Source organism: Globicephala melas, chromosome 2 (genome assembly GCF_963455315.2).
Source record: "Globicephala melas chromosome 2, mGloMel1.2, whole genome shotgun sequence".
NCBI lineage: Eukaryota > Metazoa > Chordata > Mammalia > Artiodactyla > Delphinidae > Globicephala > Globicephala melas.
In genome coordinates, this window is record NC_083315.2 from 61,849,112 (window position 1) to 61,962,543 (window position 113,432).

Below are 113,432 nucleotides of genomic sequence, written 5' to 3' on the forward strand. Positions count from 1 at the left end.
TTCACTAAGGAAATCTTTCAAGAGGGACCATACTACCAAGAGAGCTGAATGCCTGCCCCTGAGCCTCTAGTGAGGAGTGGAAGGAATCAAGTCCCCTGTGATTGTGTATAAGACCAGAACCCACATCAGGCTCCACCACGACTGGCAACTGTCACTCATGTTCTTCAATTCCTGCAGCTCCTGCCTTTAACTGTCTGTTGAAATTGAAGTTGGTGCTGGGCACATTGTCCAGCCTCGCCACCACCTACAATGCAAACAGATGCTGACTGAACAACAAACAGGAGCCCCAGAGTACCTCCATAACGACCAGATGCGGCACGGTTGCTGCTGCCACCCACAGAGTACCAGCAGCCTGTTTAGACTTTTCCATGAGAAATGAACTTCCATTTTGTTCAAGCTGCTGTTGTTTTTTTACCAACCTGGGTTCTTGGACTCTTTAATGGATAGAAATCAGCGAGAGGCCAGATGAGAAATTCAGGCAAGGCTTTATTGGGACTCATGATGCAGCACAAGGGAGTGAAAACAAGTAACAGGTGCTCTTTCTGGCTCCCCGAGGTCAGGGGGAGGGGAGCAAGCTGGTCCCTTAAGTGGGGTGAGGGTAGGGGGGGATCCGTGGGTCGGGCTGCAGGGGTGGCTTAGGTGGTGTGCCCACCCCCTTGCTGGTGCTGTGTGCAGGGGGCATGTGCAGTACCCTGCTTTTGCTTCCCGCACCCCAGAAGTGGTGGTTGGCAGAGGGGCAGAAGGGTGGGAGGGGGTTGGAGTGGGAGTTTGGGATTAGCAGATGCGAACTTGTATATACAGAATGGATAAACAGCGAGATCCTACTGTATAGCACAGGGAACTATATTCAATATCTTGAGATAAGCCATAACGGAAAAGCATATGAAAAAGAATGTATATATATATATATATGTATAAATGAGTCACTTTGCTGTACGGCAGTAATTAACACAACATTGTAATTCAACTATACTTCAATAAAAATAAATTTTAAAAATAAATTAAAAGAAACAAAGAAGAGGCAGTTGGCTTTTGGCCTTTTTGTATCTTGTTCATAATTTGCTGCGACTGCCCATATGCATGCAGTTATTTTTAGTCCCTCATAGTTTCTTTGTACTCTTGCTCCAGGAAGAGAGGAGGAGATGTTTGTCCGGGTGCAAGCACTGCGGTAAAGGGTCCCAGGTCCCAGGTTCCAGCCTGCCTCTGTTTCGCCTCTGTGGGTAAGCCCCAAATTCTAGTATTGTATATTTGAAAGTTGCTAATAGAGTAGATCTTAAAAGTCCTCATCACAAGAAAAAAAATAGTAACTATATAGGTGACGAATGTTCGCTAAATTTATTGTGGTAATCCCCATTTTACTGCACAAAATGTATATGTATAGAAAATCATTATGTTGTACACCTTAAACTTATACAATGTTATATGTCAATTATATCTCAATAAAACTGGAGGGGGAAAAGTTCTCGCAAGGCTAGAAAGAAGCAGAAGAATTCAGTACAAAGTGCTGGCAGTTCAGCAGGTATCCTGGGAGCCAGAAGGGAAGGCCCCAGGTGGCTTTCTCTCCACATCACTTGGCATGGAGCACTTCCCTGCTCCTCTAAGCCTGTCTGCTCCATGGTCTTCCCACAATTCAGCTTCCTCTGCTCCCCCAAATCTTCACCTTGGAAATATATTTAACTGGCCCTATCTGACCTTCAATCTTATGTGATCTTGCAGGTCCACAACCAAAACCAACTAGCTACAGACTCTTGGTTCAAATTCTCAGTAGAGAGAAACGGTCTCTGGCCAGCCAGTGAATTCATTGCTTTTGAGAGAAGTACTGGTTCAGTCACTTCTGGGGTGGTAGGAAAACCTGCTCACTGGGGGTCATCTGGGGGAGCAGTTTCTCTGGGAACTAAATGACACGTCTCCCTGAGGAGAGAGAAGGGATAGGGGCAACTCTAGTGAAGACAGCTTCACACTGATCTCACTGGCTCCTTGGCTTCTTTCTGTTCCGTGATAGCCCAAATCTCTTCCTGTGCGAACATCTCCTTTGAAAGCGATGCTATGGTCAGGTGGGCTGGGTGGGGTGAGCCGGAGAGGATAGATGACCAGGATAGGGAAGTGCTGGCGATACGGGGCTGGGGGAAATGAAGCCTAATGCCCAAGATCAAAGCTAGAGAAATAAGATCCACTGCCAAGTCCAAAGGTCAGGGGCAGTGTGGAAAATCAGACACAGAGCCAAAGTCAGGAGCCAGCAGATCTGGAAAAACGGAAACTGGCCAGGAACAAGACCAGACCCGGCATGATGGCGCTGAGAATGAGTGGGCAGCAAGCCTAGTTTCACTGGCTCTCGACCTAGGCTCACACACAAAAGAGTCACAATGAAGACAAGGCCTTCTGGGTTTAAGTCATATTACCAAGGGAGAAGAGGAGAAATGAGGGTTTCTTAACCCAGGTCCAAAACCCCCCTATGTGGTACACAAGAATGTGTGCATTTGTGCATTTTCTGAGGTTGTTAAAGGGAACAGCGCCCCCAAAAGGGTTATTTTAAGGTTTGAATCTGATCATCCAGCAAGGACGATCACTGCGGGCTCTCCCAGTCTCGGCAAATGCCCCGAGCAGCTGCGGGTCTCCGCCACGCTCCAAAGGGATAGAATCCCTGTTGCCACGCGTGCCCCAAGGGCTCACAGCAGCGCTGCTGCCATCTGATTCCTCGGGGGAGCGCCTAGCCCCGGGCCTGAAAGAGGATGAGCTTAGTTAACAGCGAAGGATGGGGGGTTTCCCTGGTGGCGCAGTGGTTGAGAATCTGCCTGCCAATGCAGGGTACACGGATTCGAGCCCTGGTCTGGGAAGATCCCATATGCCGCGGAGCAACTAGGCCCATGAGCCACAACTACTGAGCCTGCGCGTCTGAAGACTTTGCCCCGCAACAAGAGAGGCCGCGATAGTGAAAGGCCTCCGCACCGCGATGAAGAGTGGCCCCCGCTTGCCACAACTAGAGAAAGCCCTCGCACGAAACGAAGACCCAACACAGCCAAAAATAAATAAATAAAAAATCCTTCCCTCTACTTTAAAAAAAAAAAACAGTGGAGGATGGACAGACGGGCAGAGGGACATTATTAAAACAGGGGGAGTGTGATTTGCGCCCCTCTGAGGAACTGCAGGCGCAGCTCAAATGAGGACACCGACCGACTGGCCCAAAGATTGACATGAGGTTTGCCCGCTTCTTCAAAATCCGTCGGGTTCATCTTACTGGGAAAATAAACGTTTCCGTGCCGCTCTATTTCGGGGTACGGATGGAGTTCCCGGAAGGGGTACAGCGCCCGGACAGGCACTATGGCCTTTGTCCAACCTCCCTCAGGGCCTCCGAACCGCGAGCGCCCCCAAGAGCCAGGACTTGGACAAAGCAAGAGGGCTCTCCGCCCTCTCCCTCGTCCATCGCCCCGCCCCTCGCCCCTCGCCCCGCCCCTCCGGGGGGACCGCGGCGCGCCGGCGTGACGTAGCGCGCATGTCGACGTCGGCACGAGCTAAGCCCGGAAGAGGCGCGGACCGGGAAAGGAGCTGTGCTCAGCAGCTCCTACACCTCTGTGTCTATGGCGCTGTGGCGCGGCTCCGCGTACGCCGGCTTCCTGGCGCTAGCGGTGGGCTGCGTTTTCCTGCTGGAGCCGCAGCTGCCGGGGTCGGCGCTGCGCTCGCTGTGGAGCTCGCTGCAGCTGGGGCCTGCGCCCGCGCCCCCAGGACCCGGCTCCCCTGAGGGTCGGTTGGCTGCTGCCTGGGACGCGCTCATCGTGCGGCCGGCCCGGCGTTGGCGCCGCGTGGCCGTAGGGTGAGTGCCTGCGGAGCCTGCCTCTCTGGACCTCTCCAGGAGGTGCGGGCGCTCCGGGCCTCCGAGGGCCGCCTTGGCGGAGGTCAGGCGGCTTGGGAGCTGGGAGGTAGAGCCGGCGCGGAAACGGGTTCCCAGAGGTCCCCGGGAGGCCCTTCGGCGCTGGTGTCCACGCTGCCTCCTTGGCGAGAAGCGTCGGACGTCTGGGACGAGCCCCGTTCGTCACTGCTGCAGGGACTCACCAGACTGCTTTTTCCTGTCGGCTGGCCCCTGCGCCCTTCTCGTCTCGGTAGGACCAGCCCCCTTCTCTCATCTCCATAGAACCAGCCTAATAGCCTCTTGCAAATCCCGCTCAGCCTGACTCCTTATAGTTCGAGCCTCCTTCATTCCAAGCCCTCCTTCTCTGGCGGCTGCTCTTTGGCAGTCAGCGATGGTTGGTCTTAGCACTTTGGCGGCACCCTCTTGCTTCTGAACTACTTGAAGGAGGGGTCGTGCCATTAGCTACCGAGTTTATTTCTTTACGCCTTGTTTCCGCTTCCTTAATGCCGTAGTCTGGAGACCACCATTCTACTGAAACTTCTCTCTCAAAGCTCACCGGAACCGAGTTGATTTTCACATTCAACTGCTTCTTTTAGCCTTCTCTGTCGACTGCTTGCAGCCTTCCACGCGTTAAGCACACCCTTCTCCTTGAAACTCTTTTCTTCCCCTGATTTCAGTGACATTGCATATTTAGGGTTCTCCCAAATCACAGTGCCTCCTTTCTTTGTATTCCCCTCCCGCGTGTAATTATTCTCTTTACACGAATTTTAGTTCTTGTCTCAGTTCGACTTTAATATCTTGCCCTCACCACAAAAACAGGCCTTCTACTGCTCTACTAGTTCCTGTGAGTATTGGGACCAGAAAGGTTAAGGTAAAGCAGAGTTATCCTGAAGATTCAATTAAATAATCCATGTTATTTAGCATGGTGTCTGCTTTAACGAGGAGACACCTAACGTTAGCTACTATTTTTTTATATCAGCATATTTATTGTTTCTTCAGATGTATCCTCTTTTACCTCTCCTTTCAAGTTCAAGCCCTTTCACCTGCATCCTTATCAGCTCATTAATTGTCCTCCCTGGTTTTGTGAGCATTCATTCAACAAATATTTGTCAACTACGTGGTATGTGTCAGGTCTGTGCTAGGTTCTGAGGATGCAGGGATGAATGAGGCAAGGTCGCAGCCTCGTTTGTTGGAAACAAATATATTCGTTATTGTGTTATTCTGCTCGGGCTACCATAACAGGATACCACAGACTGGGTAGCTTAAACAACAGACATTTATTTTCTCACAGTGCTAGAGGCTGATAGCCCAAGAGCGAGTCCTCTCTTAAGGACTTGCAGGTGGCTGCTTTCTCGCTGTGTACTCATTAGACCTTTCCTCCATTCATGAGCACTTCTGGTGTCTCTCCTTCTTTTTAAACAGACATTAGTCCTATTGGATAATGGCCTCGTTTAACCTCAATTACCTCCTTAAATAGCTCCTACCTCCAAATACAGTCCGATCTGTGGTTAGGGCTTCAATATGAATGGGGGGCGGGGGGCGGTGAGGTGACACAATGCTGTTTGTAATGATTAAGAAAAGTGCTTTGCTGAACTCGTGGTGGGAACAAGGTAGCCTTGTGTCCCAAAGAAGAATTACTGATTCTTCCCAGGATGAGGTTTCAGGAAAAGCTCCATCTGAGAAAGTGACAATCCATTTACTTTTGCTACATCACAAATCACCCCAAAACTTAGTAGCTTAAAACAATGGTCCTTTTATTCTCATTATTCTGAGGTTTGATTGGGTTCGGCTAGGCAATTCTCATTTGGGGTTTTGTGCGGTTTCAGGCAGATGATGGCTGGGACTGGGATCATCTCAAGGGTTGATTGTTGTTGTCGGCTACAACCTCAACTGGTTTCACCTGAACACCTACAGGTGGTTTCTCTATTTAGCTTTTTCACAGCAGGGTGACTGGGTTAGGGGAGGGAATTCCCCAAGAGGACCAGGCAGAAGCATTAATGCCTTTTTGTGACCTACTCTTAGAAGCACATAGTGTTGCTTCTGTCATAGTCTCAGGTCCAAATGATTTTAAGGGGAGGGGACATAGAACACACCTGGAAGGGGGGAATGTGAGCGTCACATTGTAAAAAGAACATGTGGGATGGGACATCTTGTGGCCATCTTGGAAAACATATTCTGCTACAGTGACTTGCAAGGGCCAGGCCCTGGAGAAGAAATGGAATTTCTCCACAAGAAGATGGGGAAATAAGCCCACCTAGGCAGAGAGGACCAAATGTGAAAAGGTATTTGGCTTGTTTGTGAATAGCAAGTTGGCCCTGTATTTAGGGCAAGGACCTTATGGTAGAGGGATGTCAAGTGATGATGCTGAAAGGAGCCTTTTGTATCAGGGTAGGTGATGGGAAAGCCATCAAGGTTTATAAGCAAGTAAATGATGCTAAGTTCTTTGCAGAGACTAACCAGTGGAATGTGAAATTTGAGCTGTGGTTGTAACCTATTTGACTGCTTCATGCTATTTTTGTGGGTAACAGACATCCATTGTTACCAACATTTCTCCTTACCCAGATTTTCAGCCTAAAGATGAGAATGTACAAGGAGTAGGTGGGTGCAGTACTGGTACCAGAATCTCATTTGGCAGGTGCGTGTGTGTTGTAGTTTGATCTTTTAGGAGAATATACAACACACACACACACACACACACATATTCACTATCTTTCATCAAAAATGACAGGATCTTAATACTGGGGATCTTACAACAACCTTATGCAGGCAGATACAGAGATTGTCATCCAGCTTTCACAGGGAGTAAACTGGGGCTTGGAAATACTGATTTGCCCAAGATCACACAACTGTCGAATGCCCGAGGTGCAGCCTAAACCCATTCCTGGCTCCACATTCGTGCCATGTTGTTGCCACGAAGAGATAAGAAAAAGGAACAAGTTTGTGGTGGAAGGTAAGCATTTTGATTTCAGAGGAGGGGAAATGTACATTCCTGTGGAATTTTAGAGGAAGCTGGGCCCTCAGCTGCTGACAGCCAGAGGCTGTAGTTGAGGAGCAGGGTTGTAGACCTTGGAGACTCCAGCACTTAGGCTGAGGCCAGAGACTGGACAACATCACCTAGGAAGAGAAAGAAGGGAAGGTAAATGGCAAGGGTGGGATTCGGGGAGGCACTGCCATCTATGTAAGGGGCAGGTGGGAAGGGACCAGGGAAATAAAGGATAGGAGAGGTTTCAAGAAGATGGTCAATGGCGAGCCCACTGCCACATCTTTCTAAAGCATGTGCTCCCTCCCCTGCTTCAGAATCGGGCCCTGGTCCTAAGGTTCATTGGGTGAATGATGAACCCCTCATCCTAGCATTCATTTTCCCTTACCTGGCTTCACCCTGACCTTTGAAACCTGTCTAGCTCTTCTCCCCTGTTGAAACTCTCCTAACTGGATCAGCATTCCTATTGTGTCCAGAAACAAGATTAATCCCTTTGTCTACATCTTTGCTTGTGTATGCTCCCTGTGGGTTTCAGTATCAGATAAATCTGGGGTTGAATTTAGGCTTCTCCAGTCATGGCCTTTGGAATGTTAGTTGACCCCCAGCCTCACTTTTCTCAGCTGCAAGCAGTGATGACTACTTCCCTATCTTAGAACGTTTTGTGGATTGGTGTGGTCTGTCTGAAAATACCTGCCTTCTTTCTCTGTCCAGAGCACCATCCAGGGTGTGGCCCAAGGACCACTATTCCTGCCTCTTGAATTTCTCTTCTCTACAGTTCTGTATCTTACAGCGATTATGATTAGTTCTCATAATATCTCAGGTAGAGTGTGAAAGCTAGAAAGAATCTTAGGAAATGATTTACAGACAGTAAAACAGAAGAGAGGTGATAAGGACCACCATCCTTGTCTTTAAGGAATTTACGATCCAGAAGAAACTGTCCCTCATTCCCACCCCACCCCCAAGTCTCTCATAATATGCCTGGCAGCCCTAGCTCCCAGCATCCTCTCTGCTAGCACAGCCACTTGTTCAGGCATTCAGCATCTGTTGCCTCACTTTATCTTCCAGTTGTTTCATCTGTGTCTTCTCAAAACTCACATTGTAATCTTTTATACATTTCTTATTGAGCTGTGAAATTCTGCCTAAGTGTCAAATGAGCATAATTTTGTCTTCTGGTTTTTTTACCTCCCCGCCGCCCTTTAATTTTCCCTGATAAGAAAGCACCTTAGGTAATGTGCTTGTTTACGGTTTAGTATACCGTTGAAGTGCAGAGAAAGGTTCTTGTTCTGGTTGAAGTATTATAAAATATAACTAGAAAGCACACCTAAAAGTACTTTGTTTACTATCTGGCACATAGTAGTGTTCAATGATTTTTTTGTTTTAAAAAGCTACCAAGTAAATTTTTTCCTCTCTAAGATTTTTTCCTTTAGTATTCATGACATGATTAGGTGGGGGATAGAAAATGTTCCTATGATAGTTACATTGTTTTAACTCAAAATTTGTTCAGTTGGGTTTTGTCTTTGCTGCAAAATGTGCTGAACATTGTTCCGTTCAGTTTTGTTTTTCTGTAAGTGCAGCTTCCTCCATTCTCATCTTTAAAGAATCAAACTCTAAAGTCTCAGCACAACTAGATATGGAGGTGGTGTTTACTGAAGTCGATTTTGAAGTCGTTATTTCCAAATATGGGTATATCCCTCAGTATCTGAACTTTTGCTGTCCAGCCTCAGGACCCCAATCCATTTGGACACATTTTCTAGGTAGGGCTGCTTGGTGGGAATGGGTGTCTCACGCTATCCAAACTCTCACTGTCTGAACATTGGTAGCCTACTGGAGTCTGAGAGCCAGGGATGCCTGTATTCCTGTTAAGATGCTACCCTTCAGACATCTAACGTTGCATCCAGTAGAAATAAAAGGACACTTCGTGTGAGGTGGGATTGAGACCAGTTTACAAGGTGTGTTGGTTCATTATTATGTAAGGCTGTGAAAGGATTAGGTTTTAAGTGTATCATTAAGAACCTTCCACATGCTGTCAATGTGTTTTATGTGCTGAAAAGTATACTCACTTTTAGATTATGCTTTTCCAGTTGACGAGAGTAATTATATGTGTGTTTGACGTTAAAGGAATAAGAACATTTGAGTATTTAAATGCAGTGTGGTAGGCAAAAACCTTTTCAAAAACTTGGGATTCATAGGGGAAGAATTAATAAAAGAATCTTTATGATGAGTATGCAGTCAGTTTTGCGTCATGAGGAGGGATGTGTTTCTTCCTTGCCCTTGTAAACCTTCCTTGAGTGATGTAAATAATATCTAGCCCACATGAGAACCTTTTAAAAATTGTTATTAAGTTCTAAAAGTAATGTATGCTTGTAAAAATTAGAAATATATCTGATGAGAAAAATATATCTCCTCTCCCTTACCACCATCTCATTCCTCATCTTAGAGTTGGCCACCATTAATGATTTGATCAAGAGATTTTTAAAGGAGACTGGAAGGGAAACACTGTAGTTATATATTATACACTAAAATCCAATCCATTGGACCTTCTTTATTGATGAGTTTACCTTCTGGTTTCAGAGCTACTCGGAATTAACCTGGAAGCACAGCCTTGTCACCAGAAGCTGTTTCAGTTGGTCTTCTAGCCCCACTGGCAGGGATGGCAGAGGCAGGAATAAAGGTGCCTGTGGTGGGGCAGGAAGACCTCATTTAGCTACCCAAAGTGTTTGGAACTTCTCGTTTAAGGGATGACTTTTAGCAAAGAAACACTGAAAATGTAAGCCAGAACTCTTCCATGCACACATAGGAGGGGCCATGCCAGACAGCCTTATATGTACTTTATAATTTCTGTAGCACCAACCAAGTGATGTCGCACTGGCTTCTTACCAGCCTTTAAAGTTCATGGATGGGTCCGGTGAACACCTGCGAAGTGATGAGTTGTTACAGGCTGCAGGTGCACTTAAGTCTTTAAGGCACCACTCAGCTCTAAGAATTTCAACTGGGAGTATTTAGACATTTAGGTATTTAGTGTATTTTACCACCATCCTAATATATCTTTCAGGGGAAGATGGATTTTGACCAAAACTTTTATTTTGCTTACTCTGCAGCAAGCAGTGTTCCTAAGCATTTATTAACTTAATCTTCACAACAGCTCTGAGTTAAATACTCATATTACACCATTTTATAGATGAGGAAACTGAGACAAAGAGAAATTAAAGTGACTTGCCCACATCACACAGCCAGGGTGAATCCAGACAGTTTGGTTCTGCCACCATTTTCTCAGAAATGCTAAATTTGTGTTATCATGATACTTTGTTCTGAAATGCTGAGCACCTGTCTTCTCTCTTTGTAACTAGTGTAAAAGTTTGCCAAACTCTTGCCAAGAGTCCTGTGTTCTGATCCTAAGACATACATCCAGATAAAGTAATCCTCTTTCTGCCATATGCTATTTACTTTCCAATTCGGGTTTCAAATCCACTTCATCTGTTTTTTTGTCTGAATACAGGCCTGTGAAACATTTCCCTGTTGTTAAATGCAAAGTAGTTGCCCCAGTGCTTCTGTTTCTTTCACACTGTCTCTCTCTTCCTTCCTTCCTTCCAGAGTCAATGCATGTGTGGATGTAGTGCTGTCAGGGGTGAAGCTCTTGCAGGCACTTGGCCTGAATCCTGGGAATGGGAAAGATCACACTGAGCTGCGTTCGAGGAATGATCTAAAAGAAGCCTTCATTCACTTCATGGGGAAGGGAGCAGCTGCTGAACGCTTCTTCAGTGATAAGGAAACTTTCCATAACATCGCGCAGATTGCATCAGAGTTCCCAGGAGCCCAGGTCTGTTTGCCAGTGGTGGTGGGGAAAGACACCTTGTTTGTATGGTTTCTAAAAGCAACCAAGCAGCTTTTTTCTCCAGTTTGCCCTAAGAGGGTAATTGTTAGGAATCCAATTCTACAGTGTTTTTCTCTTTTTTGAAAACTGTATCTGACCTTCCTTTAACTCAGCTGTTTCTAGTCAGTGCAATTCAGCCAACGTTTATGAAGCATATTTACTAAAATTTTGGTTCTGGGTTATCCATTAAAGTGCTCTTTTTTCGTGTTATTCAAGTTTAAGGTAGGAAAGATATCTACTCCAAACTTGTTTGGGTATTGCTTGGCTGATAACTTGCAGTAATCTAAATATGCCTGAGTCCTTCCTAAGCAAAACAAGGCCAAACCCACAGAGAAAGAGTTCTAGCCTTTGCCTGGGAACGAGGGAGCTGGGTCCTTACCTCTGCTCTGCTGGTCCAGAGCAAGTTTTCTCATCCTCAGCACTATTGACGTTTAGGGCTAGAGAATTTTTCCTTGTGGGGGTTGTCCTGCACATTGTAAGATGTTTAGCAGCATCTCTGGCCTCCACCCAGTAGATGACAGTTTCACTTCTCTTCTTCCCCAATTGTGACAGTTAAAAATGTCTCCTGACATGGTCATATGTTTCCAGGGTCAGGGAGAGGAGGGATGCAAAATCACCCTGGTTGAGAACCACTGGTCTAGTTCGGTGGCTCTTCGACCTGAGTGTGCATCAGAATCACTTGGAGGGATATTGAAACACAGGTTCCTGGGCCACACTTCCAGAGTTCTGATTCAGTGCCTGTGGGGTGGACCCAAGAATTTACCCTTCCAGCTAGTTTCCTAGTTATGTTGATGCTGTTGTTCTGAACACCTTGTTCATAGAACCATTGTTCTACAGGGTAGAGCCTCTCAGAGATAGAACTTAGAGCTCCCCAAGCCCACCTGGTGATCATAAACAAAGCCCTGGGGCCTGCATGGTCCAGACACTTCCTCAAGGCTCACACACCTGCTGCTACACCTGCCCTCACACCTCTTACTGGCCAGTTTTGGTTGTTTGTTTAAGAATCTCTCCACCCCACCACATCTAACCCCCAAATTTTCTTACCTAAAATCTTCCTTTGGCCCATCACCCCAGTCTGGGTGTACTTCTCACAGGGGGAGCTCTTAATGCCATTTTTGATTGGTACCTTTCATAGACCATTCTTTGTGACCACTTATTTTTATAACTATTAAGATTTTAAAGTTTTTTTTCCCTTTGAAGCCACCCATTTGAACATTAGAAATGGGCATGAGCATTACCCAGCATGAGCATTACCCAGCAAGCTATTAAAACTTCAGTTACAATCATTTTGACAGCTGAGTTTGGTAGTGAGAGTCTGATCTTTTTTTTTTCCTTTCTGTCTGCGCAGCGCAGCTTGGGGGATCTCAGTGTTCCCCAACCAAATCCTAACCACTGGACCACCAGGGAACTCCTGAGATTCTTATCTTTTATGAAAGAATCTTGATAGTTCTAAAAATATGGCAAGTCTACTGCTTAAAAGTCTTTAAGATTGTAGTATTTAAACCACCAATTTGCTTTCTATTCTAGTTTCTTCTGCCTTTTGTCTCATAATGCAAACATTTTTTTCTACAGAAATTTTATCTAGCTTTTGCATCATCTAAATTATTTCTTAACATTGTAAAACCTAAAATGTGTTATTTGTCTTCCACTAGTGTGACACTTCATTTGGCGCCTTGTCAAACTCCCTTAAACTATAAGGCAGATTGACTGATAAACAGCAGTTCACGATAACTATTATATGAAAACTCTAAAATCCACTTCATGGAATCTTAATGTTTCACCCAAGATTTTTAGTAAATTCTTCTAGCCACCATAGTAAATAAAAAATAAGGTTAACATGTTAAAAGGCCAAATTTCAGCATGTATATCACAGTTTTAAATTTATCTATAGTAAGCCATTACTGTCCCACCCGAAACCAGTGATCGGTCAACACAAACCTTGGTTGGGCTGAAAGTGAGGTCTAGCATCCAGAGATGAGTTACTTATTCTGTGCCTCTGCATGGGACTGGGAACTAGGAAGGTGAGGTGCTAGCGTTCCTCCCAGGCAAGGCTGTTGATGAGGTTTCTCAACTAGAGCATCCGCCGTATTTCCTACTTGTCAGGTTTCCAAAACACATGAATCCGTCCTTAGCACAATGGAATACTAGCCTTGAATTATTTGCTCTTCTGCTCTAGGTCCTCAGCTGAGAGATGTAGTGTTTAGGAGAAAACATTGTCCTCTATTGGAGTCTGTTACCTTTAGAATTTACTCCCAGGAAAGCTCTTATGTTTCCTGATGCATCAGTGTGTTCTTCCTTTCTCAAAATCTGGCAACAAACATTTACTGAGCACTTATTGTAAGAAGACAGTCCTTGCCCTGAAAGAGCTAGACATGTCCCCAGATGACATTAGCCCAAGTGGACAAGGGCTGTAATGGAGGTTTGTTCTGAGTATAGGGGTGGCGAGTAGCAAGGGATCTGTAATCCTGTCTGGAAGGGGGGTTGTGGAGGTGGAGGTGGCCATGGGAAAAGGGAGACAGAAGGCATTGCAGAAGAGGTGATGCTGCAGCTGATACTTGAAAAGTGATCAGGGTCTTACCAACGAATGAGAATGGGGAGGCATCCTAGTCAAAGAAAGCAGCATGTGCCAAAGGCACAGAGACAGGGAGGAAGGCAGACTTGGAGAGCTGCAGGCATGGTACGGAAGGGAGGGCAGGAGATGGAAGTAGAAAGGAAAGCAGGGGACAGATAAAAAGAAAGGCCTGTGTGCCTCACTTAAGAGTTGGATTTTAAAACTGATTCGGAAAGATACATGCACCCCAATGTTTATAGCAGCATTATTTACAATGGCCAAGATAAGGAAGCAAGCTTAGTGTCCATCAGTAGATGAACAGATGAAGATGTAGTGTGTGTGTGTGAGAGAGAGAGATGGAATATTACTCAGCCATAAAAAAGAATGCAATTTTGCCATTTGCAGAAACATGAATGGACTTAGAGGGTATTATGCTAAATGAAATAAAGTCAGACAGAGAAAGACAAATACTGTATGATATCACTTATATGTGGAATCAAAAAATACAGCAAACTAGTGAATATAACAAAAAAGAAACAGACTCACAGATAAAGACAACAAACTAGTGGTTGCCAGTGGGGAGAGGGAAATGGGGAAGGGGCAGTAAAGGGGTAAGGGATTAATAGGTACAAACTATTAGGTATAAAATAAGCTGCAAGGATATATTGTACAGCATGGGGAATATAGAAAATATTTTATAGTAACTGTAAATGGGGTATAACTTCCAAAAATTGTGAACTACTCTATTGTACACTTGTAATTTAAGTAATATTACATATCAACTATGCTTTGATAAAAAAATTGAGTTGGATTTTAGTTCACTGTAGTATTTATTGATTGATTTTCAGGAGGAGACTGTCATAGTCATATACTCATTTTAGAAGGGTTACAGTGCTGAAGATGAGGTCTATCCATGCTTGTCATATTTCCTTTTGTTTCCTTATCTGTTCCGGTTGCCTGGAAGCTCAAGGCCAAATTTGATCTAGAGTTAAGGCAATTATACTAATTTCCAAGTGTAGCAATATGTTTTTTCCACCTTTCCTTATAACTCATTGTCTATTAACCTATGGGGTTAATGTTTTTATTAACCTCATCTGTATGTACTTATGAAGTCACCGCAAATTTTTTTGGGAAAAAAATGGACTGTAAATTAATTCAATAAATCAAAACATTATTAAACTTGAGTAACATAGTTAATGCTAAAATACTGTCTAATAACCTTGAACTGTCTTATAGCACTATGTAGGAGGAAATGCAGCTTTAATTGGACAGAAATTTGCAGCCAACTCAGATTTAAAGGTAAGTCAAATTCCCAGATTAAAACCTGTGTCCTTCACTAGTGTTTAAGTAATTTTAGGAGTAAGAATGAGTATCTTTCTGTTCCTTGATTCAACTTGTGCCAGACCCTGAGGCTCTTGTTACGAATATAGCAGTGGAAGGAGAGGAGTGGTAGCTAATGCTTTCTGAGTGCTTACTGTGTGCCTGACGTTGTTTCTAGTGTTTGATGTGGATTACCTCATTTAATCCCTGCAACAACCTGTAAGGCTAGTTGGTACTCGTGCTGGTACTGCTGTTGTCTTGCTTTCCACATGAAGCTTGAGGCATAGGGAAGTTCGTAGCTAATACAAAATAGAACAAGGACTTCCCTGGTGGCACAGTGGTTAAGAATCTGCCTGCCAGTGCAGGGGACCTGGGTTCAATTCCTGGTCCGGGAAGATCCCACATGGCACGGAACAGCTAAGCCCGTGCACCACAACTACTGAGCCCATGCACCACAACTAGTGAAGCCCACACTCCTAGAGCCTGTGCTCTGCAACAAGAGAAGCCACCACGGTGAGAAGCCCACGCACCGCAAAGAAGAGTAGACCCCGCTCGCCACAACTAGAGAAAGCCCTTGCGCAGCAACAAAGACCCAACGCAGCCAAAAATAAATTAATTAATTTATTTTTTAAAAAATGAAAGAGGGCTTCCCTGGCGGCGCAGTGGTTGAGAGTCCACCTGCCGATGCAGGGGACATGGGTTCGTGCCCCAGTCCGGGAGGATCCCACATGCCGCGGAGCGGCTGGGCCTGTGAGCCATGGCCGCTGGGCCTGCGCGTCCGGAGCCTGTGCTCCGCAACGGGAGAGGCCACAACAGTGAGAGACCCGTGTACAGCAAAAAAACAAACAAACAAACAAAAACGAAAAAAAGAAAAGAAATAGAACAGTTTTAACCTAGGACCCCAGAGTCCACGTTCTTGAGTACCTTATCATGTAATGGTTAAGAGCACATGGGCTCTGGAGTCAGTGCCTGAGGCTGGGAATTGTACAATGATGAGAGAAGACTTAATTGGCTGTTCTGTGAGCCTGGATCCAGAGTGTTGAAAAATGAACGCCACTAGATAGGGACATGTCTTCAAGTCTTAGGCCATTTGGTTTAAGTAGAATTAAAAATTACTGCTATGTTCAAAATAACATCTGAGTAAGAAGCTCTTTTGCTACAAGTGGAATAGGTCTGAGGGGGAAAGACAGCAAGGAGGTTATTGCTGCTGTCTTGCTATAAAATGATTGAGGTTTGGATATGGTAGCCAGAAGAGGAGAAGCCTATCTAAAGCCTACTAAAATGGAATCACTTGGTGCTAGACCATACATGGGGACAAAGAAGATAGGTTTAACAAAGATGATTCTAGAGTAAGTGAACTTGAGAAGTGCAGAATAGATGTGGCTACTGACGGCAGAGAAAGGAAACCATAAACAGTTCTCAGGGGCACAGAATCAGAAGCCCAGAGATGGACCCAAAAATTCAGATAAATGTTCAGCAGTTTAAGGGGAAAAAATTCATATGGAGCCACACTGTACACTGAGGGATGGATGTGCTTAGATGTGGAGAGCATATTAAAGTGTGAACGTTCACATTTTAATAAGAATTAAAGTTTCATAAAATATTAGGGTGTGGGAAATTTTTTTTAAAATAGTCATTATCTTTATAGATAGTAATTAACTCCCAAACAGAGAATATTAGAAATTACAGGGCTGACCTTCAGAAGTATTACCAGCTAATGGATGGAAGAGAAGGAAAGATCAGTCATAAACTAATTAGAGAGAACCCAGGCCCTTCCCATCAGAATCCTGGGCATTTGAATGGGTCCATAAAAGGCCACTCTCTTGACCCTGAGAAGTAATTCTGGCCCTGGAAGTCCTGGGTTACATTGACCTTTCAATATTGCCCTCGTCTGGGACCAGTATTTGCTGTTGGTCTCTGGAGAAGCTGGGCCTGAGACCAGTCTGACTGGAAAGCATTCTGATTTTTAAAAAAAGAAGAAAAAATGTCTGGCCTTGGTAGAAGATTGAGGAAAGAAAAGGGATATCTGTTACTCAGTCCTCACAACAATCTGATGAAGTTAAGGTATTATCACCGTTTTAAAGACAGGAGGTCCAGAGAGGTTAAGTAATGTAAGAGATTAAGTATTGTGCATAGGGTCACCTAGCTAGTAAATGATGGAGCCAGGATTGAAACACTAGGCTCTGCCATGACCTCACCACCTCATATTGCTCTCTCAGAGAGATTCCATTTAACTTGATGCAATGCTTCTCGACATGGACCAAGTGATCATCTGAGAACCACCGCAGATTAAGGATTAGGTATTTTCCAAAGGCAATAATAATCATTAACACTTTCATAGTTCTTACTGTATGCCAGGCACTGTCTTAAGTGCTTTACATTATATTAACTCTTTTGATCCTCACAGTGCCCCATAAGGGAAGTCTATTATTATCCCCATTTTGTAGATAGAAAAAATGAGGCATGGAGAAGTTAAAACTGTTCAAGGTCACATACCTAGGAAGGAGTAGAGCTGGGATTTGAACCCAAGTACTCTAGCTCCAGCGTCCATGCTCTTTACAACCAAGCTATGTTGTCTCAGAAATAGACCCTGGTGAATATAGTAAAGGTAAATTCAGTGGAATGGTGAAATAGAAGCCAGATTGCAGAAGAGAGCAGTGTCTTTATGGAATATATTTTGGAATTTAGCCAAGAATTAGAAGTAGATGTTGGATCTTGTCAAATGCTGCTGTGGTTTTTGTTTTTTAACTTTGGTATATGGTTATTACATTGATTTTCAAATGTTAGACTAACCATGTATCCCCAGAATAAACCTCACTTGCTTCTGATGTATTACCCTTTTTTTTGGATTCAATTTACTAAAATTTTGTTTAAAATTTTTATATCAATTTCCCTGGGGGATTTTGGTCTGTATTTTTCTTGTATATCTGTCTGGTTTTAGTATCAGAGTAATACTGACCTTATAGAATGAATTGGGAAGTATTTCAATTTTTTTAAAAAAGTGTTTGTGTAGATTTGGTATCATATCCTCCTTACATGTTTGTAGAGTTCACCAGCAAAGCCCTCTAGCCCTGAAGTTTTTGATACGGGAAGGTTTTTAACAATTTCGATTTAATAGATAAAGAGAAATTCCGATTTTTTATTTCTTGAGTGAGCTTTGGTAGTTTAATCTTTCAAGAAATTTGTCCATTTCATCTAAGTTGTTGAATTTATTGGCATAAAGTTAGTCATAATGTTCCCTTATTCCTTTAAGGTCTGTAGAATCTGTAGTGATGTTCTCTCTCTCTTTCCTGATACTGGTAATTTATGTCTTTTTCTTTTTTTCTTTTCCTTGATACGTTTGGCTATAGGTTTGTCAATTTTGATCTTTTCAATAAACAATGAACTTTCAATTCTACTGATTTTTTTTTTCTGTATTTTTCTCTTTTCTATTTCATTGGTTTCTGTTTGCTTTGAATTTAACTTTCTGGTTTATTAAGGTAGTAGCTGAGGTCACGGATTTGAGACCTTTGTTTTCTGGTACAGGGTGTTTAGTGCTATAAAATTCCCCTTAAGTACTATTTTAGCTGTATCCCACAGATTTTGATACTTTTTGTTTTTATTTTCATTCAGTTCAAATGCTTTCTGATTTCCCTTTGATTTCTTGAGATGAGGTATTTAATGGCCCATCTATGTACTACTTAGAAGTGTGTTATTTAGTTTCTAAATATTGGGAGGGTTTCCAGATATCTTTCTGTTATTGATTTCTATTTTAATTCCATTGTGATCAGAGAATATGCTTCTCTGATTCGTATTAAATTTATTGAGACTTTTTTATGACCCAGAATATAGTCTTATCTTGGTGAAGTTCAGTGTACACTTGAAAAGTACATATTTTTCTGTTTTGGAGTGGAGTGTTCTATATATAAATGTCAGTTAGGCCAAGTTGGTTGATAATGTTGTTCAAGTCTTCTATGTTCTTAATGATTTTCAGTCCACTTGATTTATCTAATACTATTGAGAGAGGGGTATTGACATCTTCAGCTATACTTATGGACTTGTCTATTTCCCTTGCAGTTCTATAACTTTTTGCTTCATGTATTTTTAAGCTGTTATTAGATGTATAACTCCTTAGAATTGTTACCTCCCTCCATGAATTGACCCTTTTATCATTACCAGGGATAAAGAAAATAATTTCATAATATTCTTTGCTGTGTAATCTATTTTGATTAAAATAGCCATTCCAGCTTTGAATCGTGTTATGATATATCTTTTTCCATCCTTCTGCTTTTAACCTATTTGTGTCTTTATATTTAAAATGTGTTTCTTGTAGGCAATATATAGTTGGGGCTTGCTTTTTAATACACTTTGACATTCTCTGTCTTTTATTTGGGGAGTTTAGACCATTTACATTTAATATGATTATTGCTATATCAGATAGGTTTAAATCTGACACCTTGCTACTTGTTTTCTTTAGTGGTTGCTTTAGGGTTTATAATGTACATTTTTAGCTTATCACAGTCTGCTTTCAAGTGATATTATTAAACCACCAGATAGAATGTAAGAACTTTAAAATAGTATACTTCCATTTCTCCCCTCCAGTCTTTATACTATTATTGGCATATACTTTACTTCTAGATAGGCTATAAATCTCATACTATGCTGTTAATATTTTTCTTCAAACAGTTGATTATCTTTTAAAGACATTTAAATAGTAAGAAAAAGATCTTATATACTTATCCAGAGTTACCATTCCTGGCATTCTTCATTCCTTTGTTTAGATCAATATTTCCATCTGGTATCATTTTCCTTCTGCCTAAAGGATTTCCTATTTCCTGTAGTGCAGATCTGCTGGTGATTAATTCTTTCAGATTTTGTATATCTGGAAACTCTTTTAGGCTAAATTGCAGCAGGATCTGTAGGGCTTACTCAGTTTTTTTCTGTTTCTTAGGGATCACTGTCCTTTGTTGCCCAGTGCCCAAATGTTTTGAAAACCATTATTTCATAAATTTTATCTGTTTTCTTGTTGTTTCAGGCAGGAGGGTAAATCTGGCCCTTGTTATCTCATCTTGGAAGCTGAAGTTCTAGCCAAGAATTAGAGAAAAGAAATAAAATTATAGGGGCAAGACTTTTCAGAATTGGCAAATAGCGAGCATGTGTCGAGAGGGAAATGTATTTTCACCCAGAAGCTGGGATTTCTTAGATGCATGAAAATGCCTCTGTACAAACAAGCAGTTAATTAGCAAGTAAAAATGCTTTTGGAAGCTTCTGGATGGGACATATCAAATCTGAAATGGTTACAATCATCTTTGAGGACTTTCCTTCGAATCCTGGTCCAGGCCCTCATGGTTCAGGGGCTTTGAGTCTGTTAACCTGGTCATGAGTGGGGCCAGAGCTGGCATGGCAGAAACAGCAGCAGGTGTGAAATGGCTTCTAGAAGGAAAAGCCAGGAAGAGGCCCAGGTTGGAGTTGAAGAAAAGGTTTTTAAAAAGTTGCAGAGCACCTCCCCCCATACTTTCAGAATCGAGGTGCTCTTTAATTTTTCTATTTGGAAGGCTATCTTGTTCACATAGCAGCTAAGTATAGTAGGGAGCCTGATCCCACAAATTAGGTCCCCTGGTTGATTATTGTGGTCCTTTTCTATACTGTGTAAATTCAAACAGTTGTTTTCATCTGGCAGTTTTGAGCAGACAGCATCCTGTATCTATTTGCCTACACAGGATGTGAGTCAGTTAAGAAAAGAGAGAAAGTGAGGTACAGTGTGTCTTAGTCTGCTCAGGCTGCCCTGATGACAAAATGCCATAGACCGGGTTGCTTAAACAACAGAAATTTATTTTCTCACAGTTCTGGAGGCTGGAAAACCCAAGATCACAGTTCCAGCAGGGTTTGGTTTCTGATGAGAGCTCTTTCTGGCTTGCAGACAGCCACCTACTTGTGTGTCCTCACATGGCCTTTCTTTAACAGGTGTGGTGAATAGAGATCTCTCTCTCTCTCTCCCTTTTCTTATAAGGCCACCAATCCTGTTGAATTAGGAACCCACCCATATGACCTCATTTACTTCCTGAAAACCCTATCCAGATATCATCACATTGGCCATTAGACTTCGACATGGGAACTTGGGGTGGGGGTGGGGAGGCCACAAACATTCAGTCCCTAACAGGGTGCATGGGATTCAGCAGCAGCCTAGGTACCTGTGTAACATGTGTGACGTGGGTCTTTTATCAGCCTCTCATTTCTGGGTACATTGTGTCTATACCCCCCAGGCCCTGGTAGTAGCCCCTCTAGTCCGTACCTCCAAACCAAAAGCTTTCAAAATTGGATTTGGAATCCAGCGTTTTGTTGAAATGAATAGAAGTGCTGGATGTACCTTAATGAACAGATTCCATGGGACAAGGGGCAGATCTCCTGATAGATTTCGTATTGCTTGTCTCCAGGTTCTTCTTTGTGGTCCGGTTGGTCCAAAGCTGCATGAACTTCTTGATGACAATGTATTTGTTCCACCAGAGTCACTGCAGGAAGTGGATGAGTTCCACCTCATTTTAGAGTATCAGGCAGGTAAGAGGAAATGAGTAAGTACTGGTGTAAACCTGGCTAGAGGGCTGTGTGTTGTCAGATGGGGGTATCACTGTGCTAGAAATTCATCTTTGTAAATTGGCAGGATCCTGTTCTTGCCTTACCAAAAGCTTCCTGGCCCCTGGTTCTGCTGAGTTGGTACTGACCATTGTCTCAAGGGAGAGTGATGTAGAGTATTACAGCACTGAAGAAAATTCCCAGGCCTGCAAATGTAATTGATCTGAACCCAAGAGATATCAGGCTGTAGGAAAGCAAGCATCTTGAATAAAAATGAAAATGTGTTAAACACATATATATAAAGTTTTTCTTTATCACTAAGAAGAAAGAAGGGCAGGTAGAATCTGCTGAGCTCTGTGCTGGGTTCTGTCCTAGGCCTTTCTGGCCAGCTGTTCCAAGCTGCTTAGGGTTAATACCAGGCCTCTGGCAAACTTCCTTTGAAGCATTTTATTTTCCCTTGGGTGTGTAAGTGGAAGTGTTTTGTATATAACAACACATATTATTTCCCATTACATAATGTTCCAATGTTTATAACTCCAAATCCACCCCATCCCACCCTACCTCCCCCCAGTAGATTTTATGTGTTATACAGACTACAGATCTGATTTCTGAGAGAATCCTAAATACCTGAACGTATTCTAATTTTGTTTATTTGATCCCGTGTATTTTCCCTGCTCAGAACTCTGACTCTTGAATTTCTGATTCAACACATTATTAATTCACGTTAAAGATTCAAGCATCTAAACAGACTAATTGGTACCTTAAAGCAGTACTTGCTTAATATGCATCAGTGAACTGCTTCCAAGTCAGACGATTAAGAGAACCTCACCTACTAGAGTAATTGACTTTAATATAAGATACAAAATATAGTGTATCTTAAAAATTATGCCTTCCGCCAAGTACAAAAAAAAATAATTGTTTCTTGTTTCTGGTTCTCTTTGGGGTGCTTACTAGAATGAGGGAGTTAGGAAGGGCAGGGTCAGAAAATTAAAGACAAGATGTTGGAGTGGGCAGTTCCCATTTGCACAGTTTTTGAGTTTCTCTCAGTGGGAAATCAGAATGATGGCTCTTACTGCCTGAAGGTAGTGGTATGGAGTGAGCTGCTCAAATGAAAGGCGTGAGCAAGTCTGTTGACTGGAAGGATCTAGAAGAGCTGAAGATATGCCTTTGAGGCGCTGCTGCTGCTGCCAGTTCCAGATTCATCTCACATCCGCTCTGTTGGCGCTCACATCATGAACTTGGGACCTTTCTGGTCCCTGTGCCTGTCATTTTCCCTGGTGACTACAGAGTAGAGAGACTAGTTTCTTCACCAAGACTTTGCTGTTGTATTTGACAGCTGTGCCTTGTATGTGGTTCAGAAGACAGCACAGCTTATCTTGAAAGGAGATTGTCTCCATCCTTGGGTTTACAAGCTTCCCATTTCAGTTTTTCTTTTCTATGCCTTATTTCTTAGTACAAAGCAGTGGCCTTCCACTCAACTTTATGTAAAGTTACATTTTCATTGGCCCCTGGAGGAGACCTAGTCTAGCAGCCCTCAGGTCAGCTCTCTTAACAGAAATCCATCCCCTGCTTCTCTCTAAATGAATAAATTCCCAGAGGGGATTTATCAACTTCTTTTTCCTTCTCTCCTACCAGACCTTTCCAGAGAAGCTTATTTTCAGGCTTTGGGCTGGGGATCCAGTGAGTCACTGCATAGGTTTTGCTGACTTACTGACTGAAGGGCAAGATCATAAGTTGAGAGAAGGGATCACTTAAGGGAATAAATTCAAAGCTTAGTGAGAAAAGAGGGGCGTTGAATATTATTACAGGCTCACCCTGTCTGCGTTTCAGTCATTTTGCTTTTCGGGCCACTCCATCAGTCAGTCCTGCGTCCTGTGGAAACTGCCAGTGAACAGCTCTCCACATCCCTCCTTGTCTTTGCCTTGCGGAAGCCTGTTTATTTTTGCCTGTCTCACTTTTTCCCTGAGCAGATTAATTTGTTTTGAATGCCATGTGGCTCTTCTCTACTAGGTTACATTAGATAGTGCTTATTCACAGTTTCACTCTGAGTGGCAGTTCCAGGTCTCTACTCGTGGAGAACACTCATGTTGTGTGTTTTTCCCATTGTACAGTGTCTTGTTAGTTGGGGAAGTATTCGTTTAGAATTCATACTCGCATCTTTTGTGTCATGGACATTGGAGTCATCGTTCTGTTCTCTTCCTCGTGTGTTCTTTTGCTGATTCAGTCATGTGGCTATATGCTGGGTGCAATATGAAGCAGTAGAAATATGATAGAAGAAGACACAGGCCCTACCCTCAGTCCACATTTCCCTACAGGAGGTGGAGTCTTGAATAAATGATTGCACAGTTATGTGCCAAGTCCTATAATAAGGCCCAGTGGTGGCCCAGGGAAGGAGGTACTGTAATCGAGTCTGCTTGGAGGTGGCAGAGTTCGGAAAGGCTTCCTAGGGGAGGCCGTCCCTGCGTTGGGTCTTCAGAAATGAAGCAGAGTTGGAATGCTGCTGTCAGCCGTGTGGATCACCATTGGGTATTTTCTTTAGACAAATAATAAGGCATGGGCCAGGAGTTAAGAAAGGAACGTGGTGTTTTAACAAGTATAACCATTGCATGAGGTTTTAGGAAATAGGTGATGTTTTCTTTCCTGTTATACAAATGACCCACATGTGAAATGTTTTCAGAGGAATGGATTCGGTAAAAGTGAACTCAGAGCAAAGGAAGGATAGGTTTTCCCCGCCTTGACACCCGCTCTAGAGTAAGCCCCTCCCCTCCCCCCACGCACACTCTGCAGGGAGGCGGGGCTGCTGCTGTTGGCAGAGGAAGCAGGAAGCAGGGCCCTGACCCTGGGGGGGCACATCAGCTGGCAGCATGAGGAGACCCTCTGCTGGGGTGGCTGCCGTGGGGAAAAACTTTCTGAAGGAATAGCCAGTAAATGATAAAACCAATGAAAGACTAGGCTTCAGCATATGGGCTTTGATTTTGTAAATGGGACCGGTCCTTTGCGTGGAGGGAGAGCTGTGTAACCCTAGGTCATAAATCCTTGCCCCCCAGTCTCGGGCGGTGCGCCAGGCTGGGAATGACTGCTCCTCCTGGTGCTCGGGGGACATGGCCTCCAAGGCACCGCCTCAGGCTGAGTTTTGAGATTTTCAGGACTTCAAGGAGAGGAATGTGGGATGCGCGTGGGATGGCACCGAGTGAACTTGGAGAGGCCTCTCTGCCCCCCACTGCCCCCCCCTCCGCTAGGACTCGGGCACTGGCGCCCTCCCCTCAAGTGCTTGGCAGCTGGGGGCTCTCAGCTGGTAGTTCCCCACCTGACTGCACATCCGGGTCTCCAGGGGTGGGGCCCTGCCCCCTGCACATTAAAAACTAGGTTCCGCTGGAGATGCTTCCTCCTGGCCGCGGTGCTGAGAGGCACCCCTGTAGCTGCACACAGATTCCCAGCTCCTACCCCGCCCAAGACCCCACCGGGGAGGGTCTGGCCTCCCTCTGCTTGAATCAGATTAGGGAACGCTGAGTGGGCACTCTGTGCAGGGGACTGTGACTGGGCTGTGGGAATCAGAGACATACAGTGTTGAGGGGGGATGGGGCACAAACCTGCGAAAAGTGAAGTAATGATACAAGTTTGAATACTAGTTAACATAGTAGAAGAGAGGACTCAAAGCAAAGTGATGAATCACCAAACCACGTAAAGGAGAATCTCTGGATCCTCAAAGCAGTGAGAGTACACCTCAGGCTGGAGCAGTTGGCAACCCTTTCAGGAGGTAGTAACACTTGAACTTAGTCTTTTATTCATTATTCATTATTCCAAAGCAGCTCGCTCACGGGAGGCTAGAGCAGCCAGATACTCTTAGCTTCTGGATCCAGTGCCCAGGAACCACCAGTGGGCGGCAGGGAGGAGGAGGTACAGTCATTCCAGCCTCCTTAGGTCCCAGCTAAATGACAGGTGCTGGGGCGTTACTGTGAGGTGGAAGGTGCTTTGGGAAAGGCAGCATGTCCTACGTTCGGAGACCCGCATGGTGCCCACTGTGCACCAGTGTTTGGAAGTTGTGCTCTGCGACTGGGAGGGACACGGGCATCCTGTGTTTGGACAGGAGAGCTTCCCTGGGACTCGAGGGGAGCTACTTGCCAGCTCCTTGACAAAGGCACACAGCACCCGTGCTGTGTTTCTGTGTTTTTGTGGGGCTGGGGTTGGGGTTTTGGGTTTGTTTCTTTCTGACCACCATCTTCCTGGCTGTGGCACCATGCTTCCCTTAGGCCATGGCAGCCGGGGTCCACTCAGCCAGAGGCCAGCCTGCCCAGAGCCAAGGCTCCAGTGAGGCCCCCGCCAGCCCCCGCACAGCTAGGAGACTTAAAGCCTCTTCCTTTTCTTCCCATTGTGTTGACTGGGCTTTTCTAGGGGAGGAGTGGGGCCAGTTAAAAGCTCCCCATGCCAACCGATTCATCTTCTCCCACGACCTCTCCAACGGGGCCATGAATATGCTGGAGGTGTTTGTGTCTAGCCTGGAGGAGTTTCAGCCAGACCTGGTGGTCCTCTCTGGATTGCACATGATGGAGGGACAAAGCAAGGAGTTCCAGAGGAAGAGACTCTTGGAGGTAATAGCACTGTTATGGGATTTCACAGATCGCAGCTAGCGTTTTCCTTCAGATCCCTGCCTCTCTCAGCCCCTGCAGCTTGCGCTGCCTTGCCCTGGGTCCTGGCCTCCCGGGACGTGTCGTGGCAGCCGAGAAGCCTGTCTGCCACTCCAGCGAGGCTCCTCATGGGGTTCTCTCAGGCACGGGCAGCATCTTGAGTAGGACAGATCAGAACATCGTCTTGCCTGAGCCTCTGCTTCCTGTGCTAAGCTGAACGTGGCTGCAGACTGCAGTGTCTGTAGTTTGTGTCCTTCGTGTTTTCTGTATCATCTCATTCACATCAGCTGTGCTGCAGATTCACACAGCAGTTGAAGCTGACTGCTCAGTTTAGGTCCCCAGGAAGAGGCTGGCTGCGTGAACGTTTAGGGGCGGTTCCTTGTGCTCTCTGAGTCCTTAACCCCAGTGCCTCTCTGCAGAGCCTGGTTTTCCCTGTTGGGAAAAGCCTCCCTTGTCCACAGTGTCTGTGGCCGCCCACGTGGCCGGGAGCTTTCATGAGGATGCACTGCCTCTCGGGACCTGTTCCTTCCCTCTTGCCTGACTTCCTTCTGTTTCTGATGGCAGTGCTCTCCTCTCGTCTCTGCAGGTCATGACCGCCATTTCTGACATCCCCACGGGTATTCCAGTTCACCTGGAGCTGGCCAGCATGACCAACAGGGAGCTCATGAGCAGCATTGTGCATCAGGTAACCCACGGGCAGCACGGGGGGTCACTGAGGTGTGGGTGTTGTCTCACTCAGACCTGGGTCCGTGAGATCCAAGTCCAGGAGCCAGGACTGTGCTGGAACAGGATCTCCTACTAGATTAGGAATATGGCGGTGTTACTGATGGGCTCTTGGGGCATGTTTCTCCTTCTGGAATGGGGAAGTTAGAAGTGAATGCCTTTTGCAGCAGAACTCAAAGGAGAAAACTGAAAGCCCAACTTGGGTGCTTTCAGTTGAACTTCAAGAAGTTCAGAGAAAGGAAGTTTGGGGGGGCGCTTCACTCCCTCACCGTCAGGCCCTGAGGTGTTCAGCCTTTCAGCAGTAGCAATGATCAGATAAATCCAAGAGTGCGGTGCTTAAGAGCACAGACTTTGGAAACCGGGTTGGAATGCCAGCTTTGCCACTCGCTAGCTTTGTGAACTTAGGCAGGTTAGTTAACCTTTCATTTATTGTTATTTAACCTCTTTAATGGGTAATATATTCATGTGGTTCAAAACTCAAAAAATATTAAAATATATTCATGAAGTCTCGCTTCCTCCTGCCCCCTGTATCCACTGTTAGTAACCTCTTTACTAGTTTCACCTGCTCCCTCCAGAGTTATTGTGTACGTATATAAGTAAATATGGGAATATAGCCTTATTTTTTCATCCTTTTTACCCCCAAAGATAGCATAGCATACTGCATACACTGTTGTACACTTTGCTTTTTTTCACTGGATGCGTTTTGGAGCTCTCCTCTTTGTCATCACTTGGTTAGAAGAAGCGTGTGGTACATCCAGTGTCTTTAACTCCAACCAAAGCTGGGCATTTGGCTGTCTGCCCTTTGCTGTCCCATACAGCGCTTCAGCAAGTAACTTTGTACATGAGTTTATTTTGCCCATGAGCAGGTACATGTGTATGATAAGTTCTCAGAAGTAGAATTGCTAGATTGGGGCACAAAAAGCATTTGTAAGTTTGATATTGCAGAATTCTCGTCCATGAGCACTGTACCAGTTTACTTCCACTAGAATTCTCTACAAGTGCTTGTTTCCTCATATCCTTCCACTGGAATGTGATTAAGAACATGCTTTCTTACCAATCTGACAGGTAAAAAGTGGTATTTCAGAATAATTTTTTTTAATAGACTACTTTTAGGGCAGTGTTAGGTTCACAGCACAGGTGAGCAGAATGTAGAGCCCATGTAGCCCCTGCCCTCCACACCCAGAGCCTCCCCCATCACCATCCCCTGCCCCAGAGTGGGGCGTTTGCAACAGTCAGTGAGCCTACATTCACATGTCAACATCACGCAAAGTCCATCGTTTACATTAGGGTTCACTCCTGGTGTTTTTCAGTATCTTTTTTTTTTTTTCTTTTTTACTTTTTGGCCACAACTTGCGGCATGTGGGGTCTTAGGTTCCCTGACCAGGGATCAAACCTGCACCCCCTGCAGTGGAAACGCGGAGTCTTAACCGCTGGACTGCCAGGGAAGTCCCATTCGGTATAATTTTTATTCTCATATTTCTCTTTTTGAGGTTATTTTTTCACTTCTTTAAAAAGCCATTTTTATTTCATTTTCTGTGTAACTGTCTACTTAACCTTTCTAAGCCTCGGTCCCCTTATCTGTAAGATGGAGGCCATCCCTCCTGCCCTCAGAGCATTACAGTAAGAAGTGAATGAAATAGAGCCAGTAGCTCAGTGTGTAACAGAACATGCAGTAAACGGAAGTGGTGTTACATTAGCAAAGGGACAGGCCCTTGATTTTTTTTTTTTTTTTTGCCACACCGTGCCAGCTTGCAGGATCTTAGTTCCCCAACCAGGGATTGAACCCATGCCCTCGGCAGTGAAAGTGCGGGGTCCTAAACACTGGACTGCCAGGGGATTCCCAGGCCCTTGATTTTTAAAAAAATATATGCGCGTGCAGACACACCCCTGCATACCCACAGGGCTCATCTCTCTTGCACAAACATTCACCTTATTCAGGTCCCTGGCTCTAAGGAAGGAAGTGCTAAGTAAGAAAGATAGCAAGGTGGACATAGTGGTACCCCTCAAGATAGAAAACCATGGCTCTTGTTTGGTGCCCTTTCACACACAGTGTTATTACTAAATTCAGTCTTCCTAACCCACACCTGCCTAGAAAGCTTAGATCAGACGTGAAGCCACTCTCCTTGCTTCTTGGTGTTGTGTGCGAGGAACCCTTACAACCCTGCCTGTGGGCTTCTCCACTGTACTGGTGTGACACCTGCTGACATTCAGGAACTGAGAGTCAGGCCCCGTCGGTGGTGAGAGCCTCTGCTGTGTGTGCAGAGGCAGAAACTGGGCGCCGTGGAAAGCAGTACAGAGTGTACCCCTCTGCCTTTGTATTCCAGCATATAAACAGAAGACTGGCTCTAATACAGAGTTACTGCAACTTTCCAGTTGACCGCAAGTGATGATGAGCGTGGAGATAGAGGTGTAATAGCCAAAATAGGGACCTTGATCTGTCACTTCCCCCCGCAGACTTCAGGAGCAGGGAGTCTTGTGGTAAAGAAGAAAGATGCCGGCCCTACCTGCCTTCCCTGACATTAGTCGTCGGCTGTGTCCTAGGATACTTAGGAGCTAGATGTCCATCAGAAAAAGACCCGCATTTTGTTTTTGTTAGCAGGTCTTTTCTGCCGTGACTTCCCTTGGGCTGAATGAACAGGAGCTGTTATTTCTCAGCCAGTCGGCATCTGGACCTCACTCTTCCCTCTCTTCCTGGACCGGTGTTCCTGATGTGGGCATGGTCAGCGACATCCTCTTTTGGATCTTGAAGGAACATGGGAAGAGTGAAAGCAGAGCCTCAGACCTCACCAGGATCCACTTCCACACGCTGGCCTACCACATCCTGGCAACTGTGGACGGACACTGGGCCAACCAGCTGGCGGCCGTGGCTGCAGGAGCTCGCGTGGCCGGGACACAGGCCTGCGCGACAGAAACCATAGACACCCGCCGAGTGTCTCTGAAGGCGCCCCGTGAGTTCATGACCTCCCGTTCGGCGGATGGCTCCAGGGTCATGTTAAACCCAAACGAGCCAGTGGTCGAATGGCACAGGGAGGGAGTGTCCTTCCACTTCACACCAGTGTTGGTGTGTAAAGATCCTGTTCGAACTGTGGGCCTCGGAGATGCCATTTCAGCCGAAGGACTCTTCTATTCAGAAGTACACCCTCACTAGTAGGAAGATTGTTGTGGGTCATTTTTCTGAAGGAGGAAAACTAGCCAACCTAAGAATGACAGGATTTAAGTGGTTTGGGAAACAGGATTGAGAGTGTCAAAACCGTTTCTAGATCTAGTTGGAAGACAGCCAAAGAAACAACAGCAGATTAAACTGTACCAGATACATTCCAGCCAGTTGACGATTACACAGAAACATTTCAGGTTTTAATCAAAATTCAGCTATTTACTAACAAGACTGGATTTTTCTTGTTTTTTGTTGTTTTTTTTTTATGTTGTGTGTTACAGGGGTGAAAACTTGATTCCCAGATCCCCTCTTCAAGTGTTTTAGGCCTGACTTCTTTACCCTCGAGAGCATGTCGGTTTGGAGAAAGCACTCCTCCTTGCCAACCTCGGGAGTGCGTGCTCCCTCACCCGCTCCCATGTCTCTGGTAAAGTGCAGTGTGAGTTCTCGCGTTCTCTCAGCTCAGCGCTCATGGCAGGATCATGATTTCCATTCAGTGTTCTAATGAAAAAATTTAATGAGCACACCTTCTCAGTCTTCTGCTCTCAAACTTAGGACAGAGCCACAAGTAAGGACAAAACAGGCCCTCCTGTGCGTCAGAGAGACAGCAGAGGCTGGGAGCCTCATGGTTCCCTTGAGGGAGCCGGTCACTCTACAGCTGAGGAGCCTGCCTGGCCTGCAGGGTGGGGCTGTGAGCTGAAGGGCTGCGCCTTCCTGCCCTGGCTCCTTAACTGTAGGCTGGCTGGTCAGAGGCTCCTGTGCCTGGGCCCAACCTCATCGCCCAGCTCTGGACGTGCTTTCTGCAGTAGAAGACTGATCCATGTTCTTTCTGATCCTTGAAGGCATCTTACAACTGGAATATGCTTCTGGGTGTATAACAGATCATGTGTGTTTTACATTGACACATCACATCCATTAAAGAGTTTGACCTCATAAGGGTTCCAGGATCATGAATAAGTTTGTCATGTTATGTATTTATTTTTTATAAATCAAGGAGACTTCAGCGTGCTTTTAAATATTAAAAACAATTTACGTTTCAGGAATGTGAAGTCTGTTTGTGATTGATTTCATTTCTACCACGACTCTGGAGCCATAAATCATTTTGATCTTGACTTGTGACTTACATATTCCTCTGCTCTTGAGGTGTTTGATTATCTTGTCTTCCCCATCACTAGGTTAGGCAGCCCCTCACACTGAGTCTGAGCTGTAGGTCTGTCTTCTGGTTTAAAGTGACAGAAGAGGGACTTCCCTGGCAGGCCAGTGGTTAAGACTCCATGCTTCCAATGCAGGGGCACAGGTTTGATCCCTGGTCTGGGAACTAAGGTCCCACATGCTGTGCAGTGCAGCCAAGAAAATTAAAAAAATAAAGTGACAGAAGATACTAGTATCAAGTACTCGAGCCAGTATGACCCAGCAGTTGGAAAGAGTGTGGTGAGCCTTCTCAGTACGTTCAAAGAGCAGTATAGACACGTGTCAGCTGGTGGCAGGCCAGCTTAGGTCACAGGTAATCATTCACGCTGGGCTCACAGCAGCAGCTTCTGGAATCTCAAAGCTAGCTCAAGTTCTCCATTTATGACCTTCCCCCCTGCCTTGCATGAGAAGGAAAGGCTTGATTACTCCTTCAAAGACAAGCCTAGGGAATTATGCAGCTTGAAATTCAAAGCAAATAGCTTACTAAGAAAATCTCTGGCTGCTACCTCATCAGTCTGCCTTGAAGCTCAATTAAAAATAATTAAACCACTTCCTAGTCTATTTTTAGAAAAGCTTAAGTGAGAAGAGATTTCTATTTTCCCAAGAAGAGTTAGAATAACTCATCACTTACGTTCTAAACCTAAGCAGCAGTGTTCTCCATGTGACCTTTTTCTTACAGGCAGCCCCTGTCTTTAGCATATTCTCAACATTTCTCCAGTTTTCACTGGTGATGTCGAGGAAGGCGTTCAGGAGACGTGGGCAGCATGTACCTCACAGCGGTGTTTTTCAAAAGGTGGGTTCTGAACGATTAATCATTACTAAATCAACTTGGTGTTTATAGGAAGTATCCAAATGCATCATACATTATGGGGATAATTAAGTATTGTTTTGTAAAACTTTCCGTATTCCTGAATGTGTGTGTGTAGATATGAATATACGTGCATCCCTCTGTGAACGTCCCCCCTTGTTGAGAAGTAGGCTAAGCTTTGGAAGTAAGATTAACTGGGCTGTATCACCCAGGACAGACAGGTGAAGGCAGAAGTGAGTTGGAAAGGCAGGAGAAACAAGAGGTGGCGCTTCAGGCCCCTTTGCTTTGAACTGTATTTTACAGAGATCTCCATGTATGATTTTATATGAAGAAGAAAAGCTTGAAAATCCTCTATACTGGAAAGGGTGCCTGGTGAAAAATGATCCTTCCTAAAAATGTTCTGACACTCTTGCATTCCCTTGGAATTGATTTAACACCCAGGGAAAAGCTGCAGCACACAAAACACTGTCAGGAGATAAGAATTCAGCCAAAAATCAGTAATATTTATTGCGCAGATTTAGTTTGCATTTTATTCTCTTACTCTGTCACGTTTGAGTGGGGCAGAGGTAATTATTCATCAGCAGAAGAAATTCAAATTCTGTGCAGAGTTTGAGGTGGTGAGTACTGTATGACATTGGACAAGGTACCTTTCCTGAGCCTCATTTTTCCTCATCTGTAAAACTGGGCTAATAAGGGTCCTTACCTTCGTAGGGCTCTTAATTAAAGAGGAATGCGGAGCAAAGTATTAGCACAGTATGTGGCATGTATATAAAAGTTTAATAACTGTCAGTTACTAAACTGAACAGGCAATTTTCTGGGTGTCTTTAGGACTACTGAAAATCATTGAAAAGCTACCACAATGATAATTTAACATTTTATTTTTTGCTCTTTCTTTAGGTAAAGATTTTCAAACAGTGAAACTACAAATTTTAAGTCCATTTGGTAAGTTTTGAGAAGAGTATATACCTATCTAACCCAAGTGCCTATCCAGATACAGAATGCTTCCATCGTCTCAGATAGGTCCCTCAGGCTACTTCCAAGTTATATTCAGCCTCACCCTCAACCCCAGCCCCCTGAAGCACCCACTATAATCTTTTTCACCATAAATTAGTTTTGCCTGTTCTGGAACTTCATAGAAATGGAATCATACAGTATTTAGTCCTTTTGTATAAAGCTCTTTTCTTCAGTTTTATTTTTTTATGTCTCCTCACTGATTTTTTTTAAAATTTTTGTTGAAATATAGTTGATTTACAATGTTGTGTTTGTTTCAGGTATACAGCAGAGTGATACATTCTCTTCCATTATAGGTTATTACAGAATACTGAGTAGAGTTCCCTGTGCTATACAGTAGGTCCTTGTTGATTATCTATTTTATATTTAGTAGTGTGTATATTTTAATCCCAAACTCCTAATTTATCTCCCCCCTTCCCCTTTGGTAACCATAAGTTTGTTTTCTATGTCTGTGAGTCTTTCTGTTTTGTAAATAAGTTTATTTGTATCAGTTTTTTAGATTCCCCATATAAGCGGTATCATATATTTGTCTTTGTCTGGCTTGCTTCACTTAGTATGGTAATCTCTAGGTCCATCCATGTTGCTGCAAATGGCATTATTTCATTCTTTTTAATGGCTGAGTAATATTCCATTGTGCATATGTACCACATCTTCATTATCCATTCACCTGTCGATGGACATTTAGGTTGCTTCCATATCTTGGCTATTGTAAATCATGCTGCAATGAATGAACACTGAGGTGCATGTACCTTTTCGAATTATGGTTTTCTCTGGATATATGCCCAGGAGTGGGATTGCAGGATCATATGGTAGCTCTACTTTTAGTTTTTTAAGGAACCTCCATACTGTTCTCCATAGTGGCTGTATCAATTTACTTTCCCGCCAGTAGTGCAAGAGGGTTCCCTTTTCTCCACACCCTCTCCAGCATTTGTTATTTGTAGACTTTTTGATGTTGGCCATTCTGACTGTTGTGAGGTGATACCTCATTGTAGTTTTGATTTGAACTTCTCTAATTAGCGATGTTGAGCATCTTTTCACATGCCTTTTGGCCATCTGTATGTCTTGTTTGGAAAAATGTCTTTTGATCTTCTGCCCATTTTTTGATTGGGTTGTTTGGGGGGTTTTTTTGATATTGAGCTGTTATGAGATGTTTGTGTATTTTGGAAATTAACCCCTTTTCAGTTGCATCGTTTGCAAATACTTTCTCCCATTCTGTAGTTTTGTCTTTTCGTTTTGTTTATGGTTTCCTTTGCTGTGAGGAAGCTTTTAAGTTTAATTAGGTCCCATTTGTTTATTTTTGTTTTTATTTCCATTACTCTAGGAGACAGATCCAAAAAGATATTGCTGCAATTTATGTCAAAGAGTGCTCTGCTTATGTTTTCCTCTAGGAGTTTTATAGTATCCAGTCTTACATTTAGGTCTTTAATCCATTTTGAGTTTATTTTTGTTGTGTTAGAGAATGTTCTAATTTCACTCTTTCACATGTAGCTGTCCAGTTTTCCCAGCACCACTTAGCGAAGAGACTTTCTTTTCTCCATTGTATATTCTTGCCTCCTTTGTGGTAGATTAATTGATCATAAGTGCATGGGTTTATTTCTGGGCCTTCTATCCTGGTCCATTGATCTATATTTATGTTTTTGTGCCAGTACCATACTGTTTTAATTACTGTAGCTGTAAAAACCCTTTTCGTTCAGCACAATGTTTTTGAGATTATGTTGTTGCATGTAGTTTGTTGCCTTTTGTGGCTAAATAGTATTCCACTGTGAATATGGTGTTTCCGTTTGGGGCTTTTATGAATAATGTTATCAACAAGTCTGTGTGGGCATTTTCCTTCCTCTTGGGTAATACATGGGAGTAGAATTGCTGGGAAGAATGTGTATCATGAGATAAGTGACAGACCTTTCTCCAAAGCGGATGGCCCATTTTACACTCCTACCAATGATGCATGACAGTTCTGGTTGCTTCTTGTTCTTGCCAGTATTTAGAGTTGTCATTGTTTAATTTTAGCCATTTTGATGTGTACACAGGGGTATTTCATTGTGGTTTTATTTTGCGTTTCCTTGATGATGGACAATGAGCACGTTGTCACATGCTTACTGGCCTTTCATGTATCTTTGTGAGTTGTCCAAATTTTTTGCCCATTTTTTTTTTCATTTGGTTTGTGTATGTTGTTGTTTGGGTTATTAGTTTTTATATTATTGAGTTGTAGGAGTTTTTTATATTTTCTGGATATAAGTCCTTTGTCAGATGTATCTTGTGAATATATTCTCAATCTGTAGATTGACTTTCATTTTCTTCATGGCATAATGGGAAGTTCTTGATCCTGTTTTTTAAAAATTTTTGTAAGACTGGATTTAATAGAATTCACTGGTGAAATCATCTGAGCCAAGAGTTTGCTTAGGGTAGCATTTGATTTATAGATTCAATTCCTTTGATCGGACCTATGAAGCCTTTACATTTCATCTTGTTTCAGTTTGGGTATGTTGCATTTTTCAAAGATTTTGTATATTACATCCAAGTTGTTTTATTATCATAAAATTTTTCATAACATTCCTTTATCTTTTCCATGTTGTACAGGACCTGTAACGCTATCCCCTCTTTCATTCCTGATATTGGTAATTTGTCTCCTCTTTTTTCCCTTCATCAGTTTAGCTAGGGATTTGTCCATTTTTGTGCGTGTGTGTTTTTTCTTAGAACTTTCAGCTTCTTAGATTTTTCTTTAATATTTTCTGTACTTTGGGTTTATTTTGCTTTTTTTTAGCTTAAGGTAGAAACCTTTATCGGTGATTTTCTACCTTTCATTTGTTCTAATAGAAGCATTTATAGCTCTAAATTTCCTTATAAGCACAGCTCTTAACTGAACCCTACAAATTTTGTTTTCATTATTCAGTTCAAAATATTTTCTAATTTCTCTTTTGATTTCTTCCTTATTACAAGTATGTGTGTTTAATTTCCAAATATGTAGGTTTTCTAGATATCATTATTAATTTCTAATACAATTTCATTGTGTATAGAGAACATATTCTGGAAATTTCAATCTGTTGACTTTTGAGACTTATTTTATGGCCCAGTATTTGGTCTGTCTTGCTAAATGTATTATGTGCACTTGCAAAGAATGTATTTTCTACAGTTACTGCTTGTAGTGTTCTATAAATGTCAACAGAAATTGACAAGCTGGCCAATATGTCCTTTTACACTTTTTGTCTAATTCTATCAATCAATTGCTGAAAGAAGAAGTGCTAACATATCCAACTATGATCGTGGATTAAATTCTATCAATTTTTACTTGATGTACTGTGAAGTAATGTTAGTTGTGTACATATTTATGGTTTTCTAGTGAATTGACTGTTTATCATTATGAAATGCCCCCCTTTATTTCTGGTAACACCCCTTGTTTTGAAGCCTACTTTATCTAACATTAATATAGTACTAGGCTTTTTTATCCTTTCTGTGTTTTTTTGTTTGTTTGTTTTGCGGTACGCGGGCCTCTCACTGCTGTGGCCTCTCCCGTTGCAGAGCACAGGCTCTGGACGCGCAGGCTCAGCGGCCATGGCTCACGGGCCCAGCCGCTCCACGGCATGTGGGCTCCTCCCGGACCGGGGCACGAACCCGTCCCCTGCATCGGCAGGTGGACTCTCAACCACCACGCCACCAGGTAAGCCCCTCTGTGCTTTTCAACTGACATGTTTAGTCCACTTACATTTTTAAGTCTAATTACATTTTAATGTAGTTATTGACATGACTGGATTTACATTTAACATTTTGCTATTTATTTTCTCCTTGTTCCATCTGTTTTTTTACCCCCCTCTCTACTGCCTTTTTATTGGGATGGCCAAAAAGTTCCTTTGGTTTTTAAGTAAAAAGATGCATTTTTCATTTTCACCAAGAACTTTATTGAACAACGTAGTCACTGTTTTCTTCCACTACCTTCTGCCATTTTTCAGGCAACTTCATAATTCCATCTTCCCAAAACTTTTTATCTTTTTGAGTAAAGAACTGTTCCAGGTGCCTTTTACAGTCTTCCAGCTAAGGGCTACTAGAGCCGTCTTACAGGGAAAAAAAAAAACTTTTTGGCCAACCCAATAGCTGTGCTTCTTTGCATCTTTTTAATGGTTACTCTAGGGATTATAATATACAGCCTTAACTTTTCACAAACTATTTAGGATTAGTTTTGTACCATATCATGTGAAATATAAAAACCTTTCAACCATATGTTTCCATATACCCCCTAGTCCTTTAGTTATAATGTTATAATTTTTACTTGGAACAGTTATGTCTATTTTTTTTAAATTAAACCAAGATAGTATTTTACATTTACCCACTGGTTTATATTTGTTGTCTGTGGGAGGATTGGTCCATTGTGAGCTACTCTCTATTATCAGACAATAGGGATTTTTCCTTAAGAACAAAATGATCATTGTAATCATACACTCCAAAATTTTACTTCGTTTTGTACTAATATTATTCAGTAAGAAGAACACTTTTCCCGTTGCTAGTTCATACTTCTGCTTTCTTGCCTCTAATTTGAGCCATCTAAAACCATGTCTGTATCTGTAACTGTGTACTTGGTCTCATTTTTCTAATTGTCATGTAATTTTCCTGTGATGACATGAGCAACTCCCATACTAGGAATTAGAATAGCTCCTTTCTCAACAGAGTGAATGAGAGACTGCAAATCCACAAGCCCCAAAGACTGGGCAGGTACAAGGTTCTTTTAAGAAGTTTTTTTTTTGTGATCCCTCATTTTTATACCTGAATAACTTTCCCCAAAGGGATGATACATAATCCTTATTCTGAAAAAAGTATCTATAGATATAATGTATTGATAACATCTGGTCAGTAGTATCATTGATTGATTGTCAAATAAAAATTCCTCAGTTAAGTAGCGCTTCCTTTTTGTTAAATCCTTGGTGCTGACACCGGACCAGCCCTTTACTTCTTTTCATCCTGACATGTTCTGGCTCTACACTCTGACCTCTCAAGAACAAGATATAGGGACTTGTTCTGGATGCTCTTGGGCAAGTGCAGCTGGGATACTCACTCAGTAGCCTGGGCCTCAATTTAAAGAGCTTGTTTCATCATTTTTTTTTTTCTTTTAGACTATCAGAGCTGGGTTATTAATCAAAGATTTGTGTTTGCTTCAGTGGCTGATATACCACACAGCCCAAGGATCAGCTCAGCTAAGACAAGGCTTTGTCATGATAGGACTGCTGCGCAGAGGTATGTCTCAGACTTTCCTTCCACAAAAGAAGGGGTCCGCCAGCCAAGAGAAAGTCCTTTCCAACACAGATGCATCACATGCCCTGCTGGCTCTTGGAACTACATACATAGAGCCGAAGGCTTGCTCTCAATTCTTCGGGAACCTGTCTGGGCCATCTTCTCGCTCGTTTCTGGCTGACGGGGCAGCAGGGGCTGCGCAGGCCTCAGCCTCCTCGTGATCATCGTAACACGTTCTGCGTTCCAGCTCATGATGCCCAGGGAACGTGCTGGCCTCCGTGCTGCCTGTCACGGGACCTTTCCTAATCTGGAACATCCTCGCCCAAGAAACCCCAACTCTCGGCTCATCCTACACCTATTTTTCTCTTATTTGTGCTGATGCTTCAGTTGGTTGCGCTTCCACAGTGGGCTCTGGCTCCAGAGGAAGAGATGGTGGCTTTGTGAGCTGGGATGTTCCTCCGACACCTAGTAACAAAACAAACAGCTTGAATTCTCAGTTCCATGGTTCCAGAAGAAATCAATATTTTCACTGTCAAGTTTCAAGAAAAAAACCCATATTTTCTGAGACTAGTGGGACTGTGGCATATCTGGGCAGCTGTGAAGGAAGACCATAACTGAAGAAATAAAGCAACAGTCAAGTGTGCCTTCAGTGACCTTATAAAAGAAATGTTTAATTACCTGCACCATGCTGACTTATAATAAGGCAGTGAGAATTAAAGTGAGACTACATAACGAAAGGTGCTGCAATGTATTTCTAAACCTGAATATTGTAAAGACCCAGTGTACCGACATCCAGCTAAGCCTGCCAGTAGCTGTTAACTTTTACACAAATTGCCTTAAGGAAACAAGTGACAGTTCGGCCACCCTTGGGCTTTTTCCCCTTTCTAGGCAGCACTACATTGGACGTGTCCTGAGTCTGAAAAGCACAAGCCTCATTCCAAGCTGTAATCTCTTTGCAGGCACATGTGGCTTGTACCCACAGGTCTTCATATAGCTGTGTGTAGCTTCCTACCTGAGGGGAGCTTCCTATACGCGGCTGCTGAAGACATTGCCTGTCCTAGAGCTTGATTAGAACCCAGAGGCTGCTGGAAACTGGCGGCTTTACTGGTTGAAGTGGTCCGCTGCTTTGATTTGGGATCTTTAACTGGTTTAGTCCAGACCAGTGCCTCCTTGACCTGGAGAGCAGCTCCCAACTTCTGGGCCATCTCCACCATCTTGTGCCCAAGTGGGAAGGAAAAAAAAAAGAGTCACAGGGCTGACCGGCAGAGACAAGCCTCATCCCAGGTCTTCAGCAGGCAGGTGGGGATTAGCTGATATAGTGTCTGCTGTACTAGCATTTGAGGGAGGAAACAATTACTGCAAAGAAATCATTCTCAAACAGCAGAGACCACATTGCCCTGAGTGGATGGCAAGGGAGTTCTTTAAAGGCTCTCAAACCCAACAATTCAAGTTTGGTGCATTGATGGACTAAATTCCTGCCTTTCCTATGTGAGGAGAATGGGAGGAAGCTACAAAGAGACATAATACAACTCATTTGAGCTGAGGTCTATCAATAATAGATATAACTCAGTAAGCCTGAATTTCCTCTTACTATTTTCGTCCAGGAAAGTTTCTTCTCAAGCTGTTCTTAATTGAAGAATTCATGCCACTAGGAATGTCTAAGCCAAAACAGGCATGAGCCTATGTAACACCTTATATTTGGGTTATTTGGGCTTGACTCAAAAGTCTCGTGACAGCTTGCTTATGACTCCTAGGAGCTAAGGCTTACCTCCGGGTCAAATTCCAGGGAGCTGCTGTCTTTGAGTAGGTTGACTTTCTTCTCCATCTCCTGGTACTGGGCCAGGGCGCTCCTCTCCTCTCCCTGGTTGTACAGCAGCACAGCATAGTTCAGGTTTACCAAAGGGTTACACCTGTGCAAACAGACAGCGATTCTTATGGAGCTGGGGCTTTGCAACACATGGTCACTTAGAGATCCTTCTCACCGCACAAAAATAAAACTGGGTAAGTACAGACAGCTCCACTCCACAGCAAGGTGGGGCACACACGTGTTGTGTGGACCTTTGGAGAAGAATCAGGGAATTAACTTCCCAACCAGCAAAGCAGGTACTGGGACCAAGCCTGACATCTCAGCCCTCAAAAGAGACGAAAAACAGGTCCCTACCCTGCTGCCTAACAGAGGCCAGTGGAATAAATCCCAGGAGAGTCAAGTTTATCTTAAACTGAGCCCAGAGTCCCATGTGACATTCCAGCGAGCCCACAGCTATCAACAGCCCAAGCCCACTGCCAGCTCTTTCTCTGGCCTCCTGACTACTAAGGGCTGGAAACGTTTTCTCAGAAAGAGTCAGCGTCGGGTCCTGCCGAGCGACTCTGTGCTCAGAGCCACGTCCTGCAGCACAGAGGCCCGCTGTGCACAGAGGCCCGGGGAGCGAGCAGCTGGGCTGGCTCGGCAACGCCGGGGCCGTGGCGCCACCTCGCGGCTCTGCAACACCCAGCTCTCCCAGCGGCGTTCCCGACAGGGCGGCTTACTTATCCAGGCGGACTGCTTCTGTGTAGGCTCTCCTGGCATTCTCTGTGTCTTCCAGATTGGTCAGAGCCACTGCAACGAAGAAAGTGAGTGCAGTGGCTGAAGAGCCCAGCGGAGAAAACACAGGCTATGTTTCAAGACGGCAGTTCATTCAGCCGCCAAACCTAACTAACTCCTGCTGTGCCCGCCCAGCTCCTGGCACCACCGTCTGCACGGCCACTCAGCTTGGATTCCAGGTATCATCTTGTTCAACAGTCCCCTCTCCACAGTTAGTCAGTGGCCGGGTTCCATGAATTCCATTTTTTACAGCTTCTTTGGTGACACTGCCCTGGTTTAGTCGTGTCAGGCCTTCCGTTTTGTTCCCCAAGGGCACTGTCCCGCCTGCCACAGCGCAGGCTGCCAGGTATCTCGCTGACTGAGACAAATCTGACCGCGTCACTGGCCTACTCAGGAATACTCACATGCTCACTGCTCTCCAGCACCCATAACTGCACCTTTAAACTTTTGTTTAGCAACAGAACACTCTCCCTTTTTAAATCAGTACTATCTGAAAGCCTGACCTATAACCCAAACAACAGCAGAGCTGCTCTGGAAGCCCTGCCCACTCCACCTCCCCAGCTGTTCATCTACTTCTACCAGACACACGAGGAGATCCACGAACACAGCTGGGAAAAACAGAGCCTCTGGGATCAAGTGTACAGTCCCTGTGCTGTACTCAATGGTCCGCCATACTCTGACGCCAGACGACCTCTCCTGACTCATCTCCCACCACGTTCTACAACACTATTGCCCACTAATGGCCTGGTACCTCTTGCAGTTTCATGGCTGCATGCCTTTACTCAGGGGCTCCTCAGCCATTCTGTACTACTGAATTCCAGCTTATCTTTTCACAGCTCAGTGTGAAGATCATCTCTACTGTGCGAAGTCAGAATTGCTGCTTATGCCATACAGTACAGCTATTTGTTTACATTCCTGTATCCCATTATGACTGGGCTATCTTTGTATTCAGACAGCCCCCAAGTAACCACCACTCAATTTGTTTTTGCAGCCTTTCTCTTATAAATCAGAACCTCACAGTAATGACCAAAACAAACAAACAAAAAAAAACCCAAAAAGACACCTGAAGACTACTGTCAATGAGAACATGGAAACTGCTTTTAGGTATACATTTCTTAACTTTAGTATACGGAGAAGTATCCTCCGGAAAGAATATTTAGTATAAGGAGAAGAATCCCCCAGAAAGAATATTTAGTCAGTACTTTTATACTGTAGAGCAACAACAGTAATAGACTAATTATATAATGACAACAAAACCAGCAGTTAACATTCATTGTGTCTAATCATGTAATCCTTTCATCAATCCTATGAGATATATATAGCTAGTAAGTAGTAGAGGCAGGACCCTACCTGAAGCCCAAGATCTTAACACCTGCTGATAACTGGAGCTTGGCTGGATTCAATATATGAACTGTCATGGGAAAACCACTGTTAAAAGATGAACTAGAGACGAACCTGATTGAACCTGCTGGTCTCTGAGTGAAATTCCCCTAAGTGAGAAGCAACAAGGTGCTTTGTCATCGTTTCCTTTCATATTTCTTCAAACTCCAGGACAGTAATCCAGATTCCTATGGGATCTGCAAGGGAATGGCTTCTATGGGACATTTAACCACTGGCCTCCTATGATTCTAATTCATTTTTCCCTGAGTACAGACTGCGAAAGGGGTTCTTCACACAAATGTCTCTTACCAGCCAGGAGCATGTAGAGCTCCCCCATCTTTGGCTGGAAGTTGATGGCTGCACTGAGAAAATGGAAGGCTGATGCATACTGCTGCATAGTCAAGTGGACGAGGCCCAGATTATACAGAATCTTCCAGTCGAAGGGTGCCAAGTAGTTGGCTCGTTTCAGGCAGCTGATAGCCTGGAGGAGAGAGCAGGCACTCGGTGAGAGGCTGGGGCAAGCTGGCAGAACCAGCAACTGAACACAAACCAGGAAAATGAAGAGACACTCACTGCCACGTATTTCTTCTTGCCAAAGAAACACATTCCAATGTTATTCCAGAGTGGAGGACTTTCTGGAACAGCACAAGCTACAGTTCTGTATTTGGTGAGGGCAACATCAAAGTCCCCATGGGTCTGCATCATGCTGCCTGCTGCCAAGATGGCCTGAAAACATGGGATGTGGAAAGTTGGTAATTCAGTCATTCCCAAAAGGCTGTTGCAGTGAAGTAGCCTTCCTGAGTGTAGATACTCAGGCCCATCAGCACTGGTGGGACTGAAAAGCTTCTTCCAGGGACCTATATACTATATCCAAGCTATTGGAACAGACGCTCATGAAGAACACTCCCGCACCCCACGCTGGCTCTCTTCGGCATAATACAGAAAAGTCACTGACTTTACCCAGCTTATTTCTTTCCTACTGGTGGCCAGAGAAGTCACTATTTCAGAGTATCAGGGCCCTGTAAGTAAAAAGCACCTTTAACCTGTTCCCTACAGCCCCTACTTGGTACACCAAGTGCTCTAGACAACTCAGGTGCACCTGTCTTTGGCCACTAAGGTGCAGCTCCTTCTGCCACAGGGCAGAGGGTGAGTCAGCCTTAGGCTTCACTGATCAAGCTTTTCATGTCTCTAAGGAAAAGGGTTAAGGTGGGGTGCTATGTCAGGCTACTACGACTTCCAAGATAGGACTGAGTCTGTACTGTTAACAGCCGGTTTTGCTGCATCTCCCTCAGTGATACATATCCACATGATGATCTCCTCCTCCCCGAAGTCGTATCTGGACAAGACTTGTAATCTCAGATTCATCAGGAATCAAGTCATTTCAGCAGATTTATTTCTGACAGTAGTTATAGAGGCTCTGCCAATTTCCTAAGTAACATATAAAACTTTACCAGCACTACAGTTTTGCTTTCTGCATAAGTTAACAGGCCCAATATAACAAATGTGCTCTTTTAGAAGATAAGAAGCAGAGCACTGACACTTTACAGTATTTTCAAATGAGAGCCACATTTATTTATAACTTTTCTAAGGAAAAAGTACTTTCTCAGATATACAGAACGCTTTCTAGGGCCAGATCACCTCTAAGAGTGGTGGGATCATCTGTGTGAAGGCTCTGGGGTTTGACAGCCTGCAGTACCTTGTAGTTGGTGGGGTCGTAAGTCAGTGCATTTCCAAGATGTTCAAATGCCTTCTGGTAAATGCCAAGCTTGGGAAAAAGCAAAAGCCAGAGAATTACACTGGGGGGACGGTAGTTAAGGAGACTGGCCAAGCACACCCTCATCGGACACACCCTGACTTTTCCGGGTTCTTCGGACAGAAAAAGAGCTACAGATACCGGATTCTTAAAAGAGGAAATTAAGATCCCCACGTTTGTTTTCCCTCCTGTTTTGTTGATTTGTCCCCTGATAAGGTCAGAGTAGCTGTTTGCCAGGAACAGCCTCTGCCACACTAGCGCTGTTCCACCCAAGGCCTCTTGGCAGGAAATGGGCTGGTTCGCCGCATCTCCCCTGGGGCCAGCCTCCCAAGCCAGAGCCTGGGAAGGCCCAGGGTTAAGCTCCTTTGAAAGAAAACTGAAACAAACGAAAAGGCCACCACAAAGGCAGGGCTGGAGGCAGGATCAGCTAAGAGGGGAACCTGGGGCTTCGATGGGGTGTGTGGGGCAGGGAGAAGCCCTGAGGGATCCCTGGGTCCCAGGGCCTCAGGCAGACACAGAACAGCGATGGGGCCAAGAGAATCCCACCCACACTCGGGAATGTGGAGGGGAGAGGAGACTTTTTATTCTAGAGAATGCTTTGCCTTCTCTCTTTTCTAGAGGACGTGGCTGGGAAGAAGGAACAACAGGAATGGCCTCTGCCCCAAAGCCCTAGCGGTACCACAGCTTCTCCTCCCACCACAAAATGCCAGCCCCTCTGACCCCAGTTACTTCTCGTATGTGTTCTTGCCTTGGTTGGATAAGAACTATAATTGCACTAGGCTCAAACAGATTTATTTGCTTCTGATTTGAATGCTGAAAATTAATTCCTTAAGCAGACAAAGAATATCAAATGCAGAGAGTAAAGTTCATGTCCTTCTTATGACCTTTAGTAAGTTGTGTTAAAGTAAAAATGCAGGAAAACCACAACACACACAAACCCAAAAACACTTCCAACGTCAATGCATGGATGAGCAAACAATTCCTCTTACCTGGAGGTAGAGTAATCCTAAAGTTGTGAGAAGTTCTGTATTTTCTGGTGAGAACCTGCAACACAGAGATGCTCAGAGGGAAACAAGATGTGTATGAGAGACACTAAGATACACACATAGTAACTCACCCTTGTGCACTACCTGAGACACCACTGTGCCTCCCACCCCCCATAGGAACTCTCAAAGGGATTTGGGAATTTCCTTCCAAAGTAGGTCACCTCAACCCTAGCTACAGGGAGGATTGCTCAGCAAGAAAGAATGGGACTTGGGGGCTTCCCTGGTGGCGCAGTGGTTGAGAGTCCGCCTGCCGATGCAGAGGACACGGGTTCGTGTCCTGGTCCGGGAAGATCCCACATGCCGCGGAGCGGCTGGGCCCGTGAGCCATGGCGCTGAGCCTGCGCATCCGGAGCCTATGCTCCGCAACGGGAGAGGCCACAACAGTGAGAGGCCCGCGTACCGCAAAAAAAGAAAAAAAAAAAAAAGAATGGGACTTGGAACCCAGACTCCTTTCGCAGGACCTTTACTTAGGGCCAAAGTCCTTAGAAAGAACCTATGGAATATTTTGTGCCACTGTCTTGATTACACTGACAGAATTCAAGAATAATGCCCTGTAAACCAAGTCAGTCTAGAACACACACAGTTTTAGCCCTTTCCCTCTTGTGAGATTTTTTTTTCCTGTTCTCACTGCGCTCAATGCCAGCCAGCATAATTTCCCGCGTAAGTTAGGATCCCAAGGCCCCTAATGCTCTGCTCTCCACATTAAACAAAAAGCCATACTAAACAGCCAAACTAAAGAAGGAAGACACACACCCGCTCTAGGAAAGAATCAGCTGTTGGCTTTGTGGAGTAAACACCGGCTTAAGTAAAAGATTATCTGCCTTTCCAGTCCCTCAATGACATTTGTCTTTGTCACAAAACGAAAGCAACACTGAGCTCACATGATCTGACTACAGGATCACCAGACAGCTTCAACAGTGAAAATGACAGAAGGTGAAGAACAGTGTCTCCTGTTTCTAAGAATGAGGTAGGGTGCTGGTTACCTATGGGGAGACCAGAACCACAAGGGGCCAAAGCCCCAGCCTGGGGAGGCCTGAGCTGGCCAGACAGAGCTTACTCAGTTCAACTGAGTATTCACCCTTCACTTTCTGCCATAAATACCCATCCTAATCACTTCCTCCCCCAAAGCAAGTAAGTAACTTCCATGATTCTGGTGGGTGTCCATCCCCCCACCAAAACATGACTACTGTCTCCAAAGCTGTGGGTCATAAACAATGGTTTCTATAATCTCAGTGAGGCTCCAAATGCTCAGCTGACCTGTTTTCTCCTTTGAGAATTTCAGTGACTTAAGTCCTTGACCAGCCACTAGAAGAATGTGTGAGCTAATGTAATTTATGTGAGCTAATAAGCTCGAAGAGCCAACTTACAGAATGCAGGGGTCAGGGATTAAAGCTTCCACCCAGCACCAAAGAGACTTTAACATACGCTACATGGCTTCCTTCCTACTTGTCCATATAAACTTAGCCTTTTGATGACAGAAGTCTCTTTTGTAGCTTAAACCAAAGGATTTTTTTTTTTTTTTTTTTGCGGTGCACGGGCCTCTCACTGTTGTGGCCTCTCCCGTTGCAGAGCACAGGCTCCGGATGCACAGGCTCAGCGGCCATGGCCCACGGGCCTAGCTGCTCCGCAGCATGTGGGATCTTCCCGGACCGGGGCATGAACCTGCGTCCCCTGCATCGGCAGGTGAACTCTCAACCACTGCGCCACCAGGGAAGCCCAAACCAAAGGATTTTTATGTCTTTTCAGATATAAAATATGGTTGAAGAAAATTCCAAAAGCAGTGTTGTGACTAATATAACCAGAAAAGTTACTATCATGGTAGAAGACAAAGGTAATTAACAAATTAATAGAAATCTACGTTTAGTTCAAAGTCTTATTATCAGGAGTAACAGACTTTGTGGCCTTAAACCACAGATGAGGCATTCTATTAACTGACCTAACCAATGAGACACTACAGCATTTTGCTACAGCTCTCCCACTTAAACACAAGACCCCAGACAGAAAAGACAAGATAGCATGTGTCCCTAGAAAAGAAACACAGAACACCACACTGGGAAAGCCAGTCAGTTACATTTTCAAGGGGCGTTTGGCTGACCCTAATGATATTTTTCAAAAGCATGATATTGGTCTCAAGCTAATAAGGCCAGATCTTTATTACTCAATCAGGAGATTTCTCTCCCTAATATCCTGAAACACAAGATCTTTTATAAAGTTTAAAACCACAATGGCAGACTGCCAGCTGACTCCAAAATCTGCTCTCTCCTTCCTCCTAAGCACATCTGCCCACCTCCCTTGCAGCTAGATGTGGCCACCTCACTAATTTCGAACCACAGAATGTCAGCAGGAATGATGTGTGCAACTTCCTATTTATTCAGTACTTAGCTTCCTATACCACCTCCCCCAACCACAGCCTGGAGCACAGATGCTACAGTAAGTTAGCTGCAACCATGCAGGTGAAGGCAACAACCTAAGGAATGATGAGGAAGAAACATGGAAGGAACCTGGATCCCAGACTGATCTTGTGGAGCAAAGCTGCCCAGCTAGGCTAGACCAGCCACACTGATGGGTGAGAAAGAAACATGTCTGTCTTCCTTATTTAAACAATCGGGAGCTCTAAACCTTAGCTTAACAGTAACTCTGGCTCCTACAGCTCACAATGTGTAACAGTCACACGTGTTCTCTCTTAGACTTGGGAGTTCATGTCTGCTCCCATTTTTGTTTTAGTTTCTCGCTGCTCTAAAGGAACAGACACACTTACTCCACTGCTTTCTTGTAGATTTCGATGGCCTTGTCCAAGTCTCCCTCCAGCAAATGGATCTTGCCCAGCATTATGTAAGTCAGATCATGCCTGTTAAGATGTAGGGCATTGTGCAACTGGTCTTGTGCCTAACAAGATTGACAGAGTAAAGAGAACCAGATCACTACCGTGAAAGGACAATGACCTTGTATGGCTAATGTAAAGACAGAGCTCCTGCTATACTAATGTAGGAACATCACATTTCAGCAAATGCCCCACTACCCAAAAAACTAAAACATACCCAAACCGTGCTTGCTCATAGGACAGCTGGCAACATGGAGTGTCTGCCTCTAGAGCCACTTGGGAGGCTTGTACAGATGATTAAACTTTTTGAGTGTTTTCTGCTTTTTGATATTCACACCCATGACTCGTATTTCGTAAGTCAAAAGGGATATCATGGTCTGCCCCAAACTTGACCCCAGCTGCACCGCTGACCAAATGCACACCCTTCCCCAGGGTGGACCTCATTTTCCTCACCAATATTTTGATGAATGAATGAATCCTCATTTATTCATTCAACATGTATTCATCGAGTGCCTGTTGCTCTAGGTACTAGTATACCAGAGCTAACGCAAGAGCTTATGTCCTCGTAGATGATGAAAAGGGCTTCGTTTAGTCCTTCACTGATTCAACAAGTATTTCTATAAATGCCAGGTACTGTATTTGCTTAGCCTGTAGGCTTTATAGTAAAATCTAAATATAATGCTTCTCCTCCATACAGGTCTGACCAAAAACCAATTCCACCTCTCCCTGGGCTCAGAATAATCCTGTGAATAGATATGTACTTACTCAGTTCAACTGAGTATTCACCCTTCACTTTCTGCCATAAATACCCATCCTAATCACTTCCTTGTAGATGCTTGAAATATCCTCTGAAGAGAGAAAGCTCCTAACCAAGTATGTAACAATGAAGATCTAGATCTGCCCAGAAAACCTAAGGGACCCACTAAATATGTATATTTTATTTACATAGATATAGGTATTACTTATTTTTATGTATCTCACAGGAGCAAAAGTTATTCTCATACCTCAACTGCTGAGGTACAGGTTTTTTTTCATACCCCTGAGGGATTGATTAGGTTACATCAGTTTACAAGTTGATATATATTAAACACTGTCAAATGGGTATCAACTAATTCAGATTCTCAGTCCTGTCAGCACTGGAGAAAGGAGAATAAAACTTCATAATCACTAAGTGGGAGCTTTATGAAGGAAACTCTACCCAACCCCACTATCATTAACTTTTAGAGTTCTCTATAATTTGGTCTATCCCTCAATTAAGATATATACATTTTTTCCCTTATCTGAGTACCAGGGTAAGCGCCAATGTTTTATCTGATGTAAGAGCCTTAGGCACTGTAGCCTAATCACAATGAAATATAAAAATGAAACATAAAAATCTCACACGGAAAATAACCTTAAAAACAAACTCTCAGAAATCAAATCTAAGATTAAAAATTCATTTCCGGGCTTCCCTGGTGGCACAGTGGTTGACAGTCCGCCTGCCGATGCAGGGGACATGGGTTCGTGCCCCGGTCCGGGAAGATCCCACATGCCGCGGAGCGGCTGGGCCCGTGAGCCATGGCCGCTGAGCCTGCGCGTCCGGAGCCTGTGCTCCGCAACGGGAGAGGCCACAACAGTGAGAGGCCCGCGTACCGCAAAAAAAAATAAAAAAATTCATTTCCAATGACCTTGAAAACTAAAATCAGTTGCCACTGGAGCATAAGATAGCTCACAAGGTCATAATTACACTTTTAAGACTTACAGGTCCACTTTTTGATATCTTAAGTTTTATTGAACATTTGTGTTTCCATTCTAGAAAATTAAACTAGGGGGTGGAAAATAAGAAGAGAGGAAGAAAGCAATTAGATTGCCATTCCCTAATCATATTTCTAGAATTTGTCACTTTCTTATTAAAAACAGAAAGAAAGAAAAAAAACAGATGACTAGTGACAAACGAGAATAAAAATGGGGATAAATGTATACGGCAGTTTCAATTTTTACTTCTAAAAATCTCGGCAAGCAGTAGGAATAATACAAAATGAGCAATGGCACCTCTGTAACAAGTGTACCCTCAGTGAAATCCCCAGCCAACCGCTCAGCCACCACCACCATTTCTATAAATTACCTTGTCCAACTGTTTCAGGTAAATGTAGCAAACTCCTAGGTTATGACAGATCTCCTACACACAAAAGAAAGGAAAACAACTTACTAAGTTCCACAGTAACTATTAGAGTGAAACAACAGGCGTCTAGAGATTATTACTGCTTGGCAAAATTTAAACTTTAAAACATGCACTATGGTTAATTTTTTACTTGAATCTTAAACAGATTATAAGAGATAAAAGCAGAATAAACCAGTGATCTTCCTGGGTCTATTTAGTACCTTGGAGTGCATGCCCAGCCCATTCCTACACCTTTTTTCCTCTAAGGGCTGCTCACTGAACAAACCCTTTGTCCCCTCTTCTCAGAAGAGACTACCACAGCCCCTTCTCCAACCCTAAGGAGGTGTGTGTGTGTGTCAGTCAGAGTCCTTTTCCGAGGAATCTAGGAATTCACTAGGTGGTATGGACTTGGGGACTGACCGCGCCATCTGGAGGCCACTAGGATGGAATACACAGATGTAATTGGAACGGATCTTCAGAAGACTACAGCACAAGTCAGCAAACTCTGGCCCACTGGCCAAATCCATCCTCTGCCTTTTTCTGCAAATCAAGTTGTATTGGAACACAGCCACGACCGCTTGTCATGTATCGTCTACAGTTCTTTCACACTAGAACTTCAGAGTCAAGTAGTTGCAACAAAGATGTATAAATCCACAAAGCTTAAAATATTTACTACCCTGCCCTTTACAAAAAAAAAATTTGCCAACCTCTGATCTACAGAAAGAAAATAAATCAAGCAGAAATGCAGAGAAGCTACCTTGGTTGCTGACATCTTTCCAGTTCTAGTTCACTGCAAGACCAATCTGTATTTCCTGACCTTGTGTTCTGTAAAATCTCTCGAACTCCCTTATATTAAACCTCCCTTTATTTAAGGCAGCTTTAGAGAAAGGAAAATGCAAGCGTGAGAAAACCGCTCCTGGGAAACAGTAAGGACCATCTTGTTAGTAGTGGGGAGGTGGAGAAGCATGTTCAGACCCAGAAGTGTCCCTCTCGGAAGAAACATGAACCTTATAGGGCTCAGAGACAACAACTGGTTTAATGTTTTCCAAGTTCCCTAACATAACAACAACAAAATAGCAATCAGTGATTCTATGCCAGATGTTTTCCATATACATTACTTTAATTTTCCCAACAAATCTGCAACATAAGTATAACAATTCTGATTTCAGAGGTAAGAAAATGGAAGCTCAGAGAAGTTAAGTAGTTTGCCTAACTTAGGACAAAAAGTATCAGCACTGGGATTTCTTTTTCTTAGTTCTAAATCTTAAAGAATTTCAACCATATATAAATGTAGACAGAATCACCCTGTACTCATCATCCTGCTCCAACAATCATCCAATCCATACCCCCCCATCTCTCCCACTACTTTTGTAAGCAAATACCAGATAGTATCCCATTTTATCCACAAATATTTCAGTATGTATTTCTAAAGGATAAGATCTCTTTTTTTTTAAGCTACCCACAATACCATTATCATACTTGAAAAAAAATTAGTAACTGCTGATACTGAATCATGTTCAAATTTCTGATGAATGTGTCACATTACAAAAAAATTTTTTTTTCTTCAATCACAATCCAGGGACTTCCCTGGTGGTCCAGTGGGTAAGACTCGGCACTCCCAATGCAGGGGGCCAAGGTTCGATCCCTGGTCAAGGAACTAGATCCCACATGCATGCTGCAACTAAGAGTCCGCATGCTGCAATGAAGATTCCACATGCCGCAACTAAGACCCGGCTCAGCATGCATGCATACATACATAAACAAATTTATTTTTAAAAAATCATAATCCAAATAATTTCCACACATTGCAAAGCACTGGGATTTGAACTCAGGCCTGTCTCTAAAACTTGTATACCAGACTTCCCTGGACTTCCCAGTCCAGTGGTTAAGAATCCGCCTGCCAATGCAGGGGACAGGGGTTCGATTCCTGATCCGGAAAGATCCCACATGCCGCAGGGCAGCTAAGCCTGTGCACCACAACCACTGAGCCCGTGTTCTAGAGCCCACAAGCCACAACTACTGAGCCCATGTGCCGCAACTACTGAAGCCCGCGTGCTCTGGGGCCCGCATGCTGCAACTACTGAGCCCACATGCTGCAATTACTGAAACCTGCACGCCTAGAGCCCATGCTCCACAAAAGAAGCCACTGCAATGAGAAGCCCACACACCGCAACAAAGAGTAGCCCCCGCTCGCCAAAACTAGAGAAAGCCCACAAGCAGCAACGAAGACCCAGCTCAGCCAAAAAAAATTTTTTTTAAATAAAACTTGTATACCTTCCACTTCATCACCCTATAAGAATATACACAGGGAGCTGGAGAGGAGAAATGTAGCCCTACTTGTCCTTTAAATGTACTGGAAGGTAACTAACCCGTAACCTTTTTAAATCATTTCTCATAGATATTATTTGAGAAAGCAGTAGCAATATGCCTTAAACAAACTGACAACCAAGAAAATTTTTGAAATTTGAAAAGGAAACTAGAACAAATCAGAGTTAAATCCTGTCTTTCATGGGGTGAGAAGATGCAGCAGACATCCTGCAAGGGCAATTGGTACAGTAGAAAGATCACAGGCCGAAAGTGAGGAATCCTAGATTCTAGGCCTGAATTCTGGCTCTGGTTCTGCCACTACCTCACTGTGTGCCCTTCAGCAAGTCACTCCATCTCCCAAAGCCTCAGCTTCCTCATCTATCAATATGGGAAATTCTCCCTACTTAACAGCTGTTCCACAAGTCAAATGAGATCATGGCAGGAGGAATTATGATTCCCCTGCTGCGGCCAGACTGTGGAATACCCTGATGAGTCGAAGGAAGTAGGGCTACAAGGTTTACTACAGGCCACAGGCACTCATGAAGCATGTAGGGCAGAGAGTGGCTGTTTGGGGAATGACCACCTCTACTGGCACCAATGGACTGGTTATCCCAGGTGAGTCAGTAATACCAAATGAGCTCTTTCAACCAACTGGACAAACTGAAAGACATTCTCCATTCCCCCGTCCTGTCCCTGAGCTCTCCTGTCTCACTTCCTCTCTGTCTCCATCTGTGGGCTCATTTTCTCTTCAGCTCAGCCCTTCAAACTGTTTTTTCCAGGATTCCATCCTCAGCTCACTGCAGAGTGAGCTCATTCAATTTCATTGTTTTAATTATCGCCTTTAAGTTGTTGACTCCAAAATGTGTATCTCTAGCTCAGAACACTTGGGTTTCAGATTTCTGTATCTGCCATGTATTGGATACATCTCGATTTAGATATCCTACCAGAAGGTTCAATTCATCATGTCCACAATCTTCTAAAAGACAGGACTTAACTCTGATTTGTTATCATCACCCTCTCCCAAAACTTGCTCCTCTTCCTTCCTGTATTTCCTATTCTAGTTGATTGTCCCATAAACCACCAATCCAGCTTTGCATCTGCAGCCCAGTGCCTGGCACACAGATGTTCATTTGTTGAAAGAAGGACGAAGTGAATGAAACGGCAACTCAATTTTCCTTTATCTGTAGCTTTACTTTGGCCTTTGGCTATAAAATACTCAATGGCATAAAGACTTAAACATCTCAGTCTTTAGACCTGCAGAAGAAAAGTGACTGACAAAAATAATAGTGCTGTGAGACTTCCCTGGTGGCACAGTGGTTAAGACACTCCCAGTGCAGGGGGCTGGGGTTTGATCCCTGGTCAGGGAACTAGATCCCACGTGCATGCCCCAACTAAGAGTTCGCATGCCACGACTAAGGAGCTGGCAAGCTGCAACTAAGGAGCCCGCCTGCCGCAACTAAGACCCAGTGCAACCAAATGAATATTTTTTAAAAATAATAATAATGATAGTGCCATAAGAACTGCAGGGAAAACCCATGCTAGCTCTTTCTATTAATCAATCTAATCCTTCACTCTTAGATATGTCTTTCTAAGAATCATCAGATATTTTGAAAAAACCAATAGCATGAAAGAGAAGAACCAAAACAGAGGAAGAAAAAGATAATTGTGGAAAGCAGAACAGAACTTGAAAGGGTCAGAGACATGGAGAGGCTGCTGCAAGAAAAGACAAAGTTCTTAGAAATTAAAAATGTAATTACTGAAATAAAAAATATTGAACACGTAGGCTAAATAACAGAATGTGAATATAGCTAAAAACAGACGTGATGATCTGGAAGATAAGACTGAGGAAATGTCTCTGAATGTACAGCAAAGACAAGGAGGTAGAAAATATGAGAAGCAAGTTAGGAGACAAGTAGAACAGGTACAGAACACGTCTGATAAGAGTAGAAAACAGTGTGGCAAATGCTGCTAGTTATTTACCTAACATTCACTCTCTCTGTTTACCTTACCAACAGAACCCTAATTTTGTTTACAGTGACAATACATTTCCCAACCTTCCTTACAAAAGGCGTAGTTGGTGTGATGTAAGTGAAAGTCTGTTGGGGATTTCTGGGAAAATTATACTTCCTTGATGAAGGTTATTCCTTTTCTCTTTGTTGCTTCTTCTTTCTCCCTACCTAGAATGATGTGATGTTAGAGCTGCAGCAGTCATCTTATAACCATGAAGAAAAAGCCTCAGCATTGATATCGTTGGGCCACCAAATCAATGTTGGCAACTACTTACCTGGATTTCTTGTTTCATAAGAAAAAAATAAACTCCTAATTTATAAAGCCAATGTTTAATAAAATGTTTTGTTGCAGTTACACACAATCCCTAACTAATACAAAGAGACAACAGAGAGGAAAAAATAATCAAAGAACTACTCAAAAAAAAAAAAAACCTTGCTGACCCAAAGAAAGGCAAGGGTCTTCAAAGTGAAAGAGCCAACTGAATGTCCACAGATCAGGGGGATAAAAGAGAAAAGAAACACATCTAGACAACTATTACTGACATTTCAGAACTCCAATGATAGAAAATCCTCAAAGCTTCTACAGGAAAGTGGGGTTATCAGCAAGAATCAGACTGGTAACAGACTGCTCATCAACAACACTGACAGCCAGAAAACTAGGCAGCAATGTCTGCTGAGTTACGAGGAAACATGATTTTTGATCTTATACCCAGCCACATCATCGATCAAGTGTGAGGATAAGATACAATTTTGGCATGTAAGAATTCAGTAATAATAACAAAAGATAGCCATATGATAAATGGAGCCGTTAGCATGTCACTAATAACAAAGTTCCCTACTTACCCAATCTTTCTGGTTAAGTTTAGCTGCTTCATTATACACTTCAGTGGCAGCTTTATGTTTTCCCAGAAGAAATCTGGGGAAAAAACACATTTTCTGTGATTATTAATGCAAAGCTTTTACGAGACTATAACCCCACCAGTCCCACAACTGACTCATGCTCCAGCCAGCAGAGAATTCGGGACGCCTCTTCCCTGTAAGCTGGCTGTGCTGGTTTAGCCAGTGAGGCTGCTGCACACCAACAGCAGAAGCTCTCCTGGTAGGAACAGAGTTGGTTCCAAGGCCTTGGGCCCATTCTACACCAATTTTAGTGAAAGTCTTCTGTAATTTATTTTCTACAATGTACTACAAATGTAGACCAAAAAAGAAACAAGCCAAACTAATGACCATGTTAAACAAAAACTACCACAATTTTTCATCATGATCTATTAGGGACAGGCCCTTCTCTCCCAAACTAAGTCTCTTTCCTTGATACTGGATCATCATTCTGGAGACGCGGGAAAATCAGCCTCTATGCAAAGACAGTGCAGGTTATGAATGACAACGTAGGTAAGAAAGTGAGAGTGGGAACTCCACAGAACACTTTACTACTCTGGAGTAGTAAAGCTATTAGTACTTAACAGCTTGTAAAGACAACGGAGGTTGCCTGCATCCAGGAACCTCCAGGGCATTCACTCAACAAACACTTACTAAAAACCTACTGTGTATCTAGTATTATGCTAAGTGTTGGAACAGTAGGTGAGAAAAATTCCATGGGCTGCCAATACATCAGGGTACTTGAGGCACAAAATGTTCCTATTTATATGAGAAACATTATCGGTGTTCCCCCATCAAACTAGAATATACAGTGTTTGAAATACTCAGTTCCTTTATACTAGTTATCTCATTTTCTCAAATTTCAAAATTAATCCACACTCTTCAAAGTGAATCTATTATACCCATTAAGCAACCCTCCCTCTATGTATCCGGCTGCCAGAAGCAGCTCCAGCCTGAGAATGCACTTTACATTGTTCTCTGTCAGTGCCCTAGGGCCTCCAGGCTGCCAATACTCACAAAGATCTGGCCACCTGCTTGAGGTTATCAGCAGACTGAGGGCTGAGAACAGCACACGTCTGAAAGAGTTCTAGGGATTCTTGGATATTTCCTTCCAGGCGAAATATCAATGCTGCCAAGAAAGAGAAAACACAGAAAATAAAATCATGTTCTAGGAAGAATGGAGCCTGACATCTGAAAAATTGGAGGAGAGGGAGGTAGGAAATCATATCAAAGAAATCCTTTGGATAATTGTGTCTAATACAATCAGATATGACTTCAGATGGATTGAAACAAGCAGCAAAGTTGTTGATGAGCTAAAACCTTTTTTTTTTAAATTAATTAATTTATTTTTGGCTGTGTTGGGTCTTCGTTTCTGTGCGAGGGCTTTCTCTAGTTGTGGCAGGCGGGGGCCACTCTTCATCGCAGTGCGCAGGCCTCTCACTATCGCGGCCTCTCTTGTTGCGGAGCACAGGCTCCAGATGCGCAGGCTCAGTAGTTGTGGCTCACGGGCCTAGTTGCTCCGGGGCATGTGGGATCCTCCCAGACCAGGACTCGAACCCATGTCCCCTGCATTGGCAGGCAGATTCTCAACCACTGCACCACCAGGGAAGCCCTAAAACCTTTTTTTTAACGTATCTGGAATCTACCTATTCCTCCACTCCCAGCTTCCACCACGCAGATAATCGGGTGCCTTGTAAATTATCCCACAAACTCTTCACTATAAGAACATTCTTATAGCTCCTTATCAGATGCTCTATTTATCACGATAATTCCGACATCCACCTGATAGTTTTCAGAGAGTACACCCAAATGGGGCAAATGCAATCAATAACTCAAGTCCAACAAGGAGATGCTGGCAAAGAATGCAGTAATATTTCAGACTTGGTTTTCAGTATAGCAACCAATCAGAATAATCATTTTTCAGAAGAATTTACATGCTTAACTACTACCAGGCACTATAAGTCTGGAACTTGTGATATTGGGAATAAAAGAGCATTATTTGGGCTTCCCTGGTGGTGCAGTAGTTAAGAATCTACCTGCCAATGCAGGGGACACGGGTTCGAGCCTTGGCCCGGGAAGATCCCACATGCCGCCGCGGAGCAATTATGCCCGTGCGCCACAACTATTGAGCCTGCACTCAAGAGCCTGCAAGCCACAACTAGTGAGCCCACGCGCCACAACTACTGAAGCCCACGCGCCTAGAGCCCGTGCTCTGCAACAAGAGAAGCCACCGCAATGAGAAGCCCGCGCACCACAACGAAGAGTAGCCCCTGCTCGCCACAACTAGAGAAAAGCCCACACACAGCAACAATGACCCAACATGGTCAAAAATAAAAACAAATAAATAATTTATTTTTTAAAAAAGAGCATTATTTGCCATGATGTCCTAGATATGTCAATATCTTACCAATTATGTCAGAAAATTATATATTAATCTGAAGACTACAAATACAATGAGTGGTAAACAAAACTATTCATTTACATCAAAGAGTCAAAAAGATAGTTCCTGGGAAAACTAAGGATGCTACTTTGGGCACTACAGAGTAAAATTCCAGTCAGTGGTTCCTATACTTGATTTCTGATGAATTTCATTTATTCTCTGTTTTATCCTGTATACCTCTAGGCTTCTTCCCTTCATCCTGACTCACCTTACAAAAAATCCTCAAGCTTTTCCTTATCTCTTTTAGCTTGACTACAAGGAACCCTTCCAAAAGCCTCTTCTGGACCTGAAACTGCTGCATGAGGCAGGGACCCTAACAACTGTTCTGAAAAACACTAGCCGGAAACTAGAATAGGGGTGAAGGACAGTAGCAAGTTTTTTTAAGAGAACTAGTCATTTCTGAGGTCAAATCCAGCACAATAATCATGTTCTGATTTCAAAAAACAGTAATATTGAATAAGAGATTTGTGGAACATTTACTTGAATTTAAGTATTTTGTAAGTTCTTTGCTCTTTCTCCAGAACCTAGGCAGAGTGTGCATTTCTCTGGCAAGAAGAGAAGAAATATATGTCTTACCTTGGACATAGATAGCATATTCACATAACCCCTGAGTCTCCTGAAGCTGTTCTCTGATAACATCCTGAAAAAGAAAGAAACAATACTTCTGAGTAGTGGTTAAGTGTCTTCAAGTGTTTTTAAGAAAAGGTAAACATGGACAAGGAGTACATGTAAGAAATCTACAATACTAATGATGACTAATAAAGTAGTTCATTCGGATTTTTTAAATTTATTTGACCCCTAGAACAGGCGCCAGCAAAGTACAGCCCACAGGCCAAATCCGACTCACATAGCCTATTTCTGTACAGGTCTCAAGCTAAGAGTGTTTTTTTAATTTTTAAAGGGTTATTAAAAAATAAGAGAAGATGAAGTATATGAGACAGAGACTATCTGTGGCCTGCAAAGCCTAAAATATTTACCATCTGGCCCCTTACAGAAAAAGTTCACCAACTCCTATCTACACTCTAACTAGGCAGGCTAAGAAAACTATGAAAAGATTTCCATGCACCATTATAGATGCTAGGAGCTCTCTGATGAGCAAAGTACAGGCTCTACCTTTGTCCTATGATGGGCTAAGACCAGAGAGCTATACAGCTCAGAGGGCAATCACCTGATTCTAACCTGGAGCAATCAGGGAAGGCTTTGCAGGGTAAACAGTTTCAAATCCTGTGTTAGCAAGGGATGGAGGAAAAGCTGAGGTGGCCCAGAGAGTCAGAGAGAGAAGGGCTTCAAATGCCATGCTAAAAAAGGTCGAGAGCAATGGGAAAATCGTGATAAATTTTAAGTGGGAAGTAACCAGATTCTATTTGCTCCATTTTAGGAACATTGTGGAAATAGATGGAAAGGAGGCAAGATTAGAGGCAATGTTGGCATAAGAACTCTTGTGGTTAATTTAAATAAAAATGACAGGGATTAACTACAGCGTGGGGTGGGGGGAAGTGGACAGTGTCTTGAGATAGTAAGAGAAGGATCTCCAGAACTTGATGATTATCTATATTAGGGAAAGTGGGTCAGAGGATTCTGACACAGACAGCTGGGTGAATGATGGTACCTATCCCCGAGACAGGGAACAGGAGAAGGAATAGGTTTGGAAAGAAGAAGATAAATTCAGCTACAGAAAAGATGAATTTGAAATACCTGGGAAGCATTCAGTACGCATCTCTAAGATCAGGAAGAAGTGTGTGGAATGAGCAGAGAAAGGAGTCAAGGACAGAACCTAGAAATAGCCCCAACTCTTAAGAAAAAAGCAAAAGAAGAGAAGCCAAAAAAAAGGAAACAGAGAAAGTGGTCAATAAAGGAAAAGGGAAATAAGAAAAGGATAATATCACAGATGAAAAAAAAATCTTTCAAGACCCATACTGGAACATTGCTAGTTCTTTACATTGTCATAGGTACAAATGTCACAGGTATAAAAACTACAACCTTAAAAGCATTACAAAGCTCCGAATGCCAAAAACCGAGAATACCAGGGATATATTTTGCATGATGATACTATCCTCTGCCAGCAAGTATGTAATGTACATAGTAAGTTACCAAAGATACAGTTTAGAGAAAATACAAATGGTTTTAAAATATATAAAGGACCAAGCTCACCATAGTAAGAGAATTATAAAACTCAATGAAATACCATTTTTCACCTATCCAGAGATCAAACCGTTAAACACTATGTCATATTGAACATTTGCTCTCCACCATGAGACCAACAAGTCCCAGAGAGTGCCTGCTCCTTCAGCCTGATCTTGAAATGAGAAGACACATGGAGCACACTTTAACCTGACCCACAGCCTGTGGTCAAACCCAGCCAACTTACAGCCAATCTGAAGGCCCATGGGTAGTAATAAGTATCTGTTGTTAGGGGTAACTGACATTTTGAGGTTGTTTCTTAAGCAGCATTATCATAGCAAAAGCTAACCAATACACAAAATGCAGAGAAATGAGATTTCATACATTTTTAGTGAGAGCTAAACTGTCACACAAACTCTGAGTGACAGACACAGTTAGTTGCCTAACCAAAGCCTGCCTCTCACATTTTCTATCATTGGCCTCTCACCTTGCATGCTTCATAATCCTTCCGGATATAGTGGAGATGTATCAACCAGTTCTGCTTCTCCAAAATAGGAAACTCTGGAGCTGGGTAGCATATTTTGACAAAACAAACAACACAGTCATTGTTAGGTTTTCTCCTTGAGCACTGTCCTCAACTAACCACAGGCATACTGTAATATCACGTTAACTTCTTCATGCTGCTGATCATAAGAATACAGTGCATCAAAAATGTGTGGATTATTAAATTAAGAGATACTTGTCCTACTATTACACATTGAATATATACTTCTGTTCAGTTTTGGTCATTTATAATGTCAGTTTCTCAACTGATAACTTGCCTGAAGAGAAAAACAGAATCATTCTTTCCCTCTTTTCCTCTCTCTCTCCTTGGTTTTAGAACGTGAATAATATGACTTTCCAAAGGATATTTCAGGAGTGTTACTAACAAAATATACATACCATAGTTAATATCACATCTGATAGATCATAGGACCAAAAATAGCTAAACACAGTCTTAGCAATAGCTCAAATGTGAAACATTATACTGTTGCCCAGGAATGAGAAGTCAACAAGGAGAAAAATATTTGAGCCACTGAAAACGATTCATGATACAGAAACCCTGAGTTACTATCCCTTTGAATTCAATTAAAATACAGGTAAAAATTCACTAAGAAATTATTTTTCTATGGTAAAAAGGAGGCCAAGTATTCACACCAACCTCAGAACAGTGGTGACCTCAAGGAAGGAAGAGGGAAGAGTAGAATTAGGAAGCAATAAAAAGGAGATTTCAACTGTTAAATGCTTTATTTATCAAAAAAGTTAAAAGCTCTAAAGTATACATGGCCAAGTGTATTTATTTATTAAATCTGGCCTGTAAGTACACAGGTGTTTGTATTTTTTATGCATTTTAATACATGCTTGAGGTAATCCCTGTTTTGTTTTGTTCTGTTTTAATGATCATTTTCTTTTTGTTGTTTTTTGTTGGCCACACCACACAACATGCTGGATCTTAGTCCCCGACCAGAGATGGAACCCGCACCCCCTGCAGTGGCAGCGCGGAGTCTTAACCACTGGACCACCAGGGTACTTCCCTGATTTTTTAAAATGTAAAAGAAAGGGTATAGCAGGGGAAGAAAGGGAAATGATTTGTAATCATTTGTAATCGCTCTGTTCCAGAACCTTAGGCGATATATCGATGGAAAACCCAAGACTTATATGTCCATAGTATGACGGGAAGGAATAAAAGCTTACTGTGACCCAGAATTAACATTGCAGGAACACAAAAATTAAGAATGCTGCTTACTCTTTCCCAAGAATAGGGAACAGCAACAGAATCTGTGAAGTGAAATTATGACAGAAAGTATGGATATGATTTTATATACCGGAAGAAAAAAAAAAGACAAAATGTTAAGCAACTAACTCTTCATCTTCTGATTACCCACATTCTCTGACTGAGACCACCCTTCTTCTAGTCAGCAAGGGCCTATGTGAGATTCTTCAATGACTTTTGTCTCCTTCCTTCTCTTCTCCCAAGCCCCAACAATCATCAGATATTAGCCGTTCTTGTTTTGCCAAACTAACCACTTCCAGAATTAAATTTCCTACTAAAGACCACACAAATCACCAAGCTTAAAGATGGATGTGAGGGACTTCCCCCGGTGGTCCAGTGCATAAGACTCCACGCTCCCAATGCAGGGGGCCCGGGTTCGATCCCTGGTCAGGGAACTAGATCCTGCATGCATGCCTCAACTAAGAGTCCACATGCCGCAACTAAAGATCGCACATACTGCAACTAAAAGATCCCGCATGCTGCAAAGATTCCACGTGTCGCAACTAAAACCCGGCACAGCCAAAATTAAATAACTATTTTTTAAAAAAACAACAACAAGACGGATGTGAGTGGGTGTGCATGTAATCTTGGATCAAGTCTCAATTGTATGGCCTACCTCAATGTTACCTACCCTCTAAAGCAGCAGTCCCCAACCTTTTTGGCACCAGGGACCAGTTTCATGGAAGACAATTTTTCCAGAGACCGGGGGGATGGGGTGGGAGATCGTTTTGGGATGATTCAAGCGCATTACATTTACTGTGCACTTTATTTCTATTATTACTACACTGTAATACATAATGAAATAATCATACAACTTGCCATAATGCAGGATCAGTGGGAGCCCTGAGCTTGTTGTTTTCACTTGCCACTCACTGATAGGGTTTTGATATGAGTCTGCAAGCAACTGATTTATTATGGTCTCTGTGCAATCAAACCTCTCTGCTCATGATAATCTGTATTTGCAGCCACTAGCGTCACCGTCTCAGCTCCACCTCAGATCATCACCAGGCATTAGATTCTCATAAGGAGCGCGCAGCCTAGATCCCTCACATGCGCAGTTCACAGTGCGGTTCCCACTTCTATGAGAATCTAATGCTGCCGCTGATCTGACAGGAGGCGGAGCTCAGGTGGTAATGCAAGTGATGGGGAGTGGCTGTAAATACAGATGAAGTTTCGCTCGCTCGCCCACGGTTAACCACAGGCTGCGAGGCCCAGTTCCTAATGGGCCACGGACCATTACCGGTCCATGGCCCAAGGGTTGGGGACCCCTGCTGTAAAGGGAAGGAGACAACTGAATCCTTTGAGTTTACAATATCACTTAGTATCATTGCTTCCACAACCTAAAAGAAAATTTATAAAATGCAAATTTGAGTCTTGTCTATTACAATCTTATAATAAAAGATGAGGCATTTTTTGTGTTCCATGGGTGAAGAATGGAGGAAAAAAATGTTCAATTTGTAAGGTATCTCAAGGGCCCAGAGGCCCCTGAAATGGAGCACTAGGGATGAGAAGAAGGGAAAGCACCACCGAATTCAAGTGCCCAACGGCCATTTCACACTCCTGACGATACAGTTTGTCTAAAAGCTAAAAGAACTTTAGGCTCATCAAAGACTTTATAAATCATTTCAGTGCCCCATAACTGTCCTATTAACTGTGTAGTCTTGGGAAATTTAGTTTCCTCATCTATAAAATAGAGACTCATTCATTCATTCAATAAATATTCACTGAGTACCAACCACATGCCAGGCACTGGGGATACAAGAACAAACAAAACTGGTTATAAGCTTTCAGGGAGCTTATAATCAGGGCAGGGGTGGGGGGTGCGGGTTCCGAGAGTGCTGGCAGAAGGGATAGATGATAATAAAATCTCCATTATTAGTGATATTCTTCTCACATTTAAATAGGAGAGTCAGGGGATAAAATACCCCACAGAGATGTGAAGATTGAATGACAATACATATAAAGAGGTTCAAGTACTGTCTGGTACACGCTAACCCCTAAAGAAGCGTTAACTGTTGTTGCTGTTATTTTTATCATCATTATTATTAGTCATTTTCCAAAATGAGGAAGTTCTGGATACCACATAAATCCCTATGAACTCTGAATTTACACTTAGAATTTTACCTGTAAATGTGTGAGTTGAATTTCTTGTATTCCAAATCATTGCTCACTCCAATTCCCCCCTACAAACAGGGATACTGGTTCATGCTTTCACAAGTATTATGAGAATTACCTATCTGAAAGGTCCTCTAAAAAAGATAGGCATGTAAGTGCAAAGTAGAGCCTTCTCTATTTTACAGCAGAGCAAGGTGGTCATCTCCCATGTTACACTTTAGTAGGAGTCTGTATTACCATGGACGTCAGGTGGCCAGCTGATGAGATGAAGACAAGGTAAAGCCTTTCAGTCATCACCAAGGCAGTGGGGGCAGAAGGCTGGCAACCTGGCAACAATATTCCCTTGCCCTTCTCTTCTCCTGCCCCCATTCCACTCTTTTGTGACACCTCTTTCTTTCCTCCTCGATAAGGATGCACAAGACCTATCTTAAACAATTCTATAACTGAACAAACATGACATCACAAGAATTCTTCTTCCTTGTAATTTGCCTTAGGTGTGAAATTCTCATAGAAATAACCAAAACTCAAAACTTTACATAAAACTGATTAATGGTAGTGAAAAGCATCCTGGATATATTAATGTTGAGCGGAAAATTATTGTGCTTTGAATTTTTAGTTGAAAAATTTTCTAAAATGACTAAGGCTTTTTGTAAGTACATTGTAAATGAACTCTTCTTTGGTAAAGGATCTCTTCCAGGACCAGAAGACAGGCAGCACATCAAATTTTTATATGTAGAAGTCCAATCTTGATTCAGTACCAGACTTCTATGGGACTTAGAGCAAGTTATTTGAGTCTCTGGGCCTCCATTTTCATGCCTATAATTTTCACTGGAAAATCTGAAAGTGATCATTCAATAAAATGTTAATTTCCTCATGTTATAATAGGAATTATAACACTTTTCTACCTCAATATATTATTTGAGACATCAAAAGATATAACAAATCTTGAAAAGAGTGTAAATGGAAGACATTTTTATTAGTATTGATTTGAGCTCTGTATCAGACAGGGTCTATCTAACAAGGAAACCCAGAAACCACTTGATGTAGAACAGAAGGACTTCAATGCAGTGAACAGGTGAGGGAAGAAATGAGAGGCCCAAAAGGGAACAGTGATGCAAATCAGAGGTTAGCATGGGAACAAGTCACTACCACCTCTAGGCTGAAGGAAAAAGGGAGGGAATGTATTGCTACCAGTTTCCAAGGCTGAAGTTACCTGGAGGAAGCTGAAAACAGAACGGCCTGACTGGCAAAAGCAACAAAAGAGACGCTTCCAGAAACCACCCCACTCCTCCAACTTTCCAAAGCAGACAGAAAGAGGGGAAAGCCCTGGCTTCTCCTACTTCCTGCCCTCCAATCTCTTGCCAGTTCCTCTCACTTGCTAACCCAGCCAGAAACTGCTGACACCAGAGCCTGGGAAGGAATGAAGCCCACAAGGGTCAGCTGCTCACAATACTCAGCAGAGAAGGGAAGGGTGAGGAATGGATCTGAGGGCAAACAGGCCCAGGATCAGCAGAAATACCAACTCTGCTCAGGAACATAGATGGTGATGGAGGAGGCGGAGGAAACTGGACTGAATCAGTAGTCATCCAAGGATTCACGTTAGAAGATAACTTTTTAAAAAAATATTAAACTGCTACCTATCCAACTTGTTTGCTTCTCATGAGCTTAAAATGGGATGAGGAAGGAAGGAAAAGGTCATATAAAAGATCAATTATGGTTTCACTACATACCCTAGATCATTTTATTTTACTTTCTCAAATCAAAACTTAATTATATTTTATCCTTCTTAGGGCTGCATGGGTGTGTGTATCCCCCATGTGTATTTATATATGACATTTTTATATATTTATATGATTTACTTATATCTATAATTATATAATATTGATATGTAATTTATATATATATGTATTTGATATATATCTATATCAAAGTGTATTCTCCCCTATTATAACACTGAATGTTCCCATGAGGCTAGTGAGTCATGCAATTCAGGGACTATTCCAACATTACAGATGAGGAAACTAAGACTCCAGAGGTTAAGTGATTTGCCCATACTCAACAACTAATTAATGAAAGAGGCAGGACTATAGCCCAGGTCCCCAAAGTTACTCGTTAAACTATACCAAGTTTCTGCCCCAATTGTAAATGACTTTCTAATTTTAAAATATAAGTGTCTGGGCTATCAACTAGACATAACTTAGCAACACAAAATTAATAATGATTTTAAAGTTTTTCTATTATTAAAAAAAAGCAGGGCTTCCCTGGTGGCTCAGTGGTTAAGAATCCGCCTGCCAATGCAGGGGACACGGGTTCGAGCCCTGGTCCGGGAAGATCCCACATGCCACAGAGAAACTAAGCCCATGCACAACTACTGAGTCTGCGCTCTAGAGCCCACAAGCCACAACTACTGAGCCCGCGTGCCACAACTACTGAAGCCCACACGCCTAGAGCCCGTGCTCCGCAACAAGAGAAGCCACCAAAATGAGAAGTCCATGCACTGCAACAAAGAGTAGTCCCCGCTCTCTGCCACTAGAGAAAGCCCGCGCACAGCAATGAAGACCCAACAGAGCCAAAAATAAATACATTTAAAAAAATACTCTGAAAACAAACCACAAGCTGAGATTAAATTTATCACATAGTAAATACTGTCTCAGGTTGTAGATAAAACTCATTCTGGGCTATATAGCCACCCCAAAATGGATAAGGTCTTCAATGAAGACTCCCTTAAAGAAGGAAATATGCCCATGAAGTAAATCAATTGACTCACCTCAATTATGGATAAGGTCCTCAATTGAAAGCCAGAAGAAAGTTATCTGAGGTCATATCATGAGGAAAAATGAAGAGGACTTAAGTAGCCCCGTGTAAGGTATTATTTTCTCAGAAGCATCAAGTAATTCTGATAAACATTTCCAAATAAATTGCTTGTTCTTGAAAAAGTCCTAATATATTTGGACAAAAATCCCAAATAGAAAGTTGTTTATCCCTTCCACAGCTGGCACTCACTACCCTCAAGACTAGAGTCAAGCTAGGATATGGACCTCTCAAGCTGAGGAGGGAAGGGGGCAGGATGGGTGACAACATCCAAATCTAGACTCAGAACTTCTCAGTCAAAATGCCACGACTGCTGCTTGTTCAAATAAAGTCTCTCTGCCTGCTAATCCAACTTCTGTGTGAATTCCTCACATTAAACTTACCAACTTCCTACCTTCTACTTTGAAGTATCATACTACTTAACCACAGCAGTGGTTCTCAATCAGGAACAATTTTGTACCCCCAGGGAACACCTGGCAATATCTGGAGACATTTTTGGTTGTCACAACTGGGTGTGCTACTAACATCTACTAGGTAGAAGTGAAGGATGCCGTTAACATCCTACAATATACAGGACAGCTCCCACAACAGTTACCTTGCCCAAAATGTCAACAGTGCCAAGGTTGAGAAAATCTGAACTACAAATTAAAAAGACATCTAAGGATTTTTTTTAATTTTATTGAAGTATGGTTGATTTACAATGTTGTATTAATTTCTGCTGTACAGCAAAGTGACTCAGTAATTTATACATATATATATTTATATTCTTTTCCATTATGATTTATCACAGGATACTGAATACAGTTCCCTGTGTCATACAGTAAGACCTTGTTGTTTATCCATCCTATATACAATAGTTTGCATCTGCTAGTTCCAAACTCCCAATACTTCCCTCCCCCACCTCCTCCCCCTTGGCAACCACAAGTCTGTTCTCTATGTCTGTGAGTCTGTTTCTGCTTTGTAGATAGGTTCATTTCTGTCACATTTTAGATTCCACATATAAGTGACATCATATAGTATGTCTTTCTCTTTCTGACTTACTTCACTTAGTATGATAATCTCTAGGTCCATCCATGTTGCTACAAATGGCTTTATTTCATTCTTTTAATGGCTGGGTAATATTCCATTGTGTATTATACATATACGACATCTTCTTTATCCAGTCATCTGTTGATGGACATTTAGGTTCTTTCAATGTCTTGGCTATTGTAAATAGTGCTGCTATGAACATAGGGGTGCATGTATCTTTTTGAATCAGAGTTTTGTCTGAGTATATGTCCAGAAGTGGAATTGCTGGATTATATGGCAACTCTATTTTTAGTTTTTTGAGGAACCTCCATACTGTTTTCCATAGTGGCTGCACCAATTTACATTCCCACCAACAGTATAAGAGGGTTCCCTTTTCTCCACACCCTCTCCAGGATTTACTATTTGTAGACTTTTTAATGATGGCAATTCTGACCAGTGTAAGGTGGTACCTCATTGTAGTTTTGATTTGCATTTCTCCAATAATTAGCAATGATGAATGTCTTTGCATGTACCTATTGGCCATCTGTGAGACATCTAAGGATTTCACAGTGAAATGGGGAAGCTTTTTGTTCAAAATACTACTTTGATTTTCACTTTGTCAAAGTTCATTAACCCTTAAGGCTGATTTTTTTCCTGTTTACTTTACACTTCCCTATATTTTCCAAATTTCTATAAGCTTATATTGATTTTCTCATCAGAAAATCATAAACTTATATTTAAAAATAAAGACCATTATCCTTTCCTTTTCTGTCATCTTTTTCCCTAAAGACAATTTTCCTTCAGGCTGGCTGTATCTTGGGTTTTTTCTGTTCACATTTTACTCATTATTGTTCTGTAACTGGAGCAGGAATGACCAGTTTACTGCACCATGAGTTTACTGCACCATCTTAATTGGAAGCCCAATTTAACATCAGAATTCAAGAGAAATTACTAATATTAAACAAAGTTTTATACAAAACAAACTCTTTTCTGTTACCCTATTCTTCAGAGTCAACCAATTCACATACCTGTACAATATAAGAGGCAAAGGGAAGTAAAAGAGAAGTAATCAGTAGCAGTACTACAAGCAGAGTCAGAATAACCACAAAGAAATAAAACAGAGATGGAGCATATGATGATGGAAACAAGCGAGCTAGAATGGCTGCTGATTCCTGAAACAACACTGTGGGGGAGGGGGGACTGTCTGACAGTTTCCTGTGCATTCTCATTTGCACCTGTATCCTTACAATATTTACATCACTTACTTATCTGACTGCCTGTGCTCTGCAAACAGTAATGATTATCCTTGACTCCTCAAAATCCACTCCTTATCAGTTGATTAAATCAAACTGATTACTGGTAATCCTATATCCCTTGTCCAATGACTGGCAGCCCCTATCAATTTAGCCCAATAAAAAAGTATTCTTAGGAGGTTCTGGGAAAAGTCTTTCTTATTTTTAAAAGAGAACCATGAGAAGCCAGACCATACAGCTGGCACTGGAAAAATGGAGCCTGAATGCCACTGGCAGCTATAATTCAGGAAAAGGCAGACACCGGGCAACAAAGTGGAAAGGCAAAAAGAACTCAGGCCCTCATATATATCACTGAATTGCTTGACCAGCCCTGGAGCCCACTCTAATTCTGGACTTCATCTTACATAAACCAATACATTTCCTTATTGTTTAAGGCACTTTGAGTTGGACTTTCTGTTATTTAGTGTTGAAAGCAACTCAGCTAAAACAAAGTCTGAAAAAGATGAACACACCCTTCATACAATACTGTACTCCATATTTCTTACTTTTATTGTAAACATAATAAAAAATAATATAGAGAGAAATGCTTTGGGTACTACATATTGAGGATAAGAACATAAATAGCCAGTTTGGAGAGTAACTTGGTAGAATTATTAAAGTTTAAAATGTGCATTTTCCCCCCCACAATTCACAATGACTCACGTACAAGAATGTCCATTACAGCAAATAGTGGTGAAAAATTAGAAACAACTTACATGCTATCAAAAAGAGAAGAAACTGCAATATATCCATACTATGGAATATTATATTTAAAAATAAGGAAGTGATCTTTACCTAGACATGGAAAGTCCTCCAAGATACACCAATCTAGCAAAATATATGTTACTGTAACAGGAAAAAACAAATCTGACTCCATATTGGATCTGTTTCTTTCACTTTAACCTTTGTATTCTATTGCTTTTGCTTCAAGTTTAGAATGTTCCCTATAGCCTGAAATATAGAGGACAGCCCATTCTCAAGGCTCTGACCTTTAAGGGTATGACACTTTTCCATTCATACAGAAGATAAAAAGTTACAGAACAGAGCATAACATTTGTCTTGTTTACAGGAACATCTGACCTACGAGGACAGCTGCAAGAACAAAGGATTCCTACACCAAGAAGTCTGCAACAACCAAGCACAGCCCCTTCCCTTTTAGTATAAATGAAGCCTGAATTCTGACTTGGGTAAGACAGTTCTCTATGACATTAGTCCACCATCTTCCTTGCCCCAACACCTTATCTCCTGATTTACTAGCCTGACATGCAGCCAGCAGAATGACTTTGGACTTGGTAACATTACCATTTATATGAAACACTCATGCAACAGTAAGCTATATATTTCTATTGCTATATACATACACACATAATAAAAATCTGAAAGACGCACACTGAATGGTAACAGTGATTACCTATAGACTGGATGGTGATTTAAGGAGTATTTTAGCTTTCTTTCTTTCTTTTTTTTGTTAATATTCATTTATTTAGTTAGTTGCCCCAGGTCTTAGTTGCAGCAGATGGGCTCCTTAGTTGCAGCATGCATGTGGGATCTAGTTCCCTGGCCAGGGATTGAACCTTGGCCCCCTGCATTGGGAGCTCAGAGTCTTAACCACTGCGCCACAGGGAAGGATACTTTTATTAGAATAGATTCTTAGGACAAGGAGTACTAGGTTAAACAACATGAACTTTTAAAGTTCTTGAAACTTATGGACAAGCACTTACTTAGAAGTATTGTGTCAATTCATACCTACATATTTCTATGCCTACAAGGGTGCGTAACATGATAATTTAAAAATAATAAATAACTTATCACTCCAGTTCCACATGCTACTTACAACAGTGAGGGAAAAAGAGGATGATGCTTAGTTAAAACTTTCATTCCAAAATTAAATCAAGGACTTCCCCGTCGGTCCAGTGGTTAAGACTCCGTGCTTCCAATGCAGGGGGCACGGGTTCTATCCCTGGTCAGGAACTAAGATCTTGCACGTCACATGGAGCAGCCAAAAAATAAAATTAAATCAAGACTAGACTCTCAATTCCTTTATATCTGCCTTCTTTTTCAGACTGAGAGAGAAAAAAATGTTGAAAAAGTGTTGGCTTTTTTTTAACCAAATGGTACTGAATAAGGTTCTTTGAGTCAATTTTTTAAAGGAAATACTGAAATAATTGAAGTATATATTTCTTAAAGAAAAAGAAAGACATAACTCAATCACTATTAAAACAGGCCTAGCCTCAACATAAAGACAAACAACCCCATTTAAAATGGGTAAAGGATTTCAATAGACATTTCTCCGAAGAAGATATACAAATGGTCAATACGCACATGAAAAGAAATGCCAACATCCTTAGTCAGGAAAATGGAAATCACATGCACAAGGAGAGACCACTTCACACCTACTAGATTAGCTATTTTATAAAAAAAAAAAAAAAAAAAAAAGCAGCAGCAGCAGAAAATAACAGTGTTGGCAAAGATGTGGAGAAATTAGAGCCCTCAAACACTGCTAGTGGAAATGTAAAATAGTTTGGATGCTATAGAGAACAGTTTGGTATTTAACCCAGCAATTCCATTCTCAGGTATATACCCAAGAGAAATGGGATTCAAAAAGAAATCTGTACACCAATATTCACTGCAGCATTATTCACAATAGCCAAAAGTTGGAAACAACCCAAGTGTCCACTAACAGATGAATGGATAAACAAAATGTGGCATATACATCCAATGGAATACTATGCAGCCTTAAAAAGGAATGAAGTTCTGACACATGCTACAACATGGATGAACCTTTAAAACATTATGCTAAGTGTAATAAGCCAAACACAAAATGACAAATATTGTATGATTTTGCTTATATGAAATATCTAGAATAGGCAATTCATAGAGAGAGAAAGTAGAATAGGTGTAGGGGATTAAAAGGTACAAACTATTAGGTATAAAATAAGCTACAAGGATATATTGTACAACACAGGGAATACAGCCAATATTTTACAATAACTATAAATGGAGTATAACCTTTAAAAATTGTGAACCACTATACTGTACACCTGTGACTTACATAATATTATACATCAACTATATAGTTCAATTTAAAAAATAAAAGTAGAAGTTACAGGGACGGGTTGGGGGGAGAGGGAAAATGGAGCTACTGCTTAATGGGTAGTTTCTGTTTGGAGTGATGAAAGAGTTTTGGAAATGGATAGTGGTGCTGGTTGCAAAACACTGTAAATGTACTTAATGCCACTAGATTGTACACTTAAAAACGGTTAAAATAATTAACACACTGTAAATCAACAATATTTCAATTAAAACATGGTTAAAATAGCAAATTGCATACTATGTATATTTTCCTACATTTTAAAAAAACAATAATGAGGGAATTCCCTGACGGTCCAGTGGGTAGAACTCAGTGCGTTCACTGTGGTGGCCCGGGTTCAATCCCTGGTCGGGGAACTAAGATCCCACAACCCACATGGCGCAGCAAGAAAAAAGTAAATTTAATTAAATTAAAAAAGAAAAACAATAATGTAACATACAAAAACCCACTGAAGTGTACACTTTAAATGGGTGAAAAGTATGGTTTAAAAAAAGAGGCCTATCTATGTGAATGAAAATAAACAATTTGTTATATGCTTGCAGATTTTATTGGAAAGTCGATCTCCCATAGGAGCTCCTTTAAAAAATTTTTTTTTTATTTTAAATCATTTCAGGTTCAGAAAAAAGCTGAAAAAATAGTACAAAGAATTCCTGCAAACAGTCATTAGGGATCATTTTGGGTGATGAAAATGTTCTAAAAGTGGGTTGTGATGGTCACCACACAACTACATAACTCTACTAAAAACTCATCGAACTGTTCACTTAAAATTGGAGAATGCTATATTGTATAAATTAAACCTCAATAAAACTGCCTAAGAAAACAAACAAATAACCACTTTACCCCAAAAAACTTTCTTTTTTTTTTTTTTTTTTTTTTTGCAGTACGTGGGCCTCTCACTGTTGTGGTCTCTCCCGTTGCGGAGCACAGGCTCCGAACGCGCAGGCTCAGCAGCCATGGCTCATGGGCATAGCCGCTCTGCAACATGCGGGGTCCTCCCGGACCGGGGCACGAACCCGTGTCCCATACATCGGCAGGTGGACTCTGAACCACTGCGCCACCAGGGAAGCCCAAAAAACTTTCTTTCTTAAAAAAAGAATATACTTCTTACATAACCGTAGTAAAATTATCAAAATTAACATTGATACGATACTATTATCTACCATACCAACCTTATTCATATTTTAACATCATAATAATTTCCTTTGTAGCAAAACTCTTTAATTTTTAAATATTTTAAAAGATGTTTCTCTGCTCTAGTTAGGACCAGGTGCCACATTCAGCTATCGTGTCTCTTTAGTCTTCTTTGCTCTCTTTCATGACCTCGACAGCTTTTTTTTTTTGAATTTTATTTTTTTATACAGAGGGTTCTTATTAGTCACCCATTTTATACACATAAGTGTATACATGTCAATCCCAACCTCCCAATTCATGACACCACCACCACCACCACCCCGCCGCTTTTCCGGCTTGATGTCCATACATTTGTTCTCTACATCTGTGTCTCAATTTCTGCCCTGCAAACTGGTTCATCTGTACCATTTTTCTAAGTTCCACATATATGCATTAATATACGATATTTGTTTTTCTCTTTCTGACTTACGTCACTCTGTATGACAGTCAATAGATCCATCCACGTCTCAACAAATGACCCAATTTCGTTCCTTTATATGGCTGAGAAATATTCCATTGCATATACGTACCACATCTTCTTTATCCATTTGTCTGTCCATGGGCATTTAGCTTGCTTCCATGACCTGGCTATTGTAAATAGTGCTGCAATGAACATTGGGGTGCATGTGTCTTTTTGAATTATGGTTTTCTCTGGGTATATGCCCAGTAGTGGGATTGCTGGATCATATGGTAATTTTATTTTTAGTTTTTTAAGGAACCTCCATACTGTTCTCCATAGTGGCTGTATCAATCTACATTCTCACCAACAGTGCAAGAGGGTTCCCTTTTCATCACACCCTCTCCAGCATTTGTTGTTTCTAGATTTTCTGATGATGCCCATTCTAACTCGTGTGAGGTGATACCTCATTATAGTTTTGATTTGCATTTCTCTAATAATTAGTAATGTTAAGCAGCTTCTCACGTGATTCTTGGCCATCTGTATGTCTTCTTTGGAGAAATGTCTATTTAGGTCTTCGGCCCATTTTTAGATTGGGTTGTTTGTTTTTTTAATATTGAGCTGCATGAGCTGTTTATATATTTTGGAGATTAATCCTTTGTTGCTTCATTTGCAAATATTTTCTTCCATTCTGAGGGTTGTCTTTTCATCTTTTTTGTAGTTTCCTTTGCTTTGCAAAAGCTTTTAAGTTTCAATAGGTCCCATTTGTTTATTTTTGTTTTTATTTCCATTACTCTAGGAGGTGGATCAAAAAAGATCTTGCTGTGAATTATGTCAAAGAGTGTTCTTCCTATGTTTTCTTCTAAGAGTTTTAGAGTGTCCGTCGTTCATTTAGGTCTCTAATCCATTTTGAGTTTATTCTGTGTATGCTATTAGGGAGTGTTCTAATTTCATTCTTTTACATGTAGCTGTCCAGGTTTCCCAGCACCATTTATTGAAGAGACTCTCTTTCCTCCATTGTATATCCTTGCCTCCTTTGTCATAGATTAGTTGACCATAGGTGCGTGGGTTTACCTTTGGGTTTTCTATCTTGTTCCAATAATCCTATGTTTCTGTTTTTGTGCCAGTACCATATCATCTTGATTACTGTAGCTTTGTAGTACGGTCTGAAGTCAGGGACTCGGATACCTCCAGCTCCGTTTTTCTCCCTCAAGACTGCTTTGGCTATTCGGGGTCTTTTGTGCCTCCATACAAATTTTAAGTTTTTTGTTCTAGTTCCATAAAAAATGCCATTAGTACTTTGATAGGGATTGCATTGAATCTGTAGATTGCTTTGGGTAGTATAGTCATTTTCACAATATTGATTCTCCCAATCCAAGAACATGGTATATCTCTCCATCTGTTTGTATCATCTTCAATTTCTTTCATCAGTGTCTTACAGTTTTCTGCATACAGGTCTTTTGTCTCCCTAGGTAGGTGTTTTTTGTTTTTTTTGTTGTTGTTGTTGTTGTTTTGCGGTACGCGGGCCTATCACTGTTGTGGCCTCTCCCATTGCAGAGCACAGACTCTGGATGCGCAGGCTCAGCGGCCATGGCTCACGGGCCCAGCCACTCCGTGGCATGTGGGATTTTCCCGGACCAAGGCATGAACCCGTGTCCCCTGCATTGGCAGGCAGACTCTCAACCACTGCGCCACCCGGGAAGCCCCCTAGGTAGGTTTATTCCTAGGTATTTTATTCTTTTTGTTGCAATGGTAAATTGCAGTGTTTCCTTAATTTCTCTTTCAGATTTTTCATCATTAGCGTATAGGAATGCAAGAGATTTCTGTGCATTAATTTTGTATCCTGCAACTTTACCAGATTCATTGATGAGCTCTACTAGTTTTCTGGTGGCATCTTTAGGATTCTCTATGTATAGTATCATGTCATCTGCAAACAGTGACAGTTTTACTTCTTCTTTTCCAATTTGGATTCCTTTTATTTCTTTTTCTTCTCTCATTGCTGTGGCTAAAACTTCCAAAACTATGTGGAATAACAGTGGTGAGAGCAGACATCCTTGTCTTGTTCCTGATCTTAGAGGAAATGCTTTCAGTTTTTCACCATTGAGAATGATGTTTGCTGTGGGTGTGTCGTATATGGCCTTTATTATGTTGAGGTAGGTTGCCTCTCTGCCCACTTTCTGAAAAGTTTTCATCATAAATGGGTGTTGAATTTTGTCAAAAGCTTTTTCTGCATCTATTGAGATGATCATATGGTTTTTATTCTTCAATTTGTTAATATGGTGTATCACATTGATTGAATTGCCTATACTGAAGAAACCTTGCATCCCTGGGATAAATCCCACTTGATCATGGTGTATGATCCTTTTAATGTGTTGTTGGATTCTGTTTGCTAGTATTTTGTTGAGGATTTCTACATCTATATTCATCAGTGATATTGGTCTGTAATTTTCTTTTTTTGTAGTATCTTTGTCTGGTTTTGGTATCAGGGTGATGGTAGCCTCACAGAATGAGTTTGGGAGTGTTCCTTCCTCCGGAATTTTTTGGAAGAGTTTGAGAAGGATGGGTGTCAGCGCTTCTCTAAATGTTTGATAGAATTCACCTGTGAAGCCATCTGGTCCTGGACTTTTCTTTGTTGGAAGATTTTTAATCAGTTTCAATTTCAGTACTTGTGATTTGTCTGTTCATATTTTCTCTTTCTTCCTGGTTCAGTTTGGAAGGTTACACCTTTCTAAGAATTTGTCCATTTCTTGCAGGTCGTCCATTTTATTGGCATAGAGTTGCTTGTAGTAGTCACTTATGATGCTTTGTATTTCTGTGGTGTCTGTTGTAACTTCTCCTTTATAATTTCTAATTTTATTGATTTGAGTCCTCTCCCTCTTTTTCTTGATGAGTCTGGCTAATGGTTCATCAATTTTGTTTATCTTTTCAAAGAACCAGCTTGTAGTTTTATTGATCCTTGCTCTTGTTTTCTTTGTTTCTATTTCATTTATTTCTACCCTGATCTTTATGCTTTCTTTCCTTCTGCTAAGTTTGAGTTTTGTTTGTTCTCCTTTCTCTACTTCCTTTAGGTATAAGGTTAGATTGTTTATTTGAGATTTTTCTTGTTTTTTGAGGTAGGCGTGTATAGCAATAAACTTCCCTCTTAGAACTACTTTTGCTGCATCCCATAGGTTTTGGATTATCGTGTTTTCGTTGTAATTTGTCTCTAGGTATTTTCTGATTTCCTCTTTGATTTCTTCAGTGATCTCTTGGTTATTTAGTAACATATTGTTTAGCCTCCATGTGTTTCTGTTTTTAACCGTTTTTTCCCTGTAATTCATTTCTAATTTCATAGCGTTATGGTCAGAAAAGATGCTTAATGTGATTTCAATTTTCTTAAATTTACTGAGGCTTGATTTGTGACCCAAGATGTGATCTACTGTGGAGAATGTTCCATGCACACTTGAGAAGAAAGAGTAATCTGCTGTTTTTGGATGGAATGTCCTATAAATATCAATTAAATCTATCTGGTCTATTGTGTCATTTAAAGCTTCTGCTTCCTTATTTATTTTCATTTTGGATGATCTGTCCATTGGTGTAAGTGAGGTGTTAAAGTCCTCCACTATTATTGTGTTACTGTCGATTTCCTCTTTTAGAGCTGTTAGCAGTTGCCTTATGTACTGAGCTGCTCCTGTGTTGGTTGCATATATATTTATAATTGTTATATCTTCTTCTTGGATTGATCCCTTGATCATTATGTAGTGTCCTTGTGTCTTGCAACATTCTTTATTTTAAAGTCTATTTTATCTGATATGAGTATTGCTACTCCAGCTTTCTTTTGATTTCCATTTGCGTGGAATATCTTTTTCCATCCCCTCACTTACAGTCTGTATGTGTCCCTAGGTCTGAAGTGGGTCTCTTGTAGACAGCATATATGTGGGTCTTGTTTTTGTATCCATTCAGCCAGCCTGTGTCTTTTGGTTGGAGCATTTAATCCATTCACGTTTAAGGTAATTATCGATATGTGTGTTTCTATGACCATTTTCTTAATTGTTTTGGGTTTGTTTTTGTAGGTCCTTTTCTTCTCTTGTGCTTCCCACTAAGAGAAGTCCCTTTAGCATTTGTTGTAGAGCATTTGTTGTAGAGCTGGTTTGGTGGTGCTGAATTCTCTTAGCTTTTGCTTGTCTGTAAAGCTTTTGATTTCTCCATCGAATCTGAATGAGAACCTTGCAGGGTAGAGTAATCTTGGTTATAGGTTCTTCCCTTTCATCACTTTAAGTATATCATGCCACTCCCTTCTGGCTTGTAGAGTTTCTGATGAGAAATCAGCTGTTAACCTTATGGGAGTTCCCTTGTATGTTATTTGTCATTTTTCCCTTGCTGCTTTCAATAATTTTTCTTTGTCTTTAATTTTTGCCAATTTGATTACTACATGTCTCGGCGTGTTTCTCCTTGGGTTTATCCTGTATGGGACTCTGCGCTTCCTGGACTTGGGTTACTATTTCCTTTCCCATGTGAGGGAAGTTTTCTACTATAATCTCTTCAAATATTTTCTCGGGTCCTTTCTCAATCTCTTCTCCTTCTGGGACCCCTATAATGCGAATGTTGTTGCGTTTAATGTTGTCCCAGAGGTCTCTTAGGCTGTTTTCATTTCTTTTCATTCTTTCTTCTTTATTCTGTTCCGCAGCAGTGAATTCCACCATTCTGTCTTCCAGGTCACTTATCCGTTCTCCTGCCTCAGTTATTCTCCTATTGATTCCTTCTAGTGTAGCTTTCATTTCAGTTATTGTATTGTTCATCTCTGTTTGTCTGTTCTTTAATTCTTCTAGGTCTTTGTTAAACATTTCTTGCATCTTCTCGATCTTGGTCTGAATTTTTTCCGAGGTCCTGGATCATCTTCACTATCATTATTCTGAAATCTTTTTCTGGAAGGTTGCCTATCTCCACTTCATTTAGTTGTTTTTCTGGGGTTTTATCTTGTTCCTTCATCTGGTACACAGACCTCTGCCTTTTCATCTTGTCTTTCTGTGAATGTGGTTTTTGTTCCACAGGCTGCAGGATTGTAGTTCTTCTTGCTTCTGCTGTCTGCCCTCTCTCAACAGCTTTTTTGAAGATGCAGGCTAATTATTTTGTAGACTGTCCTTCAGTTTGGGTTTGTCTATTATTTCCTAATGATTAGATTGAAGGTATTATTTTTGGCAGGAATACCACACAAGTTATTTAGGAGGCACAATATATCAATTTGTCCTATTATTGTGACCTTTTACTTTTTATCACTTGGTTAGGGTGGTATTTGGTAGGTTTTTCCATTATAAAGTTACTAGACTATAATCAAAATGTACCTTATGGAAAGATACTTAGAGACTCATGTAAATAGCATGTTTGAGGGTTTTCTTTAAAATATTTATTTGGTTATTTGGCTGCACCAGGTCTTAGTTGCAGCACTTAGGATCTTCAGTGTGGGATCTTCAGTTGCAGCATGTGGGACCTTCAGTTGCAGTATGCAGGCTCTTTTACTTGCAGTATACGGGCTCTTAGTTATGGCATGCAGAACCTTGTTCCCTGACCAAGGATCGAACCCAGGCCCCCTGCATTGGGAGCGCAACATCTTAACCACTGGACCACCAGGGAAGTCCCGTAAATATCCTGTTTTTCATCAAACTTTTACCCACTAGTTTTAGCATCCATTGAGGAGTCTTGCATGAATCAGTTATTACTATGATGGTTGCCAAATGGTAATTTTCTAACTCTATCATTCCTTCTACATTTATTACTTATCACTCTATTTTATAAGGGAGAGTTTTTCCTTTTGCTTCATTTATTATTTACTAGTATATTTATATCAGTATGGACTGGTGTATTCTTATTTTATTCAGTGTGTTATAATCCATTGCTATGATTATTTGAGGCTTCAGTCACTTCAGAACTGGCCACTGGCCAGTGAAAGCCCTTCAAACCCACTCCTGCATCTTTCCAACAAATACCCATCACTAGGTAAACTATTCCTCACTTTCTGGCACAAGATGTCCCAGGTTCATTCCCAGCCTTAGCCATGGAATTAGGCATTTCTCCAAGGAACCCATCCGTGTTCCTTTTACTGCAGAATAATGTCTAGAAAATAAGGTCTGGGCACTAACTGTACTCACTGCTACTACTAGGGTGTCATTGCTGCTACCCCTTGTCAATGGACAGAATTAAGAAAAATATATATTTTATATCTACATATCTATATTAAAAACCATGTATTCAACACTGATAACTGCCATTTCCAATCCAGTATATCAGGGTTTGATCTCATCTCAGTCCTTTCTGTATTATGTAAATTCCCTTCTCCAACATAAGAAAATTTGACTCCAATAAACTACCCTATATGTGCTGCTTCTTATATTTTATTTTTAAGGTTTTTGTTTGCCCAATCTTTGTTGATATGAATATATGATTTCAAAAGTCAAAACTACACAGAAAGACATACTCGAATAACTGTTACATCCTCCAACCTTTCCACTGCATTTCCATGCAAGGCTTTGTAAACAGCCAGTCCCATTTATTTCTGAGATATCCTTCTGGTGCTTCTTTTTATAAAAATAAGCTCATACATATTTTTCATTTTTCTTTTTTATAAAAATGTAGCATATGGCAAATACTCTTTTGTACTTTGCTTTTTTTTGTATTTTGCTTTTTTATAACATACAATTTATCTTGAAAACCACTTGGAAATATCTTGTATCAAATCATAAAAATCTTCCTTAAGCTGTACAGTATTCTATTATGTGGATATACTACAGTTTATTCAAGAACTCTTTTATGTATGGACGTTTAAGATGTTTCCAACATTTTACAATCACATATAATACTGCAGTGAATAATACTGTGAATAAATATTTGTTTATTGTCAGAGATGTATCTTCAAGGTGAAGTCCTAGAAATGTAATTATGGAGTTTTATTGGATATTGCCAAATTCTCTTCCACAACAGCTGTAACAATTTATATTCCCACCAACAATATAAGACAGTGCTTGTTTCCTGCAGCCTCACAAATTGAATATGTACTCATATTTCTTAATTTTAGCCATCCTGATAGGCTATAAATGGTATGTTACTATAGATTTATATCCTGTGTGTGTGTATGTGTAAATATTTTATGTTACTATAGATTTATATAATGTGTGTGTGTAAATTCTGATTATGCTTTATCCATTTTTCTATTGCATGTTTTTTTCTTTTTTGTGGTACGCGCGCCTCTCACTGTTGTGGCCTCTCCCGTTGCAGAGCACAGGCTCCAGATGCGCAGGCTCAGCGGCCATGGCTCACGGGCCCAGCCACTCCGCGGCATGCGGGATCCTCCCAGACCGGGGCATGAACCCTTGTCCCCTGTATCAGCAGGCGGACTCTCAACCACTGCACCACCAGGGCAGCCCCTATTGCATGTTGTGGTCTCCTTCCCACCCACCCTATCCCTAAGTTACAAGAGTTCTTTATATGTTAGTGATTTTAGCCATTTACCTGTGATATACGTTGCAAATATGTTCACCTAGAATGTTACTTCTCTTTTGTCTTTCCTTATTGTGCCTTTTGCCATACATAAAAAATTCACTGTGAAGTCATATTTATCAACTTTTACTGCCTCTGGTAATTTTACCTCTGGTAAAATACTCTGGTAAAAGTATTTCTTTTAATACTTGCATGGTTATGAATTTTCCTTTTAGATTAGATCTCTGATCCATTTGGAGTTTATTCTAGTGTATGTCTAATTTTTTATTTATCAAAATGGCTATCGAGTTGTCCCAGCACCATGTATTAAAAAGTACATCTTTAACTCCAGTAATTTGAGAAGCCATATACTTTATCATATATTAAACTGCCAAATGTATTTGAGTCTCTTTCTGGACTTTTCCTGTTCTATCACACTGGTTTCTCTTCTATTCATGTACCAGTACTATACTGTCTTAATTATAGAGGCTTTACAGTATCTTTAATATCAGTTAGGTAAAACTGTGAACTTTATGCCAATAAATTTGACAACTTAGATAAAATAGAAAAACTCCTTGAAGAACATAAACTACCAAAGCATAATCAAGAAGAAATAGATAACCTATTCAGCCCTATATCTATTAAGAGACTTAATACAAAGAAAACTCCAGGACCAGCTGGCTTCATGAGGGCATTGCAATAAATATTTAAGGAGAAAATTAGTCAATTCTCCACAGACTTTTCCAGGAAATTAAAGAGCAGAGACTATGTCCCAAATCATTTATAAGGTGGTCAGCATTACCCTACACCAAAATCAAGCAAAAATATTATATGAAAAGAAAACTATATGCCAATATACTTCAGGAACACTGACGTAAAAGTTCCTAACAAAATTTTAGAAAATCAAATCCAATAATAAATAATAAGAAAACTATATCATATCTGAATTGGCTTTATCACAAGAATGCAAGGCTGGTTCAGTATTAAAAAACTGATCAAGGGACTTCCCTGGCGGTCCAGTGGTTAGGACTCCACTCTTCCAATGCAGTGGGTGCGGGTTCGATCCCTGGTTGGGGAATTAAGATCCCACATGTTGCACTGCGTGGCCAAAAAATAAAATAAAAAATAATTTTTTTTTTTTAAATTAAAAAAAACTGATCAAAGGGGAATTCCCTAGCAGCCCTGTGGTTAGGGCTCCACGCTTCCACTGCAGGGGGAACAAGTTTGATCCCAGTTGGAGAACTAAGATCCCTGCTGCATGCTGCGCAGCATGGACAAAACAAAACAAAACAAACTGATCAAAGCAGTTCACTATACCAATGACGAGAAACTACATGATGATCAATGGATAAATAAGATGTGGTATATATATACAATGGAATACTACTTAGCCATAGAAAAGACAAAATCTTGCCATTTAAGACAACATGGGGACTTCCCTGGTGGTCCAGTGGTAAAGACTCCGCCTTACAACACGGGGGACTCGGGTTCAATCCCTGGTCAGGGAACTGGGGTGCCACATGCCACAAGGCAGCTGGGCCCACGCGCCACAAATACTGAGCTCGCACACCTCAACAAGAGCCTGCATGCTGCAAAATACAGAGCCCACGCGCTCTGGAACCCGCATGCCACAACTACAGAGCCCATGCACCCTGGAGCCTGCATGCCACAACTAGAGAAGAGAAAAACCTGCATGGCACAACTAGAGGGAAGCCCGCGCACCACAAGGAAGAGCCCACATGCCTTAACGAAAGATCCCACGCGCCTCAACGAAGATCCCATGTGCCACAACTAAGACCCAATGCAGCCAAAAATAAATAAAATAAATAATAAATTAATCTTAAATAAAAGAAGACAACATGGGTGGATATGCTAAGTGAAATCAGTCAGACGAAGAAAGATAAATCCTGCATGATTTCACTCATATGTGTAATATAAAAAACAAAACAAAAACAAAATAAATGAACAAACTAAGCCAAACAAAAACAAACACATAGATACAGAGAACAAAGTCGTGGCTACCAGAGAGGAAGGAAGGGGGGCATCAGAGGAAGAAATGGGTAAACAGGATCAACTGTATGATGAGGGATAAAAAATAAATTTTTGGTGGTAAGCACGCTGTAGTGTATACAGAAGTAGAAATATAATGTTGCACACATGAAACGTATATAATGTTATAAACCAATGTTACCTTGATAAAAAATAAACTAAAAATATAAAGTGAAAAGTTGGAAAAAATAGAGGAGGGGTTAAATATAAGTTATCATACAATGGAATTCAACTGTTAAAAAGTGAGGTAGAGATGATACACTTGCAATGGGTGATTTTTCAATTAAGCTGTTTAAAAAGTGAAAAATTAATTAATCAGGTAGTGTTACAAAAAATAAAGAAAAACCATATGATCATCTCAGTTTATGAAGAAAAAGCATTTGATAAAATTTCACAACCATTCATGGTAAAAAGCTCTCAACAAAGTATGAACAGAGGAAATTTCTCAAGAAACTGAAAAAAGAAGAGCAAATTAAATGCAAGAAATATTAGATAAGAGCCAAAATCAATGAAATTGAAACAAAAAAAAGCAATAGAGGGGGCTTCCCTGGTGGCGCAGTGGTTGAGAGTTCGCCTGCCGATGCAGGGGACGCGAGGTTCGTGCCCCAGTCCGGGAAGATCCCACATGCCGTGGAGCGGCTGGGCCCATGAGCCATGGCTGCTGAGCCTGCGCGTCCGAAGCCTGTGCTCTGCAACAGGAGAGGCCACAACAGTGAGAGGCCCGCGTACCACAAAAAAAAAAAAAAAAAAAAAAAAAGCAATAGAGAAAAAACAATAAAATCAAAGGTTGGTTCTCGGAAAAGATCAATAAAATGTATAAACCTCTAACCAGACTGATCAAGAAAAAAGAGAATTACTAAATTCAGGAACAACAGAGGGAACATCACTATACATCCTAGACATTAAAAGGAAAATAAAGGAGTATTATGAATTTTATGCCAATAAATTTAATAACTGAGATGAAATGGACAAATGTCTTTGAAAGAGAAACATTATCAAAGCAGTCTCTAAAGAAATAGATAACCTGAATAGTCCCACATCTATTAAAGAAATTTAGTTTATACTTAAAAACCTTCCAACAACAGCAAAAAAATCCAGACCCAGACAAGCTTCACTGTCACATTCTAGCAAACATTTAAGAAAAGAAATAACACCAATTCTATACAAAATTTTCCAGAAACTAGACGAGGGAATAGTTCCCAACTTGTTTTAAGGCCAGCATAGCCCTGATACCAAAAACATACAAAAGCATCACAAAAAAAGAAAACTATAGACCAACATCCCTCATAAACACAGATGCAAAAATCCTTAACAAAACATTAGCAAACCGAATCCAGCAATATATAAAAAGTTTAATACACCATGACCATGTGGAGCTTATCCCAGAAATGCAAGGCTGGCACAACATTCCAAAACTCAATCAATGTGATTCAATAGATAAAGTCTTGGGTCATGGAAGCCTGAAATCTAGGGCAGGATAAGAACGGGTTATACCCTTGACATTTTACATGCCTGTGTCACCACCTTGCACAATTCCAAAGGCATCATTTATATTGAAGTCTTTGTGTTCTACACGAATCATACCCCTGGCACTGTGCAATACAGTGGTATTGCAAATGTGTAAAATGGTTTACCAAAAGGCAATGCAACCTTGAGTTGGACTAACGGAAATGAAAGATCCAGATGAACAGATTTTATTTTCCAGACATTACACTTGGCCCTGTTCACACAATACCTGGAATATTCTACCTAGTCCTGAACTCCAATACTTCCAAGAGGGCTAACGAATTTCACTACAGAACCAAAGTAATAATGGCAAAAGAGTTCTAAACATTTTATATGAAAGGAGTTGAAGAAACTGGAAATGTTTAACCTTCAGAAGGAAGGACCTATGGAGTATACAATATAATTATATGCCTTTATTTTCTATGCCCTGAAGACTGTCAATTCCCTGAGGGCAGAATCCATGCCCTATTTATCTGTGTATTGCAAATACCTATCACTGGTCCTGGAACCCACTAAGTACTCACATGTATGAGGGGTTCAAGAACAGGAAAAACTAAACTTTAATACTAGAAGTCAGTGGTTGCTCTGCAGTGGGGAAGGGAGAAAGAAATGATTGGAAAGGGCATTACGGCACTGTTACATTTTATAGCATCTTGTCAAATGTGCCCCTTCTCCCCAGAGCTGTAAAGTTTTTATCTCATTAGCCTGAATTGGGCATGGGCCAGTTCTTGATTGGTGTATACTAATTACAACTCTCCTGGACTGGGAGTCAACTGAACCACAGGGTTTGACCCTGGAGGAATTATGGAAAGAACACTGGAGAGATGATTACAATACCCACAAGCCCCACCACCGGACTAGCCAATTCACTCTGGTGATGAAATGAAATGACAGATACCACAGCAAGATGATTCTCATGTTCAGAAATGGTGTTTAAATTATTAACGATGATGTTAGACATAGGCAGAATTCATCCAAATTTCACAAATAATCTAAATTGTACATGTACTGCTCTTTACAGTGTTTTCCTAAAAAAATCTTTGAAAGTATATTCCTGAAAGTTAATATTTTCCAACAACTTGTATTATAAATTCAAAGTGTAACTGAAATGCCCCAAATAAACACTTTATTGACAAAATCAACTTTAAAACTCTTAGCATACAACAGGAAAACACATGCTGCCAAAGGGCATATAGCCTGGTGCTCAGGTATGCAAACAAAAGCAACACACAGGACCCTGGGCAAGTCACTCCCCTTCCATGGTTTCCTCATCTAGCAAATAATAAACAAATGAATAAATAATAAAACAGATGGTCTCTCCTGCTAAACAAAAAGTTCAGGTATTTTCCAATGCCTGGCAAGTAGCTAGGACATCCAGTCCTTTAGACATGGAAGAACATCCAGTATAGTCACTGACAACTTGATGCAAACCCTCCTAAGACTTCATAGGTTAACAAACGAAGAAATCCTATTCCTCGACATAAAATATATATATCTCTATTGGATTTTATTTTATTTAAAAAAATTTTTTTTGGCTGCGCCGCACAGCTTCAGTTCCCCAATCAGGAATCGAACCCGGGTCCCCGGCAGTGAAAACACTGAGTCCTAACCACTGGACTGCCAGGGAATTATGGCTGTATCATATTTTTAAAGGCAGTTCTTTACAGTATAGGTCCTCACCTAGTTAGGCTTCCCAGACTCAATTTTTATAAAACCTCACACTTATTTAACATATGTATATATGAGATTATTTGAGGCCCGATATGTACTATAGGAACTTTAGAGTGGTTTTTCCACAAGTAGAAAATTAGTACACATTTATATAATAATAAAACCCCATTTAAACATATTTACAGGTAGGGACTTCCCTGGTGGCACAGTGGATAACACTTCACGCTCCCAATGCAGGGGCCCTGGTTCCATCCCCGGTCATGGAACTAGATCCCACATACATGCCGCGACTAAGAGTTCGCATGCCACAACTAAGGAGCCCGTCTGCCACAACTAAGACTCAGCATAATGAAATAAATAAATAAACATATTTATAGGTAAAATCAATCCCGTAATATCTAACAACTTCACAAAATAAAAGCTAGATATGGGAGAACATTCAGACTACTGTTTTTCCCAACAATCATATTTGTAAAAGCTCTAGTGGATACAGGATAGAAGAATCAATAAGACAGAGAAATTGTGCAAATAAACACACAAAATGAAATTATATACAGACCTTTTTTCAGCCGGGGTTTTAGAGATTCAGCAGATGCAGGAAACTGAGTTCTCTGAAATGAAAGAAGTCTGTTAAAACACCACCATAAATCTTGCTAGCTTAAAGAAGCATTAAAATAACAATCATCAATAGCTCTCCAATCATGCAAATAATCCATTACCTGCATACATGTACAAAGAATTATTTTGAATATAGTTTAAAAAACAAATGTCAGGTCATACTTGTGCTGTCCAAACTATTAATAATGTATAATTCATATTTATAATATATAATTACTTACAGTATATACTTATTTTAATTATAATGCATGATATAATGTATACAAATTAATGTCCAACATATTAGTATTATACTTAATGCTATACTTCTTAGCAGCCAACCAAAAAAGTGATAATTCTGATAAGAGGAAGCTTATGAGGTCATCTACACAGAGATGCTCTAGCACTCAGTTCTAGGAGGGAGTATTTTAAAAGGGTCATTATTTAATATTATAGATACTATACTGTACTATAACTTCACAGAAAATCTTCAAATGAATTTGTCTTTTATTTACCTCCCATGTTATATATGATAAGGTATGATATAAGCAAAAATAATGGCTGAACATTTCCAGAAGTATACGAGACACACTAATCTTTAGATTCTGGATGCTCAACCAATTCTAAGCAAGTTAAATGAAAATAAATCCACACTTTAGATACATCATAGGGACATGCACAGGGACAATAATAAGTTCTTAAAAATAACCAAAGAAAAATAATATCACCAGATTACCTGCAACGAAAGGACAGTTAGATTGACAGCTGACTTCTCAACAATTAAAAATGGAAGATAATATCATATGACATTATCAGAATAACTATCCCCAAGAGTAAAGTACTAAGTAAAACGAATATTAACCTAGACATGAGATCACCAAACTATGGCTCACAGGTCAGATACAGCCTATGTTTATGTGGTCCACAAGCTAAGAATAATTTTTATATTTTTCATGGTTAAGAAAAATTTTAACAATATTTTATAACCCATGAAAATTATATAAAATTCAAACTTCAGTGTCTACAACCAAAATTTTATCACAACAGTCACACTCACGTGTTTACATGTTGCCTATAGTTGCTTCCGCTCTACAAATGCAGAGTTGATTTACTTGTGACAGACAATATATGGCCCATGAAGCTCAAACTATTTACTATTGGCCCCTTAAAAAACAGTTTGCCAACCCCCAATCTGAACTCTTACACGAATCAAAACTAACGTTCACGAACAATAGCAAATTTTAAGAGGCTTTCAGACAAATAAAATTTGACTTTTTAGAATCCCTAAATAAACTTTTAATGGACATATTTACATTAGGAGAAAGGAAAACAACCCCAGAAGGAAGGAGTGGAACAAGCAAAGGAATTGGTAAAATATGGACATATATTATAAGCATCTACTTACTGAATAAAACAAAGTATAATTTGTGGTGCTGAACTGAGAAACACAAAAACTAAAAAACTGAACGGCATGAATTGGCAGAAAGCAAAGGGTAACAAAACATTCGATGATCCCTGTATTATTCAGGTTTACGTTTGAACTTTAAGTTAAATATCTATTATTTTTAAGAATCTGGATACTCACTTAAGGAAGATTAAAGTAAGAAAAGAAGAAAAAAATGAAATTCTCTAGTTAAAAGGCAGATTATCAGAATGGATTTTTTTTTAATCTAGATATATGCTATCTGTATGCAGATATCAGAATGCAGAGAAAGCTCTGACCCTCTGAAGATGCTGGGCTGGCAGGTTCATGCTGCTGATTAGCAGGTGTGTTAACAAGCTTTCTAGAACCTATCTGGGGTGAGGAAGAGGGCTCTGGGGAAAAAAAGACTTCTAATGTTAAGAATAGCTAAGGAACTTCCCTGGTGGCACAGTGGTTAAGAATCCACCTGCCAATGCAGGGGACACAGGTTTGATCCCTGGTCCGGGAAGAGCCCACATGCCACGGAGGAACTAAGCCCGTGAGCCACAACTACTGAGCCTGCGCTCTAGAACCCTCAAGTCACAACTACTGAAGCCCGCATGCCTAGAGCCCGTACTCTGCAACAAGAGAAGCCACCGCAATAAGAAGCGCACACACCACAACGAAGAGTAGCCCCCGCTCTCCATGGCTAGAAAAAGCCTGTGTGCAGCAACACAGACCCAACGCATCCAAAAATAAATAAATAAATGAATAAATGTATTAACAAAAAAAATCTGGGTACTCACTTAAGGAAGATTAAAGTAAGAAAAGAAGGAGAAAAAATGAAATTCTCTGGTTGAAAGATTATAAGAATGGATTTTTTTAAAATCTAGATATGTGCTATCTGTATAAAGAAACATCTAAAACATACGGTCAAAGGAAAACAAAGTAAAAGGATGAGAACAGATACAGCAGGAAAACAGAAGCAAAAAGAAAAAGTAGCAGTATTAGCACTGAGACAAAATAGACTTCAAGAAAAAAACCTTCATCAGGAAAATGAAAACAAATTAAAATTAGACTGAATATTAAAATGGAAAGAGCAAATTTTAAAAACTTTAAAAAATACACTATACATAGAGAATCCTAAAGATGCTACCAGAAAACTACTAGAGCTAATCAATGAATTTGGTAAAGTAGCAAGATACAAAATTAATGCACAGAAATCTCTTGCACTCCCACACACTAATGATGAAAAATCTGAAAGAGAAGTTAAGGAAACACTCCCATTTACCACTGCAACAAAAAGAATAAAATACCTAGGAATAAATCTACCTAAGGAGACAAAAGACCTGTATGCAGATAACTATAAGACACTGATGAAAGAAATTAAAGATAATACCAACAGATGGAGAGATATACCATGTTCTTGGATTGGAAGAATCAACATTGTGAAAATGACTAAACTACCCAAAGCAATCTACAGATTCAATGCAATCCTTAACAAACTACCAATGGCATTTTTCACAGAACTAGAACAAAAAATTTCACAATTTGGGGCTTCCCTGGTGGCGCAGTGGTTGAGAGTCCGCCTGCCGATGCAGGGGACATGGGTTCGTGCCCCAGTCCGGGAAGATCCCACATGCCGCGGAGCGCCTGGGCCCATGAGCCATGGCCGCTGAGCCTGCGCATCTGGAGCCGGAAGAGGCCACAACAGTGAGAGGCCCACGTACCGTATAAAAAAAAACTTCACAATTTGTATAGAAACACAAAAGACCCCGAATAGCCAAAGCAATCTTGAGAAAGAAAAACGGAGCTGGAGGAATCAGACTCCTGGGCTTCAGACTATACTACAAAGCTACAGTAATCAAGACTGTATGGTACTAGCACAAAAATAGAAATATAGATCAATGGAACAGGACAGAAAGCCCATAGATAAACCCACGCACATATGGTCACCTTATTTTTGATAAAGGAGGCAAAAATATAAAATGGAGAAAAGACAGTCTCTTCAATAAGTGGTGCTGAGAAACTGGACAACTACATGTAAAAGAATGAAATTAGAACACTCCCTAACACCATACACAAAAATAAACTCAAAATGGATTAAAGACCTAAATATAAGGCCAGACACTATAAAACTCTTAAAGGAAAACATAGGCAGAACACTCTATGACATAAATCACACAAAGATCCTTTTTGACTCACCTCCTAGAGAAATGGAAATAAAAACAAAAATAAACAAATGGGACCTAATGAAACTTAAAAGCTTTTGCACAGCAAAGGAAACCTTAAGCAAGACGAAAAGACAACCCTCAGAATGGGAGAAAATATTTGCAAACGAAGCAACTGACAAAGGATTAATCTCTAAAATATACAAGCAGCTCATGCACATCAATATCAAAAAAACAAACGACCCAATCCAAAAATGCGCAGAAGACCTAAACAGACATTTCTCCAAAGAAGATATACAGATTGCCAACAAACACATGAAAGGATGCTCAACATCACTAATCATTAGAGAAATGCAAATCAAAACCACAATGAGGAATCACTTCACACCAGTCAGAATGGCCATCATCAAAAAATCTACAAACAATAAATGCTGGAGAGGGTGTGGAGAAAAGGGAACCCTCTTGCACTGTTGGTGGGAATGTAAACTGATACAGCCACTATGGAGAACAGTATGAAGGTTCCTTAAAAAACTAAAAACAGAACTACCATACGACCCAGCAATCCCACTACTGGGCATATACCCTAAGAAAACCATAATTCAAAAAGAGGCACGTACCACAATGTTCATTGCAGCACTATTTACAATCGCCAGGACATGGAAGCAACCTAAGTGTGCATCAACAGATGAATGGATAAAGAAGATGTGGCACATATATACAATGGAATATTACTCAGCCATAAAAAGAAACAAAATTGAGTTATTTGTAGTAAGGTGGATGGACTTAGAGTCTGTCATACAGAGTGAAGTGAGTCAGAAAGAGAAAAACAAATACCGTATACTAACACATATATATGGAATCTAAAAAAGAAAAAAAAATGTTTCTGAAGAACATAGGGTCAGGACAGGAATAAAGACACAGATGTATAGAATGGACCTGAGAACACAGGGAGGGGGAAGGGTAAGCTGGGACGAAGTGAGAGAGTGGCATGGACATATATACACTACCAAATGTAAAATAGATAGCTAGTGGGAAGCAGCTGCATAGCACAGGGATATCAGCTCGGTGCTTTGTGACCACCTAGAGGGGTGGGGTAGGGAGGGTGGGAGGGAGACGCAAGAGGGAGGAGATATGGGGATATATGTATATGTATAGCTGATTCACTTTGTTGTAAAGCAGAAACTAACACACCATTGTAAAGCAATTATACTTCAATAAAGATGTTAAAAAAATACATAAGGTAGGGAAGGATTACTTCCAACAAGATATAAAAGCACAAACCAATTAAGAAAAGATCTAAACATTCAACTACATTAAAATTAATAACTTCTGGGGACTTCCCTGGCAGTCCAGTGGTTAGGACTTGGTGCTTTCACTGCCAGTGTCCCTGGGTTCAACCCCTGGTTGGGGAACTAAGACCCCATAAGCTGCGCAGCTCAGCCAAAAAAATAATAATAATAATAATAACTTCTGTTCCAAAGAAGAAATAAAGACAGAAGACTAAGAGAAGATATTTGCAATACAAAACAAAACCAAAAAATGACAAAGAATTAACAGCCCACAACTATAAATAACTATAAATCAATAAGAAAAACAAATAATGAGGTAGAAAAATAAGCAAAACATAAGAACCAGGCATTGCACAGAAAAGGAAATGGAAACAACCAGTGATGCTCTGCCTAATTACTAATCAGGGAAATGTAAATTACTATCACATTAAGACCTCATTTCATATCCACCATGTTGACAAAATTTAAAGCTATATCAAGGAGCAACAGGAGCTGGTGGTAGAAGCATAAATTGTTACAATCACCGCAGAACCTCCCATAAGTTATAAAGTTGAAGATGTACGTAGCCCAGAAACCAGCAATCCACTTCGAGGAATACCCTGGGGAAATTCTTAGATCAGGAGACATATATGAGTGTTCATAGCCAGGTCTGAGATACTCTTACTCCCTAAATTTTGCACCCTAAGCGCTTCAGTTGCCTTACCCTAGTCCTGGCCCTGTTCATATCAGCATTCTTTTTTTTAAATTAAAAACCAGAAGGAAAAAAAAAGTTGAACTTACAGAAACAGAGAGTAGAAAAGTGCTTGCCAGGGTTAAGGATGAATGTGGTCTAAGGATCTAATGTATAACATGGTGACTACAGTTGATAACATTGTACTGTATATTTGAAATTTAAGAATATAGAATTTAACTGTTCTCACACACAAAATAGTTATACATGTGAGGTGATGAGTGTATTTAATTAACTCAGTGGTGGGAATCCTTTCACTGTGTGTGTGTTTATAAAATCCTCATGTTGTACACTAACTTTATTTGTCAATTATACCTCGCTAAAGCTGGAAAAAAATCAGAAATAACTCAAATCTCTATCTAATAGAATGGACATATTGTAGCATTTCCCTATAATGAGATACTTCACAGCATTAAAAAATGAAAAAACAAAACATTAATTTTTTTAAATCAATACATTGTTTAAGGGTATTAAGTATGATAAAAGCTATAAAGAAAACCAAAAGAGGGACTTCCCTGGTGGCCCAGTGGGTAAGACTCTGCACTTACAATGCAGGGTGCCCAGGTTCGATCCCTGGTTGGGGAACTAGATCCCACACACATGCTGCAACTAAGAAGTACGCATGCCACAATGAAGATCCCGCATGCCACAACTAAGACCCGGTGCAGCCAAAAAATAATAATAAATAAATAAATGAATAAAATTTTTTTTTGCGGTATGCGGGCCTCTCACTGCTGTGGCCTCTCCCGTTGCGGAGCACAGGCTCCGGATGCGCAGGCTCAGCAGCCATGGTTCACGGGTCCAGCCGCTCCGCGGCATGTGGGATCCTCCCAGACCGGGGCAAGAACCCGCGTCCCCTGCATCGGCAGGCGGACTCTCAACCACTGCACCACCAGGGAAGCCCTGAATAAAAAATTTTTTAAAAAGAAAACCAAAAGAATAATTAACATAAAATTGAGGAAAGAGATCATTTTTGACGGAGGAGGAAAATGAGGTAGGGGAGACATTTAGGTTTCAAAGGTTTTTTTGTTTTGTGTTTTTTATGTATTTATTTATTTTTGGCTGCATTGGGTCTTCATTGCTGTGTGCAGGCTTTCTCTAGTTGCGGTGAGTGGGGACTACTCTTTGTTGCGGTGCCCGGGCTTCTCACTGCAGTGGCTTCTCTGGTTGCGAAGCACGTGCTCTAGGCACGCGGGCTTCAGTAGTTGTGGCTTGCGGGCTCTAGAGTGCAGGCTCAGTAGTTGCGGCGCACGGGCTTAGTTGCTTTGCGGCATGTGGGATCTTCCTGGACCAGGGCTCAAACCCATGTCCCCTGCACTGGCAGGTGGATTCTTAACCACTGTGCCACCAGGTAAGCCCCAAAGTTATTTTTAATGACTCATTTCTTAACATGTGAGGTAGGAACACAAGTTTTCATTATAGAGTTGATGCTTGAACAACAGGGGTTTGAACCTTGAAGGTCCACTTATATACGGATTTTATTCAATAGTAAATACTACAGTGCTACATATTCCAAGGTTGGTTGAATCCACAGATGCAAGGGAACCGGGGATAGGGAGGGCCACTGTAAGTTTTACTTAGATTTTCAACTGTGCAGAGGATCAGTGCCCTTAATCCCCATGTTGTTCCTAGGTCAACAGCATTGTTCTTTAAAACTTACAAATAACCTTTTATTCATTCTTTTAGAAGTATGATATATTTCATAGCAACCAAAAAATCCTCAAAATAAAAGAGAATACATAATTTGTTCTTTTTTAGCTATTTTATTACCTTGATTTAACATATACAGAAATCTTAATAATAAAAGAAATAACCCATTTTTAAATGGGCAAAAGATCTGTAGAGACACTTCAAAGAGATATAGATGCATAAGCACATTAAAAAATATTGAATATCATTATTCATTAGGGAGATACAAATTAAAATCACAATAACCACTACTACACATTCACTAGAATGGCTAAAATCAAAAAGACTGACAATACCAAGTGATGACAAGGGTGTGGAAAAACTGAATCCCTCATACACTGCTCATGGGAATGTAAAACGGTAGAGTATAGCCACTTTAGAAAACAGTTTAGCAGGTTTTTTTTAAAAACATAAATTTACCATACAACCCAGCAATTACTCTCCTAGAGAAATGAAAACATATGCATGCAAAGATTTGCATGCCAGTAACAATAGTGACATTATTCAAATAACCAAAAACAGGAAACAATTCAAATGTCCATCAATTTGTGGATAAACAAAATGTGTATGTTCATATAGTGGAATTCCATATAGTGGAATTCTGCTTAGAAATAAAAAGTTACAAACTACTGCTAAATACAACAATATGAATGAACCTTAAAACACATACTAAGTGATTCCATTACATGAAACTGTAGAAAAGGCAAAACTACGCAGACAGAAAGCAGATCAGCCATGGGCTGGGGTTAGGATTAGAGATTGGCTGCAAGTGGTTACAAGGGAACTTTCTGGACTGACAGACAGATGTAACTGGATCATGGTGACAATTGTTCAACTATAAAAATTTACTAAAGCTGACCAAACTGCATACTTAAAATAGGTAAATTTTATGGTATGTGTATTATACCTCAACAAAGCTGTTTTTTCTAATATTTATTTATTTATTTGGCTGCACCAGGTCTTAGTTGTGGCATGTGGGATTTTCGTTGCTGCATGCGGGATCTTCAGTTGCAGCAAGTAGAATCTTTTAGCTACGGCATGCGGGATCTAGTTCCCTTATCAGGGATCCAACCTGGGCCCCCTGCATTGCAAGCGCAGAGTCTTAGCCACTGGACCACCAAGGAAGTCCCTCAGCTATTTTTATAATGCAAAAGAACCTTTTTTTTTTTTTTTTAATCTAACTGGGATTTTTTTTTTTTACTTTGGGGAAAAGTAAGAATCTTAAAGGGTCAAAAAGCATTTTCATGAGTCAGCAATTCTTTCTTCTGCACAAAGCAGAATTAAAATAAATTATAATTTTTTGATGAGTCTCTTTCTCAAAAGATCTTCCAGGACATTCTGAGATACAAAGGATTCTATTAGCCCACTCAATCTCATTCATAACTGGGACATATATAGAATAAGTTCTTTACTTTTTTTGGTTCTTTCACTTTTAAGTATTCTGTGATGATTTATTCATCTAACAAATATCCATGTAGCACTTGATATGTGCTAGGCACTATATCTGAGCCAAATCAACTAGTGCAGTAGTAATTTTTGCTTTCTGTTCTGAAAGGTTTAATCTTTTAATTTACAGGAAGATTGATGGGTATTTATACAAATACACCAAAAAATAGTAATTAGGGAGTTATAAAAATGTTTATAAGTATAAAGCATAGAAACCAGAATTATTTGCTTGTTTTTTTAAGATCTCTAAACTATTTATTACATATTCTTAAATAAAACATAAATATCAGTCCCTAGTTTTCCTAAGGAATAGGTAATAATCCTCAGTAGTTTGGTAGCATATTAGAATTTCTGTGTGTCCCACCTTGAACTAGTTTTACTCCATTTTGTTGGGATGTCTCCTAGTCTCAAGGCCTTTGCTGCAGAATTCTTAGATTTTTACTTATGAATTTGTTCAAAATTCTCTGAGTTTTAAGTCTTTTAGTCTTCTCTCATCCACATCTATGTATATCCATATATATAGATCTACATGTTTTTCCTTTGTGTCACAAACAGATAACAAAATATACCCTTGTTAAAAACAAGACAACAGGCCCAACATGGAATCATATTTGCTAAGCCTCATGTCACCAAACGGAGACTTAATTACAGTTTCAGCTCTCCCAGAAATGGAATTTTAAACCAGTCAATCAGGAGTCAGATGATCAGCCCTAGTTATATAAAATGACTGATAAACCTCTGCTAACCCCTAAAGGAAAGTGACCTTGCAATAACCAAGGCACTTTTTGTCTGTAACTTCCTTGTTCCTGCTCCTTGTTGCCTATAAAAGTATTCTATTTTGTACAGCTCCTCAGAGCTCCTTTCTATCTGCTAGACTGGATGCTGACTGATTTGTGAATCACTGAATAAAGCCAAGTTGAACTTTCTTTTTTTAACACCCCACTCCACAACTAGCTTTTATTTAAATGTAAACCATGGAAATCTCTCCACATCGACGTATATAGTTCTAACATTCTTTTTAATGGCTGCATACTATTCCTCAGTGTGGGCATATCAGAAGTCATCCATTACCCTACTAATGGGCATTCACTTTGTTTCCAGCTTTTTGCCATTATAAACAGTACTGCAATGAGTACCTTGGACTGGGTGCTTATGTTTTGCTTTTATTTCAATGGGATACAGGTCTAGGAGTGGCACTGCGAAGTCCTTTTAATTCTATTACAAGATGCCATATCACTTCCAAAAAGAATAAATTTCAAATTTCCATGCAGTGGTAACCTGAAAGATGAGTTACTATAAATATAACACTGCTAGCATTAAACTTGATAATAATGGAAATGATTTGTTAACTTGCAGCTGAAGTGCTAAAGTCATATCAAAAAAAAAAGCTGGACTTCGCTGGTGGCACGGTTATTAAGAACCCGCCTGTTAGGCTTCCCTGGTGGCACAGTGGTTAAGAATCCGCCTGCCAATGCAGGATATATGGGTTCGAGCCCTGGTCCGGGAAGATCCGACATGCCGTGGAGCAACTAAGCCCTTGCGCCACAACTACTGAGCCTGCGCTCTAGAGCTCGCGAGCCACAACTATTGAGCCTGCGTGCCACAACTACTGAAGCCCGCACGCCTAGAACCCATGCTCCGCAACGAGAAGCCACTGCAATGACAAGCCCGTGCAACAAAACGAGGAGTAGCCCCCGCTCACCGCAACTAGAGAAAGCCTGCGTGCAGCAACAAAGACCCAACACAGCCAAAAATAAAAAAAAAAAAAAAAAAAAAAGAATCCACCTGCCAATGCAGGGGACACGGGTTCGATCCCTGGTCCAGGAAGATCCCACATGCCGCGGAGCAACTAAGACCGTGCGCCACAACTACTGAGCCTGTGCCCTAGAGCCCATGAGCCACAACTACTGAAACCCACGGGCTCAGAGCACGAGCTCCGCAACAAGAGAAGCCACCACAATGAGAAGCCCGCACACCGCAAGGATGTGTAGACCCTGCTCACCGCAACTAGAGAAAGCCTGCATGCAGCAATGAAGACCCAACGCAGCCAAAAATAAATTTAAAAAAAGAACAAAAACGTCATCCTCTTTAATACACTACCAGGGATTCAAAAGTATAGAACAATTCTGCCATCACGTTCCTATTCCGTTCATGAACACCTACCTATACCTGCAGTGAGAACTAGAGGATAAGCTATATTTGCAACAATGTCATGTTACCCTTATACCTTACATTTAAGACTATGTAGCTGAAGTATTTTCTTTAGTATGTTTTCAATGTCTAAACTCTAGAAACATTAATCATGCTTTTAATTTTTTTTTAATTCGTAGCTTAACAAAAACTTTGCTTTGGGCCTCCTCCTGGTCTGTATTCAGAGTTTTCTAATTACACTATAATAATTTGATTTCGCTGCAAATGAAGAGAGACTAGAAAAAACAAACAGGCCCCCTGACAAGGTAATACTGGCCTTGCTCCCTAGCAGCCAAAACTAAGTTATAAAACAGTCTGTTAAAGGCTGCTATTTTGTCTCCTAAGTTTTCCAGGGGGGTTTTCAAAGGGCAATAAATCCCGAATAAATAACTAAAGTCATTCTAATAAACGCGCAGAACATGCTCTGAAATTCAATATTAAAACAAGGTAGACACGGTTTCACACTTGGAAATTTATAGAAATTAGATCCAATTATGAATTTACGCCTCAAAATTAACTACTACTGGGTCATCCCGAATTCACCTGAGTTACTCTGTATTAGCAGTTCTGTGGAGTTTAAATCAACAACTAACTCAGGCCAGGTGAATTCCTAAACTTGCGAAAACATGCTCTCGCCCCATCCGCAGAAGGTACTGACGCTGAAAGCTTCCAGGATTTGTCTCATTCAATGCCTAATCCAGGGGATTAACAGAAACTGACTCTGCACGGGCGGTAGTGCTTTCTTTCCAAACCTCATGAGACAGAAAACATGGAGCTAGGGAAAGAGCCATTTCCGATGAAAATATCCTAGAGCACCCCAAGAAATACCCCAGTCCTAGCACAGGCCCAGAGCTGCAAAGAACTCAGCAGGGCCCCAGACGGAGCAGTTCCCGGGAGTCGAACCGTGTTGCCCCGGCCACCCCGAGGCGCTCCAGCCCCGGCCACGCATTTCCCCAGCGGCAGCTGCCTGGGACACAGGCCTACCGCCAGCCCCCCTCTCCGCTCCGCCCGGCCCTGCCCAACCCCGCCTGGCAGCCGGGACACCAAGCAGAACCTCAACGCTCACCATCTCGAGTCTCTGCTCAGCCATCTTTGCTCCGCCCGCCGCTGCGAGGCCGGAAGTCGGCGGTTTCCCAAAAAACCAGGCAAACGGAAGTCGTAGGATTGGGGAAGTGGGGAGGGGCCTGAGTAGGGAAAGAAGTAGATCGCCGAGCGGAAAGCTTTGCCTGGGAGGCGAGGGTCTTCTGGAAGCGGGGAAAGGGTTGGGTGCTTTCCTGCGGTCCACTTGGCTCTAAAGGAGCCGGTGAGGGAATGCGCAGCCAGTCGTCCCCTTTATCCCGGCCAGCCCCTACCGCCCTACACCTTTCTGTGGACGCTGCTTGAGAAACCCCCAACAGCGCTGGGTGGAGTGGCCAGCCACAACTGGGACGGCGGCGCGCCCTCCCGTCGCCTGGCCCTGCTCTGCTTTGAGGCCACCCAGCATTTATTTCCAGCGTCTTTCCGGGAGTCCCGGCCCCCGAACCCAAACCCTACGGCGGAGAACCTCATTCTCGCCTTACATAAAAATTCCCTGTTTCTCGGCTGTTTGTCCAACTAAGGTATTACCCGCCTCATCAGCCTCCCACTTCTGTTTACGCTAGAGTTTGCAAATCCGCTGCTGGTGGGCTGCATTTGAAGGCAGTCTTGTTTTGACTGGAAATACTTAAAAACCAGGAGATCTCGCAAGAAAGCCAGAAATCCGGCCTCGGAATAAATAAAGATCCGACAATGGGCCTGCATTCCTGCTTGGCGGTAAAATAGATCTGAAAACAGCTGCTACTGTAGTTAGGCATTTGTTGGCCTTTTTGCCACAGTCCTCTCTTCCCAGCACACTTCAGCCGTTTTTACATTACCTTTCTAGCCCCTGCTGTGGTGAATTAAATGCTCAGTCTTTCCACTGGGTGATCGTGGAAATACGTGGGCTTTCGAGTCAAACATGAGTTCCGTATGTGACTACTGCATGACGTGAGCCAGTCATTTCTTTGAGCTTCATTCATTCCAGTACCAGGAGCTATGCGACGAGCGAAATACGCGGGATCCCTGACCTTCGAGTGTAGCGAGGAAGTCACACATTAAATAACGTAAGCAAAGTTTATGAAGAAACAGTTCACTAAAGAAGAAATACAAATGCCTCTTGAACATACGAAAATATAACTTTGCAAGGAAGAGAAAACATGCAAATTTAAGTTTCCAAGAGATATTTTCCACCTCTTACATTGTCAGAGAACAAAAATTTTCATTGAGTTGTGAGTAAACATGCATTCTTCATCTGTGGCTAGAGGGAATGTGAACTGGTACAACCTCCATTGACAGCAGTTTGGAAATTACTACCCAAATTTAAAATGCACATAACCTTTAACTTCTTTATTTTAATTCTAGGAATATATTCTATAGGTATAAATGTGGAAAATGACTTTAAATACAAAGTTATTCAATGCAGCATTGTTCGTAATAACCAAAGCCTGAAAACAACCTAAATGCCCAATAATTAAGGTTAAAGAAATAATGATAAGCCCATACTGTATGGTACATGAAAAAGAAACCATTTACATAGCGATATAGAAGAATTGCCAAGATATATTAACAGGTAAAAACAAAGTGCAGAAAAATGTACATAGGATCTGTGTTAATAAGAGAAGGCAAAAATAAAGATGAAACTTATGTACATAATTGCTTATATACTCCAAATCTCTGAAAGGATATTCAAAATGCTAAAAGTAGTTACTTGTAAGGAAGAAAACTGGGTAGCAGAGGGACGGGGAAGGGAAGAAACTCTATACCCTGTTACAATTTGAATTTTGTATGAAATGGATGTATTACCTATTCCAATAACAGAGAAAATTAAAAGAACAACATAACTATATAATTAGAATTGTGATAAATGCTGAGGAAAAATACAGAGTAGTAAAAGCAAATAATAACAGGGAGATCCAATCTAGACTTGTTTGGACAGGGAAGTTTCCCTGGGTAAGATATGTTTAAAATGAGACCTAAAGGATAAGGCATTAGCTTGGGGAAGGGGGATGAGGAAGTGGGCAGGCTGGGGAAAAATTCTAAGGCAAAGGAAAAGCTTGTGCAAAGGCCCTGAGGATGGAAGAAGCTTGGCCAGTTTGCAGCACAGAAAGACCAGCATGGCTGGAAAGAGGAAGGGGAAAAGAGTTGGTTGCAATAGGTGGAGAGGTAGGAGAGACTAGTGGTGCAGATCCACAGAGGCCATGCGAGGGATTTTATTCTAAGGACATTGGAAAGGCACTAGAGAGTTTTGGGCAAGGAGTGACATAGTCAAAATTAACATTTAATTCATGTTAAATGGATTAATGTGTTCATGTTAGCTAATGAGTGGAGAATGAATTGAGTGGGGGACAAGAATTGATAACCTAGGGGTGACTAAAAGGATACTGCAGATGAAATGATAAAACAGTTCACTTGGACTAGTGATGGGAAAAGGAGAAAAAGTGAATGGATTCTCACGAATTTTAGGAGGTAAAACAAATTTCCTAAGGTATAGAATTGGATATGGGAGAATGAAGGAAAGGGATATAGATGTCACAGAAAGATTACTACGTTTCTAACTTTAAAAGCAACTGAGTGAATAGTATAGTCAGTTACTGAGATGGGGAGCCTTAGGGAAGATGATGTTGGTAGAAAGCTCATGAGCATACTTCCTAATATATAAAATCTCCCTGAAAGGGGTCCTGTGAGAAGTAAATGACATTTCTTGTGCCTATGTTATTAAATAAGTAGAAGCCATTATTATATGCTTAAAAATCTCTCCTTTGACCCCAGATCTTAGAAAAAAGAGCACTTTCTGTGCAAGGGTCTTTTTCATGAGAAAGCACGTTGGTTTCTCAGATGTCAACAACCAAACTTAATGTGCTAATTAGGTAGGTAATTAGAAAACAATCTCAAAAAACATAACATCTTCACAGGAAGATCCCAGAATCACATAGATAATATTTCTTGTATAAGTTTCTTGTATAAGACTTCTTGTATAAGTCTTCATTCCCCTTAGAAAACCTCCTTGGATGTAATCTTGTTTATCAGGATCATTCAAGTCATATAGCTGAGTAAGACATTCCAAAGAAAATGGTATTTATCGTTTTTACCCCATGGTGGGGGCTGAGGAGGCAAGAGAGCAATCTGACATCAGTAACTTTTTAACATCCCCAATATATGTATAAAGAAGGAATTACAGTTGAGTTTCTACGTCTTAAATATTTTAATATGTCACTCCTACTCTGGTAGGGTCTATAGCCAGCTTTGTTCTGACGCCACCTGCCAGGCAACTCTCCAGCACCTCATGAGTCTCTTGCAGTATCCAGTCTTCCCCAAACCCATACCACCAACTGCTGAGAGCCCAGCCAACACCTTGAGAAACACTGTGAATTAATATGAAGCTCCAGGGGCCTTCGTGAAGCATTTTAAATATGCCCATTCCTGATACTACAGATACTCAACCACAAATGTGGGCAAAGGCATATATACTGCAATGTTTGTGAGAAAAAAACAAACAAACTGTTAACAACCCAAATGTCCATCACCAGGGACTGTTCAAATAAACCACAGTACATCCATACGAAGACATATTATGCAGTCTGTAAAGGACTTCAAGATGGTGCAATAGTTAAATGAGAAAAACAAAGTATAGAAGATATAGTATGGTTCTATTTGTATTAAAAAAAAATAAGGGGGGAAGATATGCACACTTTTTGTATACAGAATTTTGAGAAACAATCAAGAAACTGGTAATGATGTTTGTCTCTGTAGAGGGAGTAGAGAGGACTTGGGAACCTATAATGGGAAGGTAATTCGCTTTTCATTGTTCACCACTCTATAAAATTTAACATTTTATTATCCATGTATATATAATATTAAAAATTATTTTTAAAATATGTAAATGAAACTTTTTTTTAAACTCCCATTCCTAGAATTCACTTCTCATTTGGATGTAGAAAACCACAGGAGAATATATCTCCCACCCTAGCAAACAAAGGCTAGATTAGCTAGAAAATCAAAAATATTTTTAACTCATTAGAAAGCTAAGGACATAAAGAAACCCTAAGTGAACTAACCTCCAGAAAATGCTAAGTCCTTCATAGGAGAGAAGAGATACATGGCTGCTCCACCATAGGGGAATAAAGAGAAGCCAGTGGAAATTTAACAAAAATGTCGGTCTCATTGAGGCTGGCATGACATTAGAATCTAGAGGACCCAAATCCACAGAGAAAACCTGCACCCACCCACCAATCTTACCTCTTGGATCTTAAAAAGTACAGGAAGGTAGTAACCAAAAGTGGGAAGAGGGTGTGTATAATAGAAAAGTTGAGACAGATTACTCCTTCCCTGGAGGTAAGTGGAGACTTTCCACTAACTAACATTTTAAGGTTATCTTTGCAAGATAACCTTAAAATGAGGAGGCAAAGCAGGAATGCTGAGAAATCCACCACATATACTCTTGAAGGCTGAGAGTGAGGCAGCTGACACCTTAGCTACGAAGCAAAGTCAGGGTGAACTGAATCAAACTAAGGCTGCAATAGTGCCCAGATCTAGGTCAAATATACATCAGATTGACTGAGCCATTACTCAAATGACTGAAAGAAAAATGGGCATGCCCCAATTTGAAGTTAATACTTACTTCAGTCTCTCCTGTTTTTTATACAAAACGTCCAGCATACAATCAAATATACAAGACATGTGCAAAAGCAAGAAAATAAGATCCATGGTAACAGAGGAAAGGTTCAAGAGAAGCAGAATGAGAAATGACCCAGATGTTGAATTAACAGTGGGATCTTTAAAATAACTCTGGCTGAAAGTAAAATGCTTAAAAATCTAGTGGAGGCTAAAATATTACAATCAATAGATAGGGTTTTTGAAATAACTATGATGAAAATGCTTTAAAAACTCTAGTGGAAAATGTTGACAACATACATAAAAAATTGGAAAATTTAAGCAGAAACATGATAACTATACAAACATAATGAAATGCTAGAAATAAAAAATACAGTATCAGAATGATTTCATCAGATAGGTTTAAGAGAAAAGCATCAGGGTACTTGACAGCTAAATGGAAAGTATTCAAACTAAAAACAAAAAGAGAAAAGAATGGGGGGAAATCATCTGAGATCCGTAGGATAATATCAAATCATCTAATATAGGTGTAATTGGAGTCTCAGAAGGAGAGGCAAGGTGGGAGAGTATGGAACAGAAGAAATATTTGAAGACATAAAAGCCAAGAAATACCCAATATTAATGAAAGACAGCAACACAGATACAGGAGGTTCAGTAAACTCCATACAAAGAAAAACATACCTAGACATATCATAGTCGATCTGCTGAAAACCAAAGATAAAGAGCAGATGTAACCATGGGGGAGAATCACATTATGGACAGGGAGACACATAAAAATGATGATTTCTTACCAGAAACAAATGAGACCTGAGGACAAATAAATGACTTTAAAATGCTAAAAGAAGAGATAAAAGGTCAACATAGAATTTAATATTCAACTAAAATACCCCTGAAAAATAAAGATATTCTCTGACAGAGAAAAGCTGAGAGAATTCATCTTCAGAAAAACTGCAATAGAACAAATGTTAAAAAGAAAGTTCTTTAGATTAAAGGGAATTTATAACACATGGAACTCTAGACTTGCTGGAAAACATGAACAGAAATAATAATGAAGTATTGTGGAAAATGAAGTATTCTGTGGGAAACAGAATAGAGAATCTAGAAATAACTACAGACACATATGGTCAGTTGATTTTCAACCAAGATGCCAAGTTGATCTAATGGGTGAAGGAAAATCTTTTTAAACAAATGTTGCTGGAACAACTGGGTATCTATGTTGAAATAAACCTCGTTCTGTACAAATAATTAACTGGAGATGGATCATAAACTTAAATGTAAAACTCCAAACCATAGATTTAAAACCTAAAACCAGTGAGATGGATCATAGATAGCCATAAAACCCCAAACCATAAAACTTCTAGAAGAAAATACATTCTTTGTGAGCTTGGGGGTCATAAAATCATAAAAGAAAAACTTGATATGGTGGACTTTATCAAAATAAAAATTTCTGTTCATCAAAAGATCCCAGTAAGTGAACAAACCATAGTCTACAAAAAAAAAATCACAGCACATATACCCATCAAAGGACTTGTATCCAGAATTCACAGAAAAACCACAATAAAAAGACAATTCAATTTTAAAATGGGAAAAGACATGAAAGACATTTCATGAAAGATATAAAAATGTAGAACAAGCATATGAAAAGTGCTCAACATCACTAATCATCAGGGAAATGCAATGTAAATTAAAATCATAGTTATTTCATACCCACTAAAATGGCTAATATAAAAAACACTGATAATATGAAGCAACTGAAACTCCCATACATCACTGATAAGAGTAAAAGATGATAAATCACTTCAGAAAACAGGAAGGCAGTTTCTTAAAAAGTTATCATATGACTCAGCAATTTTCTACTCTTAGGTATTTATCCAAGAGAAAAAAACATGTACCCACAAAACAAAAAAATATAACTTAAGAATATATATATAATATCCTTATTCATAATTGCCCCAAATGAAACCACCTAAAAGTCCATCAGTAGGAGAATGGATAAACAAATTGTAGTACATTTATAGAATGAAATACTACTTAGCAATAAAGAATAATTTATCAATACATACAACAATATGGATGAGTCTTTAAAGCATTATAAATGAAAGAAGCCAGATGTAAGAGTACATATTATATGATTCAGTTATATAAAGTCCAAAAGCAGGCAAAATAAATCTTCAGTGAGAAAAATCAGCGAATGTTCATTGGAGTAGAGAGGGGGGCAGGGATGATTTGAAAGATGCACAAGGGAACTTTCTGGGTTAATGGTAACTATATCCTCCTTTGGGTGGTTATCTCACAGAGGTATACAATCGCTGAAACATCAATCTGAACACAACGTGTGTGCATTTTATAATAACGTTGATTTCTATATATCAACTTAAAATAAAGGTGAGTTGAGGATACCTACTCCAGGAGCATCTGTCCCCGACCCTTTACTGACCTATCTGATTTGTTCTCCTCAGTACGATCTTTGGGCTCTAATCTGTTCAGGGCTAGGCCTTGATTATAGAATTTATCTTAAAGGGCACACAATCCAGTGCCCCTAAGAAGTGGCATTTAGAATCTGTGAAGCAATTCTGTGGAACCAACAGTTCATTTCCATTGATTAGTGAGCAACCATTTGACCATTTTAAGGCACTGACTTATACTAATGTGATTTTAACATGAATTGATGGTATTAATACGTAACTTACCCTATTGCAAGGTAGTCAAAACAATGGAGTAAAAATTAATTCTTCAAAGGCATGTAGAACACTATTCTTCTTCATAAAAACCATTCTCTGGTATTTGCTGCCATGACATTTACAATGCTCTAAACCAGTCACAGGATTTTGGATACAAATTTATTTCCTATCCAAAGCAGGTGGACACTCAGATCATGCTTCCTCCTTTGTTAGAAAACATTATAGTATTTGCCCAGGTTATGTAGAAATGAACCACAAGTCAGGGTCATACGGTAGGAATTTATTAACAAACCAACAACTTTGTTCATACCAGGAAGACCAGCAATTAGGTTATAAATGACTTGAGAGCAGGTGCAAGAACTTACAATTCTAGAGCATTCTATCAGAATGTCTACTGCCTAAGTAGACCCATAAGAGATGCTCCATGAATTCCGGTTATCATTTTACACGGCACTCCCTTTGAGAAAATGATGTGACCTGCAGAGGTGGGAGTACACACAGGGAGTCCCCCTGTGAGAGGAAGGTGGGAAATTCAATAAGTAGTGATGTTTTTGGATAGGGTCCCTCAGAAAACTCAGGACAGTGTGTTTGCTCACTCCTTAGGAATCCCAACTTGGCCAACTGATTCCAGAGAACCAGATCCTCACTGCAAAAGCCCTGATTCACAATTCTAAGAAATCATCATTTAACATACACTGAAGTGGTTCCTAGGGCACTGCTTTGTTGTTAGCCACACAGAAACCAATTTTAACCATCAGAAGGAAATCTAAAATCTAGAGAAGCAAGTTTTCATCCTAGACAGCTTTCTGGAGGATTACCTATCTACAATAGAGAATTCATTTCTATCATCACCTTCCAAATTCTCACTCTGAAAGAAACCTGAATACTCCGTGGCAAAAAGCAGGCAGCTTGAAAATTAAAAACCAAACTTTTATACAGGTGGAGTAGTGAGGAGGGATATACAGGTGCTAAATAAAACACCGAATCAGGAAATGTTATTTTGTGCACAGGAAGCCACATCATCAGCTCAATATCGGCAAGATTGCCTTCTAGAAAGAGTTTGGAAATATGAGACTTGCTTTTTTAAGCTCTCATTAAAATGCCAGGGTGGTTCTGAAATGTGAGGGAGAAGAAAAAGGCATACTTTGGGTCCTTCTTAGTAGAGTATCTGAGGTTAACAACAAAGACATGTTTTGAACAGAGAGGAGCCAAAAATAAGAATTAGTCATTGAGTCTCCTGAGGTTGGAAGTCCCCTAACTAGTCTATGTAATTTTAGCAGATACTTTTGGCAAGGTTGTTTGAGAAGCAGCTATAGTAGTGAAAAGAATTTAGTGTAGTGGTCCAAATGTGCCTGCAGATCTGCCATTAACTGGTTGGGTGACCCTGGGCAACCCACTGAATCTCTATGTAGAATCAGGATTAAATGCTTCAGACAAACAGACCCCTTTGTTCACTGCTGTACCTCCAGTGCCTAGAACAGTGCCCAACACCATGGGTGCTGACAGAAGGAACTTAGGCTTGAATCTTCATTTTGCCACTTACAAAAGGATGACCTCAAAGAAATAGCCCACCTTCTTTGCGCTTTTATTTTCTTATTTATAAAATGGAGATGGCAACTATCTCATATGATTTGCAATTTTAAAAAGATGGCCATGAAGCATTTAGTAAACACTAAATAAGTTAGCCATAATTATCTATTATATACAAACTCTTTACATTTATTTAAAAAAGAACACTTTCGGGGCTTCCCTGGTGGCGCAGTGGTTGAGAGTCCGCCTGCCGATGCAGGGGACAAGGGTTCGTGCCCCGATCCGGGAAGATCCCACATGCCGCGAAGCGGCTGGGCCTGTGAGCCATGGCTGCTGAGCCTGCGCGTCCGAAGCCTGTGCTCCGCAGCGGGAGAGGCCACAACAGTGAGAGGCCCGCGTACCGCAAAAAAAGAAAACTTTCAGGGCATTTTGGTATTGTCAAGGACACCTGTGATGTACAGCCAGTGAGCCATGATCTCTAAAATTTGCCTCCCAATCCACAGGGGTAACCCCCCAAAGCCACATTTGTACCAATGATCTTGTTCCATGGCTCTGTCTGGTTGTCTACATGTGTCTGGGACAGTTAACATGTAACACCTAGAGCTATGGGTGTGGCTGATAGGAAAAGCAGACGACTTTAGAATGATGTGGATGTACAGACTGCAGACAATGCCAGTTTAGGAGTCCAAAATGGCTTTCTAGTTCCTGGATCTGATCTCATTCTGCCTTTGGGAGTCTATGAGACAGCTCTGTATCCTTATTTTTTGCCTAAGTTAGTACTAGTAAGCTCATTATTTGTAACTAGGATTTGTTTTCCCATTAATTTTCTTTGACCCTCACAATATTCCTATAAAAGACAATATAACATGATAGAATGAACACATGAAATTAGACAAGCACAATGCTGCCATAAACTGTTAAGTTCGAGTTAATAAGTCTATACACCTTTCTTCTCATTTATAAAATTGGATAGCAATGCCTACTTTGTTTTAGGGCTGCTTAGAAGATACAAATAACGTAAGTAAGGCATCTGGCAAGAAGCACTCAACAAATTATAGCTCCTATTAGTATCCCCATTTTACAAAGGGAAAATTATGGCTGAGAAATACTGATATTCTTTCTACTACGCCAACTACACTGGGAATAAAAATAGGAAAATCCACTGTCTTTTAACATACAAGTTCATCAAAAGAATGAAAGTGACAGCAAGAAACTTGTGACTTTCAAGTGCTCTGAATTTAAGTGATTAAATGGAATTGTGCATTGACTTGAAACAGATAGCTTAACCACTCAACAAGTTGCTCAGACTCTACACTAATTTACTTCCAGATAGGGCTCTCTCCCTTGATAAGAAAATATATTGCCAGTTGACGTGAATATTCTACTGAGCTTATCGGTTCTACAGTTCTTTTAGTTTTGTGAATTTTATTTTCTCCAAGGTGGACCACTTAGCAAAACACCAACAAAGAAACAAATTGGGCGCTTTACACTATACCCGAGGAGGCACCATTCCACAAAACCCATTCAGCTAGGGCCTACAGTGTGGCCCTTTCCTGAGCTTGTAAATTCGCCCCACGTCCTATTGTCCCTTATGACTAGAGTGCTCAACTACATTCCTCTTTGAAACTATGTAGGTATCTAGATCAATGGTCTCAACCTTGCCTACAGGTCTCAGACAGCACTGCACAATCATCAGGGTTGGGGATGGGGATAGGACTTCAAAAATTATTGATGTTCAGTACACAACCCAAAGCAATTAAATCACAATTTCTATGGGGTGGGACTCAAGCATAGTGTTTTTTGGTTTGTACTTTTGAAGTTTCTCAGTGATTTCAATGTGTAAAATGGACATTAAATTGGAACACAAGTTGGAAAATGACAAGGCCCATGTGCAGTTCTTTGAGCCACATTTAAGAATATTTTAATGACCATTTCAAAATTGAGAGAATCCACGTAAAGTGTATTTCACAGGCTCCTCTGAGAGTCCACTTGGCCCAGGGTAGTCTATTAAAATATTTACCTAGTTCTTGTAGACATCTGAGTTTGAGACTCTTGGTATTACTTGAAACCCCTGGACTACTGTGGTAGTAAAGTTGTGCTTTTGGCATTGTTAGAGCTGCTAGCTATCAATGTGTGACTGACTTATATACCAATTGGCTCCTACTCTGAAAATGGCCCTAAACAAGCATATCTATAGTTTAATCGCAGTCTGAAAACTGCTTTTCAAAAGAATCTCGTATTATTTTCCCCAGCCTAAATGCTATTGCTTAGAGAAACATCAACCACAGTTGCCTCTGCTCCTGCAGCAGGCACTATTTGATTACTTCCAGTTGAGCATTTGACTCAGCTATTTCATCTTGGGTAATTAAGTGGAGAAACAAATTCCTTAAAATAAACCAGAAATACACCAACTTTATCCCCAAAGAAATCTGAAAAAAATATGAGGGGTTCACATTTTTTCCTGTTTCTAAAGGAGCCAACATTTCCCCCTAACGCTCACTACTTATCTTCTGAAAGTCCCATAGGTCATCCAGTTCCAAGAAGAAATGCTGAGAAACAAATGGAAATGAGCTATTCTGGGCATTTTCAGTTACAAAACAACTTCTGTAACAAGTTCCAATAGACTATCCAAACTTCTTCACATTGGAAATTCATTTGAAATAACTAGACCTACAACTGCAAATTTCTTGGCCCCTGTTTATCAAATCAAATGACGCTGAACTGTTTACTGTCAACTATCACACAGTCTTCTCATGATGCCTGTCCTAATCACCAAGATGGGAAGAGCTATTCTTCTATCCATGGCTGATCTGATGAGGCAAAACAAAGAGCCACATTAGTCAAAGTCTGCAATAGCAAATTGAAGATCAGAGATAGTACACAGCATTCCTCTAACAGGAGCAGTGACAGGCATTTATAGTCTTTGATGTGGTTTAAGAGTACAACACCGTAGATAAGAACCACCTTTCTTGGTATCGAATGCTAGGTCATTCTGAGACCAGATTAAGAAAATATGATACAAAGAGGTAGTATGATGTTCATCAGATAGAAGAAAACTTGAGTCCCAGACAGGAGAAATTGTGAAATCTTGGGCAAGTTACTTAACCTTGTTGAGCCTTACCTTCTTTTATAAAACAGAGTAATTTCTACCCCACTTGCTTTAGACAACGATACAAGTTAAAGTGCTTTGAAGATACAAGTGATAAATGAACTCTCATAATTACAGATCCAAATAAGACCAAATTAAATAGTCCTAAAATCTGGACTTGGCTAGAATATCAATAACAAAGATCTCAACTTTGGGACCTTCTTTAAGACAACTCTCCCTCCATTCCTATGGGAGATATCAGCTTCTAAAAGTGAGCTAAGTGGAAGTAATGTGAAGCAGTTTTAAGCATGAGAATGACTTTTTAAATATTTTATCTTTATAAATTGACAAACATCTACTGAGCATTTAATATCACTGTTACAACATGAATAGCAATCTAAATTCAATGTTCAAGACACAGAAATTGTAAGTCTTCCAGAAAATGCTCTGAAGGCTTCAATAACCAAGATAATTGTTGGGGATAGTCTCATTCACAGTTCCCTGAAAAGAAACTGAACCAAACCTTGACATTTCATGTTAAGTAGGAACAGTGAATAAGGCACATAATACAGGTGACTGTTAGGCCACCGTCTTTTTTTTAACTATAAAAATAAACATAAGTAACTAATGGAATAACAAAATAAAAGTTTATTTTATTAGAATTAGGAATGTTCTTTCCCTCTGGGCAACCTGAACAGTCCAGTTACAATGAAAATCTAAGAACAGTTATTTCCACAGCACAGGGTGCTCTATGCACAAAATTACAGGGTTAGGAGCATTTAATCAATTTACCGATCTGATTGTCTCACCAACCCGCCCCCTCCCATCCCCCAAGTGCTCTATACTGGGATTTGTAGCTAAAAGATTTTGTTACATCAAGTCCTTTTCTCTCTTATACTAAATTTCAGTTCCTAATCATGGTTGATCCACATTGTACACTGCAGATTCAACCATTTCAAATCAAGTCAGTCAGTCTTGGATCTGTTATATTTGTGTGTATGTATACACCTGTGTATTTAATGTATTTATTTAAACACACATAAAACATATACAATCTGGGTCGCAGCAGATTACACAGAATTTAGAGTCTGATGATATTATATACTACTCAATTTTACCACTGTGGTTTGTATCCTGCGCTTTGGATCGACATTTTATTGTAAATAATTTAAAGTCCATCTACTGCTCAATGAATTGTTCAGATGAAGCATGCACTTTTCAGAAAACCTCAAGAAGACAGGGAGACCCTGGTGCTGACCATGAATAGAGCCCTCTGACAGAAAGACTTAGGTAGGTGAAACAGGGAAGCTGTCATACAATATGGCTTGCCTATCCCAGCTGGGGTCACTGAAGTTACTAACAATGAAAGCAATTAACTCAGGGAATTCTGTCAAATATGGAGACAGCTGTTAAAAGCTTGGAAGTGGAAAATGCCAATTCATCTTGATCCATACAAATTAGGGAATGCACCCACAATTGCTATACCCTCAGGTAATATGCCAACACTGAAACTAGAAAGCAGCTCTAAAAAGCGCTGTTCCTCCATGGGTGGGGGCTGATATTATGAAGTGCACACATTGTTTTTGGATACCTGTTGTAAGGGGAGCATGTAAAAAGGATTTATGACACTCAAACTTACATACTGCAGTTAACTGGTAAGGTTTTTTAAAAACACCACACATACACAAAACATTTTAATGGAACCACATATATCTAGATAGCAACTCTGGCTGCTTTTCAAAGTTACCAGGGAAAGGAACTTATTCAAGCTTTCTTTAAAAAAAAAAATCCTTAGTTTTGATAAATGTCTTTTAAGATTGATGCAGTCATTGAAAATAAAGTCAAATGGTTGACAGGGAAAGGGGAGGAGAAGAGAATACGGAAGAAGCAGACACTGAGTTCAGATTTGCACCTAAAGTGGCAAGAGAAGGGAGGATAAAAGGTACAGGTAAAGTTGATCCTAAAGCAACAAGTGGTTTAAGGAAGCAGCATAATATATTCAGCAAACATTCACTGATTTTTGATGGGAAAAGAATAGTTGCAAGTACATCTCATGTAACAACCTTTTCTAAAAGGAAAAGTAGGGTTGATTTAGCAAAGCCTAACTTAGGCAAAAGGCCAGAGGAAAGTGAACCTACTTCCCAATGATGTAATAAGATGTACAATGCAAGAGCAGACAAAGCTGCCTCACAAACGGTAAACACTCCCTAGGCGCAAGACATTTAGAGGAAGACAAAGAGGTCCTTCAGCCACAAGTGGTATTTAGTATTAAGACCTCAATCTAGTTGCCTAGTTCACTCTGTACTCCTGTATAAAACTGACAGATTTAGGGATGCTAATCTGTTGAAAAATACCACAGCAAGAATGGCCTAAACAGATACATAGTTAATAAAACCACCACCACCCTTTACTTTTAACATAGCTCTTAGTAGAAATTTCATAAAAATGGACATCACAGCTAAAACACGTTATTAATTCTCCTATTTGCTGACAATAGAAAAGAAGCAAACAGTGGTTTCTATTTAAATGCACTAGATGGGAATATCAAGTTCTAGGGTGTTTGCCTTCAAACTGAACCCACAGCAACACACATAAGCAATTTCAGTATCTGCCATTTTTAATTCACAATCTGAAACTAAGTGAATGGCTATTTATTTATATTTAAAGGAAAAACATTCTATCTGACACCCTAACGTAAAGAAGGGGTGAGAGAAGAGCCATAACTAAAATCTTAAAAGGCTCAAAGCAGCAATTAAGGGGAAAATTTTTTGAAATGTTTCCTCTGGATGTGACAGGAAGCCTTCAGCTATATGACACGGGCACACAAAGGCTTACGTAGATGCATGAGGCCGTGGAGAGGGATGAGGTTAGGGACTGGGTGATTCTTGAATTGCAGCAGCAAAGCTCCCTGTTGCAGCCCTTATCAGGCCATGGCATTTAGTCAGAACTTGACTTCTCTATACCCAACCAGGAGCTGGGAATTCAGGGCATGAGGCCCATGGCTAGCAACAAACATATCAAACCAGAGAGGGCAAAGTAATCTCAGGAAAGGGAAATCAAAGAGCTCTAGATAGGTCTTCCAGAGGTGCTAAACCAACACACCTTTTAGTCCAACCCTCAACCCTGGAAAGATAAAGCAAACTGAAAGAAAATGCACAGCAAAAGACATAATCTTGAAGATTTTTAAAGAATAAATATTTTTTGTAATTAAACATTATGCAAACACGTGCCACGCTTGCTTTGTCCATGCATATGCGCTATATAC

General features: G+C 41.0%; 2 protein-coding genes and 1 non-coding gene across 7 annotated transcripts; 2 read left to right on the top strand and 1 right to left on the bottom strand.

The window, feature by feature from the left end:
* Positions 1-3,511: 3,511 nt before the first annotated feature.
* ADPGK (ADP dependent glucokinase) lies at positions 3,512-54,125 on the top strand. Of its 5 annotated transcripts, XM_060294027.1 has the most exons (10): positions 3,512-3,808; positions 10,416-10,641; positions 14,483-14,545; positions 20,980-21,100; positions 25,508-25,704; positions 26,327-26,425; positions 29,060-31,598; positions 32,511-36,279; positions 37,769-40,601; positions 54,051-54,125. In XM_060294027.1, the coding sequence occupies exons 1-7, from the start codon at positions 3,576-3,578 to the stop codon at positions 29,609-29,611; spliced, it is 1,491 nt and encodes a 496-aa protein (XP_060150010.1). In that variant the 5' UTR covers positions 3,512-3,575; the 3' UTR covers positions 29,612-31,598; positions 32,511-36,279; positions 37,769-40,601; positions 54,051-54,125. The 5 variants fall into 5 exon arrangements, with proteins under 5 accessions (XP_060150010.1, XP_030730906.1, XP_030730908.1 ...); XM_030875046.3 differs by lacking the exon at positions 54,051-54,125 and having other exon boundaries at positions 37,769-40,804; XM_030875048.3 differs by lacking the exon at positions 54,051-54,125 and having other exon boundaries at positions 29,063-31,598; positions 37,769-40,804.
* BBS4 (Bardet-Biedl syndrome 4) lies at positions 32,476-98,442 on the bottom strand. Its single transcript, XM_030875050.2, has 16 exons — positions 98,268-98,442; positions 86,247-86,298; positions 59,803-59,882; positions 57,771-57,834; positions 55,772-55,883; positions 54,722-54,794; positions 49,527-49,580; positions 47,360-47,487; positions 44,545-44,599; positions 43,499-43,567; positions 42,376-42,528; positions 42,112-42,283; positions 40,368-40,437; positions 39,610-39,751; positions 38,854-39,055; positions 32,476-38,306 (listed from the first exon to the last, which is right to left on the bottom strand). The coding sequence occupies exons 1-16, from the start codon at positions 98,289-98,291 to the stop codon at positions 38,197-38,199; spliced, it is 1,560 nt and encodes a 519-aa protein (XP_030730910.1). The 5' UTR covers positions 98,292-98,442; the 3' UTR covers positions 32,476-38,196.
* Positions 92,389-92,461, top strand: TRNAV-UAC (transfer RNA valine (anticodon UAC)). Its single transcript has one exon. It is a non-coding gene; the product is annotated as a tRNA-Val (tRNA).
* Positions 98,443-113,432: the final 14,990 nt, after the last annotated feature.

Bases quoted from the DNA above. Each gene is read 5' to 3' on its own strand.
- ADPGK (XM_060294027.1), top strand. From the start codon at position 3,576: ATGGCGCTGTGGCGCGGCTCCGCGTACGCCGGCTTCCTGGCGCTAGCG. The intron at 21,101-25,507 runs GTAAGAGGAAAT...GGGCTTTTCTAG, and splicing joins CATTTTAGAGTATCAGGCAG to GGGAGGAGTGGGGCCAGTTA. The intron at 26,426-29,059 runs GTAACCCACGGG...TGTTTTTGTTAG, and splicing joins TGAGCAGCATTGTGCATCAG to CAGGTCTTTTCTGCCGTGAC.
- BBS4 (XM_030875050.2), bottom strand. From the start codon at position 98,291: ATGGCTGAGCAGAGACTCGAGATG. The intron at 55,884-57,770 runs GTAAGACATATA...CTTTCTTGGCAG, and splicing joins ATATGCTATCTATGTCCAAG to CATTGATATTTCGCCTGGAA. The intron at 43,568-44,544 runs GTAAGAGGAATT...CTTTTTCCCAAG, and splicing joins TAGGATTACTCTACCTCCAG to CTTGGCATTTACCAGAAGGC.